Source organism: Biomphalaria glabrata, chromosome 1 (genome assembly GCF_947242115.1).
Source record: "Biomphalaria glabrata chromosome 1, xgBioGlab47.1, whole genome shotgun sequence".
In the NCBI taxonomy this organism is placed as follows: Eukaryota; Metazoa; Mollusca; class Gastropoda; family Planorbidae; genus Biomphalaria; species Biomphalaria glabrata.
Window position 1 is genome coordinate 3100662 of NC_074711.1, and position 114910 is coordinate 3215571.

At 37.6% G+C, this 114910-nt stretch overlaps 3 protein-coding genes, 2 long non-coding RNA genes and 1 other non-coding gene across 9 annotated transcripts; 1 reads left to right on the forward strand and 5 right to left on the reverse strand.

The window, feature by feature from the left end:
* Nucleotides 1–5545: 5545 nt before the first annotated feature.
* On the reverse strand, nt 5546–5617 carry Trnah-gug (transfer RNA histidin (anticodon GUG)). Its single transcript has one exon. It is a non-coding gene; the product is annotated as a tRNA-His (tRNA).
* A 27976-nt stretch (nt 5618–33593) lies between these two features.
* LOC129924276 (histidine-rich glycoprotein-like) lies at nt 33594–38794 on the reverse strand. The gene is made up of 4 exons (XM_056018514.1): nt 38654–38794; nt 35793–35898; nt 34240–35013; nt 33594–33886 (listed from the first exon to the last, which is right to left on the reverse strand). Exons 1-4 carry the CDS (start codon nt 38792–38794, stop codon nt 33594–33596), a joined length of 1314 nt encoding a protein of 437 aa, XP_055874489.1.
* On the forward strand, nt 36830–100112 carry LOC106070245 (kinase non-catalytic C-lobe domain-containing protein 1-like). Of its 3 annotated transcripts, XM_056007033.1 has the most exons (26): nt 36831–37091; nt 74017–74360; nt 75705–75763; nt 76603–76855; nt 78396–78619; nt 79838–79952; nt 80485–80621; nt 81273–81425; nt 81546–81629; nt 81808–83269; nt 83491–83626; nt 84120–85530; nt 85751–85889; nt 87304–87395; nt 88323–88430; nt 89199–89287; nt 89486–89596; nt 90555–90699; nt 90875–91030; nt 91929–91952; nt 94108–94290; nt 94439–94542; nt 95532–95676; nt 96670–96852; nt 97559–97716; nt 98308–100112. In XM_056007033.1, the coding sequence occupies exons 2-26, from the start codon at nt 74096–74098 to the stop codon at nt 98540–98542; spliced, it is 6171 nt and encodes a 2056-aa protein (XP_055863008.1). In that variant the 5' UTR covers nt 36831–37091; nt 74017–74095; the 3' UTR covers nt 98543–100112. The 3 variants fall into 3 exon arrangements, 2 of the variants coding, with proteins under 2 accessions (XP_055863008.1, XP_055863076.1); XM_056007101.1 differs by lacking the exon at nt 91929–91952; XR_008774162.1 differs by lacking the exons at nt 91929–91952; nt 94108–94290; nt 94439–94542; nt 97559–97716; nt 98308–100112 and having other exon boundaries at nt 36830–37091; nt 96670–96809.
* On the reverse strand, nt 49770–56267 carry LOC106063982 (probable cytochrome P450 49a1). 2 transcript variants are annotated; one of them, XM_013222471.2, is made up of 2 exons: nt 56190–56267; nt 49770–51991 (listed from the first exon to the last, which is right to left on the reverse strand). In XM_013222471.2, the coding sequence occupies exon 2, from the start codon at nt 51988–51990 to the stop codon at nt 50395–50397; it is 1596 nt and encodes a 531-aa protein (XP_013077925.2). In that variant the 5' UTR covers nt 51991; nt 56190–56267; the 3' UTR covers nt 49770–50394. The 2 variants fall into 2 exon arrangements, with proteins under 2 accessions (XP_013077925.2, XP_055863840.1); XM_056007865.1 differs by lacking the exon at nt 56190–56267 and adding an exon at nt 54560–54756.
* Nucleotides 71407–73652, reverse strand: LOC129922364 (uncharacterized). The gene is made up of 2 exons (XR_008774378.1): nt 73445–73652; nt 71407–72672 (listed from the first exon to the last, which is right to left on the reverse strand). It is a non-coding gene; the product is annotated as an uncharacterized LOC129922364 (long non-coding RNA).
* On the reverse strand, nt 90586–94520 carry LOC129922381 (uncharacterized). Its single transcript, XR_008774415.1, has 4 exons — nt 94417–94520; nt 91254–91410; nt 90819–91022; nt 90586–90726 (listed from the first exon to the last, which is right to left on the reverse strand). It is a non-coding gene; the product is annotated as an uncharacterized LOC129922381 (long non-coding RNA).
* Nucleotides 100113–114910: the final 14798 nt, after the last annotated feature.

Genomic DNA, 114910 nt, shown 5'->3' on the forward strand with positions numbered 1-114910 from the left:
AACACAGTTCTGTTTGAGAGAGACCCGAGTCAATGCCTATGTAAAGCATTGCTATTTCCGATGCCTTTGGCCCCCGACGCATGCTTGGCTGCACATGGCCGAAGGCCGAGGACAACGGAGCCTCCGCCATTTTCCTTCGTTATACCAAGCTAACCGTGGGAGACTCGCCATTTATGTAACGGTCCCTTGAGGAACAGCGCATGGATGTGTGACAGGTTTGTGGGGACTTTTTTTGCAACCCCGCCAGTGCAAGAGGTGGGACTCTCATCTACCCGTGGACATCCCCACGGGAGTTATGTTTCGCCATTCATTTAGCCTAGCTCCCCCCTCAAGTAGCCGTTTCCACCCGGGTCCCACGGTGAGGCAGAACAGCGTACCCGGAAGAAGAGATACCAACAACAGAGCTAGACAGGCCTCAGAGTGGAACCCCCAGGGAACAAGACATAGAGGAAGACTAAAAAGAACTTGGCGACGCAGTGTACTAGATGAAGCTTATGGGCAAACGGGCAAATGCCCGGTGGGCCGGTACCAAATGGGCCGGTCTGGTCGCGAACAAAGAAAAAAAACTTTTTTTTTTTTTTCAATGCAGACAACTTAAAAAAAAAAAATACAGCAGCGAGACACAGATGCCCGAACACGTTTCCTTTTTTTTTAAAATTTATTTATTACTCTTAATTTTGTTTGAAATTCAACAAGAATTTAAAAAAAAATGTACACTATACACTGTAGCCTACGTATTATCATTTGCAAAACGTTAGACCCTACTTTCTGCTATGCACGAGCGGCATTAACTTCAACACTTCTTTGATGTCTTCGAGCTTGTGTTTGGCCTAATTATTTTGCTGGTCGGCATATAGGCCTACGTTTGATGACACTCCCTTTTGTTTTTGCGCCTTCCCTCCCCCGTCTTTTGATCGTTCCATTGGCAGTTAACGAAAAAGAGGGATGAGAGAGGTTAAGTTAGAAAACATTGATATAACGCAGAAAAACAATTGGGGCGACAATTAGCTCTTTAACGGATAAAACAGATATCAACACAAATGAGAAGGCTGACACACTCGCCAAGAGTGGGAGAACAAATTCACAATTAAATTGCACTCGATCCAGAAGAAATGAAGAAACTAATAGTAAATAAAATAAATGAGAAATGGACACGCTCTCATGCGAATCACAAGAAAGATGATGCCTATTATAAACTCTAATCTTACGACTCAGGATCGGACACAACAGAATGAGACAACATGTCCTTCAAAACTGCTCACTTTACCATGAGGCCCGTACAATACACTGGCCCCAAAACTGTTCACTTTACCATGAGGCCCGTACAATACACTGGCCCCAAAACACGCCAATAGAAAGAAAACTATATGGAGAGCTCCCTGATTTGGAAACCACCGCGCAGTTCATCTCGTATATTGGTCTAGTCATCTGAACGTTCCAACATAAAAATGAGAATGAGGAAAAAGAAGAAGCTCTTCAACACTAGGCCCCTACTTAACCTAATAGGAATCAACTTTAACACACACACAGCCACGAAATTGCAAACCACTCAACTTATTCACAGCTCAATATGAGATTTGTACAGAAAAAGTAAGTTTCCTTTTTGTTTATTTTAATAACATCATTCTAAAAATACTACACTTAAGGCTTACAAAAAAAAATATTATTTAATTTTAAAAAGACAAATCTAGATCTAAATCATTTTTTTACTATTATAATTAATGGCAAACTTATGCTTAGTATGAAGTCATTGATAATGTATAGGCTTATAGCGCTGTCCCATCCGATACTCAATGAAAGGATCCACATATTCACATATAGAAGTTAATTCGGTTCGGCTTCTCTACTCACTTAAAAAGTTTGACAACACTTTCTAATCTATCAATAGAGATGTATGCTTAATTTGAAAACTTACATACTGTATTGGTAGACTTTGTTATAATTGTAGGCTACTCATTAATGCAGCACAGAAAGTGACAGATGTATCACCAAAGATCTATCTAGGATTAACATAATGACTCTCTGTACGACAACTTATCGAACATTCATATTCCTGTAGAGAGTACTGTAGACATCCACCAAGCGACTATGTACACGTTAACATTCATATTCCTGTAGAGAGTACTGTAGACATCCACCAAGCGACTATGTACACGTTAACATTCATATTCCTGTAGAGAGTACTGTAGACATTCACCAAGCGACTATGTAAACGTTAACATTCATATTCCTGTAGAGAGTACTGTAGACATCCACCAAGCGACTATGTACACGTTAACATTCATATTCCTGTAGAGAGTACTGTAGACATCCACCAAGCGACTATGTACACGTTAACATTCATATTCCTGTAGAGAGTACTGTAGACATTCACCAAGCGACTATGTACACGTTAACATTCACCGGTGAAAGTCGACAGTCTCCGATTCCGTTGTACTACAGTTACAGCCTCCCGGACAAAAAAAAGTATTTTGCTTTTACAATAAGAATTTTAAAAACAAACAATAAACTTTTTTGTTTCCTTGGCCAGTCTATGGTAAATGTATATCTGCCCTGGCCTATAGTGCGCACTAAATGAATAACAATAGGGTTGGGCAGAAAAAAAATTGAATGTCAATTTGAACCATTTTTATTTCATGAAGGTTTTCTCGGAGGTTCTCGTGAATCTATTAGAGTCCAAACGTGAATGTAAAGTGTAGAGCGGGAGGGGGCCACACTGACACTCACCACCCGTATACTACAACGACTTGCATCAATTTAGACGTAGCGGTCATAAGACAAAGAGTCCAGCTTCAGACAGGCCATATAGCACTTGCACGCAAAACACGTCCACAACTTAGGGTTCCACGCATGCGTCAATACAACATCCTAAGCCCCTTATTTGAACAGACAGACAGGTAGAAGACAGACAGGAAGAAGACAGACAGGTAGAAGACAGACAGGTAGAAGACAGACAGGTAGAACACAGACAGGAAGAAGACAGACAGGTAGAACACAGACAGGAAGAAGACAGACAGGTAGAAGACAGACAGGAAGAAGACAGACAGGTAGAAGACAGACAGGTAGAAGACAGACAGGAAGAAGACAGACTGGTAGAACACAGACAGGAAGAAGACAGACAGGTAGAACACAGACAGGAAGAAGACAGACAGGTAGAAGACAGACAGGAAGAAGACAGACAGGTAGAAGACAGACAGGTAGAAGACAGACAGGAAGAAGACAGACTGGTAGAAGACAGACAGGAAGAAGACAGACAGGTAGAAGACAGACATGTAGAAGACAAACAGACAGGTAGAAGACAAACAGACAGGTAGAAGACAGACAGGTAGCAGACAGACAGACAGGCAGAAGACAGATAGTTTTAGACACAGACAGACAGACAGGTAGAAGACAGACAGGTAGAAGACAGACAGGTAGAAGATAGACAGGTAGAAGACACAGACAGACAGGTAGAAGACAGACAGACCGAATACAGACAGACAGGTAGAAGACAGATTGTTGAAGACACAGCCAGACAGACAGGTAGAAGACACACAGGCAGTAGAAGACTCATACAGATTGGTAGAGGACAAACAGAACGACAGACAGACAGGTAGAAGAAAGACAGGTAGAAGACAGACAGACAGGTAGAAAACAGACAGACAGGTAGAAGAAAGACAGGTAGAAGACAGACAGACAGGTAGAAGAAAGACAGGTAGAAGACAGACAGACAGGTAGAAAACAGACAGACAGGTACAAGACAGACAGACAGTTGGAAAACAGACAGACAGGTAGAAGACAGACGGACAAGTAGAAGACAGATAGCAGACAGACAGACGGAACACTTGGCTCATAATCACTAGGTCACCACTACTGAACAATTCTAGCACGCACTCCAGGACACGAGAATACGCAACGGACGTGAATAACTTCTCTTTTGAAGGACCGTCTGTGATTCATAAGATTTAGAAGACAGAAGACAAATTATTTAATTTAAAAAAGACAAATCTAGATCTAAATCATATCTTTTTTACTATTATAATTAATGCCAAACTTATGCTTAGTATGAAGTCATTAATGATGGAAATTCTTATAATAATTATAATAATTTATAGGCTTATAGCGCTGTCACATCCGATATTTAATGAAAGGAGATTTATATTTTCAATAAAGGGTCATGATATATTCATATACAATTCGCGTTTTTGAGAATGTACTTGTAAGTGCCTCTCTAACCGTTCTGCGTTCTCTTCTTTTAATGGAATGGGTTGCCTGAGTCAGCCAGGAAAACCAATGACTTAGCATATTTTAAGTCACAGATCAACATGCAATGCGTAGGACGTAATTATCTTATTTTTTGAAGAAACGTCTGCAATCTATAAGTAATACCAAAAAAGTTTCAAACTCATTAAGGCTGCTATTGTTCAAATCATCACTTGCCTCAGACCTCATAGTCTGAAAAGGAAACTTTACCTAATGCCCCAGTCCAGCCAACTTAAGTAAACTACAATCACCGAATTTCCTAACCGTAGCCAAAAGGGGTTTTGTGGTTATCCCCCCCCCCCATCCAATACAAAAACTAAAGCAAAACTATAGTTACCATTTTCTACCAGTCACTGGACTCCATTAATTAAGTGCAGTGAATAGCAGATTTGGTTTATGAATTTTTTGCGGAAGAGTAGCAAGCTAATTGCACTGTAGATAGGCTACCTCAGAATATGCCTTTTTTTAAAGCTTAAAATAACGGAAATAATGCTTGGATCTGGGGCGAAGCCTCGGACCCAGCTGGGGGAGCGCTGACAGCCTAGCTGTTCTTGGTGGTGTGTACTGTCTTTCTACTAATTAAAAGAAGAACCTACTCTAGGCTAAACAGAAACGCCCGAAAGAATGAAAAGTCGGAATGTAATGAAGATTAATTACATACATATACATTGCAGAGGGGGGGTAGAAAAAATCCCCTCCACCGAAAAACGCCCATGATATGACGCCATTCATTTGTGGGCCGGTTTATATGGTAATGCCCGGGCCGATTTTGATACCCAGTCCGCCCCTGCTGGGAAGCCACTAAAAAAACTAGCAAGAGACTGTGGAGAGTGGCATGTTTTTACCGAGGCCCGTATGTTCCACGCAAAGGAACGCTAAGGAAAGATGATGATGATGAAATCCAGGGTCAAAACGTACCGGTTAGAGTTGGGTAAACTCAGGGGCGCATCTGAAAATCCAGAAAATCCAAAATCCCAGTTATGATTTGAACTCAGTACGCCAGGTCTGGAAGCAAAACGCTTTACCACTTAGCCTCCGGGCCCCCTACAAGGGAAAGTAACTCTTCAGTATTATTTAGAGATATGTAAGTTATTTCCCCTTAGATTAGCTTTTTTTTATTTTCAAATATTTATATTTTTATTAATTAGCCTGATTTTAAAACTGGCACCTCTTTAACTTTGAAACCTGAAAGGACCTTGAGCATTATTTAAGAAAATGACAATAAATATTCATTTTTTTTAAAGCTAAAAAAAAAGTTTAAAAAAAAAATAGTGGGCTTGGCAGTGCGAGACAGTCACAGCTCTGCCGTGACCAGGATTCGAACCTGGGTTGTCGCGGCCACAACGCGAAGTACTAACCACTATACGATCACGGCCAGCGCGCCCACATCAACTGTGATGAAAATATTGAGGTCATAAACATGGCTATTTTTAGCACACAGGTGAAGGCTATTTTTAGGTTTTGTCTTCTTTTCCTATTTGTGTGGTGCCATATTTTTTCCAGATGTATTTAACTCGTGTAACCCACAGTAAACCTAAGGCTAATGAATGTTTTACTAAAAATTATTTTTATTCTAAGTCTTTCATATTTATTTTCAAATATATATATATTTTTAGTTTTGTTTGTTTAGCTTTTTTGTAAGTTTTGAATATTATTAAAATTCGTGATCAAACCTCCAGCATTTTGACGAGAGATAGTTCTACTGATCTAGGATCTAGATTAGACTTAGTAGGCCAAACTCGAATTTTTGTTTCATGTGGGGCCACCAAAATTGACACTTCGCCTGGGGCCTCCAATTATCTAAGGCCGGCCCTGGTTCCATGTGTCAATCTAGTCATGCATGTTAATCTGTGACTTCAACTCGGCTGTCGTTGGTTTTCCTGGTTCAGTGGCTGATTTGGGCAACTTTTTATGTACTAAAAACGGATTATTCATTTCATTCATTGGGCAAAATGTATTTTTAGAGGCATTTAATCCGTAACTCTCGCTTGTTAAGAATCTTCAAATGTTTAGTTATTTTTTTATTTTACATTTTCGGATTTTCGTTCAGAATTGTGTTACAACCTAACCCAAAACTCCCACAGGATTTCAGGGGATAGCGGTAGGCAATATACCACTATGGTCCCCGGTTCGAACCCTGCCTTACGGATTACAAATAATCACTCTGTGGTAACCTCGAGGTATTTTTTAAAATTCTTGTGTGTAGCGAATCTAAAATGCCTCTAGATCAGGGGTTCTCAACCTGTGGATCGCGACCCCCTTGGGGGTCGATTGACCATTTGCCAGGGGTCGCTTAAGACCTTCGAAAATATGGATTGTTATTGTCTACTCTTCTATTGCTGTATGTGTGTGCGTTGGGGGGGCGGTCGCAGCAGTGGGGGATTGTAAAAAGGGGTAGCCGAGCTTAAAAGGTTGAGAACCGCTGCTCTAGATGAAGCCGGTATAGAATTCTGTGCATGAATTATACAATGTGCAGAAATCGAGTGAATGCACTGGCCTAGATATTTCATTTTGCCTCCAAATCTCCCATAAATCATCACTAGCAGGCCTCAGTTTGTCCCCCCCCCCCCGCTCCCCCTCTCGTTTCCCTGGCAGAAGACTTGATTCATTCTCTGAATCAGCAGTCCACACCGACTGACAAACACATACACACACACACTAAAACAGACACTCACACACTACAACACCGTTATTTAAAAAAAAAAGAAAAAAGGTTCCTTAACTCTTTCTCTCCTAATGAACGATACCATCGTTGATTTGACCCCATTTAATTAAATTAATTTGTGGTTTTAGGAAGTATAACTTGTGTTATATAAAAAGAGCATGCATTCTCCAATAATTCTATACCAAAAGTAATATTTTCTGACTACAAACAAAAATGTTATTGAAGTTTAATCATAACAGGGTAGAATGTTCAAATGTGGAAAATGAACAATTCTGTCAGAACGTGGAAAAATAATTACGTAGATTAAGAGTTAAAAGAAGATTATTCAATCCTACTCATATTTACTTGTTAATGCAGTCGAGTACGTTAGTTAAACATGTGAAATCGACATTTAAATTTGTTTTATAGGCTGATTCTAGCAACTTGCCATCATTGATTATTTGTCCACTTGATGGAGATGCTTACCATGATGTAGCGTGCCGAATAGGAAAGGCAGGGAGCATTTTCCATAGGCTGCAGCCTATTAGGACTAGCCAAGCCATTGGACTCGAGACAAAAATACACCTTCTCAACACAATCGTCATTCCAACTGCTACATATGCATGTGAGACATGGAAGTCATCTGTCAAAATTGAGAAAAGACTAAATGTGGCTCAACAGAGATGGCTGAGACGGATTTTGGGAGTCTGTTACACAGATCGGGTCTCAAACAAGGAAATCCTATGCCGAACTGGGAGTCGAACACTTAGTGAGGTTGTGACTGAGCGTCGCATGAGGTTTGCGGGACATGTTCTTCGTCAAAATGAATTACGCACACCAAGAGTTGCGATAACATGGAAGCCAAAACGAGGAAAGCGCAAACAGGGACGTCCTCGTATTACTTGGCGACACACCTTCATGGAGGACCTCAGAACAGTGGACACCAGGTGGGAGGAGGCTTCAGACGTTGCCAGTGACAGATCTTTATGGAGACAGCTTGCCTCCCAATGCGCCGAACGGCGCGCGAGGACCTAAGTCTAAGAATAAGTCTAGCAACAAGTAGTGTATAAATATAAATGTATATAACACGCAATCTTTGGACCAGGCCTGGCATTAGGTATAAGCAAACTAGGCAGGCCCCCCTCGGCCTCCGTTTGGTGGGGGCCTCAAATAAGAATAAAAATTTTTTTTAGAGAAAACAAAATTGCTAAGATTGGATGAAATCTCAAACACAGCAGAACTCTATGGCTCGTCTGCTAGCCTAGCTGTACGTCTCTACTATGACTCAAGATACCTTACAGAAAGCTACGGGAATCGCGCAATATGAATTTATTTGATTTGTCGATTTAGATCTAGATACAGGAAAGTTTTATAACTCATGTTGCGTATTTTATTTTTCTGTCTCTTCATTTTTCCGTGTCATTGGGGGCCACCTAATTCACTTCGCCTAGGGCAGTGATTCCCAAAGTGGTCTATATAGACCCCCAGGGGGTCTACGAAGACCTTCAGGGGGTCCATGAGAGTGAAAAAGTAAATTGGGGGTCTATGAGATGTCAATGGGGGTCTACGGTGGTGGATTTCCTTTAAGCAAGTTATAGCTTTAATGTTCACACTCCGTTAATGTAACTATTTCAAGCACATATAAATAATTTGTAATTTAGTTATAAATATTTGTCCTGCTATTGAAATGTAAAATTGTTGTATTAAATTTCAATACTTATCTCAATAGTTACTTTTGTCTACATGTAACTAATGTTTAACAAAAAGAAATCAAGATTTTACATCATAGATTATTTATTTCCTCGGTTAAATAAGCGGATGTCTAAGTGCCTTTTTATGACCATATGAAACCAATTACACTGGAGGATTTTTTGAGACGATGCTACCCTCGTAAAAAAATAAAGGTGATAAAAAATTTCAAAAACTCAAAAATAAAGTTCAGAATAAACCCACACAATCTTTCTTCAACATCATATAGAAAAGATGGTGATTTGTGAGTGTCTTATAAGATCTCGTTACCTATAGCCAACTATGGAAAACACTATAGATATAACATTGATTTTACCAGCCATTGAAGTAGTTTTAAAAACTGTTTTAAATAAACGTAAATCTGTTATAATGCAACAAATTTCTTTAAGAAACACTATAGTTCAAGGGCACATCGGTGGGATGAGCATTAAAGCTGCAAACTGCCTAATGGTCTTCTGCTCCATATTTATCCCCAGGGCTGACCCACGAAACCTTTCCCATGTTTGGGTATAGCTGCAAAGCAGCAGATTATTGAAATCTGTTTTCCTTTGGCTTGGTGGGCTGCAAGCCAAGGCTAATGAGTCCCTCCTGCCAAAGCTTACTGATTTAGGCACCAGTAACTCGTCTTTGACCCTTTTCATGTTAGTGAAAACAGCTCCGCGGGCCCAATATTTGAGCCAGATGTGAAAAATCAAGAAACACACTAGAAACTGCTCTTTTCGAAAACTTTTAAAATGATATTTAAGGCAAATTGATTAATTAATTAATATTTAATGTTTGAAGGACTACTTCATAGAACAAAATATTTCTATATGAAACATAATAACCGTAATAACGAATGATGAACATTTCTAGTGTGTTTGGTGATCCAGCAATACATATTTATTTATTTTTTGGTTTATATTTTATCAGTCAAAAAAGAAAGATCTCTGTAACTTTTGTTGTAGCTTTAAATTACTTTTTGACTCTTCGACTCAATACAGTTATAAATTAGTTTTAAAAATGAGTTTATGAATCTGCAAAAATTGCAATACAAGTTAAGCAGGGGGTCTACCGAAAACCAGAAAACATGGCAAGGGGTCTACGAGACAAAAAAGTTTGGGAACCACTGGCCTAGGGCCTCCAATTATCTAAGGCAGGCCCTGTTTGGACACACTTATGCAGTGGCGTCGCTTGGGTGGGGGGAGGGGGGGAATTTTGAAAATCTCTCCGGGTCCCACATAATTTGGGCCCCCAAATGAGTGTTTTTTACATTAAATATTAAATATTACGCAGAATGCAGGGGCCCCCAAAGAGGTAAAGCCCCCCCCCCAGACCCCCTAACGATGGAAGGTTCCTATCTATGCCCTGCACTAATGTCATATTACTTAAGTACTTAATATATCAGACACATGGTAATTAGATATTAACTTCCGGAGTGCAACTCTGTACGTAAAGATTAAGTTTAGTAGTCAATATATTAGACACAAAACAGGTGAAGACTAGCTTTAATTGCTAGTATATTAGACACATAGCAAGTAAAGATTAACTTTTTTAAAAATTACTTTTTTTAATATACAGCTGTCCAACCTTTCTAACTGCCATTATTTGCTCTGAATTCACTAATGAACGATAGATTTACAATTAGCTCGCCCCTATTCCCCACCTCCACGAAAAAAGTGAATGCACAAATCTACTCGAGTATATAAAATTATAATGATAGGACCATAGGTCCAGATAGAACGTAGGACGTAATCGTCTTCTTTTTTTAAGTAACGTCTGTATCATATGAGATAAGAAGATAAGATAAGACGGTGCGCAAAACGCTCCTGAACGCCTTTACATTTATTAACTCTTTCTCTCCTAACTGACGATACCAGCGTTGAGATTCCTCCAGAATGTGGCAAATAATTACGGAGAGAAAGAGTTAAACTCTTTGATGATTAGAGCCTACATGCGGTAATACCCGCTGACGTTGACAGTTCAAGATAAAGATTTTCAAGATCAAATTTAGTTATTAGTAGATAATATTTTTTAAAAATTATAAAGGTCAAACTAAAGTTTTCCCAGTGTGCCTAACAAGCTAGAAACTATTCTCCCGATTGTTCTGATTCATTGTCGAATTTTTATGCAAATTTTTCAAAGCATAAAAAGAAATCAATTTAAAATTGGCTTATGAACTAGAAATATTTATCTCGAAGTGTTCCTGTATCATTTAGACACATGTGACCCTTATGCACTAGTACGTGACAAAAAACAACAAAATATGATGTGAATTACAAAATGAAGATTGTTCAATCAACAGAACAAATTAACATAAACACACCCTCATCCCCCTTCTTAGGTCTGCTAATATTAATCGCATAATTATCTCCCATTTTTATTCACGAAAATCAACACAGAATATTCTCCAAATTATACCCATTCTATTCCCTTAAAATGTTTGTTTATCAAAAAAATGTGATAGTAAAATCATTGCGTCATATTATTCCAAAAACAAGCGAAAAATATTTAGAGCGACCCGCACTGACCTAAATTCCTCTTCATACGAAATCTATTTCTTACTTTCCTTCTTTTTCATCTTAACCTCTTTTTTTAACCTTTTCACTCTGTTTTTCTCTTCCTCTCTCTGTATCTCTCTTTCTCTCCCTCTCTCTGTATCTCTCTTTCTCTCCCTCTCTCTTTTTTCTCTCTCTCTTTCTCTCCCTCTCTCTTTTTTCTCTCTCTCTTTCTCTCTCTCTTTGTCTCTCTCTTTGTCTCTCTCTCTGTCTCTCTATTTCTCTCTTTTTTTCACTCTTTGTCTCTCTCTCTCTCGTTTACGATATTTCTTTTTTAGTGTGTTTTATTTCCTTTGTTGTATAAATATAAACACTCTCTTTCTCTCTCACTTTCTCTCGCCTTCATTCCATTATGTTTATGGTTTACAGGCTAAGTATAGTTAGTCTACACAATTTAACGTCTGCCAACTGTCGTCTGCTCAAACTAAACGACCGCCATTTTGCCCATAACAATAAGCAGGCTGCTTCTTCCTGTTTGTTATTTTCTTCTTCAGCAATTTTTCGATTTTTTTATAAATTGTAATATATTGGATTTTAAAATTTAGATCAATAAGTTTTCTTCGCGTTTATGTGATCAAGTATTCCGCCAACAAAAAGGACGCTTAAAATATATATATATAATGGGCGTCTGTAAAAGATGGTCGTTGCCAAGGACGCGTACCAGCAAATCAAGGGAAGTTAAGCTGGTTGTTGTAGAAATGAAAAAAAGAGTTTTGTTTCTTTGATACTCGTTCACCTAAGTTAGTGATAAATACTTGGTCACAACTTCACTCAAATATTTCCACGTACTTAGTTGCCAGGCAACGGCGCAATAGCGTATAGAAAGAACGGAACTCTTCTTTAATTGAAAACTAAAACAAGAATAAACAGATAAAAATTAAAAAAAAAATACTTTCTTAAAAAGGCAATACTTCCTTTATACCACTGAGCGATCATTTTTCACTTAATTATCAATGAATGGTAAATTTTAAAAAAAGGTACATTTTTACCCCCCCCCTTTTTTTTTCCTCCAAAAAAAAAAAAAACTTTTGAAGGGAATGTAAAGATCCGCTACACTTTATAATATTCCAACGAGCAGACGATTGTGGTTAGGCACTACTCCCAGAGTGCACTATGTCTCAGAACTTGTAACGGAGGAAGAGACGGAAGCAGAAACAAGGGCTGAGAGAAACAAAGAGATGACACAGAGGCTGAGAGAAACAAAGAGATGACACAAAGGCCGAGAGAAACAAAGAGATGACACAGAGGCTGAGAGAAACAAAGAGATGGCACAGAGGCTGAGAGAAACAAAGAGATGACACAGAGGCTGAGAGAAACAAAGAGATGACACAAAGGCCAAGAGAAAAAAAGAGATGACACAGAGGCCGAGAGAAACAAAGAGATGACACAGAGGCTGAGAGAAACAAAGAGATGACCCAGAGGCTGAGAGAAACAAAGAGATGACACAGAGGCTGAGAGAAACAAAGAGATGACACAGAGGCTGAGAGAAACAAAGAGATGACCCAGAGGCTGAGAGAAACAAAGAGATGACACAAAGGCCAAGAGAAACAAAGAGATGACACAAAGGCCAAGAGAAACAAAGAGATGACCCAGAGGCTGAGAGAAACAAAGAGATGACACAAAGGCCAAGAAAAACAAAGAGATGACACAAAGGCCAAGAGAAACAAACAGATGACACAGAGGCTGAGAGAAACAAAGAGATGACACAAAGGCCAAGAGAAACAAAGAGATGACACAGAGGCCGAGAGAAACAAAGAGATGACCCAGAGGCTGAGAGAAACAAAGAGATGACCCAGAGGCTGAGAGAAACAAAGAGATGACCCAGAGGCTGAGAGAAACAAAGAGATGACACAGAGGCTGAGAGAAACAAAGAGATGACACAGAGGCTGAGAGAAACAAAGAGATGGCACAGAGGCTGAGAGAAACAAAGAGATGACACAGAGGCTGAGAGAAACAAAGAGATGACACATAGGCTGAGAGAAACAAAGAGATGACACAGAGGCTGAGAGAAACAAAGAGATGACACAGAGGCTGAGAGAAACAAAGAGATGACACAGAGGCTGAGAGAAACAAAGAGATGACACAGAGGCTGAGAGAAACAAAGAGATGACACAGAGGCTGAGAGAAACAAAGAGATGGCACAGAGGCTGAGAGAAACAAAGAGATGATACAGAGGCTGAGAGAAACAAAGAGATGACACAGAGAGTGAGAGAAACAAAGAGATGACACAGAGACTGAGAGAAACAAAGACATCTGACTCCATTGTTTATAGCATTATGCTAAATAAATATATCTTGTCACTTGTACTATTATGTTTTCAGTTCTATGTACCCTTCATTATGTTGCCATTTCTATGTACCCTGCATTATGTTGCCAGTTCTATGTTCCCAGCATTATTTTTCCAGTTCTATGTTCCCTGCATTACGTTGCCAGTTTGATGATCCCTGTAGTATGTTCCCAATCCTACGTGTGTAATTAGATAATGCAAGGCAAAACATTCGCTCGCTGTCCCCAGGAGACCATTATCTCCCATTATCGACTCAGAATAAACCCAACACTAGTTCAATTAAACCCCCCCCCCCCCAAAAAAAAACAGTTTTATCACAGATAAAGTGTGGGAACTATTTTCCCTTCATTGCTTTACATCCTGTATTTTGTTGGTAGATACTTCTGTTTCAAACTAGATTTCCTGTATCTACAACTTGATTTTTGCTGCTGATTTTAGAACAGGCGCCCTGAAAAGTCTTCTTATCTTATCTTATAAAATACAGACGTTATTTAAAAAAAAAGAAAATGATTACGTCCTACACGTCATGCATCGAGTCATGCATGTTAACCAATGACTTAAATTCTGCCAAGTCATTTGTTTTCCCGGCTAGCTCAGGCAACCCATTCCATGCTCTAATAGCACTATGGAAGAATGAGCATTTGTAAAAATTCGTCCTAGCATATATGACGAGGAATGTGCCTTTATCTTTGTGTCTTTCAGAGTATTTTATTAACTTTTGTTCTTGTATTTGAAGATTATGGTTTAATGTTTTATGTTTAATTGCTACTTTACTTTTAAGTCTTCTGTCCTGAAGGCTTTCTAAATTTAATAACAAAGCTCATCTAAAGTTTAAAGTATCGACTTCATCCGAGAATGCGTGGGGGGGGGGGGATAGCTTTAACAATTATTTAAGGGGACTAAACCCAACAAATTTAACCATATCTGTGAATACTGTTTGTTTCCCTTGTTGCTATGAAACAACATAATGAATTACCAGTAATCGATTGTCTAATTGGTTACTTTTATTATTGATTCATGTCTTGTCTATGGCAATGAACAATTCAGAGAAGTTTCAAATTGATCCGAGAATGGGTGTGGGAGAAATAACGTGCACACACGCAAGAGGGGTAGAAAGAATAAGAAAGGAAGAATATAACAAACATAATGAATGCGTGGCATGGGGTCAGTGGTCAAAAGACTGCCTATACGTGTGATAGATAAAGACACAAGCTGTAGTCGTCATGCAGCTATCAATGAGATATTTGGGAGAGACTCCGCAATTGATGTAAGCACTTGTTTCCATCTAGGGGAAATAGACGAACATGCTCAATCTCTCTTTCAACTCTTTTTCTCTCTTCCTCTTTCATCTCTCTTTGTCTCTCAGCCTCTTTCTTTCCTCTCTTTTCCTCATTCACCTTCTCTCTCTATAGTCCTCGTTCTCTTTCTCCCTCTCTTTCTACTTTCGTTTTTTTCTTCTTTCCCCACTGTATTATTTTTCTATCCCTCCTTCTCTGTTCTTCCATCTCTCTCTCTCTCTCTCTCTCTTTCTTTCTCTCTCTCTCGGACAGAATCCCTCTGGTTAGAGCTCCTGTGTTGCCAACTTGACTCGCTGTCCTGAAATCAGGCTATCACGTCGGTTCTTGGACTTTCAAAAATTCTCCAAGACGACGCCACAGTTCGTAGCCTCGGGCGCCGCTCCTTTTTTTTTCTTCTTCACATTTTTCTTTCTGTCCCCAAAAATAGTTGTAACCCATCCCTTTTGGTGAGTGGACTGGTCAGTGGGGTGGGTGAGTTGGTGGCCATTTAGTGGAGTGACTTCCAATTAGACAAAGCTGTAGTGCATGAAGTAAACATTTTGGAGACGGACATCTGTTCAACTCTAGGACACTTGTGCACTTAAATATATTTCCAGATTCTTCACCACCTTACATTCACATTCACCTTTACCTTCACATTCACCTTTACCTTCACATTCACCTTCACCTTCACATTCACCTTTACTTCACATTCACATTCACCTTCACATTCACCTTCACATTCACCTTTTCCTTCACATTCACCTTCGTCTTCATCTTCACATTTATCTTCATCTTCACATTCACCTTTACCTTCACATTCACCTTCACCTTCACATTCACCTTCACATTCACCTTTACCTTCACATTCACATTCACCTTCACATTCACCTTCACATTCACCTTCACATTCACCTTCACATTCACCTTCACATTCACCTTCACATTCACCTTCACCTTTACCTTCACATTCACTTTCTCATTCTCATTCACCTTCACCTAGTCTGCTGAACAGTTGGTGCAGTACACAGGATCCGTTGACCGTCTTTCTCCATTCCTCCCAGTCTTTTGCCTCTTTCAATGGCAGGCCCTTCCATTTTTTTTATGTTATCTTTCCATAGCTTTCTCTGTCTGCCTCTTTTTCTGTTATCTGGTACTGTTCCCCGAAGGAGGATTTTAGCTCTCACCCTGCAATGACCACATCATAAATGAGGAAATCTGAGACAGGATCACAATGTCCCCCTACGATGTCCTTCTGAAAACACTTTCATAAAAGCGCAACCTAAGACTGTGCGGCCATACAACCAAATCTCCAGGGCTCACAAAGACCTTCCTACAGGGAATAGTACCCGGGAAAAAAGAAGGGGAGGAAGACAGAGAAAGTGATGGGACGACAAGAAAAAGAAAATGGACGAGGCGACAATGAAAGCAAACTGATCGCTCAACGCAGAGAGGAATAGAGAGAGAGACAGATCCTATGTGGTGTCTCAATGTTCAAACTCAGAACGAACGAACAGGTGAAGGCAGATTTAGAGAAATGATTTTTTTAGAGAACTAAGATTTATGTATTAATATTGGAATCTAGCCACAATGCAGTGCAGACTTAAGAGTCATAATTACCTGTGATCAACTTACTCTTAGCAAATCTATCGTGAACAATGCACGATTTTCAAAAAAGCAACTATGAATTTAATGTAACCCATCGTAACTGAGATTAAAAATTTCACAAACAACTACCCATGAAATCTTACTTTAAAAATGTGTGCATATACGTGCATATATAACATGCTTTGTCATTTTAAAAAATTAAAACATTGTGTTTAAAATTTGATTCATACACACTATTTAAAAAAAAAACTATTAGTTATGAAAATGTGTTTGAAAATTATTTTTGGTAAATCTCAAAATTTTGTGTATATAAATGTTTTTTTTTTAAATGCATGATTATTATTTCCCTTTCCACCCCCACCCTCCCCCCCCACCCATGAAAAAAAAAAAAAAAAGGTCAGTGCTTGAGAGTTTCATGGTTGGATCGAAAGTGGCAAGCATATCAACCAGGGTAAAAAATGTACCAATGTTCGGCGCATTTCTCTGTTCTCCCACCAAACGTTCTGCCCTTTTCCACGATTTTTTCGAAACCAAAAATGTCCCGCTAAGAGCTTTTATGGTAATTGGTGTACTATAGATGCGGAGAAAGCCTTCCAAACTATGGAAAAAAAAAGTTCTCGTTTATGAATACTGGTTTCCGAAGCTAAAGGTGATTAGAGAATGTTCTATACCGGGCCCCCCCTCATTCGCGGGCCTGGGATGGTTGCTCACTTTCCCACCCCTGTGGCCGCCTCTGCTTGTAAAGCTTGATTCGTGCAAGGAGTCTTTCCAGCAAATTTTGTACAATCAAGTTCTATTATCACTCACGCTAATGATTTTACAAGGAAATCTGAACTATAACTTCGAAATAAGACGGTGCGCTAAATATTCAATCACGTCTTTATAAAAAGCTTTTATCAACTCTGTCTGTGTGTCTGTCTGTCTGGTTAAAAGTTTTTTTTTGTATGACACCCAATCTCGGATCAAGCTGAAATTTTGCTCAATTATTTCTTTCACCTGACAACACAAGAATCAATTTCAAAAAAATTACCAATTAGCTAACTATTGGTAATAAATTACTTTGTTTTGAATCTCTAACAAGGGAAAGAAATAGTACTTGACTGAAGTGGTGGTATAACCTGAAGTAGTCCCCTTTATATAAGGCTGCCGTCTGAGGCTTAGTGAACACAAATATGAAATAGAAACAATAGATAACTATACAATCTTCCATGTTCATAGATTCTTCGCTAGCAGAGTGGTTACCGCGTTGGCTTGAGCCTTGAGCTCGAATTCAGGTCGAGCCCCCTTTTTTTTTTATTTTTATAAATGCTTTTTATTGTTAGTCTAATTACATGACTGATCCAAACTAATTGATACAACTAGGTTGTATATAAGATTTGTTTCTTTAAAAAAAAAGTATTAATTTTTAATGTTTTTCTTGTTTCTCTACTGATTACAAAGACACATTAGAGTCGAGTGCGGGAATTCCCGCTGGCAATTGTTAAAATAAAAGAAGTAAGCCAAATTTAATCTTAAAATGATTATAATTTTTTTTCAAATTACAACGATCAAACCACATTTTTCACTGTGTGACCACTCAGGTAGTTTTTTTTTTCGCCCTAAGATATACAGCATAAGCAGTCAAACTTCTCGAAAAATCGTTAGAGTAATTTTCAAAATACCCGTCCACCCAGGTTCTACCCATGAAGAGAAAGCAAACTTATAGTTGGCATTGTTAAAAAAAACAAAAGAATTGTCCACTTACTAAAGATCAAAAGTAAAACCTGTTTTAGAACGTTACAAAATATAATAAAAACAGATTGTTAGTAGCGATTTTAGGTTTTGAGATTTGCACGTGTCAGAAGGACGGACGGACGGACAGAAGGACAGACAGACAACACAAAGCTAATGGGGCTTTGCTCTTGGTAAAAAAAAAAAAGCTGCACTGAAAGTGAATACTTCTATAAAAAAAAATGAATGCTGCCAACTGTGCCTTTTTGTTCAGAAAGAAAAATCGATCATAACAAGGGCCTGTACTCACGCATATTGAGATTCTATTTATTGACGTTATCATTGACCAGCGATGTGCCCTGCAGGGAAAAACAACCCCAAAATCTCACACACCACCTCCCCCCTCCCTTCTTTTTTTTTCTTGGCACAGATCTTGGTCTATATTCGATTAGAACATTCCTTTTAGTGTGCAGATAAAGTAACTTAGACTGGCTAGACTGATCGTGCGGTTTGCGCGCTGGACTGTCGTTCAGATTTATCGATGGTCCTGGGTTCAAACCCTGCCCGCTCCCATCCCCCCGTCGTCCTGCGGGAGGTTTGGACTAGGAAGTAATTATCTTCAACTCTGAAGGAACATCCGAAACATGTAAAACATTTTACAACATTTTACAGACTATAGATCATTTCAAATATTACAAAATCTAGCACATATGTATTCACATCTATTAGCAATACTTTACACTTCATATAGAAGGGTATTGATATTTTAAAACATGTTTAGATTAGTAATGACTAATGTACACAATAGGTCTAGTAGCTAATCATTATATAAAACAGCATACGGTGAAAGGTTTTCAGATATTTGGTTATATCAGGATATACTAACTGTTATGTCACAATGGAATTGGGTGGTGAATACATGTTAGGTGGTGAATAGGCCTACATCCTTTTATTTTCATAAGTTGAATCTGATGACCTGGTATGCCGTGGGATCTTTGTTTAAGCTGTGATATAATGAAATTCCTCCTTTTAAATGGAAAATAATTTAATCTTCAAGTTGAAAGTTAATTTTGGTATCTTTAGGACGCATCCGAGTTCGTTGTGCTGGCCACATGACACCCTCGTTAACAGTAGGTCACAGAAACAGATGACCTTTAAGTTATTTGCTCTATGAACCGTAAGTTCTAAGTGGGGGGGGGGGGGAGAAAACATACAACGTACTTCACGTATACGCACAGGGAAATGTAAATTCAATGATACATTCTTTGTAGTAGACTGAACATGAAGCTTGACAATTATCAACTGAACAGACGTTTTTTTTTTTACTAGACCCTCGTACCGTCTCTTCTATAAACATGTTTTCAGACCGAAAGTTTAAGATTGTATCTCTGCCGGAAACGAATAATTTCCCTTTCATGATATTCTCGACTTTTCAGATAGACAACTATTAATACTGTATCGTGGTAATCCAAAAACATTCAAAATAGTAATCAGTGATGCCCAACCTAATTCGACCCGCGGGCAATTTTAATTTCCAACACTCGTGTCGCAGGCCACATGACCGAAAAGTTACACAAACGAAATGAAATTGTTCTGAAACTATTTTGGTAGAAACCTGTGGATTTAATACTTAATTAATAGGTTATTTGACAATTATATTTTTTTACGCGTCAGAAAACAGCTTCATTTCTTTACTTAAAATGTGAGCAAAAGTGTAGGTATCTTTACCACAGACTTTTTTTTTTGTGGTTTCTTTTTGGTAAATATTCCCATGGATCCTCAAATCTCTATGTGTAGTTAAACAATCTTTTATTCCCGACTCAAACCAAGAATGCCACCATATTTATTTTATAACGCCGTTTTTAAGCTATTGTTTTATGAAACAGCCACACTTTCTTTATAAAATAAATATGTTGGCTTATTATCACGTCCAACATAAAAGTAAAGATATGTTCATTTTTCCTGGTAGATTCTACATTCAGAGTCCCATTTCATGAAAGCACAAATGTTAAAGATCATGGTACCAATCCATCAGAGAAAAAGTGAGAGCCCAAACGTAGGTAAAGATACATTTTTTCAACCTTTTTTTTTTTGTTTGCAATGGTCGATTTCTACACTTTGTGCCGACGTTTCTGCGGGCCCGATGGAACCACTGCGCGGGCCGGATCTGGCCCGCGGGCCGTATTTAGGGCATCACTAGTGTAGTTGACTGATTCAAATAAAGAGAATTAGGATCGGTACATAGAATGTCCCTTCATTCATTTATTCAAAATCTGGTTTGTGATCGAAACAATTCAACTGGAGTAAATTTATTTTTTTAAGGAAGGTGGAAAGAGTCCATCCGATTGGTGTGGCGGGAATATAAGGTCAAGGACTCTTGGAGTACGTACAAATAAAGGAAAAACTACGAAACAGTTGACCTTCAACTTTATGGACGTACTGAGCAGTGGCGTAGCTAGGGTGGGGGATGGGGAATCAAAATTTGAAAATCTCCCCGGTCCCCAACTTGAGGGTCCCCCAAATGAGTGTCTGAATTTTTTTTTTACATTGAATATTCAGCCAATGTTATCTTGCTATTCATGTTGTTATGTAAATTAGTGATGTTGCTGCATGTATTTCACACATATATATTATATATTTATTAAGTACATTATCTCATGTTTTGATGTAGAGTGTTAAAATGCAGGGCCCCTAAAGAGGCCAAGCCCCCCCCCCTCCCGGGCCCCCACATCCCTTTCTACGTCAATGATACTGAGACCACTCTACCTTACATGTTCTTGGGGCCTGTGGGTATTTCTAGCCAAAGTGGAAATTTAACAATTTAAAAATATCAGTCAAAATTTAAAGTGAAAATAGGTCCAACTTGCACGTGCCTTGAGCGTAGTCGGCTTTTGAAAGCGAGGATCAGAATTTAGAGCCATTTTCAATTTCAATTTCATGGGAAATAAAGGAATATCTTACGGTTAATTAGTTAAGTTGCACGTGCCTTGAGCGTAGTCGCACTTTGAAAACGAGGATCAGAATTTAGAGCCATTTTCAATTTCATGGGAAATGAAGGAATATCTTACGGTTAATTAATTAAATTGTAGTAACTTACCAGTAACAGAAATAAATATCCTTGTCTTTCTTAGAATCTCAAAAATCTTTCCAACTCATAAGTCATTGATGACACATGACTGCACTCCTAGGACATCACGCACTTAACATCAAGTGGAGTGTGCTTCTTCTCAACGGTAGATGTGTAGACCTGGTCGATGTGTAGATCTGGTAGATGTGTTGTTCAACTATCAAGTGCTTACTGCACAAAACATGTACACAAGCTGATACTTCAAACGAATCAAAAACATCCGTAATGGAAACAGTAGCACAACCTAGAAGTAGGATAGAGAACTTTGTTGTACACGAAACCCCAGATAAACACAGATGTGTCAGAAATCAAAGCTAAGATATAGATCTAGACCCACGCCGCATGCTTATACCAGATTTCAAAACGCGGCTTTGGAACGCGAACTTTTAGAAATAAAAAAAAAAAATTGAATCAAGATTTACTGTGATGGTAGAAATAAATACATACGACCGATATTAATAAGACAAAAAAAAAAGCTCGCGCTGTGAAGTTAGCGATGCGGTCTTGCCAGGCGGTAGCGCTCGCGCGGAGAAACCGCACCTAGGGTTGTCGTCTGGTTGGAGTGAAGCTAAATAAACTGGTCATTAAGTCTGATGTCGATATAGATCTCGATCCTCGCCGATAACTCAACTCGGTTCAAATCTACAGTGGTAGACTGACGTTTGAAGAACATGGGGGTACCGCTCATTGGTGCGGAATCATTGATTTGGGAGAGACGCCTGGAGCTGAGGGAGACAATGTAAGGGGTTAAAGGAGAGATAGAAAGAAAGCGAGAAAAGGAGAGAGAGAAAGAAAGAGAGAGACACTGAAGAGAGAGAGATAAATATAGAAAAGAGAGATGAAAAGAAAGAGAGAGAGAGAGAAATAGTAAAAAAAAAAAGAATAGGGACAGAGATAAGAGAAAGAGAGAAAAGAGCGATTAAGAAAAAAGAGATAAAGAGAAAAAGAGAGAAAGAGAGATTGCGAAAAAAGAGAGAGATAAAGAGGCAAAGAGAGATTGAGAAAAAAAAGAGACAGAGATAAAGAAAAAGAGAGAGAAAGAAAGATTGCGAAAAAAGAGACAGAGAGAAAGAGACAGAGAGAGAAAGAGAGATTGAGAAAAAAGAGAGAGATAAAGAAACAGATAGAGAAAGAGAGATTGAGAAAAAAGAGACAGAGATAAAGAGAAAGAGATTTGCAAAAAAAGAGACCGAGATAAAGAGAAAGAGAGATTGAGAAAAAGAGACAGAGATAAAGAGACAGAGAGAGAAAGAGAGATTGAGGAAAAAGAGATAGTGAGAAAGAGAAAGAGAGAGAGAAAGAGAGATGATAAAAAAAAGAGACAGAGATAAAGAGAAAGATAGAGGAAGAGAGTGAGAAAAAAAGAGACAGAGATAAAGAGAAAGATGATGACGTTTTATTATTTAAAAAATTATTTGGCACTATGCAACGGTTTCGCGAAGAGAGCACCTGGTTGCTTGCGGCCTCAGAACCAGACACTCACGGGATACACATTTGTGACCAAAAGACCACTGCCGAGGACAGAGGCAGACGGCGAAAAGAAAATCTAAATCGACTACCGGCGGACAATGGTTATGCGTGCCCTGGTTGTGGCAAAATATGTAGGTCACAGCTGGGCCTCGTTGCCTCATTAATCTTCGGACTCGAAGACAAGCCTTATCATTATTCTATTAAAATATCTTCAAGTGTTTATCTAGTTGTATACTAACAAAACTCTTGTAAGCATGTAAATCAAATATCAAAGTCTCTTCTCCTTTTAGAATCAAATTTAAATTCTTTTGAATTTTTTTTTTATTTATTTATTTATTTATTTTTCGTTTTTTATTTATTTCTAAGTTTACTGGTTTGCATCTTTAATTGTTTATGTCTTTGTTGGTTTCGTTCTTATTTTGTTTATTTGTGTTGTTGTTTTTTTAATTTTATTTTTATCATGTTTCATATGTTTTTTTGCTCCCTGTTTTTAAAAGCACAGTTCCACAATTTCCATTGTTCCATTCCCCAGTTCTTCTTTTCTCTTCTTCTTCTTCTCTTTTCTTATTTCTCGTTCTCTTTATCCCCCCCCCCCCAACTCCCCCACCCCACCCCAGCTTATAGTTAATCCTTTTACTTGAATTGTCAAGGAAGTATTGATCTTATTGTACGACTTCTCCAGCCCCTCTCTACTCTCTCAAAGCCTCGTGTTTTTTTTTTTGTTTTTTTTTTTGTTTTTGTTTGTTTTTTTGCCCCTCTGATTTTGTTGGTTAATCTGTATATGATATCCCATAATTTCATCCTCTGTTTAAGATAACCTCGTGAAAGTCTTGTGTGTCTACTGGTAGAACTAATAGCAAAGAGAGATAATCCAATGTGTAAAAAAAAATATTCAGATCATCACAGACCTATACATGATCACCTATATATATAATAAATCTCGCTTTTTTTTTAATTTTTTTTTTTTACACATTTAGTAAATCTTGAATAATATTTCAATGTCTAGATCAGAGGCGTAGCGATCAAAACGTGCGCTCTGGGCAAGGTACATTATTGGCGCCCCCCCCCCCCCAATTTCCATTAAAATCTCATAGAAATATTGGCTGCGTGGTGCCCCCTGCGGAAGGCGCCCGGGGCATCTTACCCCTTCACTACGCCTTTGGTCTAGATGTAGCTCTAGATTCTATACCTCTAAAATACAGTTGTATCTTCGTAGAATCGGATTTCCGACAAGCGCCAAAGGAAAATTGGATTTTGTATTTATATTCTTAAAACTGAAGATCTCAAGTTTTCTTTCGGGTGAGGAGCAGAGTCACAGACTCATTAACGGCCTTTGTGTTTGTACAGCCCATTTACAAGAAACAAGAAACAACTCGATATTTTTAAATTTATATTCATATTAGATCTACCTGTTTTAAGTTGACTATTTTAAATATCGAAGGTTCGCACACGTTTATACTACCGTTGAGCACCCAGTGTCACTAATCGCACAATTAAAATATGTTCACGTACCCGTTCAGTGTCCCGTGCTGTGATGCTTCAAAGATGGTCCTATGTTTGACAACCACCCACCGTTCGGCTTTCCCAACTTAATTAAGCTAGGTACCCATTAGAGCAGGGTGGACTCAGGGAAGCCATAAAAATCCTTAAGTCCGAAATCCCAGCCCTCACCGAGATACGAACCCATGACCCCAGGTTCGGAAGCCAAGCGCCTACCCACTCACGTCTGATGTCGATTTAAATGCCAGAAACGTCTTGTGACATCGTAGACAAGTTAATACTACATGTCATCTCAACCTTAATCTCTCACAGAGACAGGAGTTAAAGTATTCAGGTCGTATATAACACGAGACAATGTCAATAACTGTGCATGTGATCCAGATATATCTGTCACGTGATCCAAGACATATCTGACAGTTGTTTATGCACGACCAACATTTTAAGTCAATAAAACAGGTGTTTGTTAAGTTTTATCTTCAACTTGGAAGTTGAGCCACGCGCATAAATGATCTGCACTTGGAACAACGAACCTAAATGATATCCCTAAACATATGAGCCAAATAAACCTACCATGGGCGTAGACGGAGGGGAGGGGGGGTTTCGGGGTTCAAATTCCCTCTCCCCAAATGAAATCCGGGGGGGGGGGATTGTGGCTGGTTTTTCGCTTTACTTTTTTTAATTGTAGGTGTGATATTAATGTTTAACAACACTTGTCACAACGCAGTCGGGGGATGGGGGGGTAAAAAATCCTCCTCCCTCTATAAAACAAAACAAGAAAATAAAGCAAACGATAGTCACAAAATTCCATGAGCGTAGCCAAAGGGGGTTTCGAGTTTAAAACCCCCTTTAGATTTTTTCGATGTTAAAAACCCCTCTTCAATAAAAGACTAAAGCAAACAAAAGTAGCCAGATTCTATGAGCGTAGCCAATAAGAGTTTTAGTTTGAACCCCCTCCTTGAGGGTTTGAAATTTAAAACCATCTACAGTCGGTTTGAACATAAAACCCCCTACAGAGATATCAGAGGTTAAAAAAAACCTCTTCAATATTAAACTAAAGCAATTAACTACAGTTACCAAATTCTGTGGGCCTAGCTAAGGAGGTTTTGAGTTTAACAATCCCCTCCAGAGGGTTTTGATAAAAACTCCCGTTTTCGGTAAAAATTCAGGAGCGCAACAAAGGAAAATTTTTAAAAATCACCATCCCCAACCCCCCCCCCCATGACCTCACCTACTGTACCTATGAATCCGAATGAACCCACTGAGACTCTAAACCATAATAAACCTACTGAACCTACTCACCAAACTAAACCCACTTGAGCTAGGAATAAAAGTCAATCTACTGGAGCTATGAGCCAAATTTCATCAAGAATATCGTGAAACCAGCACAATGAACATTAGTGTCCTGCCGTTTGTTGACAAAACATGTGACAAACGTTTAATTTAATTCCAGCCTTTAACTCTTTCTCTCCGTAATTATTTACCACATTCTGGTGGAATCAACGTTGGTATCGTCTGTTAGGAGAGAAAGAGTTAAATTTGTTTTTAGCCACAGCAATAACAATAACTCCACCAACTACCAGATCTAGAACCTAACCACATCTATGGCTCTAGTGTTATCGATGCGGTCGTTCAGAGATAATCATTACCACACGTGGACCAGCCTGAAAGTGGTTACATGTCCCAGAAGTGGCTAACGACACGAATAAACATTATTTTTTCCCGGCCTCATCTTACTGAGGGGCTCACTCTCGTGTGTACACACAGACCCGAAAAGTGAGAAGTTATTACAGCGGGAAACTTTGATTGCTTTTCTATTTCCCGCCTCCTGCTGCCTACGTCACTAATCCTGGTGTCTGCTCAAGTCAAGGAGACATGAATGCCACATTGGAAGGCGAGAAGAATGAGAGTATGTGGGGGGGGGGGGGAGAGATTGGGGTCGGGGAAAGAAAATTTACTTAGGGGATGGGGGTAGTCTAGAAGAAATACGATCCTGAAAGAAAATGAAAAGAGCACCTCGGAAAAAAAAAAGTACAATATTAGGTCAATAAAGCTTTGGCCAGCATTAAGCCCAAAATCCCCAGGACCGATTTTCAGAAGGTCATCAACCAGTGGGCTACACAGATAGGTTCCGGTAGGTCCCTTGAGACTTGGTAACAGACAGCTCTTCTCGAAGGGCATTATGGGAAGTAACAGGATGACGCAAATCTGAATATGTAACATTGTTACGTGCATGAGACAGGGAACATTTAAACACCAAGTAAAAAACCAGGAACATTTAAACACCAAGTAAAAAACCAGGAACATTTAAACACCAAGTAAAAAAAGAACATTTAAACACCAAAGTAAAAGCAAGGAACATTCAAACACCAAAGTAAAACAAGGAACATTTAAACACCAAAGTAAAAACAAGGAACGTTTAAACACAAAAGTAAAAAAATAAGGAACGTTTAAACACAAAAGTAAAAAAATAAGGAACGTTTAAACACAAAAGTAAAAACAAGGAACATTTAAACACCAAAGTAAAAACAAGGAACATTCATAACAATAAAACAAACTAGGACCGATGAACAATAATAGGCCTATATTCAATTACCAACAAAGAACGTACACATACAAAACCAGAGATGAAAAACAAGGTACACACGCCGTTTATAGTACAAGGTACACTTGCATATTAAAGTACAAATAAGGAACTCAATAACTATTCAAGACATAAAATGTCAAGGCTAAAACACACACCAATATATGACCACCACCACCACCACCCCCCCCCACACACACACATTAAGGTGACCCTCTTACTTTTTGATATAGGAGCCACACTATAAATAACAGCAGTTCTAAAATAGATCTCTATTGACCATCGATTGAGTAGAACGTTAGTTGGATTGCATAGGAGCCATGAAAGATCAATAATTCAGTCAGTTTATCGTTCAAATTTAATTTTTAAGTTTACAAAACACCTCACAAAGAAACCCAGGAACACCCAGTAGCCTATATTTGAAAAACAAAATGTAGAGATTTCCGGGTGAAAGACCTTTACAAATAAAAGAAAATAATGGATGTTTTCAACCCAGATTCTGACAGAGAAAAAATCTCTGTAAAGAAATTAGATTAAAGCAAAATTATCATTTAAAAAGAGAAGACATAGGAATCAAAACAAAAAACCAAGAAAAAAAATCCTCACGGGTGACATCTGATAACTGTTATCAAAACATAGACACTCACAAAACATGGACATACAGACAAACACATTTATAAATAAACAAACTTAGGAGTGGGAAAACATCAAACGAGAGATGGGAAGCGTTAACACAAGCTAAAAAAAAATATTTCCTAAATAGAAATCCGTTTAAATGCGTCCTTAAAAACAACTCAGAAACATTTCTCTACATTTTTAAAGACATGTGTAATCTGTCAGCAAATCTGCAGCCAAGATTGTAGACCTAGTAGAAATTTGTAAAAAAAATAAAAAACACAACATAGAAGTTCTCATTACAAGACGTTATTTTCAGAATGCCGATAAAAAAAAAGGGGGGAGAGAAGTCGGTCTCAACGTCTGCTCTGTATTCCATTGAATTTTCCCAGATAACCTTCACTGCGATCAATGACGCGAGAACATGCCCAGGGGCGAGACGCACGCCATCTTTATTTCTTTGCCTCCTTCTCAGTTATCAAAAGATAAAATTGCGCATGAACATTTGAAAAAGATTGAAGAGTTCCGAGAAAGGGGAAAGTATGTATCCAAGAGATAATTTCAAATAAATTTACAAAAAGCGGGGCGACATATCTCTCCAGGGCACCGAAATTCGAAAAATTATTCGTTATAGAATTTGAAGGGCTCCTAAAACTCAAATTGTAGAGATCATACCACGATAAATGACAGCCGAATCTTTGACATCAGGTTAAAGGATAAAAATCAATTTCAAATAAAATTGTAGACCTTTCCCAATGCTCAGGAAAAAAAAACAGAATTGATTAGTTTCAAGTTGGATAGTATCAATATTCACCGAATTGGAATCATGTGAACTAAAGATGTCTTCCGTTTCTTATTTACTAAATTTCTCGCTGAAATGTTTGTGATGAGTGATTTAGTCATCTCAATAAGTCATTGAAATAGAGTAAAAAAAAAGTATAGTTTCCCCTTTCAGACCTTACGGTCCTTAGGGCAATGTAATGGTCATCTTCTTAACGAGGTTGTCATGTGGTCAACTCAACGACCCCCCCATCCTTAGAGCAGGGTAGACTCAGAGGCGCCCTAAAGATCACAAAATTAAAGCTCACAGTCTTCATCAGGATTCGAACCCGGGACCCCTAGGTCCAACCACTGGTTGTAGTCACTTAAATGGATCATTTTTACAACAGATAATTTTTAATGGAAAAAAAAATCCTCCATTAAATTTTCGCTTATTGTACATGGAATGATCGAGCTCAGACATCAGATTGCTTTTTATTTAAATGATACTCTAATGTTAAAAAAAAACGTCTCTTGGGTCTGAAATATTTCTAAAAGTCGCAGTGGCTGAAATGTGAGCAAATGGCAAAACAAAGAATGGACACTAGCCGCCTCTACCTTCAACAGTGTTTAGGCTAGACCAATTGTTATGATAGGCCTGACTGCAGACCTGTGACGTGGCAACGAGTTATTGGTCTCGACTGGCCCTTCGATGCCATGTCATCAGGCTTACTATAACGATAGGTCCTCTCGGTTTAGGCTAGTTCTAACATTTTTTTTATTTTCATTCAATCAAAGGTAGCGTGTATTCTAGTTCCCCTTTTCAGACCCGACATTAATAACCACAGTCTTCACCAGGATTCGAACCCGGGACCCCCAGTACGGAAGGCAGGTGCTTTGCCGCTCAGCCACCGCGCCTCCAACTTGTATTCTTTAAAAAAAAAATTAGGCGCGTTTATCTCATTTCACTGTTCATTTACTTCCTAGATAAGCAGAAAGTTCTCACGTGTCCTCAAACTTGTAGGAAGGGTTGCCTCTTCTAACAATTGACAATCTGGCAAGGGTTATTTTTAGTATGTTCATTCTGTGGTCAAGAATTTTTCTCCAGGATAAGTCGTTCTAGAGACTAACAAACAAATGCATCTAGAGACGAGTCTGTCGTTTTACTGTATATACCGCCTTATAGTAAAGTTATTATGAAAGAGTTCAATATTTTTGAGATGTACGACATAGCTAAACTTGTTGTAATTTGCATGAAAGGATTAATGTTAAATTTGAATAATTAAAATATATTAGTCTAATTTTAAAAAAACTCTTTACAGTAATCAACAAAGAACAAAATAGTATTACCCAGTTCATCCTTTGAGTTCTACGATTTTGAGTCACATGACACCCAGCTAAACACAAAAAAAAAACTTAAAAAAAAAACAAAGCTTTTAAAAAGGAAACTACTGTACATTTACAGCTATAATACCAATACAATAAGAATTATTTACTTCACCAATAACTCATCAGATTAACTAATAACCAATAATTAATTGACTAATTTGTTAATTTTTCAATTGCTACAGTTTTTGTTAGGTACAATAAATAATTGTCTAAAGTTTCAACTTGATCTGAGAATAGGTGTGGGAGAAATAGCGTGTTCAAAATTTGGCACGGACAGACAGACAGACAGACAGAGGGAGTTGATATGAGCTTTGTAAAAAAAAAAAGTAGATCTAGTGATGGCGTTGTTTATTTTGCTTTAAACATAAAGTAAGTAGAATCAATACATCTACTCAACTTTCAAAAGTTAGTTTATCGATTAGAACCGGTATTAACTCAGGATTAGTTTTCACTCATCAATTCCCAACTGGTACCTCTCATACGTATCTCCGACAATCACTTACACAATCTCACTAACACACCACACACACACACACACACAAGGTTATTGTAAAGATCCACACCTAAGGTTACGTTAGTTTCGCCCCACCGCCGGTTATTGATTAGTTTTAACGGGAATACCCCCGTACTCTGGGGGAGTTTACCGACATAGAGGAAAACATATTATTTTGTTGCCCTGTCTGAGTCCCCGGGTGGGGCACGTCCCCCGCGGCCAACTGTCTCAGTCTTTGGCATCTTTATAATAAGATGGGAGAATGAGAAGTGGGAATCAGGGCCGGCGATGGGAGGCGAGGTTTGCGGACCGTCAAATCAGACAAAGATGATTGGGTTATTAGCACTGAGCCACAACCGTTTCCCTAGTCCCGGCCACATTCAGAGACATCTTCACACTTATCCCATGTCCTAACTTGAAATATATATTCTGCTACTCGCTAAACCTGTTGGTATAATGTGTATATAATAACATTACTATATTAGTTGGAAATACTTATAAAAATCTTATATCAACTAACTCTGTCTGTCTGGTAAATAGTTTGATCACGTTATTTCTCCCACACCCATTATCGAATCAAGATGAAACTTTGTAAAATTATTCAATGGCGAGGACAATATATGAAACAAATGTAAAAAATTAACCAAGTAGTCAATTAAATACTGGTTATTAATTATTTTGTTTTATACCGACAAGGGAAATAATCCTTCAGTATTCACAGAGATGGTTGAATATGTTTTGGTTTCGTCCCCTTAAATAATTGTACACGTTATTTCTCCCATACCCATTCTTGAATCAAGTTGAAACTTTGAACAGTTATTTATTGTACCTAACAGAACTGATCAAAGACAAATTAACAAATTAGAGATATTGGTGATAAATTATTTTGTTTGATATCAAAAAATAGTATTGCATTTTGTTTTCTGTATTTATTACAGCCTCGGCTATGGAAAATGCAACTGCCAGTTTTGTGGTGTCCATGCGTCTGTCCGTCCGTCACGTTTAGATCTATAAAAAAAAAACAAGAAAAGTATAAGTAGAAAAGTATACATATTAAGTAAAGTGGTAGAGGGGTAAAATCGTGTATATTAATATGACATCTATACATGGCTTTCTCTGATTTGAGGTCACGTTTTATTACATCTATGTAACCTGCGCTATCTGTGGACAGGAGTGTCTCTCCAAAATATGGCTCCACAGCCACATTGAACATCAATACTGACAATTGGGAAGACAAAGCTCTAGACCGCAACAGATGGAGAGAGACAGTGACCAACAAAGCTATGGACAGTGAAAGTACATGGGTCTCAGCTCAGGAAGAAAAACGTACAATCCGAAAAACGGCCAGCTCCTCTACCACCGAAGCAAAAGCCACCTTAACCTGCGCTATCTGTGGACGGGAGTGTCTCTCCAAAATAGGGCTCCACAGCCACATGAGGAAGTGTGCTTTGAGATGAACCATAGTCGTTCTACGACTGAAGGAGGCCAATGATGATGATGATGATGGGAATGATGACAATACTTTCTACCTTTTGTTTTTTTCCTCAGCGGGTTTATTACATTGTGTAACGCCTCTCAGCCTGTTACTGTACCATGTAGGATTGATAAAAAAAGGCGAGGGAAACGCGATTTGATCTCTGAACTTATCATCAGGAGGTTGATTTAACTAATGCCACATAGCGCCATCTGGCGAGTGGTGGAGCTACGGTAAACACTGACTTGATTTGTAAAGTCAGACATCAGACACCACGCTCAGTCCCCCCCCTCCCATTTTTTTTTTAAAACCCAGATCACGTCTCAGCCTTCATGCTCCCAATTCACCCATTCGCCCTGATTGTATTTCCCCACCATACACAATCAATCAAAACATATTGGAGCCCGGTAAAACATTGTTTGTAAACACGTGGGCAACAGTCTATTTATAGTCACATCACGTGATCAAATACTATCAGCGGCTCAATTTTCTAGATGAGTGTCGCTCAAACCTGTGGTCCGCGGACTACTCAAAAGCGATTTCAGTATTAGTGGAAAGTTCTTAAAAACAAGAAAAACGTTTAAAATATTTTTAAGACAAATACCTCCTTTATACAAAGTATAGAGCGATTGTTTTTCTCAATTACTAATGAATATTAGACCTAATAAATTCCTTAATAAATTAGAGCCTACATGCAGAAATATTCTAAGATATATATTTTCTAGTCCTCTATCAAAATTTATATTATTTTTTTTTATACTTTGACAAATTATAACGGTAATTCTTTTCCCAAGCAATAGAAATCAACTGTCAAAGTTCTAGGAAAATCATTAGAGCTGTTTTCGAGAACCCTGTTTACCGAGGTTTTAGGTTTTGCTCAGGAGGTTTGTCCACCCATTCGAAATGTGCAACTTGAAAAGAGGTATTGTAAAATTATGTAAATAGAGATTTCAATAAAACTAGCATATGAGATTCTGCCGCACCAGAGTTGGCTTGATCAGCCTCACCAGATTCTGCCCCGTCTCAAGACGAAACCAAAACCAGTGACTCTTCTGGGCGCATCCATTGTCTTTCGAGACCGAATAAGCCATATGCATACAGCATGAGATTGAGTTGTACACATTTATAATGCATATGTATGACAAGACCAAACACAATGTATTTTAAAAATTCTAGAAGGTTGACGCAATGAAATTTCACTGTCTCTGTTTTGTCCAATGCTAATTGCTAAAACCAAAATTATAATAAAAACATCAACAATTTAAGTCTAAGTATGTCATAGCCTTATCGTGGCTAGGATACACTCATTCCTTCATCCCAATGCAAGATCTATACATAAACATATATAACCGTGAAAATCACTCCTCTTCGCACTCTTAGAAGCTTTGTCCTCAGGTTTCCACATTTAGCAGGCGAGTTGTTCAACGTAACCTGAGAGTGGGAGAACTCATTCACGCTTCTTTACTCTAGCAACACTTTTTTTTTTGTCTTACAAATTAAGTAGCAGACGATAGTCAATAACAAGGGGAGGTAATCTACTGAAATTCACTTTAAAGATAAATGTCTTCTATTATCCGGGGTTTTGCTCGGTACGAACTCTCTCTCTCTCTCTTTTTCCCCAAATATCTGTCTATGTCTCTCTCTCCCTCTCTAGTCCTCACCCTCATGTCTAAACTAACTCTCCTCATTCCTCAGACATTTAATTTTATCTAAGACTTTCGTAATGGAAATATTAATTCGATAAAAGGGCTGGAGTAGTCTCCCGTTTTTCTTTCATTCGTTCATTGTTTCAGGGCTCAGTCTACACACATGTGAGGGATGAAGTGATGAGGTGATGAAATGATGATTTATAAAGTGATGAAATGATGAAGTGATGAGGTGATAAAGTGATGAGGTGATGGAGTTATGAGGTGATGAAATGATGATTGATGAAATATGTAGTGATGAAATGATGAGGTGATGAAGTGATGAGGTGATGAAGTGATGAGGTGATGAAGTGATGAGGTGATGAAGTGATGAGGTGATGAAGTGATGAGGTGATGAAATGATGAGGTGATGAAGTGATGATTGATGAAGGGATGAGGTGATGAAGTGATGAGGTGATGATTGATGAAGTGTTGAGGTGATGAAATCATGAAGTGATGAGGTGATGAAGTGATGAGGTGATGAAGTGATGAGGAGATGAAATGGTGAGGTGATGAAGTGATGAGGTGATGATTAATGAAGTGGTGAGGTGATGAATGATGAAGTGATGAGGTGATGAGGTGATGAAATGATGAGGTGATGAGGTGATGATTGATGAAGTGGTGAGGTGATGAAATGATGAGGTGATGAAGTGATTATTGATGAAGTGGTGAGGTGATAAAGTGGTGAGGTGATGAAGTGGTGATGTGATGAAGTGATGATTGATGAAGTTATGAGGTGCTGAAGTGATGAGGTGATGAAGTGATGAAGTGATGAATTGATAAAGTGATGAGGTGATGAAGTGATGATTGATGAAGTGATGAAGTGATGATTGATGAAGTGATGAGGTGATGAAGTGATGAGGTGATGATTAATGATGTGGTGAGGTGATGATTGATGAAGTGATGAGGTGATGATTGATGAAGTGATGAGGTGATGAAGTGGTTAATTGATGAGGTGATGATTGATGAAGTGATGAGGAGATGAAATGATGAGGTGATGAGGTGATTATTGATGAAGTGGTGAGGTGATAAAGTGGTGAGGTGATGAAGTGGTGATGTGATGAAGTGATGATTGATGAAGTTATGAGGTGCTGAAGTGATGAGGTGATGAAGTGATGAAGTGATGAATTGATAAAGTGATGAGGTGATGAAGTGATGATTGATGAAGTGATGAAGTGATGATTGATGAAGTGATGAGGTGATGAAGTGATGAGGTGATGATTAATGATGTGGTGAGGTGATGATTGATGAAGTGATGAGGTGATGATTGATGAAGTGATGAGGTGATGAAGTGGTTAATTGATGAGGTGATGATTGATGAAGTGATGAGGAGATGAAATGATGAGGTGATGAGGTGATGATTGATGAAGTGGTGAGGTGATAAAGTGGTGAGGTGATGAAGTGGTGATGTGATGAAGTGATGATTGATGAAGTTATGAGGTGCTGAAGTGATGAGGTGATGAAGTGATGAAGTGATGAATTGATAAAGTGATGAGGTGATGAAGTGATGATTGATGAAGTGATGAAGTGATGATTGATGAAGTGATGAGGTGATGAAGTGATGAGGTGATGAAGTGATGAGGTGATGAAATGATGATTGATGAGGTGATGATGTGATGATTGATGAAGTGATGATGTGATGATTGATGAAGTGATGATTGATGAAGTGATTATTGATAAAGTCATGATTGATGAAGTGATGAAGTGATGAGGTGATGAAGTGATGATTGATGAAGTGATGAGGTGATGATTGTTGAAGTGATGATTGATGAGGTGATGAGGTGGTGAAGTGAAGAAGTGATGAGATGATGAAGTGATGATTGATGAGGTGATGAGGTGGTGAAGTGATGAAGTGACTGCGTGAGTCTGTGTGGAATATAGTAGTTGTATCTCTGAAAACAAAATATTCTTCCCTATAACATCTATCTCTGCCCACTACTTATAATTTGAGCATTAAAGATCTAACACCAAGTCCTCTAACAACCTCCTGGCGACAATCACATAGAGAATTGGCTCAACTAATGGGTATCAGGAAACACAGGCAAAGTTATGTACAGAGCAATGACCATGCCAAACAAACTGGACAAAGAGCATTGTACGATCTTCCAACTAAGATTAGAACATACACCTTTAAATTACCACCTTAACAAAAACAAATTCCAACCCACCTAGCCCTGTGTAGACACTGCGTCCACCCTCATGAAACCACGAACCGTATACTCTCTGAATGCCCCTTCCTTAGGCAGACCCTACTGCCACAACAGCCCAACATAACCAACCCTCTGTATGGCAGTGCTGAACAACTGAAGAGAACAGCACACTTTTTTTCCTTGACACAGTCTGCAAAAGAGCTTACAGCTCAGCACCAAAAATCTGGCTAAAAGAAGACCTGTGTAGACACTGAATCCACCCTTATGAAAACATGAACCGTATACTCCCTGAATGCTCCTTCCTTAGGCAGACCCTACTGCCACTACAGCCCAACATAACCAACCCTCTGTATGGCAGTGCTGAACAACTGAAGAGAACAGCACACTATTTTTCCTTGACACAATCAGCACCAAAAATCTGGGTAAAAGAAGTCAAGTGGAAGCTTTCCTATAAGCGCAATCATTATTTGACGCTTTCATTTCAGTGACTATTACCAAAACTGCAAATCAAAGCCCTAGGTGTGAACTGGGCCTCAGTGAAGCAATGAGCCACGATGAGACCTATTGCTCCAGTGGGCAGGTTGCTGGGGTAGGCATGTTTCTGTGGAAAACGGGTTTAGGAGGATTGCGTGTGACCAAAGCACTGACAATCAATATTCGTATCCATCTGAGTGGATCACTAAAGGATCTCCACTAAAGTTTTTTGAGATTAGATCTCAGGTCTCTCTTTTCCATCACCACGATTCATCTTTATCTTTCAATCGTCCTAAAAAAATTCACTGGCATACTTTTTTTAAAAAATACTTCTATCATGTGATACACCGAATCAGGGCCGGCCTTACATTATTGGAGGCCCTAGGCGAAGTGACTTTGGTGGCCCCCAAATAAAATAGGAAAATAAAAAAATAGCGACAAAAATAAAATTACACATTTTTTTTTAAACCTAGTGTACAATAACATTGGGCACACGTTTCGATATTCCTTCTCGACCCATTTGCCACTAACCCTAGCAACGCCACTGCGAGGATTAAATTTAAACACTGGATTGCAAATAACAACTGATATGTTATCAAATTGTTACATGAGTTTCCGAGAGACTTCTTTCGCTAACGTAAATTTTCACTTGTTTGCCTGGCTACTGCTTTACCGTTTTACCTTACCATACTGAGAGCCTATTGATAACAAGTTTATATTGGGTCCAATCATTGACCAATGTATTAACACCTAACCCCTGGTATGTACTGATCTCTGCGTCTCAGGCTCAATATCAGATAGATTCTAGATCTAGACAAGAAGTAGGTCTAAGTTCAAGAACGAAGAAGGCATTATTTATGATCTACCGCTGTCGTCTGCCTTTACTTGGCCAGGTACTATGTGTGAATGTAGACCAGCGCCAGTAAAACGCACTTAAGATTTCTGCCAGATTGGCCTACCTGCCAGTTTTTAGCGCTGAGTCCATTCCTCTTAAGAATGTATCGATCGATCGGGAACCGATCAAATCTCATTGATATTTGGCGTCCATTTTTATTTTTCAATATTTTTGGTTGCTGCCTACTGGGTTAGGCTCTGCTACACGCCTGGCTAACTTTGTGTGAAATATAAGAGCCTCTTTATGCCTGGGGGCTTTAGTCTGCAATAGGTAAAGTCCGCATTGTAAGATTGGTGGAATTTCAAAATAGAAATAACAAATGAGTGAAATATAAAAATTCTAGAAAAGAGGAGCTCTTTTAATTTCTGGGTATATATATATGAACAAAAGCAAAACTTAAACAGTAACTATTGGTTATACATACGGTAAGTTATTTCATGTTGATAAGAATTTTTTCTATTTATCTGAGACATAGTCATAGATCTTTTTATTGTTAAGTGTGTAATGTGTAATTCATTATTTGTAGACGCCTTGATTCTACAATAGAATATTAAAAACTAACAGTGATTGTGTTGATTGGTACATTTCCCTAAGTGTGGTTATAAACATATCAACATCTATAGTCAATGTTTTAGTGTGTATTCTATGTGTCCCCTTGAGCCCAGAAAGGAAATTAGTATATTTAAGCTCTGTATTGTTAGGTCTTCTTAAGCTTAGAATATTATATGTGTCACTTTAAGCTCTCTGGTGTAATGTGAATTTAATGTGTTCCCTTAAGCCGTTTAATGTATTTAGTATTATACTAATGTCTCTTTAGACTTAGACTCACTGGTAGAGTGTGTGTTATATGTGAGTTTATGTAAGTTGCTTATGTCAGTGTGTATGTTGCATTAGTAAATACATGTATGATTAAAAGAATATTCATCTCGAAATGAGGATTAATCTCGTGACTATTGAGTGTGTTATATATTAAAAGTAGTTCGGCGCACCAAAAAGGACGGACTTTGAACGCGACATTAAAAGTGACGTAAGTTTAGAATAGGATCTAGATTCTTAGTTACATAATAAACAGCGTCGAAACTTTATAGTGATAACGGCTGGATAGCCACAGGCTTAGACTAATTACCTGTTGTGAATTAAACATATGGAAACTTACTTTAATGTTGGTCAATCATAGTCGGACTTTCAATATGTCTACTGGTACGAACTCGAGTGTCTGCACCATAATTGACCCGCGCAGATCTATTGAAACATACTCTGGTAGCAATTTGAACAAGAAGTCATCTTACACCAGCGACATATTACAAGTGTCAATGTTGAGTGTATTATTGTTCCCGCTGCTGGAGATCTAAATTCCCGTTCACCTTCCTTGGGCTATGATGACACTGATCTGTCTGGTAAAAAGTCCATGAGCAACTCTACGAACCTTTTTCTTTGACAAACCATTCTCTCCCCTACTGTTCTAAACGCTAGCAATGGTTCAGGTTCACTATCACAGTCTCTGCTAACTTGAAATCTGTCATCACTTATCAAGTATAGGTGATATTGGTAGCGACCACCTGACAATGATGATTATGCTACCAACAAATTCAACTTAATGTTGTGTCACTCTTGAATGAATTCAACATCTAACAACGTATGACTCTCATCAGGAAACAAAATCCATGTACCACCACACCCTTTTTGTTTCCTCCGCGGCTCTGCCCCTATAAGTTGTTATACTGGATATAATGTCTTACAACTCCGCCACTAAAGTTCTTATACTGGAAGTAATGTTGTATTAGAACTCCGCCACTAAAGTTCTTATATGGATATAATGTTGTCTTTCAACTCCGCCACTAAAGTTGTGAGAATGTTGTTTTACAATTGGCTTGAATGAATGTCGTAAATGCTCAGGTTCAAACAATGTACGTACGAATTCGTAATAATGCTCTTAAACGCTGGTCACATGTCCCCACCCCCACCCCAACCGATCTTTAAGTTTTACCTGTTCGCTTTGACCACTGGACCGGACAGGCCAAGAATCGTGATCGGCGTGTCGGGGCATGTCATTGGAAGACAGGGACTTGGTGTTTGCGTTGTAACCAGCTCCTGGTAACTTGAGACCATAACACCGTAACACGACCATAGCTGGAGACCAGGACAGTAATATGAGCCTAACGGACAACTCAATGTGACCTGTTCACGTTTCATTAGTACCACTAAATCACACCTAGAGGACTATCTTATAATTTATCACGCAGTGAGCTGAATCGTGTGTAGTCACCAGGTACCCATGGGTCCAGTTAGTGGTCACTATAAGAAGGATTAATAAACAAGGGGCATCATCTAAAAAACGAGAAAACAACATAAAAATGAACACTGGAAATAAGGATTTAAGATGAATTCCAGACCGGCACTAGGCGAGTTTTTTTTTATTTTTATTTTCTTGTAATCTTATTAATCTCTCTAAGATAGATCTAGATGGATGCATTTCTTTTTATTGTGTCTTGGCTTTTTTTTTTCAAAAGTATTTTATTCTGTGTTCTGTTTCTTTTTCTCTATCTTTGTCTCTCTCTCTCTCTCTCTCGCTCTCTCTTCCTGTTATAAGACCTTTGAAGCCATCCTGCAGTCAATGGCGGATTTATAATATCAAAACAAGCACTAAATAAAAAATAAATATACTTAAAAAACAACAACTAAACTTTTACAAGAGAAAGAGCTGCACATTTACAGGCACAACTTTCAATACTCTAATATTTATTTCCCTTGTTCTATATCAAACAAAAGTAATTAATTACCATTAATCAGTTAATTAATTGGTTAGTTGTTTTTTTTTTTTAAATAGATTCATAGTTCGTTATAAGACTGAATGGACTGAAGGAATGGACTTAATCCGGTTTCCTTTTACTTTCAAAGTTCTGGGATTCGAACCCGAACACACCTGTTACTAATCTTTCATTAGTTGATTTGACTTAGTCCTTTTACTCTAGTGGAGCATAGAACGCAACAGTATCTAGCCATCGGACTTTGTTCTGGGCCAAGAACCTCAATTGATTCCACTACGATTCAGATAGAATTTGAAGGAGTGAAAAATGTCAACACAGTTAAATGTTGGCATTCAAAATGTGTATAAAATCAGCCAGGCAAACCGTAAGAAAGGTATACATGTTAAATAGATAATGGTCTACTAGTCCATAAAGGCCTATTGGCAGACGTGAACATTGATAGACAACGAGGACTTACACTCATCGGGGCTTGTGGTTGAGTGTTATAAGCCAATAGGCTACCGAAATAACTGTCTAGAGTTCGAATCTCGATTTAGAGTAAGAATTTGTAATTTGAGATTAGTTGTTTTTTTTTACCTTCCCCACTCTCTTAGTCTGTTAGACCGTTGGGGCACCATACAAGATCTGTTACCGTCCCTCTCCATTTCTCTCTGTCTTGGACAGAATCTCCTTCAATCTCTGGCCCGTCCATTCCTTTATATCGTCTTTCCATCGCTTTCTATGTCTGCCTCTTCTTCTTTTTCCTGGTACTGTTCCCTGAAGGAAGGTCTTTGCGAGCCCTGAGGAACTTGTAATATGGCCATAGAATTTAAGTTAGCGTGTTGTTGTATTTTACAGTAGTTAGAAGGTCATTGTAAGGTCCAATCTCTGTACCGAGAGTCTTAGGCGGCATGAAAACCTCCCGGCTATTTGCTGCCCCTAATGACCAGGGCAAACAAAATATGGGCAGATCAACTATATCCCGAACCTATAAAGGATATCAAAAATTTAGGAGAAAGGGGGAGGTAACTCTTACGCCTCGCTTGTGATGAACGAACAAGTATTTAATATTAATCGTATATTAATCTAGAAGCGCGCTGCGACCTAATTTCTAGCTATTGTGTCATGTTGCAGTTGTCATGCAGTCACGTGACAGAGTCAGATCGATTCCAACACACTTGGGTACGTCACAACACACCTTGCTCCTGAACACAGTCATTGATGAACACGGGGCGTGCAAATTGCGTCTCGGGGCGGACATGTGTTTCGCGCTCATATTTTTTATTCTACTCTTAATGCGCTTCTTGTTGAAGATGTTTATACTGGATCTTATTGTAACAACTTGTTTTAAAATATAACAAAAAAAAAGAGTTCTCTTCTCAGACCTTGTGGTCTATAGGGCAGATGATGTATAGGTCATCTGTTTCTGTGGCCTACGGGGGTGTCATGTGACCAGCACAACGACCAACCGCCTTTACTTTTCTTTACTAATGAAAGGTACCCATCAGAGCTGGGTGGACTCAGATGGCGCCCAAAGATCCAGAAATTAAAAATCCCAATCTTCACCAGGACTTGAACACGGAAACCCCGGTTCGAAGCTAAGCGCTTTACAGCTCAGCCACCGCTATAAATAAATTATAGCTTTAATATATGCTCAGAGGATGCTTAATCTCATTTGTGAACCTGTAGGGGGGTGGGGGGAAGGGGGTACCTGGGACAAGGTTTTCCGTGCTGCCTTAAGCGCTCTGTACAAATCTGCTCGGTTCGGGTGTCATAGGTAGCCAAGCCATGTTCAAGCGCACTTAGCCTCTCGACCACGCTTCCCACTGGACCACAAATGAGATTGGACCATCGCGCTCTGAGCATCCTATAAGCGTGAAAGTAGTGCTATTTAAAAGCTATAATTTATTTATACTGCAGCGGTCCTCAACCTTTTTTGCTCGGCGACCCCCTTTTTACAATCCCCCACTCTGCCGCGAACCCCCCCCCCAGCACACACACACAGCAATAGAAGAATGGACAAAAACAATCCATTTTTCGATGGTCTTAGGCGAACCTAGGAAATCGTCAATCGACCCCCAAAAGGGTCGCGAACCACAGGTTGAGAACCCCTGATTTATAGTCTATTTTAGATGAGAAGCATTAAGCATGTTGACTCTTGACCAACGGTGGACCAGGGGCTAAAATCTACTTAGCATTGCTACTCCACTGGGCCCAGACATTATATGACAAGTTTGACATCCATTCAACTACTTTTCAGAATGCCTTAAAAATCTCATTGTTTTATCTCGTACATGCACGAGATTCTGTAGGCAGGTGGTAAAGTGGAGTCTCGGGTTTGAATCCCGGTGAAGACTGGGATTTTATGCTTTGGGATTTTTAGAACGCCTCTGAGTCAAGCTAACACTAACGAGTACCAGGCGTTAGTTTGGCGAAAGTAAAGGCGGTTGGTTGTTGTGCTGGCCACATGACACTCTGGTTAACCTTGGGCAACAAAACAGATGGCCTTTATATCATTAGCCCTATAGATCGCATGATGTAAAAGGGAAATAATACTTTTTTTTTTACACTATAATCATTAATAAACAAGGGGAATTTGAGGAGCTTAATGTTATGTAATCAAAGTGGAGTTACAGATATTGTTGATCCCTGACACCAAATGAATAACGCAAACTGCTTTTATTTATTTATTATATCATATACCAAATGTTAGCTAGAGACACCTTAATACACAAATAGACAAGTTAAATTTAAGGGGATTTAAGAAGGTCATTGCCTGACACATAGATCTGTGTGTATGTGTGTCTCACTGACTGTACGTCTTAGTTTGGTCGTGTCAAGATTTAAACAAATCGATGCCAACTGTCAGGGAAGTTTACGTCTAGCGTCAAGACTTAGCGTAAAAATGGGCTCCAGATCAATCATTCTGTGTGGACTAGATCAAGACTCTAGACCAACGTTAGTTAGTCCTTCACCCCAAGTACTTCTGTGGGTGTATATCTTCTTCACAAACACACACAAAGAGCACAGATAGTGCCGCCCCCCCCCCTCGATAAAAATGGTCGTCCAAGTACCCAATATCTAGAACCAATGGGCTATTCAGGCATTAGACCGCTCTGTCATAACTCTGTGTGGCAAGAGTTAACATACAACAATGTTAGAAACTAGTCAAATCTTCCGCCCGTACTATCATGAAGTCTAAATATGTGACAGTTTGAATAAACTACGGAGAGTAGGGCAGACTTGAGCAAATGACATTAGAATGTAGTTTTGAGACAGACTCTTTCAGTCTCTCCCTGTCACTCTCTCTCTCCCTCTCTCTCTCTCTCTCTGTCTCTTTCATCTAATTATCATCAACACCTTTTCATCTTTAATAGTTATTTATTCTCTATTTTATTCTTCGATCTCTTCATAATCAATCTTGACAAGATACCATGTCTCTCTTTCTCCCTCTCTCCATGTCTCTCTCCCTCTCTCTGTCGCTCTCTCTGTCTGTCTCTCCCTATCTCTCTATCCCTGTCTCTCTCCCTCTGTCTCTGCCTCTCTCTGTCTCTCTCCCTGTCTCTCTATGTGTCTCTCTCTCCATGTCTCTCTCTTCCCGCCTCTCCCTCTATGTCTCTCTCTTCCTGCCTCTCCCTCTATGTCTCTCTCTCTTCCTGCCTCTCCCTCTATATCTCTCTCTCTTCTCTTCTTTTTCCCTCTTTCACTTTCTCTTTCTCTTTCTCTTTCTCTTTCTCCTCTGAAATGAAACGTGTGTATCTCAGCTTGTCTTAGCAAACTGTCTCACTTAGAACATTGCACAGAGCTTGCTTTCCACTTCATGTTTTCATTGTGTTGCCTCTAATTGTGTTAGCTGGTGGATTTGTCTTATCTCTAGACGTATTCGATTACAGAATTGACTAAACAACGATTACACTGTTAAGAAGCCCGAGACTTCAATACAAACACACACAATACATATATATATACACACACAACACAACCCGACACACAGATATCAATCAATCAATAGACCCACATACACTTAGATTATACGGCCTCCTTCAGGCGCCATGCGTCTATAGATCATCTGGTGGGAATGAGACTAATGCCTGGACATCGGCTATGGTTGGGACGATGTCGCCCACACAGCAGTTCCCCGCCTCCTCTTCACGCAGATGATCTATCCAAAAGAAACAGCAAGTGCCGGTAGAGTTTGGGGTCTGCGGCGACTCAGGCTCTGCCAGGGTGTATACGTTCACCACAAGCAAGAGCACATAATCTAATGTGGACTCTTCCCATTAGAGCAGACGTATCCAGTATCGATCTTTAATATGGGCTATCTCTCAACATCAACCTTTTTTTTTTTTCGTTTTCAGTTTACCATGCCTGCTCAGGGGCGGACTGGCTACATGGGCACTCGGGCACATACCCAATGTGCTGGTACCCAAATGGGCCGGTAGGACCACAGTAATCATCTTTTTTAAAAAAAAATCATGTCTGTATTTTATAAGATAAGGGCGGCATGAATGTCACTCAGGCACGTGTTAACTTATTAAAAAGTTTTATAGTATTCTCTAACAAATGGGGCTCTCTGAGCAACGTATGCATGTGTATAGCTATCGATACATTATCAAACTTAATAGAATGATTTTGATCTAGAATTGTGTGCCCATCGTATAATATACAATTTAATGGGCCGGATGGTATAGAAATGCCTGGGCCGTTTTTGACACCGTCCGCTCCTGAGTCTGCTTGTTCATGACCCTACTTAGTGTCAGAAGTGGACAATGGAGTCCGAACGCCTGGAGGAACTAGACTTTCACAACGTGAACATTTGGAGAACCGATGGCTGCTTTTCATCTTTCTTCACATTGAATCTTTAAAGCGATAGATTTTTAAGTAAATTTAGCAGACCGTCTGACAAACACACTTTATAGTTGATAAATCTCCAATCTGCTTGACTAGGTAAAGAAATACATTTACTTATCATTTCTAAATGTACGGATTTGTGTAATACAAGATTTAAAACATTTTGCTAATACGAAGACAAATCGATTGAAAGATTTCCCCATGACTGCAGACTGACTGACTTTCTGTTAATAGTCAGTCGTTGGTTTTTAACTTCAGATAGCTAGCCCAACTAAACAAATGTAGGCGTGTTATATTATACGTGAAATGAACTTTAAATAACTGGAACAAACTTCTTTTGTGTACAAAAACTTTGTGTAACTTTTATAAACAAGATTCAACTAGAGATAAGACTTAGATCTAATAGTAATCAAATGAAATTATATTTCAAACAAAATCTAGCTCACTGCAAATAACGTCTGTACTCTCTTGTGTCTCTGATCCGTCTCTTGTTCAACTATCACCCACGTGACTTTATAACATAAACGATGACAGACCAGCTCATTGTTGCATCATTCCACACCACTCAAAAACTAAGGTTCCCTTTCCTAGACTTTGCCTTGGAACAAGCACAGCTTACACTCCACAGGTACTACTGCTAATGTCATAACTGATGTTGATTCACTAAAGCGCCTTCTTCCCTAGTGCTATTAGAGCTTGGAATGGGTTGCCTGAGCTAGCCAGGAAAATCAGTGACTTGGCAGAATTTAAGTCATTGGTTAATATGCATGACTAAATGCATGACGCGTATGACGTAATCATCTTCTTTTTTTTTGAAGTAACGTCTGTATTATATAAGATAAGATAAGATAAGCTCAGCTGGGAGTTGCATGTTTTTAGAATCCTATGAATGATTACAAGAGACTGAATCGTTTGACTTCCGTGTACACTGGCATTAGACTCCGAAACATATTTGAGTTACTGAGACAGTAAACTTAATCTAAGCTAGTAAAAGTAAAGTAGTAAAGTTCCCCTTTTCAGACTTTGTGGTCTATAGGGCAGATGATGTAGAGGTCATCTGTTTCTGTGGCCTACGGTTATCGAGGGTGTCATGTGGCCAGCACAACGACCAACCGCCTTTACTTTTCCCCAACTAACGTTAGGTACCCATTAGAGCTGGGTGGACTAAGAGGCGCCCGAAGATCCTGAAGTTAAAAATCCCAGTCTTCACCAGGATTCGAACCCCGGAGCCCGGTTCGGTAGCCAAGCGCTTTACCGCTCAGCCACCGCGCCTCATAATCTAAGCTAGTAGTCTTCACTTTCACCTTAGTCTATTAGACCGTTGTGGCACCACCCACGATTTGTCAACTTTTTCACTCCATTCCTGTCTTTTTGCAAGGATTAAGAGACCTACCATTCCTCTCGTTGCTTCCTCTGTCCTTCTTCTTCCTGGTACTGTTCCCTGCAGAAATGTCTTTGTGAGAGCTATGAGGATCTCATTACATGGTCGTTCTGTCCTAATTTCCGTTTTTGACATTGGTCAGAGGATCATCATGGTCCCATAGTGATCCTGTTTCAGACTTCCACGTTTGAGATACTCTCTTTGTATGTGATGTCTAGAATCCTTCTTAATTCCATGGCCAAGATGTTACTTTCTAGCAGTCTTAATAATTTAAAATACAAAATGGAGTGTATGCTCCAAGTTTGAGACCTGTTGTATAATTAACTATCATAACTAATCTTTCGGGGCTAATAAAATATATGACTGGTTGTGTGTTCCAATCAACTTTATGTCTCTGCACAACAAAGAGCTGTTTGATCTCACATTAGCGGACCTCTCGCTCCATGCAATAAACATGTGATAAAGAAAATAAAAAAAAAACCTAGCCCCACTTACAAATAGGTGTTTATGGACTGCTGTAGTCAACAAAGGCACAAGTCAAAGGAAAATATTCCCCCCCCCCCCCGAAAAATCAATGAGATAAGATCAAGATTGTTCATGACACAGCAGTCAGTTCTTCAAAAGTTCACACATAGGTCGTTTGAATGAATGGTCGTGGGAGGGGGGGGGCAGCTGAAAATGGATCTGTTTGTGATAGTTTAAAGGTCTATACGTGCAAATGGCCTGCTCTGGGTTCATAACTTGAGTCGATATTTGAAATATATACTGATGAGTTGTGGGAATTTGGTTTGGTTTGAGCTTTGAGGTTTCATATTTGAGGTTTGAGGTTTCATATTTGAGGTTTGAGGTTCGCATCAATGTGCTTTTTACCAAATGGGGCACCAGCGATATAGTTTGGAGTTAATTTACATTGGTAAACTTTTTTCGTGGGAAAAAATTGCTTTATTTTTACATTCGACCATTGCTTTCTTGCTACACTTCAACCATTGTTTTCTTTTTCTACATTCGACCATTACTTTCTTTCTACATTCAATCATTGCTTTATTTCTACATTCGACCATTACTTTCTTTCTACATTCAATCATTGCTTTCTTTCTACATTCGACCATTACTTTCTTTCTACATTCGACCATTGATTTCTTTCTACATTCGACCAATCCTTTTTTTCTACATTCGACCATTACTTTCTTTCTACATTCAATCATTGATTTCTTTCTACATTCGACCATTGATTTCTTTCTACATTCGACCATTGATTTCTTTTCATAGTTTACCAAAATGCAGTACGACAACATGTTTAATCATTTTTTGACGAGTTGTATGCAACAGTCTTTGTAGATAATCTTTGCTTTTAAAAACGTATACACCTTCTTTTATTTAAATACCCCGGTACAGATCTTACAAATGTGTAATTGTCATTACATTTCTCATCACATTTGTCATCATCACATTTTTTAAATTGGAAAATAAACATCTGTGCACTATTGTTTTACAAATAATTTTTATGTATGTGGACAAAAAAAAACATTTTTATAAACCTTCTCAGCGCTCCACATTTTGAGCGCGTAACATACATTGCCCACCCCTCATTTGAGACATGTGTTTAAGTGCACCCCCTCATTTGAGACATGTGTTTAAGTCCAATTCTCATTTGAGACATGTGTTTAAGTCCACCTCTCATTTGTGACATGTGTTTAAGTCCACCTCTCATTTGAGACATGTGTTTAAGTGCACCCTCTCATTTGAGACATGTGTTTAAGTGCACCCTCTCATGTGAGACATGTGTTTAAGTGCACCCTCTCGTTTGAGACATGTGTTTAAGTCCACCTCTCATTTGAGACATGTGTTTCAGTCCACCTCTCATTTGAGACATGTGTTTAAGTGCACCCTCTCATGCGAGACATGTTTTTAAGTGCACCCTCTCATTTACAAATATTTTAGCCAAATTATAATTATGGTTTTAAAACTAAAGATTCTGGAACTTTGCCCTATTTGTGTGTGGGATTTTGTTTTGCCTGAAATAATATCTTATGGAGATTTGTGTATACGCAAACCGCATACAGCTTTTGACGGTCTGGAAACAGCCCGAGGACCGAGATTGACACGGAATCCATATTTTGTTAGTGAATGTGCTCATTGCCTCTGTGATACCAGTCCCCATAAAGAAAACATTCTTTTGGCTCAATATAATTAAACCTAAACAAACGACTACAAAGAATTGTGGTCTACTAGGGAGAAGAAGCAATGTGACACGAGAAATGTCATTATAATTCCTTGGCCTTTCTGCATGTTAGTCTAATGTCATTGTAAATTAAACATTCTCAATATGCTCACGTATTTAGCAAACACGCTTAGCATATAAGACTTTTTTTTTTATTCGATCGCTAAAAAAAATAATGTTACTAAAAATAGACTCGGGCAAATGCAGTGTATAAAAATGGTTTTGATGTTTCTGCATTATTGTCCACCTATGTTGACAATATAATGTGTCGCACGTTTCATTTGCTAAGGCCCACAAATTGCACCCTGAACGTATTTTCAAAACGTCACAGACCTTTTAACATAATGAACAGCTCGGACCTATCAAGATATTATAATTCTTGACTTGTATATTCTTAATCTTATTCCAGTTAAAACATTTATTACAAATGTTCAAATTGTTTTGTGTCTTCTGGAGACACGAATTTGAATCCAAATGTCTGAGTAATCTTTGCAGAGGCGACATTTTGGGGAGATAGTGGGGGAACTGGGGTCGCGGTGGCTGAGTGGTTAAGTGCAAGGCTTCCGAACCTGGGGTCCTGGGTTCGAATCTCGATGAAGACTGGAATTTTGAATTTCGAATATTTTGAGAGAGCCACTGAGTCCAGCCAACTCTAATGGGTACCTGACTTTAGTTAGGGAAAGTAAACACGACACCCTGCTCGTTAACCGTTTGGGCAAAGAATCAGATGACCTTAACATCATCTGCCCTATAGATCGCAAGGTCTGAAATGAGAACTTAACTATTTTTTACTTTAGTTAGGAACTGACCCAGCTCCCGCACATGGGATGTGGGTTTTGGAGGTTTTCTGTCATGGGGTTATTTTTGTTCGTCACCATCAACTCATCTTACAACTTTGAGGGTCTCCACATATGACTATCACCAAGAACCGCCTCTGATCATTGGGATAGCAGCGTATTTAATGTCTTTATTGAGAAGGAGCTTCACGACTTTAATCTAAAACCTCTAAAAAAAACTAATTGTAATCGAATTAAATGTAGAATTCTTACCAACCTTACATTAGTAACGTCGTGGGAGGGGGGAACGGCACAGAGAAAGAGTAAAAAAAAACAACTAATTGTGACGTCAACAAACTAATCATTCTTATAGCCCCCTCCCCCTTTTCGATCTGTTTTAGGCAGTACAGGATCATTTCTCAATATGTGGGGTGCACCCTGCTAGGGAGGCACCACACGCTGACAAGGGGAGGCGACGGCGTTATTTTTGTTCCCCTCTAAAAGTTGCGCAACACTGCATAATAGCCCTTTTTTTTTTTTACTGTTGTTATCTCCCCCTTGTGTTTTTATTCCTGTCTCAAGGATAGCGTGCCTTTAAACAAAAGTAGCGCTGATGGAAGATAAAAATTAGATTAAGTGTAACAATAATAATACATCGAAAGTTGATTCTTCTAAAACACAACACAGCAGGCCTACTCCAACTCACAACAAGAGTGAGAAGATCTCTAAGCTTAAGGTTTTAATTCGTTTCAGCTTCAATAGCTTTTACATAAAAATTAGAAGAGCTATAGTCAGCCAGGGCCGGTCTTAGGCCACTACAACCTATGCGGCCGCAGTGGGCCCGTACTTTCATAGGCCCCGCGCGAAGTAAATTATTAAAAGAAACCATTTAAACTTATTAATAAAGGGTTTCTGGAATTCTCCTAAAATTGTAAAATATAAATATATAATCTTTGCGAAAGAGAAAAACTTGAAAGGAACATTAGCTAAGTTTGACATAGATATAAATCCAATCACTAGATTAATACACAAACTAAGGCCCGCAGTAAAATCACTGAATTTAGAAAGCCATGATAGAAGACTCAAAAGTAAAGTAGCAATTATACATAAAACACTGAACCATAATCTTCAAATACAAAAACAAAATTTAATAAAAATACTCAGAAAGACACAAAGATAAAGGCACATTACTCGTTCCATATGCTAGTAAAAATTAGTATAAATACTCCTTCTTCCCTAGTGCTATTAGAGCATGGAATGGGTTGCCTGAGCTAGCCAGGAAAACTAGTGACTTGGCAGTATTTAGGTCAGTGGTTAATATGCATGACTAGATGCATGACGCGTAGGACGTAACCATCTTTTTTTTTGAAGTAACGTCTGTATCATATAAGATAAGAATAATAATAATAGCTATATTGAGTTTCTGTTTACAAAAAATCGTTGGTTCAAGTTATTTTAAGTTTATTTCACTAAAAATATAATACGCCTTACATTGGTTTACTTGTTTGGTCGTATTGGGTTACAAACCAACGACTGACCAACAAAACAGTAAATCAGGAACCAGAGGTTCTCGAAATAATATTAGTGAGGTTCATGTTTTTGCTGCAACTACAAAATTCATAATGCACATTACTCCTGTGTATTGGCTGAAAGTCTATTAGCAGTAGGTAGACTCGCAACAGTCTTTACACTATATTTGATAAAAGATCTGTTTGAGAACCTTTTTTAGGTTTGATTTGCAGTGCTTGCCTTTTATCGTTGCCTAGCCGTAAAGATAAATGGTATGGGTTTCTCTGGGGTGATAAATGGCGTGTAAATGGGTTTAAGTCCCTCGTACTTGGGATCGACTGTGATTTTAAGTTTCTGAAGCAGTTTAGCAGTGCCCACATAAATCTCCATTTCCGCGAACCTGCGCCCTATGCACCCTCTGGCGCCGTGGCCAAATGGCAGGTAGGCGAAAGGGTGACATTTCTTGTCTTCTGAATCCTGACGGACGACTTCCCCTTCCCGTCTCAACCACCGCTCGGGCAGAAACTTTTTCGGCTCGCTGAAGTACCTCGCGTCCAGGGAGCTTCGGCTGCTGGACATGATAACGCTGGTTCCCTTAGGAACCAAGTAGCCACCGATTACGGTATCGATATTAAGGCTTCTCTCTGTGCCGTTAGCCAAAGGGAAATTGATGCGCATCGATTCTTTGACACAGGCTTTTAGATAAACCAACTTCGCCAGAGCCTCAGGAGTGATGGGGTCATTCAATCCCACCAGCTCATGGACTTCTTTTGCCGCTCTTTCTTGAGCTTCCGGGTTCATGGCCAGGTTATATATTAGCAAGGTCATGTTCCTAGCCGTTGAGTCTGTCCCGCCGATCAACATGGAGTCAATTATAGCTAAAACCTTTTCCATCTGCAAGTTTCCCTTGGTGAGCATCGACTCCAGCAAGTTTGATTCCTGAGCTGGACGCTCGAGGTCAGTTCTGTTGACATCCTGGACAATTTTTCGAACGTATATCATAGCCCTTTGGCGAATCAACTTCATGGCATTTTCATAACTTCTATAGAAGGCATCGTCTGCTGTTCTTAGGTAGCGCCTCTCCATGCCAAGCATGGCTAAGAAAATGCTTTTCAAACAGAGTTTTAACGCATGTAAAAGCTCCAAGCGGTCAGGGGAGTCGCATGTAGTGGGATCTAAGAAGCCAAGCCTTTGGTTAAAACAAACCACGCCGATACTTTCAAGTGCGAACTTGAAGAGCAGTTCTGACTGGGCATCAGGGCTAAGTGTTGGGTTTTGCAGCTGGTTCACGAAATCGTCTGCGACATGATTCTGGGCGGGAAGATAGTGGATGCAAACAGAGGGTTTCATGAGAAGGGGGTTAATGGCGCTTCTCAGCTCCTGCCAGGCTGGTCCTGACACCGTACCAAGAGCGGGCGGGAGGCCGTTTCGTTCTCGGAAGACTTTGCTCAAGGTCATGAGGCGTCTCAGCGGGAAGGCACCTTCGTTTCTGAATATGGCTTCTGCGTCCTCGGCGTTGTCAGTGTGTACACTGTAGTCTTTTCCCAGCCTCGATTTGAACACGGGACCGTACTTCTCGTGCAAGTCTGCGACCAGAGCTCCGAAGTTTTCCGGAGAGTGTCTGCTGAATGGTGCGAACATCAGTGCCGTGCCAATGTAAGGGAGTTTCATTAGACCTGACGGTCCGGGCATTAGTCTCATAGGAAGCACTTTGGAAGTTGGCAAAACTTCTCGGCTTTTTGCGGCGCTAACGCCATCACAGAAACAGCGGGCCAGTAAGTAAGTAGTGACAAGTGACCCATTGGCTGGAACATGGCGCGCCGTCCCCATAATAATCATTCTGAAAAAGGAGGAACAGAATATATAGGTTAGTGCTTCTGTAAATGCAATGAATAGTAAACAACTGCTCCCCACATATTAAATAATGCATTGTAGGGGCATAGTGGATTTATTAACAAAATAGTACAACTGAGTTGAGACAATGTACATTATGCCAAGTTATTTTTTTTTTACCTTAATTTCTTCAAGGAATCCATCTAATTAGTTCTGGAATTTCGCCGTTTTTTTTTTTCTTTAGCACAGCGTTTCTCAAACTATGGGCAAAGGGAAACGAGGGCATTTTTTTTTTAAATGAAGTACCAAAAAAAAATGTTTATAGTAGCATTTGCAGTAATAAATCCATATTTCAGTATTAACTAAATACAAAAACTACATCATTGTCAAGGTTTAAAAAAATTAAATAATTAAATTGACGTTACTTCCTCACTTATAAGACTCTTGATCAAAACTTGTTTAGAGATTAGTTTATCATTTCAGTTCTCGTGTTTATGTCTGTTATGCTCTCATAGCACCTCGAGCCCACATTTTGTTTGTTAAAGGGAAACTCCGAAGGTTTTTCAAATTTGAGTTATTGACATATTTAAATTCTGCGTAAAAAGTTGTAATAGTAAACATTTTACCATTTTTTATTTAAATGCTTAGAAACATTTATATTTAATTAATTAGTAAATTATTGACATCTAAAAAAAAACGGGGTTCTATTATATTTTGTTTTTAGGTTAGGCATACGTCACTTCCCTCAACAATACTGAAAGGGAAACTAGATTTGACCAATCGTATCGCTTAATTCTTACAGTAGCTGTTAGGCTGTAAGTCCTAGTGACGGCCTAGTCAAGCGCTATGATACAGTTATATATAGATAGATTTAAAAGCATTAGGTTAACCAACTCGAGAAAAAAAGTACATTTTCATCTAAGCCCCTCCCTGTCCCAAGAAGTAAATAGGTCGCAGGTCTAACTGGTCAGTGTAAGCGGCGCCTTCGACATTGAGGGGTCACGGAGGTCACGGTGTAAGGCTAGTCTAGACTACGTGTAGTCAGTCATGACAAGACAACCAAGCGATAGTGTTTGTTGTATGTTGAGTGGTCAGGCGAGAAGATACACACTGCCGTGGTTAGTCATGCATGTAAATCTCCTTAAACACGCATTTTTTTCTCTTTGCTTACAAGATCCTAGATCTAACTGCATAGACGAAGATATATTTCTTTTACGAGAATGTAAACTTTACTGTATGGTCTCCCGTTATACAATAAGTCAATAGATTAAATTAATAGGTTAGTGTGACGTCACAGAAACCCGGTGAAAGTCTGACCGTTTTGGATGCGCAGGAAAATTACGTCAGAAAAATATCAATTACTAAGTTATTATTGCAAATAAAAACAAAATAATAATATATTCACTATCTGTAAATCAAAACACATATTATATCAAAAATTGTCAAAACCATCGGAGTTTCCCTTTAACAGCGCTATATAAATGAGAAAATTAGACCCTGTTATTATAATTAGAGTTTTATACTCAAACGCCTCTAATGGCAAACGCCTCTCAGTATATGCCTGTCCAACCGGCACCTTCCACACGGTCACGGAGGTCACGGTCCAACCCCTCTTCTCTATTTAGCTTTATCTGACCTATACCAGGGTAGCTCTTCCATTGGTGGGGGCCTCACACATGACTAAGAAAAAATAGAAAAAAAATTGCAATACTTGGATCAGGTCTCCAGGACTCTGTTTATTAGTCTAACACTGTCTCTACTACGGAAATTGCGATGTATGAATTTCAGTTATTTGTCAATTTAGAGATAGACACAGGTAGATTTTTAATAAATTGAGTAATTTTTTATTTTGTTTTTTTTTAGCTGTTTGTTTTGATTTTGTATTTTATTTAGAGACACCGAATTTATATCGCCTAGGGCCTCCGATTATCTAAGGCCGGCCCTGCCTAAACTCTTCTTACTAGGAGAAGAAATAGTGCTTAATAAGAGGAAAACGCTTGACGACGGGGCTCCGCCAGAGACCTCGCTTATCTATTGACATCCTAACTGGAGGGTGTCACTAGTAAAAAAGTTTGAGAAACACTGTCTTTAGAATTAAGTCATGTGTCAAGTTTATTTCATTAGAAAGTATGATATAACACATACAATACGTCCATGTTATGGTAAGAATGTATTATCTCCCCTGCCTCTATAATTTAAAAACGTTTCTTTGCTAAGAATAGCTAGATGAATGATCAGTTTTAAAGAGCTATGGAAGTACTAGATCTATCTAGTTAGAAATTCTAAAGGTTCATGCGAAACATGTATAACAAACAATTACATTGAGAGTTAAAAAGCTAAGATGGTAATCGATCTATCAGGTTAAAAGCCTACATTGTAGACTTTGAAAGAATTATGGGAGAACTCGATCTCTCAGGTTCACGAACATTTAAATGCGGTAGTGTTCAAGTATCTACATGAAGCATTGTAACACGATACCTTTCAAACGATACCACCCAATAAATGAGACTTACTATCTAGTCTTTAGGTATAATATTACTTTTGGCGTCATGTGAGCAGAAGACCGCTACCTTACCTTAGAATCGATAACAGAAGATAAGGGAATAAACAACTCAGGAAATCGATGATTTGGGTGAAATATTAGTACGCCAAACGATACTTTGAATTAGGCAGACGACATCCTGTCCAATGAAACTAATAATGTGATTAACGAAACGGGGTCGTGTTACAATAGCACAAATCTATATCGATTTTTTTGTGATAGAGATAGCTTAACATTGTTGGCCTTTGTATTTTGTGAATAGAAATTCATTTAGACATGTCGGTTTCGAGATTAAGCTGACACTGAATTTAACGTTTTTGTCTCGAGAGTAGCGCTTTAAAATAAGACGATCATTGATATGAGAGTAGGCTTTAGTTAAACAGAGTTTTTGATTGGACAGTTGTTTTTTTTTTAGATGTTATCAGTTTAATCAAGCTCTGCTTCTACTCAAACATTCAATGTAATGAGTTTGATGGACATTAGATCTAATTTGTTAAAAGTTCGAAGTGATATTAATGTGATAATTTAAATAAAAAGGACAAGATTTCTCTAGAGACACTGAAACGTTTCTCTAACACAATTGTTGCTAGTAACGATATAGCAAAGGGAGTTTGTGTTTCACACAAACTCGGATGCGGCCCCAGAGGTCCAACCACGGGTTATCTGTTTGGTAAGCAATGAAAGTAATAAAAAAAAAGCAAGTTTTAATATATTCAGCACAAATTTCATGTGCTACGAAGTAGGCCTACAGACTATCAACAACCATATTCCCCTCTCCCATAAAAATGATACGTTTGGTTGTATTATTAGGCCGGCTGACGTTAAGATAAGACAAGATAAGATAATTTTATTGGTCCAAACAAATGAAAATTTAGTTAGACTCCAATTGTCCATTATAACATTATTACCACTACAACAGTAACATTACAGTTGCAAATACGAACAACATTCACACACGCATCATACACACACATACACACGCTCAGCGCTTTATGAATTAGTCTTCTGTGTACCTCTGGGTGACGTCAAATGGCATTAAAATTAAGCGAAATAAAGGAGTTTTAAATCTTTCTGTTCTAGCCTTAACAGCGTGAAGCCGACCACTTCGTCCAGATCGGACGTTGCTATTATTAGGCAAAGTTAATACCCATAAGTGAACTTGTTGTTTATGAAGATACTGCTATATGTGAGCATGGTCTAACGGGTGTGGTCATCTAATGGGTTGTTAAATGACCAAGCTCTCATTCATGGCCAGTGGAAAAAGTCCTTTCCTTTAGTCAACTTTTTAAAAGGCTCGTGGCCTCTGCAACGCAAGAATTACAAGCAATAAATGTCCCCAAACATATCATAATTAATGTTGTCACTAAACACTGCCTATTTAATCTGGTTTTAATAATGTCCACAGATAGGTCTATACAATATGCTTTTTTTTTAAATTCCAAAACAAAAATTAATATATATATATATATATATATATATATATATATATATATATATATATATATATATATATATATATATATATATATATATATATATATACCCACAAACTTAAAGCAGCTTTTTTTTGCCTAATGTCCATTAAAGAATTAAATGTAAATCTCTAAGCCTGCCCTATTGCTTTATTAACAAAACAAAAAAAGAAAAGAGTCACAGAAAATACCTTCGTTATGTAGAGGACATCTCTGGACGTCACTTTGTACTGGGCCGAGACTTAATAACAGTTTTAGCCAGCCCGTTTATCGGAAGAGGCCACTTAATAGAGCTATTTAGGGCTCGTCTGAGCTTAGATTTAGTTTTTTTTATTTTTAAGAAACTGTTGGAAATGAAATAGTGTTATCTCCCTTCCAAAAAATAACGTTTTACTTTATTTAAATGTAGAGATATTAAAATTAAATCTCAATCCATTTTTTTTAACGAATATAAGGGCAATTTATTATTGCGACGTATTGAAAGGTTAACTAAATAGTTGGACTATTAAACTTGGTTGATATATTTATTTACTTAAAACTTTGTTTAGTGGAGTTCATTTCAACACACACACAAATTGAATTGAATTATATTACTTAAAAAGTAAAATCTTCGTCTCCTATCTTAATCTCTCCTTCTCTCTCTCTTTATTTTTCTCTTTATCTCTAACTCTCTCTCTTCATCTCTCTCTTTATCTCTATCTCTCTCTCTTCATCTCTCTCTTTTCCTCTCTCTCTATTTTTTTTTCTACATATGTTTTTCTCTCTCTCTCTCTTTATCACTCTCTATTTATATCTCTCTCTTTATCTCTATATATCTATTTCTCTTTATTTTTGGTTCTTTCTTTTCATCCGCAATCAAGACTTCAACCCTTCCCAATGTACAACCACGAGCTAATCCTGCACCTACCCACCCCCCACTTTTCATTGCATCCAACATCCGTTGTTCTGTAGCCTATATATAGCTCTTGGTCATCTGACCATCTGCAGTCTTACCAGCTTCCGGTGAAGGGAATGAGATATGGAAAGGGTCAGCTGTCAGATTTGGAGGCACACTGTGTGTAAGGAGAAGGGGGGGGGGTTACAGTCTGCAGCTTTAGAGTGACGTAACTATTTTCTCCTCGTCTGTCCGATCTATTTATTTCCTGCGGTCATCTCCACTGACCTATATACATCGTAATGAACTTAGAAGTTTGATAAACAAAATGTAATGGGGAAAATTTATCAAAAAATATATTTTTACAATTTGATACCTAAAAGAGTCAAGACAATCACCACACTCTAGAACATAAAGAAAGAAGCAACACAAAGTCTCTAGAACACAGAGAAAGAATCAACACTTAGTCTCTAAAGAAAGAAGCAACACAAAGTCTCTAGAACACAGAGAAAGAATCAACACTTAGTCTCTAAAGAAAGAAGCAACACAAAGTCTCTAGAACACAGAGAAAGAATCAACACATAGTCTCTAAAGAAAGAAGCAACACAAAGTCTCTAGAACACAGAGAAAGAATCAACACATAGTCTCTAAAGAAAGAACCCAAAATCTCTAGAACACAGAGAAAGAACATTTCTGTGTGCTGTGTCTATTCTCTTTTGTTCAAGGATCAATAAAGCAGTCTTAGTCTTTGCGAAATTTTCTACCGACCAATAGAAACTCCAAGTACCCATATACAGCCAATTCCCTCTATACTATCACCAGATCATATCATGGACTATCTGCAGCTGTGTATCCACAACAGTTGGTTCCAGAATGCCCGTTCATGCTTCATTACTCAATGTACGCTGGCCTTGGTCCGTATGTCAGCCAGTCACGCAGATAACTCTACAGACGAAATGTAAAAAAAAAAAATGTGTAATGAAATAAATAAGTCCAAACTGAGATGACGTACTTTCAAATACCTCTCACTCCCCCCACCCCCCAATTCTTATTTCCCCACTCCCTGGTAGTTCTTCATTCCGCAGTTCTCTGTTAGTCTGATGCCAGACAAACCTAACCACACAGAAATTGCTTCTCATGTTTATGTGGCACTTCAAAAAGTTGTTTTCATAAATTGAGCGTTAATATTTTCGTCAATAGTTTCTTCCTGGCAATTTTTCCAAACTAATATTCCCAAATAAACAAAAACTTGAAGCGCACTTGAACTTTTCACAAAATAAACAACAAAGATTGCAACAATTTTCCTTGGCCTTGACATTTCTGACTACTTCATCGTCTGGTGCATAAAAGTATCAATGTAAAAAATATATATATATTTATTTATTTTGTTTGCTTTTATAACCTTTCTTTTTATCTCAACAAATAACATTGCAGTTTGTAAAAAAACTGGCCAAGAGTTAAAAATTGACGAGATGACAAAACTGGCCAGTTAGGATATGAAAGACTATATATATAAACTGTTATGTGTATACAGTGTTCTGTCTATGACGAGTACAGTTAGGTATTGATTAAAATCTACAGTACTTTATTCTTCTCATTTTATATTGCTCTTAAAATTATGGAGATGTGCTTCTTGAACGACTTTTAAACATCTTTTTTTAATATGTGTATTTATTTTTAGAATGAATAAAGCAGCTCTTAATACGTAATGTCGCCACACAGACAGAATGCGGCTATTTCCCTGGAATAGATCTATATGTGACTAGTATTTTATTCTAATTTAGTTAAGAGCTTTCAATGTCACGTGATTAAATATTTAAAAACTCATTGGCTGGGCCGAAATGTTAATAGGATAATGGCTTTGTCAATGGGAAGATAGCCGATAATGTAAGAGTCTCCACAAATCAGGGAGTTGTCCTCTCTTGAAGGATGTTGTGGAGTTGACTAGGGAATAGTTACTAAATCGTTTAGAGTTTGTGCGTGTGTGGTTGGGGTGTGTTTGTGGTTCGATGTACAAATCAATATTAATTTGTAATGGTAGAGAATTGTATGGATGAAATGGTGGTTGGCTAGATGAATGTTTGGTTGAGGTTTGATAAATATTTTTATTTTTTATTCAAAAATGTGAAAGCTTTCGAATAACATTGTCTTTTAGCTCAAAGTAAAACTATCATACATCACAAAGTGAGAGTACAATATTACACACAAAAAAAATAATAACGCTTAACAGCTATAAGTTCCTACGTTTTACTTTATTTTCCCCCTTGACTCTGCACGTCACTCCTCCGCTAATGCAATAGCAATACAGTAACATAGAAAAAGAAAAGAATGGCATATGGACAAATGTGGGGGCGGTATAATGGAACTCAACGTAAAACGTAAGAAACCAAAAAGATGAAGATTAGGAGATCATTCGAACTAAATAGGTCAACTAAACAATCTCTATGACTTGATATACCTCATAAAATACTCATATTATCAGCTTTTCCTATACGAAAAAGATTTGATCAAATTATTTACTATTGAAGATTTTCATTCATGGCGGTAAAACTATTAAAAAAAAAACAACTCGCTTTCTGTTGTATCCGTGTACAAAAATAAAGGCTTTGATAAGATATTGTAACGGTTCTCATTATTCAGGCTCTCTGCAAACTGCACCACACGACACCAGCAACTTAAAGAACTTGACAACTCGGGTCTCTAAATAACGTAATAGTTTAATGTCCAACAAATCACAGCCAAATACTGTACAATTGGCAGCAACCTTACACAGGCTGTACAAAAGCTTCACACTCCGACGTATCAACTTTGTAACGCTGTATCAATTCTGTAACGCTGTATCAATTATGTAACGCTGCATCAATTCTGTAACGCTGTATCAACTCTGTAACGCTGTATCAACTCTCCGCCTCTTCCTAGACTTGCACTTGATTCAATGTTCTGGGCCGACTTCACCTAGACTGGTTCTTGACTAGGAGGCCCACTTTGAAGTTGCGATGTAATGTGACACATACGCTCTTATCTAGGGCCCTTACTGGCCTTCTAGAACTGACGGAACATCGCTCGACCCTTCTGTTTAATCACATGACCTCGTGACGCTCCTGAACATTATTCACTCTAGATGTTTCTACAAACTTCGCCAGTCATCGCAGTTGACCGTCTTGGCTCGTCACGGCTGACCGCTTGTCTAGCGCTGGCCTGGGGCGATTTGCGTCTGCTGACTACCACCATCTGTGTAAACAATAGGCTTTTTTAAAGAAGTCTGAGAAAAAAGAAAAAAAGTTCCCCATTCAGACCTTATGGTCTATAGGGCAGATGATATAAAGGTCATCTGTTTCCGTGTCCCACGGTTAACGAGGGTGTCATGTGGTCAGCACAACGACCAACCGCCTTTACTTTTACACGAAGATGAACTGCAACACTTTGGGGTATTGTCAATATCATAGTTCACTTCTTGTTCGACGTAGTTGGCAACAATAGTCTGCAGTTTAGCGTCCTTGACATTGTCTTGTTTATCATGAAAATTTCCAATAGTGCAACCTAATTTTTAAAAGATGAAAATATTTTTTTTTACATTTTCAAACCGGAAGTAATCGCAACATCCACGTCATCCGAATGACGTAATCTAGTCTAGCTGTGAAAGCCGAGAAAAGACAGGGGCTACATTTTGTATCTTGGAGAAGATTAAAATTTGTGACTTTACGAAATAAAAATGGTTTCCCGCTTAGTTCTTTTGAAATTCTTCCGTTCTCCAGTAAAAGGATTACTGGCCAAAATCTTCCGTCCACAGTCCAGTCAATGTATAGACAAATATATGGCTCATGTCGGAAGACAATGGATGCGCCCAGACGAGTCACTGGCTTTGGTTACGTCTTGAGACGGGGCAGAATCTGGAGTGGCTGATTAAGCCAATTCTCGAGCGGCTGAGTTTGCCACAGTTCGTGCATGCATATGCATCTGTCCTAGGGCTAGCTGACAGGGCAGCTTTCTTTTTCTTTCTCTTGGCTGATGCAGCTTCGTTTCTTTTGCAGTCGGCGAAGTTCATAGCAGCACGTACAGTGCTGTTCGGTCTTGGGCTATCTTTACATACTTAACATACTACATACTATAGACATATCTTTACATATTTAACACACTACATACTATAGACATATCTTTACATACTTAACACACTACATCCTATAGACATATCTTTACATACTTAACATACTAGATACTATAGACATATCTTTACATACTTAACACACTACATACTATAGACATATCTTTACATTCTTAACACACTACATACTGTTACGATCTTCTCTATCAGGCCTTCTGCAAACACTGCCCAACAGCACAACACATCTAAAACATCAACTTGACAACAAGAGCTTCAATAAACAAAGTGGCGGTTTATTTACAATCACATCAACAACAGCCAATAAACACAATTGGCTACGGTAACTTCAAATGCTTTGCTACACTACAGAACTGCCTAACTAATCACAAGTCTCTCTAGCTCGTACAGCTACATTTTCGAGGACTCACTTCGTAGCACACAGTCCTTTCTGCTTGCTGTCCTGGACTCTACTGTCCTTTCTAACACACTGTCTCTCGTCTGTTAAGGCTTTGTGGTCACATGACCATAACATTGGTCATATTGCGTGCATTAGTAGTAATGTCCCTTGTTCACCAGCCCTTGACCTGTGTGATTGGCCTGAATCATGTGTGTCAGTAGGCCGCACAAGCATTAACCCTTTCAGTCCGCCACTAGGGTTATAGCAATACTATAGACATATCTTTTGACATACTACATACTATAGACATATCTTTTGACATACTACATACCTAAACCCTAACCCTTGGTTTCAAAGGTTGTCATGGCCAGGGGTGTCAATGGGGTTAAGCTCCCATTGTCTATAAAGTACTCCTAATGGCATGCGTCTCAAATAGCCTCTGACAACTAAGTCCAGCACCTGGCCTGCTCGTGTGGCTTAGATATTAAGCCCGGCGAAACTGCTCTTACTAACAGGTGAAGGGGTGAAGGCGGATACCTGGCGCCACAAAACCGGGAGCTTCGGGCAGATGGAGCTCGTCAGCCTAGTAAGGCAGTTCATCTAGGAGAGGGGTACTCTGACTTCAAACCCCCGCTGCCTTGCGGTACTGAGGCTTCAGGAGACAACCTCGAGGAGAAATCAGGAGTGAAGCCCCTTAGGCGTTGGGAGTATCAGCTACGAAATTCCCTCCGGCAGCTTCTGCAACTGAGTTGGTGCCAAATGTAATGCGATGCGTTCCTTTGGATCACATCAGCAAGGTCGAGAGAGGGATCATGACGCATGGGCCACCCATGACCCCTTTATCCAAGGCCCAGGAATGCGCCCCGGAGAGGAAACTCTGGTGCTGCTGCAAAGCGGCTAAAACAACACGGGAGACAACAGTTACGGGTTATAAGTCCAACTTGATTGGCGTAATGTATGGACGCCACGGGTTGTCTCTGACGGTGGGAGAGGTCTTCGCGCCTCACTGATCAGCTACCGCCCGCCTCAACCTGGGCAGCCCCCAGTCAGTTAGGTGCTGATCCGCCACAGCCTGCCTGCTCTAATGGGTGCTTAGAGCTTAGTTTAAAACGACAAGTAGGCTGGAAACTTGCACCAAGCAACAAAAGAAGAAAAATTAAACTGAAAAAGAAAATCCCTGTCATGCGACTGGCCACTTGGAATGTCAGGACAATGTGTCCTGGTCTCACTGATGATCTAAGGCAGATCGACGATGCAAGGAAGACGGCAGTTATAAACAACGAGCTAAAAAGGCTACATATTGACATTGCAGCCCTGCAAGAAACCCGACTGGCCGAAAACGGCATGCTCCGCGAGACTGACTACACTTTCTTTTGGAAAGGGAAGGCACAGGATGAGACTCGAATACATGGTGTGGGCTTTGCTGTCAAGAACAGTCTTCTTCCCATGATAGTCCCTCCAGTTGGTGGCTCGGAACGGCTACTAAGCATAAGTATGATGACAGCATCTGGAAAAGTCACTCTAATTAGTGCCTATGCCCCCACACTATGCTCGCTTCAGGAGGACAAAGACAAGTTCTATGATGACCTCAAAGAAGCCATTGCAAACATTCCTCAAAAAGAACATATGATCCTTCTAGGTGACTTCAATGCCAGAGTAGGATCAGATCACACTACCTGGCCAGACTGTCTTGGGCTTTTTGGAATCGGAAAGATGAATGAGAACGGACAAAGACTGCTTGAATTCTGCACATACCATAAGCTCTGCATTACCAACACATACTTCAGAACAAAGCCACAGCACTGTGTCTCATGGAGGCACCCTAGGTCTGGGCACTGGCACCAGCTGGATATGATACTGACACGAAAAAAGGACATTGGAAATATACTGCTGACACGTAGCTACCAAAGCGCGGATTGTGATACTGATCATACTTTAGTGTCCTGCCGGACAAGACTGCTGCCAACTAAGATCCACACTTCACAGGGAAAAAGAAAATCACGCCTGAATACTACTAGCACAAAAAATCCTGATCTTTGCACCGAATTTGAGAACAAATTAGAGGAAGCTTTTAAAAACTTCTCTGTGACTGAGGTAGAAAAAAGCTGGACGTTTATGCGTGATACAATCTACCAAACATCATCACTGGTCTTTGGAAACAAAACCAAGAAAAGCGAAGACTGGTTTGAAGCTAGTCTACCAGAAATGGAAACTGCCACTACGAACAAGAGAGCAGCCATGCTAATCTACAAGAAGGATCCCACCCCAAGCAACTTAAAAAGGCTCAGAGCTGCACGTAACAATGCCCAAAGAGTAGCGAGACAATGTGCTAACAAATACTGGCAGGAGCTATGCGAAGATATTCAATCTTGTGCCGACTGTGGTAACATAAGAGGACTATATGAGGGCATGAGAAAAGCCTTTGGACCTCACACCAGCAAGTGTGCTCCGCTCAAGTCAAAAGATGGCTCAATCATCAGCGATCGTGCGCTGCAAATGGAACGATGGGTAGAACACTATGCAGAACTCTACCAGATTGAAAACGCCATCTCACCAAATGCTGTTTCCAACTTCCCATCACTTCCAGTTTTGACGGAATTAGACGAAACGCCCTCAGTAAAGGAGCTGAGCATTGCCATTGACATGCTTGCACATGGGAAAACACCCGGAGGAGATGGCATTCCTGCTGAAGTAATTCAGGCTGGAAAACATGCCCTAATCAAACCACTCCATGAACTGCTAAGCTTGTGCTGGGAACAAGGAATGGTCCCCCAAGAATTGAAAGACTCCAACATTGTTACAATTTATAAAAATAAAGGCGACCGCTCTGATTGTAACAATTACAGAGGCATCTCACTGCTTAGCATAGTCGGAAAGGCTTTTGCTAGAGTATTACTAAAGCGATTACAGATCCTGGCAGATCGTGTTTATCCAGAGTCGCAGTGTGGCTTTAGGGCAGGTAGATCTACAACAGATATGATTTTCTCTCTGCGGCAGCTACAGGAGAAGAGCAGAGAACAAAAGCAGCCCCTCTTCATAGCTTTTATTGATTTGACCAAGGCCTTTGACCTTGTTAGCAGAAGCGGTCTGTTTGCTGTACTAGAGAAAATCGGCTGCCCAAATAAGTTAAGAAAACTAGTGTCAGCTTTTCACGAAAATATGCAGGGTACCGTTCAGTTTGAAAGTTCTTCCTCCAGGCCATTCTCCATTAAGAGCGGTGTAAAACAAGGATGTGTACTGGCCCCTACACTATTTGGCATCTTCTTCTCAGTCGTACTATCCAGTGCTTTTAAATCCCTGGAAGACGGAATATACATCCATAGCAGATCCGATGGAAGGCTCTTTAACCTGGCACGTCTTAAACCCAAAACGAAAAGGCGTCGTATCTTGATAAGGGAGCTGCTGTTTGCAGATGACGCGGCACTCGTATCTCACTCACAAGGAGGTCTACAGAAGCTAGTGAACGCCTTAGCAGCTGCTTGTCAAGAGTTTAGCCTTACTATAAGTCTCTCCAAGACCGAAATCCTGGCACAAGACGTCGCAGAAATACCTATAATACAAATTGGGAACCACACCCTTTCAGTGGTGCAGGAATTTACCTACTTGGGTTCAACAATTGTCAGTAACCTAGACTTAGACATCGAGCTGACAAAAAGGATAGGAAAAGCTACCACAGCATTGGCAAAACTCTCCAAACGCGTCTGGGAAAATGGTAAATTGACCACAGCGACCAAAATCCTAGTCTACAACGCCTGTGTTGTGAGCACTCTCCTTTATGGCAGTGAAAGCTGGTCAACATACATGTACCAAGAGCACAGATTGAATAGTTTCCACTTGCGCTGCCTGAGACGCATAATGGGCATCTCTTGGAGGGACCATGTCTCCAATCAGGAAGTTTTGAGATTGGCCAATATGAACAGCATGTATGCTCTCCTGACACAAAGAAGATTACGCTGGCTCGGACATGTCACCCGAATGCCAGATGGTAGAATCCCGAAAGATATCTTATATGCTGAGCTTGTGGAAGGAGTCAGACCCAAGGGCCGCCCAAGACTAACATATAGAGATGTCTGCAAGCGAGACATGAGAGCCTCAGGCATCAGTGAAAGTATGTGGGAAAACATAGCCAAAGACCGGAGTGCATGGAGACAGACTGTGCGTGCTGGGACAACCCTTGCTGAGAACAAAAGAATTGAAGCGGCTTTAATCAAGAGGGAAAAAAAGAAAGCTGCCCTGTCTGCTAGCCCTAAATCAGAGGCATACACATGTACGAATTGTGGCAAAGTCTGCCGTTCTAGAATTGGCTTGATTAGCCACACCAGATTCTGCCCCGTCTCAAGATTAAGCCAAAACCAGTGACTCACTTGGGCGCATCCATTGCCTTTCGAGACAAAAGGAGCCATATACATACTATAGACATATCTTTTGACATACTACAAACTATAGACATATCTTTACATACTATAGACAAATAGACATTGGAGAAATAGAGACCAACAGAGACCAACGCTTTAATAAACTAGATAGGTACTGGTATATTGATGGAGGGATGTCAAACTGGGGGTCTGTTGGACAGTTTGAATCTTTGAGGAAATAGGCTTTAACTCTTTCTTTCCTATTCGACGATTCCATCGTTGATTTGAACATCATTACATTAAATTAATATTTAATTTTAAAACCTTTTCTTTATGTTATATAGAAGGTGCATGCATTCCCCTTTAACCCTATACCAAATAAAACATTATCTGATCACAACGAACAAAGCCATTGAAGCTTAATCATTATATGGTAGTGAAATACTAATGAACAAAAGGAGGAATTCCGTCTTATTATGAAAAAGTAATTACGGAGGGAAAGAGTTAAGTCTGATTACGTGAAGTAGTGTCTCATCCAATGTAACTCTAAGATACATACATCTTGCAAGAATTCTGTTTCAGTGAATTTATAGATCTATCTCTTCTTTTTTGAAGTAACGTCTGTATTATATAAGATAAGATAACTGTATACTATTAGTAAATAGTACAAAGATCTAGCTCCAACAACTTTTCCTGTATTAGTAAATAGTACAACGGACCTCATTCACCAATCGTAAACAAACAACATTTAGTCACGTGATCTTATTGATAAAACAACGGGGGAAAAAATGCCACGTGACAACCATCATGAAATAAGCATGAGATCGTAAATTATATAGAAGAGATAGGGCACCACGTGGCTAAATGTTGTTTGTTTACGATTGGTGAATGAGGTCCATTTTGGTTGAATATCATAGTGTAACATTTAATATTTTTGTGTACAGACTAAAGTGTTCAAATGATGATTCACCCATTTGAAAGATCTTTGGTCAGTTGTCCGGTCCGAACGTGCCTGTTAATATTCACCCTGTCCTTGCGACCTTATCGTCCTAACTGTGATGATGTCACGCCAGTTGGAACACTTTCCCTTGACTCCAACTGACATATATTTCAAATCATGTACACATCTAATCAGGGGCGGCAACATTGCTTCTTTAAACAATGGGAGACAGGGAAAGATTCTAGATTTTAAAAAATTGCATTGGTATACAGCTTTGAATTTACGTTCAACTGTTCTAAAAGTCTTCTCTATATCTTCTATACAGTTTACGCAATCCATAAAGGCTGTCACGTGATACGGTTTTTTTTTTCATTGTTTTATCACTATTGTCACGTGGCTAAATGTTGTTTGTTTACGATTGGTGAATGAGGTCCATTCTTCTGAGTTCATACATAGGACTATCAAGTTATTAACTCTTTCTCTCCGTAATTATTTACCACATTCTGGTGGAATCAACGTTGGTATCGTCAGTTAGGAGAGAAAGAGTTAAACCCCAACACGAAGGATTTTTTTTTCATTTACATAAACGCATGTAGAATGGTTTGTTATTTTAACTCTTATGTTTACGTTATTACGGGCATTGAGCTTACGTTGTGTTTGTTAACAGCGATTATTCATTAAGTTATTTTTATTATCATTATTATTTTTTATGATGACGCGCGCGCACACACACACACACACCCATGACGCACTCACGATCACACGACGTACCACTCAAAGTGACTTTTGTCCAGTTACTCCACCTCTGACAGGCATTCACCTTTTTTTTTTTTTAAATTGTATAAACTAGATTGAAGATCGTGTCCTTTTTTATATTCCCTTAGAAATATTTTAAAAAGCAGATCATCATCATCATCAAACTCCATTAGAGTGAGGGCTTGAGAGGCTCAAATCCTCTCTTGCAAAAGCCCTGGACAGAAACCCTGCTGTCTTGCGTAGTGCATAAATGTCGCCATACAGGTCGAGAAATTTGGGCAGAAAAAGCAGATAGCCTGTGTCAATATGTGTGACTGTGTGTAGATACCCTTTGTCTATATATCTTATATAATTCAGACGTTACTACAAAAAAAGATGATTACGTCCTACGTGTCATGCATTTAGTCATGCATATTAACCAATGACCTAAATTCTGCCAAGTCATTGGTTTTCCTGGCTAGCTCAGGCAACCCATTCCATGCTCTAATAGCACTAGGGAAGAAGGAGTATTTGTACAAATTTGTCCTAGCATATGGGACGAGGAATGTGCCTTTATCTTTGTGTCTTTCTAAATATTTTATTAGATTTTGTTTTTGTATTTAAAGATTATGGTTCAGTGTCTTATGTATAATTGCTACTTTACTTTTGAGTCTTCTCTCCTGAAGGCTTTCTAAATTTAGTGATTTTACTAAATGTGTTACTCTAGTCAAATGTGATTATTCGTTTGTTATGAGTCTCACTGCTCAATTGTGTGTGTATGTGTCGATAACCTTCCTATGTGCTATATAATTGTACATGCTTGTGGATGGCAGATATAGTGTAACATTTTTATGTATAAGCTTTTCAGAGAGGAGGATAATCTGATACACAATTTAATTTAATAGACGAATTGTGAACTTTCAAATAGTGAACTTTCAAGTAATGAAACTCTACCACACTTGGGTGTAGTTTGAACCAAATTCATCACTTATTTTGTTTCACTATGAGATTTGTATTTTGGATTTCCTATTTCCGAGAATATTCCTCCCATTTTGGAGATTACATTTGATTTGCTTGTCTGCGCCGGGAGGATTAGTCTGTTATTGATAGAATTCACCAGCCAACATGCGTCTTGTGTTCGCCCCCCCAGCACAAAACAATTCATCTCAATAGCCCGTGGCTGGACCGTCTGGACACTGATTTATTGACGAATCATATGCTACACATTTCTAAATTTGTTTTCTTGTTGTTTTTTTAAAGCTTTTTGTTTTTATCTTCATGTTTTTAAAGAAGCTGTTTATTTATAAATAAGAGTTTAAAAATGTTTTGTATATTCTATTATATAAAGCAGTGTTTCTCAAAATTGGGTAAGCGTACCTCAGGGGTATGGGAAGAGTTTGAAAGAGATACGCGTTGCACCTCACTAACTATGCTGCATATGTGTTAATAACTTAAAATCATATTTTTAAAATTGCATTTTAAAATGTATTCAACTCTAAACCGGTTTTATTTACATTTGGAGACTAAATATTTCCTTGATTTTAATACAAAATGTTTAATGGAAAAGATATCGGTTTGATATTAAGACAACATCCATGCCAAGAAGTTTGTAGCATGCGGAAGAAAAGCAATTGTTGAAATAAGATAAGATAAGATAACTTTATTGATCCAATCAAATGGAAATTCGGTTTGACTACAGTTGACAACCTCAGCGTAACTACTGTACAATAACAATATAAATGCACATACGAACAACATTCACACACGAAAAACACATACACACTCATAACCAGCGCTTTATAAATAGACTTCTATGTACTTCTCGATGACGACAGAATGTTAATTTTTAATGTTGGTCATCCAGGGTCTATTATTACTGAATGTTTTTAATTTTCTTCTTTGGTACTATCATGTTTTCAAATAACTGGATGTACGAATGAACAGTTGTGCTAAGTTCATCTGTCTGAGGCAGTTGTTTTCAAACATGTCCCAATCTGTTTGCTCCAGATAACTTAGTAGCCTAGCTGTAAAACAGCTTCAGACGGAGTCTTACAAAACAAACATAAGAAGTAGGCCTATATTTAAACATCACTCTAGTTACAAATGCAACAGAAAAAAGTTATTGCTTTTTTCAACTTTATATGTAGCCTATAATAAGTTGCTTTTTCATCATTTCTAGAAATTAAGTATTAAAAAAAAAGAACAAACGCATCTTAAACCAAATATTAAGAAGATCTGTTTTTTCAAGAACCAACAATATCAATCTTCTCATTGATCCAGATACATGTTATTTATATTACAACGTTTATTTATATTTTATTATGAATACTTATATTATTCATTCATTATTATTTAGTCTATAAATGAATAATATATTTTGATTGTTATTAAAATAAATCCTCTTTTTTTTTGGGGGGGGGAGGGAGGGCACTCAGCGTTACGAAAATTATTAAAGGGGTAGACGTAGGTCAAAAGTTTGGGAAACACCGATATAAAGCATGGATGAATGCCTAATCGTGTGGTATGCGCTCTGGACTGTCGTCTTTATGGTCCCGGGTTCGAACCTTTCCCGCCGTTATGTCCCTCAGTTCTGCAGGAGTTTTGAGCTAGGGTGTAATAATCTTTCATTCTGAAGAATCATTCGATACCTGTAAAACAACCAAAGGAATTATACATGGCAAACTTAATTTTGTTATACACCTTATCTTATAATTTACGGACGTTCCTTCAAAGAAGAAGATAATTACGTCCCACTCTTATCTAAACGTCAATCTAGTCATGCATATATGTGACCCTGTCGGACCAAGTAAAACAAAGGACGTTTGGGCCACGAGGCCTTCATCAGCTACAAAACAAACAAAAAATGACAAGAAAATTAACACAAAATAGGCTTCAGTTAAAACTTATCTGTCCGATGTTGTTCTCCATCTCTATCTGAACTAGCCAGGAAAACCAGTGACTTGGCAGAATTTAAGTCATTGGTTAATACGCATAACTAAATGCATGACGCGTAGGACGTAGTCATCTTTTTTTTTTGAAGTAACGTCTGTATTATATAAGATAAGATAAGAGGCAGAAAAGCGGGATCACACATATGCATGTTTATTGTATTTTCTATACAAGTGTTCACATCTGCAGCAGTTTCTCTTTGTTGTTTAATCTAGTCGTGCACTAACTCAGATTTCCCAGAGTTCAATTCAAGTAACTCGTTCCATCTTGTGGCGGGACTAGGGGGGAAGGAGAAGCACTTGTGAGAATCTTTCGTAGCATATGACTTAAGAGTTTGAACACATTTCTACAATCCACAATGCACGCCACACAGGCAACCCGGCAGCCAAAGATAATGAAAGTATGTGCGTGATTGTTGAGAGCCAACTTGTGGGTTATATTTGCTTCCTGGATGTTGTACAATTGTCTTTAACTTAAACGCTATTCACCTATATTGGCGCCATATTAGCTAGTTACCTTCTGCGTCACGTTTAGAGTCTCGGCCTAGATCTAGCTATAGTAGGCTCTAATTTGGCGATGCATCCAAACTAAATTAGCATTTCGACAAATGGGCAGACTGGACTCTATAGCTTTGGTCGGCAGCCAGTCTAGAAGACGGAAACTCCGATATAACACCTACGGCTATCTGTTGTTCACAGCCGTCTCAGACTTCTGTGCTACTGGGAACTGCATTTAGTTTAAAGAGTATTGGTGTGCGCGAGACAATTATCACCTTAAAAATACTTTGCGCAGGCTGGAGGAAATGCAGTAATTTATTTATTTATCCCCTTCGTACACGAAGTCACAATTTTGTTCCAAAAAATTATTTTGTGGGTGGGTTATGATGCAATGGACCTCAGGAGTAAGTGAAGCAAAAATTGTGTCCATCGGTCAACAGTTAAGTGAATTACATCATGTGTATGTTTGTACACACCGTGTATCAATGCAGTAAAAGGGGACATAATTTAACATAGTTATATAGAGAAAAATTTAACAAAAATAATTAAACAACCAATATAAATCAAATTATTTATTTACTTTTATCAAATCTATTTATTTTATTAAGCAAATGGCATTCTAAAAATCACTTTTTTCTTACTAGTACTACATAAAAATTAGCATTTTGAGTATTCAGCTTCGCCCATTGTATCCCATCCTACCATTTGTACACCTTTGACTTAATTAATTCTGCAACAACTTTTCAGATACATGCTTCAAAAGAAGCTTAAAGCAAGCCCACATTCACACACACGTTTTCACAAACAGTTATATCAGGGTTGACAAACACTTGTTTGTGACATCTGAGGCTGCGAAATAAGAAAAAGACCATGTTTGAATAGGATCTCTTTTTCTAACAGCACAACAGTACATAAATATATTCTCACATTGTATATAATCTAGATAGCTTAAGAATTGTTAATATTTATAATAAGCTTCAATGAATGAAGTTTGAGGTTTCAGTGACCAGGGCATGGAAATGTGTAGGGTTCAAACAAAGACCACTATGAAGACAGTCCGAAGCTCATACCAAATGACCATGAAGTGACTCGTTGCAATAAGTCCTCAACAGTAAAATGTCTGTGGGTGTAGACATGATAATTACATCCTAGCACAAACCTCATTCAGGATATGCAGGGGACGGAAGTAGGCAAGGTTTGAATGGGTGACCTCTAAGACGACAGTCCGAAACCCAAACCAAACGATTAGGCAGTGATTCGTTGTAACAAGTCTTCAACAGTAGAATGCTTCTGGGTGAAGACATAATTAAATATTAATACATCCTAGCACAAACCTCCTGCAGGCCAGCAGGTGACAGATGTTGGCAGGGCTTGAACAGGTGACATTTAAGACGACACTTCGAAGCCCATACAGAACGAAGGCAGTGATCCGTTGTAATATAAGTCCTCAACAGTAGATTGCCTCTGGGGGGAGACATGGAATTCTAAGTAGTAATATTACATCTTAGTACAAAACCATGCAGGACACAGCAGGGCGATGGAACTGTGCAGGATTAAAAAAAGGTGACCATCATGATGGCATTTCGAAACCAAACGACGAGGCAGCGATCTGTTGTAATAAAGACCTCACGGTTGTTAGATGTCACTGTGTGTGGTCATGAAGATTATTAAGTAGTAATATTTCGTCCTAGCCTAAATCTCTTGAAGGACTGCAGGGATGGAACCGGACAGGTTTTGAACAGATGATCATCATACAACCAGGCAGTGAGTTAGGCAGTGTTCCGTTGTAACACATCCTCAACAGAAAGATCTAAAAGGGTGTTTTCTGAAATAAAAACAATAAAACAAAAATGAACAGATGTAATGTATAAAACTTATAATTTATATTTAATAATCTTACATTTTAAATTATGTGTATAAATGATCATTTAGGGCCTACATAATTGATCAAATATATTCTCTCAACGTTGCAATGGACACGCAAAGAAATTTAATTTTAAGTCTAGAGATTACTTTTAGACTTAACCTTTTTTTAGCTTATTAAATTATACATTAATTAAATCTAGTTGATTTTAGATCTAGTCTTGAAAACCAAATTCTAATCTAAAACAAATACTTTGAAGAACTAAACAGAAACATACAAGAAAATGAAATGAGATCTAAATCTAACATTTAAAATGTAAAGATCTAGATCTATTACTAAATTAGATCTATTTTTAGATCTAGACTATATTTAGAAATAAATCTAATAAATCTATAATCTATGCTTCGAAATATTTAAATAAACACCAGTAGAATTGTTACTATTTGTAAAAATCTAGTAGATTTATATCTTAATTCTATAGATCTAGATCTAGAATCTAAAAGGACAAAGTCGTAACACCAATTATCGATCATGTTTTTTTTTACTCAAGTGAGACACGCTGTGAACATTTGTACACATCACTATTCACAAAATTATTTAGGACAATATATTAATCTTTATATATTTCAAATGATAACATATTAATTACGTACATCTTAACTACAATATTTAATATGATTTAGATCGAAGAGAATAGTTTTAATAAGAAAATTAGACCTAGGAATTTACTTACCAAATCGGGCTATTTGACCAACTGGATTCAAGTTGCAATTAAAAAATATTCGCTTCCTTTCTGTGTAAAATACGGTGTATAATAAACAAAGAAGAGGTCGATAAATTTATTTCCGGTGTTTAAAAAACTTGTCCACAACTTTTCATGTGAAAAAAAATCGTTTTAAAGTCATGTGTACATATGTACACACCGTGTACGAAGGGGTTATGTTGTACTCTCAAAATCTTCTCTCCTCTACCGCTTTAAATTCACATATTCGTCTGTTAACTCTCTCTCTCCTAATCGATGATACCATCGTTGATTTCGACCTCATTAAATTAAATTAATGTTTACTTTTTAAAACTTGACTTTGAAATTATATAAAAAGAGCACGCATTTCCCTTTAATTCTATACCAAATACATTTTCTGATAACAAACAACAAAGCTATTGAAGCCCAATCATAACAAGGGTAGTGAAATAGTAATGAGCAAAATGAATTCCTTCCAAAACGCGGAAAAATAATTACGGAGAGAAAGAGTTAATGTAATTTTAGCCTGATGGTGTAACTTTTTTTTGTTTCCTCGCTTGCAGGTGATGTTTAGCTAACTGGGTCACACATGAACATGTCCATCACAAAGTTTGAACTCCAACAACGTTAGAGCAGTCAGCCATGGAACAAGGCAGCCCGTCTTCTATGGACGAGCTTGTCATGGAAGCACAGGCGGATGACACGAGTACCGTCTCTCTATCGGACGTGCTGTCGTCAAGAAACTGTTACCTCGGGGAGCTGGAGTTATGGGCCTTGTGCCGGGAGTGCTGCCTCACTCTGGAGTACGTCCACACCCACGTGGAGCTCTTTCAGTCGATGTATATCAGCCCAAACACAGTGGCCTTTGACACGGAAGGGAATGTTTGCTTCCTAGATTTAGATATGGGTAAGTGCTAAAAATCAAACCTGTAAATCGGTATATTTATAGTTTCTGAATTCTTTCAACGGTAATCGATGTTCTAGCCCAGTGTGCAGCCGAACATTCCGGGCTCACATAGGTCTCACCAGCAACATGAGGAGACATAAATCCCCAGTGCAAAGCCCTCAGTCCCCTGGATGACAAAAGTGGTCATCATCGAACCACGATGGACTAACTATATATAATAGACAATAGAATTCGTTATTTGAAAAAAACACTAGAAAGAGAAGATGGTGTAATACTTCCCAGTTCGATTCCAGTTGTAATGTTTTCAAGACTTGATGTTTACACAAATTGATTACGTTAAGATGTTGTGTGGCTTTTTTTTTTACTTCGTATGTATGTTAAGGAAATGGGTTTCTACACATTTTCATTAGTATTGAGGTTCTACTTGAAAAGGGCAACATTGGCCTATTGTTGTTGTTTATTTTGTCACGAGGTCATGGATTAAGACTTATGATTCTTCCTTCTCCCTCACTCCCCTCGGCCACCTGGCCGTGTGGTTTGCGCGCTGGACTGTCGTTGAGATTTATCGATGGTCCAAGGTTCAAACCCTGCCCGCTCCCATCCCCCCGTCGTCCTGTGGGAGGTTTGGACTAGGAAGTAAACTATCTTCAACTCATGAAAGAACATCCGAAACATGTAAAAACATTTTACCTTCCAGACCTACTTTTAAGTCGATTGAAATTTGGACGTCATATGCATGGAGATTTGAAATGTCCAAATGACCCCTTTAAATATAATTTTTTTTTTTATAAACTTAACTTTGTGTTGTATAAAAAATTAAAGTATGCATTCTTATAGAATTATTTACCTAATTTAACATTTCCTGATAACACAAAAAAAAGTTAAAGTTTAATCATAACAGGGTAGTGAAACACAAATGAGCAAAAATGAATAATGCCACAGGAACATGGTAAATAATTACGAAGGGAAAGAGTTAACCAACCAACTTGAAATGTATCGATGATTTGAACTGCAGACACGTAACAAAGTGGTGGACTCATTTTTCTTTGACTGGTTCAGTTTTATTGTTGGTTCTTTTGAATACGCTGTAGCACACTACAACACATTATAGCATACAGACACACACGCCAGCACACAGTAACACACTGAGTGAAGTGTTCAACATTTGAACAGTTAGTTTGCAGACCAGAGAGTTCCGACTTACATATAAATCTATAAAGTATGAAAGATGTAACTTTACTGGTCTGGTAAAATAAAAAGATTTATATCAAAATATGCAATTATTATATTTATTTTTTAATGTCAGTAAATGTCAATAATTAAGTTACTTTCACCGGCTAACAGATCCAGACCCAATGTTTGTTGCTCCGGAAGTGGTGGGCAGTTCGGGGAATTCTTACAAGGTAAAGTTAAAGCATTATACATTAAGTTACATATGATTAGTATGCTATTTTAATGCTGGCAAATTATATTACAATCATGTAGCCAACACTTCAGGCTAAGCAAGAAACCGATATTTGACATTGCTATAGTTTTTTAAAATGTGATAAAGTTTTTAGAAGGCTAGAAATCCCAAATATGGCATGGAAATGAATCAGAAGAATGTTTAAACTAGTTAGTGAAAATCAATTTAAGGCATGTTAATATTGTTTATAGGTCTATATTCTGCGAGTCATCATTCAAACCATTAGAATACCCATTATTGGTACTAAAAGCATTCACCGATTCTAAAGTTTAGAAAGAACCAAAAATGAATAGGAGTATTCATTGTTTTATTTTACTTTAAACAATTTAACATTCTTTTTTAAAAAAAAGGGTCAATTACTGACCTCTCTGATTACAACGCTTTGACGAGTTTTACCTTTTAAAAAAAGCTAATAAAAAGAAAAGCCATTGACAATTCATTTTTTTTTTCCTTACTGAAATGTCACATACAATTTTAGTAGATCTAGATCTATGTCCCAACATTCATTTTACTGTTTTTTTGTTTTTTCTTCCCATGGAGCTCATGTCTTCAGTAAAACTAAACAAGCTATTCTGTCTATAATTTAATTCTATGTATTTCAAATTAAATTATATAGAGTATCTGATATTTACGTAGTCATTTTATGTTATAAAATAACCCATATCTGTTGACCTCAAAAAAGTAACTTGATTTTTTTTTCCCCAACGTAAAACAACAAAATTTCTCAACCAGCTTACAAATTAAGCAGAATTTTTTTGTTTTATTCTAAATTCACAGACCCATTTGTTTTCACTTGGCATGACATTATTGGCTGCAACAGAGTACAACACCAGGTCAGATGAACCTAATGCAGAGCTGAGTGACACTTTTACTGAACTTTTGGCATGCTTGACGAATGAAAATATTGACCAAAGACCTGACCTATATACAGTTTTAGATGCCTGTGATGGAGCTTTAGGAGGTCATCAGTCATCAGAGATTTGCGCTAAAATTATAGGAATAGAACATCACGAGATAAATTACAATAAAGGTTAGATATAAAAGCATTCTAGTTATATTTTAAGCTCATAGAATAGAAGTTTTAGTTAAATGTAAGGCAGGCTTAGATATAGATCGATTTTAGACTATAGCTCTACCCTCAGAAGATGTATATGTACTTCTTCCCTAGTCACCCTAGTGCTACTAGTAAGTATCAGAGCATGGAATGGGTTGCCTGAATCAGCCATGAAAACCAATGACCCAGCAGAGTTTAAGTAATTGATTAACATGCATGACTAGATTGACCTAGGGACACATGTAGGACATAGGCCTAATCATCTTCTTGTTTGAAAAATATAGAATCTACATGTAGCTAGTAGATATTTTTATGATATTGTATTCTCCAAATTAGAAACAAATCTGGCAATATAATCCATACTTGGTGATTTTCCTGTTCTGCTAAAATAGCTGATTTGAATTGTTAGAGTGGATCGGTTTGATTCACGGTCAAGCGACATCACATATCTAGATTTAGATTCTTAACTAGTCTATATTCAGGATGCAAAATACTTATTGTAGATCTATTCTTTACTGTTCCCCTTTCAAAATATTATCAAGTAGAGTCTATCAGGACCTAAAATGCCACAGAAAAAGAGAGAGAAATCTAACATAGATCATAGGGACCTAGAGTATTGCTTTAGTTTAGATCTATTTTATCTCATAAATTACAGAAGTTACTTCATCTGAGATCTAGATCATCAGTGTTCTACGGGTATCTTTCAATAATACATGGGCTAATCTTTACTTATAAATTAAATCTAGACTCTAGATCTAGAACTCAATGAGAATTACATGTAGATCTAGATCTAATTCAGTAAAATAAATATTACCAAGCTCTCCTAATAAGTCACCTTAGTCTTCTAAGAGTCTACCACAGTCTAGTTACTAGATGTAGGTTATAAATTTATTTAGGCCAGATATTTAATATTAAAACTGTGTAAAATTAGATATCGTAGGATCCTAGCAAAAATTAAGATGCAACAGAAAGATCCTAGCCTAGGTGTCCTTTACAAACACCACTTCACAAATGAAGAGATTAGAAACAATATTAATACAGCAATTGGACCCCATGATGACCAGCTAACCACTGTCAAAAAACTCAAACTCTTTGGCCACATAACAAGGTCCTCAGGGCTCCCAAAAACCTTTCTTCAGTGGACGGTACCAGGAAGAAGAGGAGGAGGCAGAGGAAGTGATGGGAAGATAACATTAAAAAATGGACAGGCCTGTCATTGAATAAAATTCTAACCAAGGCAAAGGACGAGAGGAATGGAGAAAGATGATTGACAGATGCTAGTGCTATTAGAGCATGGAATGGGCTGCCTGAGCTAGCCAGGAAAACCAGTGACTTGGCAGAATTTAAGTCATTGGTTAATATGCATGACGCGTAGGACATAATCATCTTTTTTGAAGTAACGTCTGTATTATATAAGATAAGATAAGATCCTGTGTGGTGCTCAAACAGTTCAACAGACTAAAGGATAAGTGAAGGTGTATAAGATATAGTCAAACTCAATTAATTTATTTTTCAGAGAATACTACAACACAATCTGACAGTCATGGATCTGATAACAAACAGTTCTCTCCAAAGTCAAACCCGAGTCACAATTTTAAAGACGTCAATGACAACTGTGTCAACAAAGCATCACAAGAAGTGGATCCCTACCACAAAGGTTTTGAAAGTAGCAGTTTAGAAGATGATGATGGTTCCCTGAAAAAAAATTATGTAGCAGACTGTCAGCTAGCCAAGCCACAAGTAGGTCTATAATATCTTCTACTGCTCCTTGTACATGTATATTTATATATACATTGTGTACTAGTTAATAAAATTAAAGTTCCCCTTTCCGAGCTTTTGGTCTATACGGCAGATGATCATCTGCTTCTGTGGCCTAAGGTTAACAAGGGTGTTATGTCGCCAGCATAACGAACAATTGCATTTACTTTTCCCTAACTACTTTCAGGTACTCATTAGAGCTGGGTGAAATAAGTGATGCCCCAAGATCACGAAATTAAAAATCCAAGTCTTCAACAAGATTTCAACCCAGAACCTTGGTCTGGAAGCCAAGCACTTTACCGCTCTGCTACCATGCCTCTGTGTACTAGTTAATACCTCATTAAACATTAGAGTTAATTTGAAAAAAAAAAAAAATAGATCAATATAAAGTTGTCTTTAATTGAAATCTTATTTCAAAAGTATCCATTAATCAGCCTTAACTCTCTTATTTTCTATGATTGTGCTGAGTTTTACCATATTGTGTTTAAGGGACTTCTTGTCCCTGTACAAAGCCTGACTATGGCTATGAACCTCATTTTCTCTCTCTTTGTTCAGGTTGCAAGCATCACTATCTCTAAATGATAGATATTTGAAATACAACTTAATTCTCAAAACTTCTTGAATAAAAATAAGCTCCCCTCATAGTTTGTATTAGCGGCATGGTGACTGAGTAGTAAAGTACTTAGTTTCAAACCAATGGGTCACAGGTATGAATCTCAATGAAGACTGGGATTTTGATTTTCTGGATTTTTCGCACGCTCCTGAGTCCACCCAACTCTAATGGGTACTTGACATTAGTTGGGGAAAATAAAAGTGGTTGGTCCTGCTGGCCCCATGACACCCTAGTTTAACAATAGGCCAAAGAAACAGATGACCTTTACATCATCAGCCCTATAGATTGCAAGGTCTGAATGGGGTACTTTACTTAGCTTTTAAGTTTTCATTGCTACTGTTACAGTTTATATGTGAATGCCTTTTTATTTAATTAAAATTAAAATGAAGGCACATTTCTTTGCTTTTAAACTACTATTTACCTCAACAAAAAAAATCATTTAAACATTTATAAAAAATTATTAAATGATCTAAGAATGTATACAAGAAAATATAAAAACTTAATATCATAATTATACAGGTCTATTAATATGTTTATAAATATTTAATGTAATGGCTGCAGAATTTTTTAAAAATTATTTTGTATAGAGGTTGACACTTAGTGCGCTGTTGAACAATCTAGATAGATATTTCAATGAATCTGAAGTGTGGGCATTGTGTTCTGAGTGTGTCTTCTATTTACAAAGAAAAAAAAAGCATTTACGTAAGTGACTATATTCTTTAAATTTAGAGCAAAGATTATCCAAAATTTTCTCAATAAAGCGATTATGTATTAAATATTAATTAAATGTTTAAAATAAGTTTTTGAACCATGAGTAACCAGTTCTGAGGTCCTTTTTCCCTATGCTTCTGAATAGCAAATTTGTTCCTAGGTTCTAATTTCAAATCTCATCATCTCATCTATCCCTTGATTTTTATTGTAGGGGTGCTGTGACAGTCTTTGGCATTTTTTGTCTTGAGGGACAATGTTTTCCCTGTGCAACTTCTTCTTGTGTGACTAAAGAGGCCAATCTTTGATACACAGCTGCAGTCACAGGTTGGGCATCTGTAATCACCAGGCACCGTTGCATTTTCCCCCTTTTTTTCTACTACTGAGGTGTATGACATCTGCAATCCTTGACCCTTCCTTAATGCTCGCTTCGCCTTATGAACCTATCCAGTGCCACTTTTACCCAGGTGTTAGTATCAATTTTGTTTATCTAAATTATATCATTTGTTTGACTGTATTTCCACAGCTGCATACATATCCCCTGACACTGTGGTTTTATATGACTCTGGTAAAGTCAGGTTTAAACCTGTCGGTGAGGAGAAGCTTCTAGAAATGATTTACATGGCACCAGAACTACAACAAAAAGGAACAGTCAGTGAAAAGGTACATTAAAAAATGTTTAGTGTATAGTCTTGTTTAATCTTAAAATTATCTACTAGTGTAATAAACAAGATGCACACGTAGTATGCTTAACTTTATATTATACTTTTTTCTACTATGCCCAATTTGTTAGCATGCAGGCCCAAAAATATTATGTAATAAAAAAGTATGAAACACATAATGAAAGGTTTGATTAGGTTTAAAATCAGGCAAATTGTTGGTTGCCTGGTTGTGTGGTATGCATACTGGATTGTTGTTCAGATGGTCTTGATGGTACCTGGTTTATACCCTGACTGCGGCTATATCCCGTCGCCCATAAGATGTTTGGCTAAGGATGAAATTATCTTAAAATTGAAAGGAAGGAACATCAGAAACATATAAAACAAATAATCAATAGTTTATAATCTCATGGCTCATCTGATGAAGTGTGACTCATCAAAACATTTGTTATGCAGTATTACTTAAATATCATTGCTTCTGAAATCTCTGAATCTTTGCTTATTTACTTTTTTTTTTTTTACTTTACATGGACCATTTGTTGGATAATAATTATTGTGTGGGTTTTTTTTAGAATTAAAAGCTGTGTTTTTACTGCAATTTAACTGTTTTGAAGTTGTAGCAGGAGATTGTAGATTTAAACTGCTTCGTCTTCAGACTTGCTTGTATGGACTTGGCAAGACTTTACAGAGTGCAGTCGGCCACAAATATTCCTCTAACATGGAAGATGCTGAGACCCTGGACATTCTCATTCAAGCCTTTACTCAGTCTAATGATGAGAAGCGCCCAACTTTAGAAACAGCTTTCGAGGTATAAAATATTTGTTTATCAATAAGAATAATAACTTTTTTTTTTTTAGTATTATTGGGTCATTTTGTTTTCTCTTGTATAAGAATCCTGAAGCTTAATGTTTACAATTTTTATTTAAAGATGTGCCAAGAGTATGAAAAATGTAACAGAATCAACTATCTTCATATCCGGCAAAGTCTTTATAGGGAAGCAACAAGACAGATGGTTAGTGTTTTTTTTTGTTTTGTGGTAGTGATAATAATAATAATAATTTGTATTATCTATGAGGAGATTTGTCTTACAATTTGTGCATTAAACTTTGCTTTAGTTTTTTTTTTTTTTTTTTTTACTTTTTCATATAAGCAACTTGTCATTCTAAATAAATTCTTTATTTTTTTATTAGATGAAAACAGATGTTGAAAATAATATGATACAAGAGACCTCTAAGAATATCACATCTGGATTACAAGAAAAAACTACAGGAAGTACCTCCCATTCTACTGATACTTCTGTCAGCGTAATGTCTTCTGCATTTCAACCTGTCAAACAAAACAAAACTAGTAAAATTAATGACAACCTTACCAACATGCCTGCAGCATTTTCTTCGCCGGCCACTCACTTTAAACCCATTGTGATTGAACATGCTGTCAACTCTCAGTCAGTCGCTGCTGGTGACAGTTCTGATGACAAACTGCACGGCAAAGACACAAATGTTGTGACCAAGCTCAAGGAGATCAAAGACAACATGCTGAAACATCACAAATCTCATGTTGATCACAGCGTAAGAGAGAGGCGGAAAGAAAATTCTGATACGGCGAGTAAAGAAACACACTCGAGCTTGGCTAACAAACCTTCTAGTGCATTGCCTGATCAACCTGTTCTGTCACAGACTAGCAGCATTGGTGAACAAATTCCTAGTGCCGAGGTTTTAGTGACAGCTATTGCCCAGTATTTAAAGACACATTTGACTAAGGATATATTGAATGAATCAAACACTACTAGTTTAGCATTGCAATCTAAAAGTGCTTCTGTCTATAATGGGGCTTCCCCTCCTGAGCAGGCATATCAGTCCATGGGCTACTACTCTCAACCAGCATTATCATCATACACCACCCTTCCAACTAACAGCAACACAATATTGACCACAGCCATCTCAGCTCATCCCATATCCTATGCTGCACCTGGTAACCTGGTCTATCCTACAAACAGAAGCCTAGCTCCAGGCAAAACTCCTCATGCTGGGATTAATGTCTCACAGCACCTACCTCCCAATGTGGTCATGTCTTCAACTGGTATAGATAGTAGTAGATACCCAGTGCAATATGCTGGGCCGCCTTCTTATAACAGTGCCCCACCTCCTTACTATCAAAACCCTGCGCTGGGCATGATTGCTCCGCCAGCTCTTCCATACCAAGTCTCTCCCCAGTCTCAACAAGCTCCATACCTTCAACATTACCATCATACTCATGATACCTTGCATCCAGAAGTTAACAAACAACTTTATGCTCAGTATTACCATGACATGGATTACCCCAGACCTGCGATGTCATCTCATAAACACATGTCTGGTAGTCAATATCCCAATGGCAGTAGCTGGCATGGAAGTTTGCATCGGCATCCCAGCCAGCACAATCAGAATGACGCTGCAAACAAATTCCCAGAACTGGAATTACGAGACCCACATTCCTCCTCCCCAGACTCCCCCTCACCGTCGCTGTCCAAAGACTCGGGTATATGTTTAGCACAGCAGAATGACCGTCTGGCTTCTCAAAGGCAGAGTCCATTATTTCATGTCCTGCAGATCATCAGGGACTATTTTACGATAGATGGAATATTTGACACTGGAGTAGAGGATGTGGTTATGAGTAAGTGTTTATTTGTGCTCTATATCTATATGAATAATAAATAATAAAGAACCGTAATGCACAGCAGTTGAAAGTAGTGAGATTTTAATATAAGGCTTCAATGTTTGTCACTTTTACATTTAAAAAAACAGATTATGTCCCTTTAAATTAAACAGAAAAAAAAGTATTTGGTTTTATAATTTAATAGTCCTAAATCTATAATGCATTTTTTTTTATTGTAGCTGAGTATATCTTGTCACTGAGATCACTCAAGTGGGAAACTTTCTGCAATGCTGTCACAGAGAAGTATTGTCACCTGGTGTGGAGTAAGAACTTACTTCATAAATTATACCTGGCCATAAGTAGGATATCACCTCAGTAAGTATTCAATGATATATTCACTTATTCAGCCTGGCCATAATTAGGATATTAAACCGTAAGAACTCAATTATTGTATCTAGTGGTTTGTACACTTGACACTGTCAACTCAGAGAGTCTATGGTTTGTGCCCTGGCTATTGCTGTCCCTTATTTCACTATAAACTTTATTTAATTCACCATTTTCTCTCATTTAAATTTTTTTTTAAAGTTGGTAGTTGTATGAATAGCCAACAATAACATTTAATACTTCTTAACTGCTGGTCAAAAGAATTTCAGCATTTAGGACGTTGTCAACTTTCAAGATAATTTTTTACTAAAAAATATGTAAAAAGATAAACTAATTGATAAGCAGCACATGAGCAATTGATATTGACAAGATCATGTCGAGGTTTGTTTTTATTGTCATAATTGAATATTAAATGAGTTTGTAAAAGTCATTTTAATATTAATGTTAACTTTCTTTGTACATAAACCCATTCTGTTCCCCCCAGGTCTCAGAATAAACCCAGCTCTGTGGATGTGACAGTTAAAGCCCAACTGTTTCATCAGAACTCAATTAGCCCACAGACAGACAGTTTCAGGCCAAGCCCAAAAGAACACAACAAAAGTACATCACCTTCAAGCAATACAACAACCCAGGCTGGCAAGTCTGCTTTACCACAGGAGAAAGAAAAATCTGGCAAACATCTGCCACCATCATTACATTATTCTCCTGAAGAAAGAGAAGTCAACCATTCTACAGAAGTGTTTACCAGACTACAGAACTCTTCTGCCATCCAATCTAATCCATTATCTGTGAAGCCCTCTAGAGACAGTCAGCATTTAAACCAAGTCCCTTTTAACCATTATGAGACAATTAAAACTAAAACAGATTCAACTAGCCTTTCTTCTAACTTCAGTAAAGAGCAAAGTTTACATCCAAATAATTTAAAAGGTTCAGGAGATCAGTATGAACATCCAAATTATTCACAGCCTTATCCTGATTCATTTCATTCTTTACAAAATCCAAAGAAACAGCAATGGCACAATATAAAGTCTAATTATCCATCTTCAACTGCATTCATGCGTGATCCAGCTGAAGTGACGAAAGTGCCGGCACATCACCCTAACACATACAGAAGGCCAGTACAAAGACAATTAAGAGCGCCCTCTGCACCAGTCACATTCGATTCCAAGACTTATAATGATGATGACGTGTTTACAGAATCCGATTTACATATGTCTGCAGAGATGAGAAAGTTATCAGCAGAACTCTTCAAAGATAGAACACATAAGAGTCAAGCATTTTTACCTACAATGAACCCTAGTCGACCTCGAATTGCTGATGGCAAGGAAGTGATGCAAAGAAATAGTAGCTATACTCCTCAGGGTACTGATACAAGAAATAAAAATGATAGCCCAATAGTGCCCCAAGTGGAATTATCCAAATGCATCACTTCTGAGGTCACACAGAGTCACAAACAAGATTTGAAGCCTGTCAACTCCCAATCTAATTCTGTCTTTACCAACAGATTCACAGCTGAGGAAAATGGCTACAAAGATTCTGAAAATACAGCTAAACATTTTGGTCATAGTACACATCTTTCAATGTCATTAAATAAAAATGACACATATGTCAATCACAATCCCACATCCAAAATAGATGGTCCAGGTATCAAGATGTCATACAATCGTTCCCTGTCGGCAGTTTACAGCAGGCAACCAGTGGAAACAGGGGTCAAGGTGATTGATAAAGATATATTCTCTGCCAATCATCATCGAACTGCCTCTATGGGCTCCCTGGAACACATGGACCTAAATAGCCCGTTGCTTGAGTATGTCAAAAGGAGCCATGTAGTTTACCACTCATCTATGATTCAACTCAGTTTGACTCCAGAGATGAATACATTTATCAACTCCATTGTAAGTAGCTCAGAATTAACGACTGCAGTTTTGTCTTCGTTTGAAGCACACACTTTAATCACACATTTTAACGTCATGTTAAAACTCACTTTTGAATCATACATTTTAATATAATATAGAAACAATATTATTAAGGTTTGTCTACAAGTCTGAAGATTAAGAAGTGCAGCATTTCATTAATTTTTATTTTATTTTATTTTTCTTGTCAAAAAAATGTCAGGATGAAGAGAATAAATCTTCCATAGAGCTTCGAATGGCTGGCATACGTCAGGAAATACTTGTTCTTAGGAGAGAAAGGAAAAAATCTCAGAAATTTTACAGGAGACTTAAGGAGGGCCAAAGTGTCAAGGTCACTAAAGGTGTGCAGTGATCATAAGCTTAGGTGTTTTTTTAATAAATAAGTTTATTTTCTTTTTAATTGCTTTTCTATAGCACATCTTTCTTGATACAGCATACTCAATGCAATATGGTCCAATATGTTTTAATAGACCTGTTGGGGGCGCGGGTATCAGGGAGAAGGATTCCATGCAGTCTTTAGGCATCCAACACAACTCAGCTTGAGTTGGGATTCAAGGTTGTCGAGCAGTTTAAGCCAATCAGCCTTGCATCCCACAAGTATATTTTGTTTTTTATTGTATGTGAAGCTGCTACTTAAACATTCTTTCTTTTTAAATTCCACAGTAGATGGTAAATTAGGCTAATTACATATTACCTAAAATTGTTTTTTTTTAAAATATAGTTTCATTTTCCCCTAGGACTAAGTTACTTATGGAAAATCATTTACTGAAAGAAAAAAATAATAGGGATTGGATTGAGTTTTAAAAGTTTTTTTTTTATATACATTATGGGTTTATAAAAAAGCATCATTACAAAGGAGAACTTATAATTTACATATCCGAGCACAATAAAACTGTTTTGGAAACTAAAAGCCTGTAAAAAAATATATTTTTTAACCTTTTTTTTTAATATGATGTCACTGTTACCCACAGTAATTAAGACCTTGTTTCCAGTGTTAAAATTCTTTGACCATTATTAACAATCTTTTAATTCTTCTTCTTCGTTCTCATTGTTATGTTAGGAGTGTTCAAATGACTAGACCAATACATGAGATGAACCATGCAGTGGTTTCCAAATCAGGGAGCTCTCCATATAGTATAATTTTCTTTCTATTTGGGTGATTTGGGGCCAATGTCTTATACGGGCCTCTTGGTAAAGAGAGCAGTTTTGTAGGACCTGGTCAGCATTCTCTGGTGACACTCCACATGGGCAGATTTCACTGGTTCCAATTTTGATCTTCCGGTACATGTGTTAATTTTTTTAATGAATCAAATGAACTGAAGTGCACTACAGTGCCTACACATTTGTCCAGACCTTAAATATAGTAATCCTGAATTTGGTATTCAATGTAGTGACCCTGAATTCGTTACTACTAAATATAGAAACTGTGAGTTTGGTATTAACAATAGTAACCCTGAATTTGGTATTAAATATGGTGACCTGACAAAATTACTTTTTGCATATTTATGTATTAATATACCGGTATCTAAAGTGTTTCCTGCAAAACGACTGAAAAATAATAACATTAAAATAAAAAAATATTGGCTCTATTCATATTTTATGATTTTTTGTCTGCGTTATTTTGTCAGCGCTATTTTGACGGGGTACCATTAAATACTGTAACCCATTAATTTGTCATGTATTAATTTTAAAAACAACTCAACTGTTCACTGTGTGTTTTCTTGTTTCTAAACTATTATTGTCATTAATACTTAGGTGATCAACATGTGAGTGATCAGACTTTGAAGGAATTGTCAGACATTGCCCACAAATTGTCCTTTTTACTGATGTGTCAAACTCATCTCCAGGTTAATGATCTTTTGTTGTTGTTTTTTTTCAAAATGATTTAGAATTGCATCTTTTCATTGCATAGCTTGTCCTTTTGTTTCATGTAAAACATTAATCTTTTTGTTGTTGGCAAAGATAGGGGGAAATTGACATTTTTTAATAAAAAAATTTTTTTCTTCAAATGATTTCAGTTATTTTTATTAAAAAAAAATTTTTTTTAATGTATATCAGTCTATTGCAATTTTACAAATGTTATAACATTATGTTTTTTAAAAAATGTGAATATATAAGTATGTGCTGCTTGTATTTGCCTTAAACAGACTTTCAAATTATATTTGAGCTACATTTTTTAATATGAATTTTAGTTAGAATTAAAAAATCATAACACTGTTAAGCAGGGCTGGATTGTCTTTGGGGATAAGACCAGCCCCATTATGTAATTATCAAATTATCAGACCCTTGCCAAAAGTTTTAAAATATATTTTGTATAATAGGCTTTGGTTTTGTGTTCTTTTTTTTTCACTCGAGGGGGGGGGTGAGAATGTTTCCTTTCTTTCAAATCGCTGATGAAGTTTCTAGATGGGTTTCTACATTTTAAAACTGGATTTGAGTACATAATGACTAGACAGGTTGCTTGTGGATATGCCTTCCATCTTGAAATTATTGCAATTTCACCACCTCCCCTCTTTCCCCCTCTTAACTGCAGATCCTTGATTAGAGTTTTAGCCAGAGTCTAGATGTGTTAGTGTTTTAGCCAAGAGTCTAGACGTGTTAGAGTTTTAGCCAAGAGTCTAGACATGTCTGACCTGGGTGTCCTTGCAATTCATGATGGCTTTAAAAATCAAATGGCTTTCTTTAAATTGAATTTATGGTTTATAGTGTAAAAGATTGGGAAACTATAGTAAGCTATCTATGTAAGTTTGTTATTTATACATTTGCAAGTACAGATGTTGTTAGCTGAGCTGAATGGTCTCAACACTTGCTTCCTCTACACCCTTAGTGCATGTGATGGTAGTCTGCTGTTTCAGCCATGTAAAGATAACCCCTACTTGCAGGTATGATGTGTGTAAAAATATAGTAACCCTGAATTTGGTATTAAATACGGTGACCCGACAAAATTACTGTTTGCATATTTATGTTTTAAGATATCTAAAGTGTAAAACAACTGAAAAATAATAACATTAAAACAAAAAAAAATATTGGTTCTATTCATATTTTAGGGGTATCTAAAGTATTTTTTTCAAAATGACTGAAATATATTTTCAATGATATTAATTATATTAATTTAATTTGAGCAGAAATATTACAGTGCTACAAGGCTAGTAGTAAATTATATTTTATATATTGCTTATATCAATCATAATATTCAATTGAAAAGGTAGTGGACTCAATAGTTAAGTGTTAAGCTTCCAAGCCGAGTAGGGGTCTCAAAGTTCAAAGACTGGCGAACAGTAGAATATTGAAACTCCAAGGGGTACTTTGGGGAAGTACTTGGTCATTGTGCTGGCCAAACATCACCATCATTAGTTGTCAGCCTTAGAAAAGATGAGCTTTACAACATCTCCCCCCATAGATTGTAAGGTTTGAAAGGGGGTACCCTACTTTTACTTTATCTTTAATTGAAAATCCTTCCTTTTTTTCATAACTACTTGCAAGACTTAATAATTAGAAGTGTTAATATTTCAAAACATAAAATGTTTCAGTCTCATAATATATTTTGGTATTAAAATATTTCAAATTTTAAAATGTTAAAAAAAATTTATTTAGTAATATTTTAAAGAGCCATCAATCTTTTATAGTGATTTGTAATGCTTCCCTTACAGTTCCGCACCATTGCCACTCCAGACTCTGATCCATTGACTGTCTTACAAGCTGGCTCACCAAGAGGATTAATGTCTTACCTTTATAAGTCGTGAGTGTCTTTGTCTTGAATCATTCCGCATGTTAAGTTGTATGAAAACTAAAGACATTGGCTAATTTTAAATCACGTCTACATTGACTCGTTGAAATCTTTTTTATCTTATCTTATCTTATCTTAGTATCTTATCTTATCTTAGCATGTAGTCATGCATGTTAACCAATGACTTAAATTTTGTCTGAATGTTTGTAGGTCTGCATTGAGTGATGGCTACATCCACCAGTTTCTGATGTGCTTTAGATATATACTGACCGCTGACCAACTCTTGACCTTTATACTTGACAAGTGTCACTCGTCACAAAGGTGCCTATTATTGTTGATTAAATTACAATTTATTGTTTTTATTATATAATTTTTAAGCATCTTTTTCATAGCGTAGCAGCATTAGAATTTATTTTTATTTTTTTTTTATTTATTTACAAAGCTTATATCAATTCTGTCCGTCTGGTAAAAACTGTGTACATGTTATTTCTGCCGCACCCAGTATCAGATCAAGTTGAAACTTCGCACATTTATTCATTGGCATAGGCAAGATAAGAAGCGTGGTCGAGAGGCCAAGTGCGCTTGAACTTGGCTTGGCTTGGCTACCTAGAAGGGGGCTCGAGGTTCGACACCCGACTCGGGTAGAGTTGTGTTTACTGAGCGCCTAAAGGCTGAAAACCAACTCCTAGATACCCCCTCCCCCCCACTGGTCCACAAGTGAGATTGGACCAAAAGCGCTCTGAGCATGCTATAAGCATGAAAGTAGCACTATATAAAAGCTATAATAATAATATTTAAAAAATAACCAAATAGTCAATAAATTACTGATAATTAATTATATTGTTTGATACCAAGGGAAAATTTGTTGGGTTTAGTCCCCTTAAATAATTGCTAATCCTATATCTCCCTCACGCATTCTCCGATCAAGTTGATACTTTAATCAATTATTTATTGTACCTAACAAAACATGAATAAAAAAAAAAACAATTAATTGATAATTAATTATTTTGTTTGATATTAAGGAAAATAACTTGTACATTATTAATAGATATAGTTTTTAAAAGCAGACTTCTTCCCCTTTTTTTTTTTATTTTTTTACTTTTAATTTTTTATATTTTGCACATTTCTTTTCTTTTTTTTTTAAACTGTTAAAAAAGAAAAGGTTCAGGCATGATTAAACTATCTAAATGGTTTATATGTCTTTATCCCTAAAAGATGCTTACCGTTGACTATTTTTTAAAAGTGTATTTTCTTTTCTTTTTTTTTTTTCTGTGATTAGTACTAAAACTAGAGATGTCAACTTGACCCATGTGGAGAGACGATCTCTAGACCTTCTTCATTATTGGCTGGAGGGTTACTACAGTATAGACTTTGCTACAGACAGAAAACTTGTGTCAAAACTTGTGGACTTTATCAAAGAGCAGGTTAGGTTGATCTCATAGTCTTAGAACCTATATAAGGTATAGGGAGACATCAAAGGCATAAAATTAGTTTCTGTGTTGACTTGTTAACACTTGTAAGAATAAAATGACTTTGATATTACCGATGTCTCCTTAGTTTGATCCCAACATTAGTGTACATTTCTGTCTAACTCAACAGATCGAGTTGAAGGTGGAAGGGGCAGACAATCTGTTTAGCTTGTGTTCTGCCTGTAAGATGGGAGATCACTCTGAGTTGATGTTGATGACAGAACTGGAGGAAGATGAGGAGGATGGAGATGACACATTTTTCTTGCACTTATCAAGTCCTATGAGAGTAAGTACAGAGTTATTAACCCCTGCCTTAACTCAAACAAACAAAATGAGAGGAAATAGAAATGTGTTTGGGGGGGGGGGGGGGGGGAATAAGTGAGAACATTACTTACCTTGTTCATTGCAAAAGTTAGTCATTTCTAATTTTCCATTTTGATAAAGACTTTAAGCATTAAGGAATATAAGAAAAGTGTTAACTATTTTGTTGTATGTGAAAAAGGTCATACCTGTCTGTTAACTCATTAGCTCCTACTGCAGTAGATTGTGAAACAATCAAAGCTTATATCAACTCAATCTATCTGTCTGGCCAAATGTTTGTAGACATTATTTCTCCGACACTCAATCTTTGATCAAGCTGAAATTTTGCACAATTATTTCTTTTACCTGACAAAACAAGAATCAACAAACAAAATTAACCAATTAGTTAATTAACTATTGGGAATAAATTACTTTGTTTGGTATCTCAAAGAATAAAAAGAAATACTGAAGCTTAATTAGTCCCCTTTCCAAGGGAAAGAAATAGTACTTGACTGAAGTGGTGGTATAAACTCAATTAGTCAATTAGTCCCCTAATTTTTTTTTCCAATGACAACCAGTCATTTAAGTCTATTTTCATGCTATTACCAAACATTTGTTCTAACAAAATTCATTCATAGCACAGGTTAAGTTGAATTCTAATGATAATAAAAGCTGAAACATTTTGAATTGTCGTTCACTGTTCTATTTTTTTATTTCTTTTTGTGTGCAAAATTTAACTATCAGATTTTGTCTCAGTTGTCTTGCTTTGTCAAGAATTCAATGTTGAAATTCTATGCTGATAAAAGCTAATGAGTTAAAAGTTAGGTCTTGTTGTTCCTAGTCACTAGTCATTAATTTTTGTTACCTTTTATTGTTTTTGTAAGTCTAAATCTGATTGGATGCTGGAGGTAAATATAAAGTACACCAGTAAAACTTGGGATCCTTTCTTCATAAATCTTTCAGTATCAACTTATAACTACTAGGCTATCTAAATATGTGTGCATACATATGTACATACAAACATAAATATATATATATATATAAGAGTTAAGAAGTAGCTATTTCTGCTGATTGCTATGATCACAATATTAGATGGATGACAAGGTTTGATTTAACAAGTGTATACATTGATTACAATAAGTATAAATGTTGTATTCTTTTTTTTATTTTGTACTTGTTCATTATAACGTATTTTAGTTTCTGATAATGTTTCGAAAATAATTAAGTTTAAATTAAGTTTGTTAAATTTTTAGCAAATCTGCATGTGAAATACTTTTTTTTCAACAATATAATCTTGATTGGTTTTTGTGGGGATATTTTTGCAATGAATTTGAAAATAAATAAAGGATTTAAATGCTGGTTAGTTGAAGTGCCCATGTCATAAATTTAAGTTTGTAAATCTTTACTTTAGAGACTGTCCTCTCAGACTATGACATCACTTATTTAATGGGCTGCCTTCCCAGTCTATGACATCACTTATTTAATGGGCTGTCCTCTCAGTCTATGACATCACTTATTTAATGGGCTGCCTTCCCAGTCTATGACATCACTTATTTAATGGGCTGCCTTCCTAGCCTATGACATCACTTATTTAATGGGCTGCCTTCCCAGCCTATGACATCACTTATTTAATGGGCTGCCTTCCCAGCCTATGACATCACTTATTTAATGGGCTGCCTTCCCAGCCTATGACATCACTTATTTAATGGGCTGCCTTCCCAGCCTATGACATCACTAATTTAATGGGCTGCTTTCCCAGCCTATGACATCACTAATTTAATGGGCTGCCTTCCCAGTCTATGACATCACTTATCATATGTGTCCACTCTGCTTTTTTTTATGGACTGTCCTTTCAGTCCATGACATCGCTCTATCATCTCTTAGACTTTCATCGTAGGGTGCTGTGACAAATCCCTCCACTTTTCCTGGTCAGCAGCTGTTCTTAGCAGAATGTTGAGAGGCCAGTCCATTCTTTTATGTTATCCAGCCAGCTTTTCTTTGGACGACCCTTTCTTCCTGCTCCCCCCACTGCACTTTGAAGAATGACTTTCGATAGTATGTCATGTTTCAAGATCACTCATGTAAAAGTACAAACTCTTTTGTCTTCCTTTTCTGGTATCTGACACCCAGCATTTTTCTGTAGCATTTACTCTCAAAGACTTGAATTTTTCAGCCTTAGTGCTCAGCCTTCAACTTTTGCTAGATTAGTCTAATGTACACATAAAATTTTAGTTTCATTTTGCTAGATATTTCATATTGTTGGGCAGAGTAGGGTGACATAAAGAATTGTTATGTTCTTAGAAGCTTTGATATCTATAACAATGACTAGATAGCCCATACTAACTCAACTAATCAATCAATGTAACCAACAATTAACTCACCAATCTGTAGTATATAAATTAATTGCTCCAAAGTTTTAACAACATTTACATATTCTTTTTGCATTATTGATGCCACAAATTTTGTCTAATTTTATCTAAAAAATATAAAAACTTTTGTGGTGTCAATTATGTGTAATTTTTCTATAAATGTTGCATGATTGTTAACCTACAAGAAAAACAAAAAGTCTGCATACTAATTTAAATTAACTGTAATTAGCTAAATGCCCTTTTTCATTTTTAATATATAATTGGGATTTGTGTCATCTAATATTTTTTGTTTACTTTATATTTTAAATTAACATATAAACACAGAAAAGATTTAATTTAAAATTAGATATGTAATGCTGATTTTAAATAACTTTTAAATCTTTTAAAAGGAATACTTGCTCTTAGATGTGTTTTCACTGTGAAGTTTTTTCTCTACTTTTATCACTTAGATTTTATAATCATGAAATGACAAGCATAGATTTTTGTTAAACATCTAGTGCTAGTATATAGTTTTAGTAGGGCTTGTATAAAGTATATCAGTAGTGTATATTGTATTAATTACCTATAAAAAAAAGTATTTCATAATTTTGTAATCAATAAGTTTATTCAAAAGATAGAAGCTCAGGCTTTTAAACAACTTTTTTTTAACCTTTAGGTAATATTTTGATTTAACAGTCAACATTTACTCTTATAGTGGAACAGTTTTAGATCCTTACTGAAGATTTCTAAACCAAGCAAGGGAAGCTACCGCTTAGGGAAAACTAAATCAGAGCAGAGGTTGAATGCTTGTACTGAGGTTCAAAGGTCATCTCAAAAGTTTTCTGTCATTGATTGTTCGGCTCATGTTTTGGCAGAACAGCTGACACTTTTGGAGCAGGTGCGTGTCAGTTATTCATTTTTGTCATCTTTATGACCAATGCCTCTTTAAGCTGTGAACAGTGATACATTTCAGATTCAAACTTCATGTTCTTTAGATATTAAGGTATCAATTCATATAACTCACCAGTTATTGCGTTTATTTGTAGGAATTTTTCCGCAAGTGTCATCCAGTACACTTTTTAAACTCTCAGTGTCAAGGAGTGGGCGTGGCCCTGTCTATGCCCGGCCTTAGGACTCCATCAATGTCAAGGTAATGACCTAGTTTTGCTGTTTAGCCATTCTGGTGCCTAAAATATCATCCTCTGTTGCTATCAGCCACAATTCCGGTTATTAAATGATTACATGTCTTGCTTGTCATTTATTCATGTCAATACTGTTAATCTGAATAGGTTACATATAATGGTTTTAAATAACAACAATTTATTTCAGTTTTGTAGTACCAGTACTCAGAGCTTTTTTTTGTGACTGTACGCACCAGTGCTGCGTAACAGCACCTTTTTGAATGTGAGGAAAAAATTATTACTTTTCTTGAATTATAAGGTTTATTATTAATTTATTAGTAGTTAAAAGATAGGGACCTATTTGTTTACAAAAAAAAGCACTGCTGGTACTAATAAATAATCATATAATTAAAACAAGCAAAATATATCAAAAAAACTTTTGTTTTATAAAACAAAGCTAATCTAAGGGGAAGAACTCTGCATTACAACAACTATATCTCTCAATAATGTATATGTTATTTCCTTTATTGATATCAAACAAAATAATTAATTACCAATAATTAATTGACTAATTGGTAAATTTTTTTAATTGATTTATGTCTTGTTAGGTACAAGAAATAAATTTCAATTTGATTCGAGAGAGGGTGTGGAAGACATAATATTAATGAATAGTTATATAAAGGGACCAAATCCTACATATTTGTTAATACTGAAAGATTGTCTGAATAGGTCAGATTTAATACCCTTGTTGGTATCAAACTAAATAACTAACTAATAGTAGTTAATTGACTAATTGGTTAATTTTTTTATTCATTCATGTCTTGTCAATGCCAATGAGTATTAGTGCGAAGTTTCAACTTGATCCGAGAATGGGTGTGGGAGAAATAACTAACGTGTAGAAACTTTTTACCAGACAGACAGACAGATCTAATATAAGCTTTGTAAAAAAAAATAATTTAACTACTAATTGTACAATACAGAGTGAGCTGTGAATAATTTCTTATCTTGCTACCAACAGGAAGTCAGAGACAATTAGCAGCCCCAAGAAAGGTTTGTTCATTGGGGATCCAGTCATTCAGTCTAGGCTCGTTGACATGATCACACACTCCCATGAGCTGGCTCACTGGGTGTCAGTAGAAGTACTTAGTTGTGGCTCTCACAAGGTCAGTCCTTCAACTTGTTCTATGCTAGAGATGGATGAAGTGTGATTCTTTCAGTCTTTCCAACTGTTGTCTCCAATGTACTTTTAAGTGCTAGAACTATACAGTTACTATATGTTTTTTTCAAAAGAGAAGATAATTGCATCCTACCCATTTCTTGTGTTAATTTAGTCATGCATGTTAACTAGAATTATACTCTACTACGTCAATGGTTTTCCTGGCTGATTCAGGCAACCCATTCCATGTTTGAATGTCACTAAGGAAGAAGGAGCACTTGGGCCAATTTGTCCTAGAATATGGAATAAGAAATCTGCCTTTATTAAAAGTGTTTTTCTAAGTATTTTTTAGGCATTTTTTTTTCTGTATTTGTAAATTACGGTTCAGTGTTTTATGTATTATTGATACTTTACTTTTGTCCTGAAGTGTCTAAACTTTAATTGAGGGGGAAACATTTGCTAAATTTATTTCTGAAAAATATTTTATTAGTTTATCCTGTTGCGTGCAATTTATAATAATGTTACCATAAAAATAACAAATTTATTTACTTTTAACTCATGACAGACTTACTCTCTCTTGTTATGATAGATACTTATAAAACATGATATTTTCAGAATATATACCAATAACTAGCTTCTTTAATCAACAATCTTAGCTCACAGAAAAGTGTCCCCTATGCATGGGCATAACTCTTCCTACTAAATAAATATACCTAAAGAGAGGTTATATACAATATTATGTGAGTTACTGAAAGGGGTGTAACATTCCATCAACATCTCTCATCGTAGACTTGTATTAGATTGAACATGTCATTATACATCATCAGTTATCTTAAATCTATTGTGAGATTGCAGATGAGATAATGTTGCTATAATAGCTTCTAGACTCAATTTAACAATAAATTAATATAGAGTTAATAAAAATTGCTAGATCTTTCTTATTGTGTTATGTTTTTTAGAGTTTGTTTTTGACCTTTGCTTTTGTGTATCACGAATGCAGTCCCAAGTCAACTTACTGACCAAGTTTCTGACCATTGCCCAGATGTGCTTAAATGTCAGGAATTTTGCCACAGCTCTGTCCATATTGGATGGCCTTGAGAACTTGGTAGTCAAACAATTACCAGTCTGGAAGGATGTACCTGCCAAGTATATTGGTTATATGAATGACCTCAACAATACTAAGGTTTTATTTTTGTTTTGTTGTTATAACTTAAAATAGATACTTAACAAATAAAATGAATCTATCTTATGGAAAAGCAATACTGACATCTTATCTTAAATGATACAGACGTTACTTCAAAAAAGAAGATGATTACATCCTACGCGTCATGCATTTAGCCATGCATATTAACCAATGACCTAAATTCTGCAAAGTCACTGGTTTTCCTGGCTAGCTCAGGGAACCCATTCCACGCTCTAGCGCTAGGGAAGAAGGAGCTTTTGTACAAATTTGTCCTAGCATATGGAATAAATACTGTGCCTTTATCTTTGTGTCTTTCTGAGTATTGTTGGGTTTTGTCCCCTTAAATAACTAAGGATATTTCTCCCTCACACATTCTCTGATCTAGTTGTTACTTTAAACAATTATTCATTTTACCTAATAAAACATGAATAAATAAATGAAAATTCTCTAAATAAATTAGTCAATTAATTATTTGTAATTAATTATTTTCTTTGATCTCGAATAATGTAAATAACTTGTACATTATTGGTAGATATAGTTTTAAGGACAGAGTTCTTCCCCTTTAGATAAGCTTTGTTGTTGTTTTTTTAAGTTTTTTTTCTATTTTGCTTGTTTTATATCTTTGGTTGACTTTTTTTTTATTCCCATTTTTCCAACTAATTGACTAAAATTGAAATGTTTCTGTTCTGACCATTGACATTCACAGGTTAAACTTAAGAGTGAGTCAACCTGGCTCATTTCAGAAAAAGACTGGCACCTCCAACCAACGATTCCCAGTGCTCTCTTTGTAGCTTTGCAGATCCAGCAGTTGGAAATTGGCAGTTTTACTTTGGCTAATGGAATGTACAAATGGGACAAAATGAGGTATCAGAATGTTTCAGCATCCTCTGATGAACTATAAGACATAAATTTTTTTCAGCCACGGCGACTTTATTTCTAATATAATAAAAAAGTGAAGTTCACTTTTCAGACCTTGCAATCTAACAGCAGATGATTTAAAGGTCATCTGTTTATGTGACCGACAGTTTACGAGGGCTTCATGTGGCCAGCACAATGACCAAACGCCTTTACTTTCCCCAACTAATGTCAGGTACCCATAGGAGTTGGGTGGACCCAGAGGCACCCGAAGATCCTAAATAAAAAATCCCAGTCTTTACCAGGATTCAAACCCAGACCCCAGGCATTTCTAATACTATACATGGCTAAATGTTTGTGAATTTTTTTTAATAATTTATTTCCAATATTTTCTTTTAAGTTTAATAGCAACAAAACTGACTGCATTTACTTATTAACAGAGTGTTTATACTTACATTTACAATCTAGTTTTACTATATATATATTATATATATGTATATATATATATTAAATGCTGCTGCCATATATTAGTTCTTTCCTTAACCTAATTTCTTCACTTTGCTTTAAGTCACATTAATGAATATTTTCAAATCTCCTCAGGACCATTAGTGAAGCAGTTGATCAGCTGCGAATATTTCGAGACCATGAGTATGGGTTCCAGCCTCAACCCGATGTCCAGTTGTCTTTAAAGCGATGTTTAAGTGAGTTCAGCGACAAGGATCTCCATGTGGTGGCATCCACTCAGGAGAACAACTTCCGCAGACACTCTTCCTCCTCTTCCTTGTCAGGCACTTTGAAAAGAATGAAAGAGAAGCTACAGTCAATCAAAAAATAATTGATGGTGTCTCCTGTTAAGTTTTCTTGATTCTTCTTTCTTCTTCTCATTGTTATGTTGGACTGGTCCAATGACTAGACCAATAAACAAACCCTGGACTGGTCCGATGACTAGACCAATAAACAAGCCCTGGACTGGTCTGATGACTAGACCAATAAACAAGCCAAACTGTGTTGATGATCTGAAACTGTTTTGTTTGATTTTTGTTTGTTTTTTTTTTTGTCTTTGTTGTTCTATAAACATGTACTTGGGGTTTTTTTTAGATATAAAAACCCAAATTGATTTTAGCTGTTTCATAAGAAAATATATAGAGAAAATGTTCTTGTAATGTTGTTAACTCATATTGGGAATACATAATTTAATTCTGTTGTTCATAAATCAAGTCTAACTACTGAGAAAAAAAAATGTATGTTTCAAAACTGACTTGACTAGACTTGACTTGACTTAATCCTTTGCACTCCAAGGGGAGCATAGGGCCGCAACCACACCTCTCCATGGAACTCAGTTCTGAGCAGATTTCTTTTGTGATGTCCAAACTATCCTGACCATATCAGACCTTGATGTGGTGAACTCTGGCCCCTCCAAACTTCTGCTCACAGGGCCTTAAGAAGCTATAGAAGTTTTTTCCGTTGAACTCAACTTTTTAAATTTTTTTTTACTGTGATTGGGTCTGTTTTAAAAAAAAAAGTAAAGTTCCCCCTTTCAGACCTTGTGGTTTATAGGGCAAATGATGTAAAGGTCATCTGTTTCTGTGGCCTACGGTTAACAAGGGTGTCACGTGGCCAGCACAATGACTAACTGCCTTTACTTTTCCCTAACTAATGTCAGGTAGGGCCTACCCATTAGAGCTGGGTGGACTCAGAGGTGCCCGAAGATCCCGAAATTAAAAATCCCAGTCTTCACCAGGATTTGAACCCTGGTTCGGAAGCCAAGCACTTTACCGCTCAGTCACTGCGCCTCCGGGTCTGTTATACTTTTTATAAATATGGACGCCTACCAGGCTATAAAAGGTTGGCCACCACTGCAACTAAACAATGGGTTGAGTTTGGTTTCCTGGCTATTTTTAAAATATGCGCAGAGAATGGTAATTTGTATGGTTTTAAAAATATTCATAATAGTTTTTTAATTTGTAATAATATTTTTCAACATATTGTTTTGTTTTAAATATGCTTTTCCTTTCAGTTTAACCTGATAGTAACTCAATCTTGTTTATTAGTTTTATGAACAATAGCAGATTAGGATGCCTAATGGCTGTAAAATTTCAAGACATATCTTACTTAGTCTTACGGGGAGTAGTTTGTCAGAATTGAGACGATTGTATAAGACTGACATTGTTTAGAACTTTGTGGTCTGGGTTTAAACTTGTGTAATTTTATCTTTGTTTTAACATTGCTTGAACTTTATTACACATGAAATTGATTGACTGTATTTAATCTGTGATAATTATTTATATATTAACCTTACTAATCCGTCCAGTCATTTATGACCATTAAAACTTGACCAAGGTTTCATTGTACCAGGCCAGTCATATGTCTGTTTTGTAATTGTACTAAACAAATGAATCAACGTATGTGTGTGTTTGTTATTTGTAAAGACATGTATGATGATGCGTTAAATATTATAGTTAAATATTATAGTTAAATATTATATGTCTCGGAAGGCAATGGATAGGCCCAGATGAGTTACTGGTTTTAGCTTCTTCTTGAGACGGGGCAGAATCTGGTGTTGCTAATCAAGCCAATTCTGGAGAGGGAAAGCTTGCCACAGTTCGTGCATGTGTATGCATTTGTTTTAGGGTATCATTCATTTTCTCCTGACTAAGGCAACTTATCGTACCAACACGCAATGTTAGATATAGACTATTATAGCTAGGCGTAGGACGTAATCATCTTCTTTTTTTAAAGTAACGTCTGTATTATATAAGAAAAGACACAAAATTAAAGCTGTATACCCTCAGTCTAGACCTGTTGCATATCAAGATACCCGGGTTCAGGAATACGACGTTAGGCCCCCTCGGGTAAGTTGAGCCCTATTGACTATTGTATCTAATACGGGAGAACAGAGCCAAGAGGACAAAACAGACGACACATAAAGTACACTAGCCTAGATCCGTAACGAGATCGTCAAGCTTCGAGTCATCTGAAATGTCAATGTCATCTTATTTTAAATCTCATATATTACAGAAGTCATTTTTAAAAAAAAAGATAATCTGTTTTCAAGCACCAGAATAAAAAGCTTTATGTTACAAAAGCTGGGGAGTTTATATATTCAGCAGACTCAATTGCCCAGCTTCTATATTAGAAACAAGTTCAATGACTAATAAGGATTATCTGCCTGAAAACAAATCTTTACATTTTCTTTATTAGTGATTGTGGAGGATGCCACGGCTTTCATTGCTGACTCTGCAAAGTATATGGTCTGATAGAAGAAAATCTGAATTCTTTCAAAATGTGATAAAATATTTCCAGCGTCTGCATACCTTGTAAAGAAATCGCCCAAAACTTGATGTCACCGATCCAGCCAATCAAACCATTGCATCTGGTTTAAGTCTAAATTTACTTCTATCACAGCCAATCAAACCATTGCATCTGATTTAAGTCTAAATTTACTTCTATCACAGTCAATCAAACCATTGCATCTGATTTAAGTCTAAATTTACTTCTATCACAGCCAATCAAACCATTGCATCTGATTTAAGTCTAAATTTACTTCTATCACAGCCAATCAAACCATTGCATCTGGTTTAAGTCTAAATTTACTTCTATCACAGCCAATCAAACCATTGCATCTGGTTTAAGTCTAAATTTACTTCTATCACAGCCAATCAAACCATTGCATCTGGTTTAAGTCTAAATTTACTTCTATCACAGCCAATCAAACCATTGCATCTGATTTAAGTCTAAATTTACTTCTATCACAGCCAATCAAACCATTGCATCTGGTTTAAGTCTAAATTTACTTCTATCACAAAGTCCCATTCTTTTGAATGATTTTTCTGTTGGTGCTATCAAGTGATGAAACACTAGAAGGCATTATGATCATTGAATCATTGCCAACTGACAAGAACGGCAACATTCTAACATATCCTAGAACAGTCTAAGGCAAAGACTAAATGTGAAAATATTTTGTAAAATGTACAGAATGTCTTATATGACTTAATGCTGTATTAATTAATTAATTTTTTTTTGGATTGCTGCATTTCGTGTAATTTACCTTCTTGAATGTTTTTAGTCTTTCCTTAGTAAATTTCTTTACAATTAGGAGAATACACATTGGCCCACCGAGTTCTGTGAATACACATGGGCCAACCGAGTTCTGGGAATACACATTGGCCCACTGAGTTCTGGGAATACACATTGGCCCACCGAGCTCTGGGAATACACATTGGCCCATGCACCGAGTTCTGGGAATACACATTGGCCCATGCACCGAGTTCTGGGAATACACATTGGCCCACTGAGTTCTGGCCCACCGAGTTCTGGGAATACACATTGGCCCACCGAGTTCTGGAAATACACATTGGCCCACCGAGTTCTGGCCCACCGAGATCTGGAATACACATAGGCCCACTGAGTTCTGGGAATACACATTGGCCCACTGAGTTCTGGGAATACACATTGGCCCACCGAGTTCTGGAAATACACATTGGCCCACCGAGTTCTGGCCCACCGAGATCTGGAATACACATAGGCCCACTGAGTTCTGGGAATACACATTGGCCCACTGAGTTCTGGAAATACACATTGGCCCACCGAGTTCTGGCCCACCGAGATCTGGAATACACATAGGCCCACTGAGTTCTGGGAATACACATTGGCCCACTGAGTTCTGGGAATACCGTTGGCCCACCGAGTTCTGGGAATACACATTGGCCCACCGAGCTCTGGGAATACACATTGGCCCACTGAGCTCTGGGAATACACATTGGCCCACCGAGTTCTGGAAATACACATTGGCCCACCGAGTTCTGGCCCACCGAGATCTGGAATACACATAGGCCCACTGAGTTCTGGGAATACACATTGGCCCACTGAGTTCTGGGAATACACATTGGCCCACTGAGTTCTGGGAATACACATTGGCCCACCGAGCTCTCTGAATACACATTGGCCCACCAAGCTCTGGGAATACACATTGGCCCACCGAGTTCTGGGAATACACATAGGCCCACCAAGTTCTGGCCCACCGAGTTCTGGGAATACACATAGGCCCACCGAGCTCTGGGAATACACATTGGCCCACCGAGTTCTGGGAATACACATTGGCCCCACCGAGTTCTGGGAATACACATTGGCCCCACCGAGTTCTGGGAATACACATTATCTCACCGAGTTCTGGGAATACACATTGGCCCACAGAGTTCTGGGAATACACATTGGCCCCACCGAGTTCTGGGAATACACATTGGCCCACCGAGTTCTGTGAATACACATTGGCCCACCGAGTTCTGGGAATACACATTGGCCCACCGAGTTCTGTGAATACACATTGGCCCACCGAGTTCTGGGAATACACATTGGCCCACCGAGTTCTGTGAATACACATTGGCCTACCGAGTTCTGTGAATACACATTGGCCCACCGAGTTCTGTGAATACACATTGGCCCACCGAGTTCTGTGAATACACATTGGCCCACCGAGTTCTGTGAATACACATTGGCCCACCGAGTTCTGGGAATACACATTGGCCCACTGAGGTCTGGGAATACACATTAGTCCACCGAGTTCTGGGAATACACATTGGCCCACCGAGTTCCGGAAATACACATTAGTCCACCGAGTTCTGGGAATACACATTGGCCCACCGAGTTCTGGGAATACACAATTGCCCACCGAGTTCTGTGAATACACATTGGCCCACCGAGTTCTGGGAATACACAATTGCCCACCGAGTTCTGTGAATACACATTGGCCCACCGAGTTCTGTGAATACACATTGACCCACCGAGTTCTGTGAATACACATTGGCCCACCGAGTTCTGGAAATACACATTGGCTCACCGAGTTCTGGGAATACACATTGGCCCACCGAGTTCTGGGAATACACATTGGCCCACCGAGTTCTGTGAATACACATTGGCCCACCGAGTTCTGTGAATACACATTGGCCCACCAAGCTCTGGGAATACACATTGGCCCACCGAGTTCTGGGAATACACATAGGCCCACCAAGTTCTGGCCCACCGAGTTCTGGGAATACACATAGGCCCACCGAGCTCTGGGAATACACATTGGCCCACCGAGTTCTGGGAATACACATTGGCCCCACCGAGTTCTGGGAATACACATTTGCCCACCGAGTTCTGGGAATACACATTGGCCCACTTAGTTCTGGGAATACACATTGGCCCACCGAGTTCCGGGAATACACATTGGCCCACCGAGTTCTGGGAATACACATTGGCCCACTGAGTTCTGGGAATACACATTGGCCCACTGAGTTCTGGGAATACACATTGGCCCACCGAGTTCTGGGAATACACATTGGCCCACTGAATTCTGGGAATACACATTGGCCCACCGAGTTCTGGGAATACACATTGGCCCACTGAGTTCTGGGAATACACATTGGCCCACTGAGTTCTGGGAATACACATTGGCCCCACCGAGTTCTGGGAATACACATTGACCCACCGAGTTCTGGGAATACACATTGGCCCACCGAGTTCTGGGAATACACATTGGCCCACTGAGTTCTGGGAATACACATTTCTATTTTGCCATTTAGGCATTTCTGTTTTCCTAGCAACACGCTTATGGCGCAACCATCTTCTATTTTGAAGTAACGTCTGTGCTTTATAAGATAAGATAACGGCAATATAATGATGAAAAAAAATTCAAATAAAAAATTGTTCTATTAAAAAAATTATGTTTTTGTTTTTTGTTTAATTTTTTTTCTTCTTTAATATTACGTTATGTCTTTACCAGTTAAGATACATTAATTAGTACTATAAGTTGACAGTGAACTAAATTTCTCTAATATACCGGTATGGAAAATTGAGAGGTAGCTTATACAGAAGTCTTCGCAATTTTGTATTGTAACCCTTATGGGCTATGTTTGTTTAATTTGTTTGAAAGTTCAAGCATGTATTAATGTGTAAGTATTGGGGTGTAAATACTTTATTCTCGGTTAGTTATCTATTAGTTGTGGATATGCTAATCTTTGTATTATATTTCTGACCTCTCTGTGTCAACTGGTGGAGATTAGTTGTCCCGGGACTTCATTGGGGAAAAAATTATCGCCAGACCACACAAGAATCAATACCAAAAAATTAACCAATTAGTTAATTAACTATTGGTAATAAAATATTTTGTTTTGGCATGTCAAACAAGGAAAAGAAATTGTACTTGACTGAAGTAGTGGTATAAGCTGAATTAGTCCCCTTAATAGGTCGTTATCTGAGGCTTAGTGAACACAAACCTTAAATAGAATCAATAGATACAATCTACCATGTTCATACGCTCTTCGCTAGCTGAGTGGCTACCGTGTTGACATGAGAAGCCGGCGTATAAAGTATTGGTTTCAAAATCAACCACCACTTGATTCCGCTGTCAGAATAATTTAAATCGGCACTCGCTGAACCTCCAAGAAAACATTTAACATTTTTATATTTCATTTGTCCTTGACAAACAATTGTTTAGTGTGGAGATTGAAATAAAAGACTGAATCATTTATTTCAAAACCAAAATGCTGCACCTATTAGAATGACTGGTTGTTGACACTCAAGTCCTGGTTTCGATCTCCAGTGCCGGATTTAAGGGAGGGCAGAATAGGGAAGCTTTGAGTAAAAAACTCGACGACCATTTTCCCTGTGAACGCTTTAACGGTTTACTAATAAGCGATATCCAGTTCTTTCAAGAGCGTCTGAAAAGCTGTGCGGACTCGCATGTGTGTTATAACTCTTGATTGGAGCATAACAATTTATCCAATGTGACAGCAGTCTGGGTGAAAGCACAAACATTAGAGACTGATTTAGACATCGCTTATTGTTTTCCTCCAGTGCCGCTTTCTCTTTCTCCAGTTGACCAGGCTGTTGTTGCGACGATGACGTGGCCGTTTGACACACAAAGAGATATTGTCGAGCACTGTTTTCTTCAGCACAGCCGTTTATTGGACACGCTGTCTCAGCAGACCTTCCCGACAGACGCCTCTCAAGGGAGCTGCAGGTTCACATGCAGCCACGTTGCAAACAAAGTCCAATTCACCGCAGTCATCCTCAGACAACAGTCTTACGTCCAGAATACAGGTCTCTTCAGTTTCAAGTGGAAAATGTCTTCCTCTTGACGGCTCAGATTTAGAGTAGTCCGATTGACATTCGTCTATGCCAATGTCGATGATGATGGTGTAATGACACAAGATGCGTAGAAGTTGATGTGAATCGGGTTTTTCCTAAGTAATGTGACGAGTAAGAACAGAGTAGGATTATGAACAAGAAGAATAACGGACAAGACGCCTAAGAGGACGACGCTAGGCTAGCGACGACAGAGGACTGTGCCCTTTTTATTGTTTATTAAATTGTTGAAGTTATCAGCCTGCGTTATTAAGTATATTCTTGATTCATTCTGTTGTTGTGTCATATGGACTCGCATGCACCAGTAACATATATATACTCATCAACAAAATAGACCATCAACAGATGTGGCGACCCCGACGGCCAGGGCGTCATTTTGATCTACAATCTAGTTAACTTCGTGTTCTGGATATATCTACAGTTCTACACTTGGCGAAGTACACTGGAGAAGTACTGGAGTAACATTCGTTTATTTCTACTAGATCTACCCTATGTCTGTGCTAATTATCTGGACTGCAGCTGGATTTTAATTTAATTGGCATCTTTGTTCCAGTGGATCTAGACTTTCTATTAGAGAAAATTCGAAACCGTTACCAGCGTCTAGCTTTGTCAGCCAGGTTAGATATTTTTAGATTGAACCTGGATCTATATATAGATCTATATCTATTGTGTCTGAATCCAGAACTATTTCGTCCGTTGAAGTGATTTAGGGCAGTCCGTCGTCAGTATACCTCTATCTAAATATATATACCTCAAGACTACTCAAGAGTGAAGATACCTCATTTTGTCAGGTTTATCTGTTTATTGTGAGTACGGAAAGTCATCTGAGTCTACATATCTAGTATCTACAAGCTGACCGTTGGATCGAGTCACCTTGTGACGCCTTGTCAGGTTTGTTTTTTCAAGCTATTAATTGACTGTTGTAGTGTTGCTGAGCTTACAATCTAATCTACACACGAGTGATGGTATACCCTACTACCACACTGCGTGACCATCTAATCAACTTGTAAAGTTGACTCATTTATATTCATCAAAAGAGAGAGTTGGACTTTGTCATTTTTTTTACCTCTCTTGAGACAGCACCACCAGCTTGTCTCAGTATTGACTTATGTTCCTGACCTGAAGACAGAAGCCAGCACCAACAGATCATCAAGTGGAACCGGAACCTTGGAACCCTACCAGAGGACTTTATCTGAGATTCGTACCATACTGTGGCAGCACCAGGAGAGATTGGCCTAACTCAGTACTGCCTGTCGAGTAGCCTGTGGGAGCACACCTTGCCTTGCCTAAGACTAAGACAGTGGGGAACTTGTGTGGAACTGACCGTTGTAGCTCCGTGGACTGAACAAAGGGGATCTAACTAAAGATAAGTTTATTTTTTCTCTCCATTATTATTAAATTAAGTCTATTAGGGACAGTAGATCTTTGTTAAGAGCAGGTTGCCTGATAAGGGCGTCATTATAGGACACATTAGAAAGTGGACCTGCTCCATTTAATAAAGTCTCGATGATTGTTTAGATTGTCTTGTTTTGTTCGTATCCACGTACATTTTATTTTTTTTAGAAGTCAGTTGAAGTCATCTTTATTTGTCTCTTTCAGTGTATACTTCCTCTAAAAAGTCTCATCTCATTAGAATAGATTTATTTTTTTTGTGTCTTATTACGTTTATTTTACACTATTCTTATTATATATTAGTAATTTTATCTTAAGTAGATAAGGTAAGCCACGTTTAATCTAGATTATAAATTCTAGATTGTTTCCAGGTATTAACTAAATTGTTATACCTATGAGAGCCTTAGATCTATTTTATCCTGAAGACAACTGAGTCTAAGGAGTAAGTATTTATATATAGATCTTTTGTCCCGATTTAATCGGTTGACATTATTTTATAGATGTGTTTAAACACAGTCTAATTGGTCAGAATAAAATTTTTTGTCAGTATCACTGGATTGTGATTTACTGTTGGAGGTATAATATTGATTTATCTATTTGAAGTTGTATTGAAGTTGTATTGAATCTAGACTAGTGACTAGAATAGTCCTGGGGGTATTTATTGGCAAGAAGTAAGTCCATTGAATTAAGTATTAAGGTATTGATAAAGGTATATGATATTTGTTTATGTGGCCTAAAGTAAGTCCACTGAATTAAGGTGATATAAAATTTTTGAGTTGTATTCAAGTATTGTGGCTGTGAGTAAGTACACTGAGGTAATATTTGTTGATATAACATTGAGCAAAGGTATTTAAATATATATATATTACAAGAAGTATTTGAAAGTGAGTTTTTGTGAAAACTAAATTGTGATATTTAGGCCAATAGGGAGGCCATATCAAAACTATATTGAGACATTGTTTAAAATAAAATAAGCATAATGGCAACAGCTCCAAACTTTGATTATATGGAGACTTTTCGCCAGCAAATTATTGCTGAGGCTAAACAGCTAGAACTTAAAGGGAAGGACCTAACTAGCTATGTGCAGCAAATGGTGACAATAGAGAGAGATAGAATAGATAAAGAAAGAAGAGAAGAAACAGAGCGTAGAGAGAAAGAAAAGGATAGGGAAGCACAATTAATAAAAGAAGAAGCAGATAGGAAATTACAATATGATTTAGGGAAATTGAGAATTGAAGCTGATCAAAATAAACAAAAAGTTAATAGCACTAATACTAATGATAGACCTACTGTTCAGAGTGAAAACATAAACAATAGTAATAGTACAAGTAATGGTAATAGCATGAATGAAAATAGGGATAATCAAAGTACTAATCATTGGCTGAAAAAGAAAATGCAGCCCTTTCAAGAAGATAAAGACAGTATTTCAGACTATTTAAAGCGTTTTGAGATCAAAATGAGCAGTTGTAACATAAGAGAAAATGAATGGTCTCAAATCTTACTTGATTTTGTTCAAGGTCAAGCATTAACTATTTGTCAGAACCATGATCATACCATTCAGAATAGTTATGATATATTAAAGAAAGAGCTTCTTAATGCCTATGGTCATAATGCCAGTACATTTAGGAAAAAATATTTTGAAAATTTTCCTAGTAGTCAGATAGATCCTCAAACAACAGTAAATCTTGAAAAAGATTATTTCAGTAAATGGATGTCATTTGAGCAAATAGATCAAAGCTATGAGGGACTTAAAAAACTTTATTTTGATAGATAACTTTACAAACAAATGTGAATCTCAGTTACAGTCATTTATAAAAGAGAGAAAACCAAAAACTTTAGAGGATATAGTTATTATTATGAGAACCTACAGCAGTGCTTATCCTAATAATTCATTTTCAAATAAAGACAAGAAACACATTGATTTTGTAGGATATAGTAAAGAAACTAAGAGTAAAGATAGACATGAAAGCAGAAATGATAGAAATAGAGATAGTACTGACTATAGAGAGATAATCTGTTTTAATTGTCAAGGTAGAGGACATATTGCAGCACACTGTAAAAAAGTGAAGTACAATAGATCAGAAAATAGGGATAATTACAGAAAGCATAGTAGGAAAGTTGAGTTTAAAGAGAACAGAAACAGAAATAACAAAAGTAGAGTGTATTTCACCAATGATAGGGACAGTAGAGAAAGTAGTGATAATGAAGAAGTAGAAGAGATGAACTATTGTTGGGGTGTAGAAGAAATAAATTTTGCAGAAGATGAAACCAGCAGAGTGAGAGTACACTCTGGTTTTATCAATGGGAAACCTATGAGGTTTGTCAAAGATTCGGGATGCAGTACAGTTGGAATTAGGAGTAACTTAGTTAAACCAGATTGTTTATTAGGCTATGAGAAAAAAGTAAGGTTGATAGATGGCAGTATCAAGCGCTATCAAGCCTGTAAAGTTTTATTAGAAACACCATTTTATACTGGTTATTGTAAAGGTTTAGCAATACCAGGATTGTCTCATGATTTGCTTTTAGGCAATATACATGGACTAAAGGAAATGACTCAAAGAGAAATAGATAACTGGAATAGAAGACATGAATACAAAATGAGACAAAGAAATTCTTATGGTAAAATGAGAAGAAATATTATTTGTTTTAAATGTCAAAGAAAGGGACATATTGCCAGGCAATGCAGAAGTTGTGACTATTCAGATAGAAGATCTGACCATTATGAGTATGACAGAAATTTTGATAGCAATGCCTATGATAGACAGTATCATAGAGGGAACCCTCAGAGAAGATGTAACTCTGATGAGTACCAGGGTACAAGGGACAATTGTAGGTCATATGGACCTTACCAAAGAAGAAATGGAGAAGCAGAATATAGTTGGAGAAAGTAAATTCTTGATGGTTTACTTATAAGTATATATAGATATATATACTAGCAATGGTTTAATTGTATAGTGCATGAACATGTTGAGTTCTTTTAGATTGTAAATAAGTTGTATATGTTATGATATTTATTTGTATGCTATAGTATGGCACTCATAAGACAATGTTAATGAGAAAGGGAAATACTTTGAAGAGTTACAGTGAGATAAACTATTGTAAATAATGATTATTCATTTTGATTTGTTTATGCATGTATATATATGTATATGTTCTAGTCAATGGGTATGAATAAGTTGTTTATATATGAATACTATATTTTATTTCCTTTAAAGGAAGATAACTCAGTAAAATATAAATTGGAAATTTTATTAAATCAAGGGAGATAATTATATATAAAAAAAAATTCAATAATTAAAGTCAAAGGTGTAAATTAAAGTAAGTATGATCATCTACAGTCATTATTTTTTTTATATAATCATTATCATCCATTAGTAAAAGGCTAGGTCAGTTTGGAAATGGTAAGTGGAGAGAAAATATACTTATTGGTACCCAACAAAAAAGTTAGGTAGAATAATTTGGAAAGCTGTTTTGACACAAATATTACATTTTGTCTGACAGGAAAGGTTTGGTGTGATGTGAGGCAATCAACCATGGACATATAGCCAATGACAGTATTTACTCTGAAAAACTCTGTTTTATGCCTATGGAGTCAGCAAAGGCATCTTCGTATGTGGACTATATACATGTGTATTTATTCTGAAAAACTCTGTTTTATGTCTGTGGAATCGACAAAGGCATCGTCGTATGGGTACTGTATACATGTCTTGATGGACTTAGTACTATTGGTTGGTGAAACTATTACACTGGACTATACTATTTTATCGTCAATGACATGAGTGATGATTAGAACACCGTATACCAGATGTTTTCTTACCAATAACTGTATTGGAACTGTACATATTGTTTTCTTGGTGTCAACATTCAACTACAGTGTGAACTTTGTGACATAGGAACATGGACAATTTTACCAGGAACTGATGAAGATGGGAAACATGATGATGTCCATCAAGATCAAGATATATGTTTGTTTTGTCTTTCCCCAAAATTTTGGCCATGTATATTGTACAGACATGACAGTAGGGATAGTGTTTTAGACTGAAAAAAAAAAAAAAATTGACAATTTTTTTTTTTGATAAAGGGGGGAGGAAATATGTAATGACACAAGATGCGTAGAAGTTGATGTGAATCTGGTTTTTCCTAAGTAATGTGACGAGTAAGAACAGAGTAGGATTATGAACAAGAAGAATAACGGACAAGACGCCTAAGAGGACGACGCTAGGCTAGCGACGACAGAGGACTGTGCCCTTTTTATTGTTTATTAAATTGTTGAAGTTATCAGCCTGCGTTATTAAGTATATTCTTGATTCATTCTGTTGTTGTGTCATATGGACTCGCATGCACCAGTAACATATATATACTCATCAACAAAATAGACCATCAACAATGGTAGAAGTACATATGCCCTGTTGGTGGTTTTCTTGGCATCTAAATTCTATGTGTGATGCGCCGCACGTACAATTCATGGTAAACTTCTGGATGCAGTTGTCGAGCTTCGAATTTCCTTCGTAGGCACCGGAAGATAGGCAGAGGTCTTTAAAGTCCACAGCAACAGGCTCGAACGCAGACCCAACGTTGTCTTGATCTGTCCGGCTCATTGAGGTACTGGTAACAGGTACAACAGGAACAAACACTTCAGGCACATAATAGACTTCAGTTTCTTCATTTGTCGCCTTCCGTTCGACTCGGTACATCCCGTTGAGATCATCACAGCAATCGCCATCACGTTTCTCGTCTTGAAAGTCACAACCACAAGACTTGCCCACAACACAGACACAGATGGCGCTCAAATCCCCAGCGTCTCCGTCACCACTGTTTGTGCAACCACAGTCTTGACCACGCAACTTCTTGACCAACGAGTCTACAGGCAACTGCTCCTTTACCAACGAGTCTACTCCTTCTTTCAGCTGAGACACCATTTTATCTACCTTGTTCCCCATACTGTTCATTTGTTCACACATTGCATCAATACCTTCATTTATCTTGCCAATAAGCTCATAAATCTCCGGTTCAATTTCAAATAGGAAGGTCTCCGGATCTTCGTCTTCATCAATTAGGGAGACGAGCTGTAAGCACCTCCTTGCTACCACCAAGCTTCAGGCGTCTGTAACGAAGTTCCTGCCTTAGCTCTTTAACTAAAAGCTGGTCTAGTTGTTTCAAAGATGCCATTGTACTAGAATCCTACCTCCTCTCGTTGAGTCGCCTATAATCCCACTTCTGACACCAATGTAATAACTGAAGTGAGGCAACTCAACGAGGACATTGACGTTTATTTACACGAGGACATCACAAACACAAATTGCATCTGCCTTGAGCACAGCCGCTCCATATTGGCTCTCTTCTTGGGCGGAAATCGTTAGTCCTAATGTCAACATCCGACTTGTTTAGTCACAGATAGTGCGCACCTTCTTTCTGCATGGCGGTGCGCATGGCAAAGTCATAACATTATCATGAAGGGAACTGTCGAATGTCATCTACTTCTAGCCGTTTATAAAAATGCTTCTTCTTGTTCCGTTGTTATGAGAAGCGTATTGTTTTTATCGACTCCTCTTTCGTTGTCTTTTTAAAGATCTGTCACGTCATCGTTACTAAGTAAAAACTTCCCCCTATTCCCGAATAATTCCTAATTGTGCCATAACAGCTCCTCCCTATCACTGTACTTCGTTGCACTTCACTGTACTCGCTAGTATATCACTGTACTTCGTTGCACCTCACTGTACTCGCTAGTATATACTGCACTTCGTTGCACTTCACTGTACTCGCTAGTATATACTGCACTTCGTTGCACTTCACTGTACTAGCTAGTATATCACTGTACTTCGTTGCACCTCACTGTACTGGCTAGTATATCACTGCACTTCGTTGCACCTCACTGTACTCGCTAGTATAGGCTATCACTGTACTTCGTTGCACCTCACTGTACTCGCTAGTATATCACTGTACTGCAAAGAGTGCTAAATTGTACTTCATTATTGCCAAATTAAAAAAAATATATAGTAAAAATATATATTGTTATAACTCTGCCATGCGCACCGCCATCCAGGCTAGTGCTAGAAGGTGCGCACTGTGATAGACTAGACCAGTGATTCCCAAAGTGGTCTATATAGACCCCCAGGGGTCTACGAGGACTTCCAAGGGGTCTACGGAAGTGAAAAAATAAATTGGGGGTCTATGGCCTGTTAATGGGGGTCTACGAAGGCGGATCTCATTGAAGCATGACCATTCATGAAATTGACTCGTTCACACATGATTTGTACCTTAGTTAATCCTTTGAATTTCAACCCTGTTAGTGGAATGATTTTTTTTATTTAAAAATTTTAACGTATTACTTTAAATACCTTAATTGTGTCTACATGAAAGTAATAATTTATATGGCCGAGTCTATAAAATTAAATGTTGACCGTAAATTGTTGGTTATTAAAAATTTGGCTTCATTCTTTCTTTGTTGAACAACTATTGCATTTGTTCTTTATTTTTATCTAACAAAGTTTGAAGCTATGTCGCTATGAAACCATCGAAGCTGGAACATCGAGAAAAGTCAACATGAAATAAAATAGATTAAGATTTGAAATACTTTTGAAAACTTTTAAATTCAGAATTAAGCCACAGTAGAAAAATGTTGATTAAACATCATAGACGAGGTTTGTGAGCGTCTTACAATATATTTACTTAGGCTTATATCAAACTCTAAAAATCTGCACACTATAAGCAAAATATTGACTTTGCTAACCATTTAAGGGGTTTTACAATCTGTTTTACACAATCCTATATCTGATATCATTAAAAATTCCTCTAAGCAACAATACAGTTCAAAGGTGTAATGGTGAAATGAGTTTTGGACAATGAATGGTTATCGTGTTATTACGATTTACTTTTTTAAAAAGCTGGACTAGCTAACCTTGCCTGATAATGTAGTGGTATTATTATATTTTTGTTATGAATCAAGAAATTCATAAAGAATTGCTTTTTGCCTGAAATTGTGATCAATTGCTCCTTCACACTGAAGTATGATAGTTTTCGAAAGGCTTATCTTTGACACTATTTTTTCTGAGTTCTTGGTTGCTAAGATCCTATTTTAAAACATAGAAATTAAACGGGAATCGGACATAGTCTATTTCACAAACTTGTTTCATAAATTGAATGAGGTTAACTTGCAGCTACAATGTGATGACCTAAATTTGATCAACACGAAGGCATAATCTCAGTGTTTCATGTGAGGATTAAATTAATGAAGCATACAATGACAATGATAAATTTTCTTACTTTCAAATCAGTCAGACATCATCTAATCGAGAAGATAGAATGTTAACCCGAACTAAATTGAAGCCCAAGATTGACATTTTATTATCAAAGCTGCACAACAATATGCGTTTTTTTTTGTTGTTGTTGTTTAGTTACTTCTTGTAATGCATATTAAATTTTATTTTGCTTTATTTTGCTTTGAATGTCATCAATAAATATATATCGCAGTGTAATCAGTGAGAAAGCACATCTGAAGTTCATGAATTTTCAAAAAAATGCTGGGGGGTCTACCGAAAACTTAAAAACATGGCAATGGGTCTACGAGACAAAAAAGTTTGGGAACCACTGGACTAGACCTAAAAGGATGTCAACATTAGAGAGGAGAGAACGATTTCCGCCCAAGTAGAGAGCCGAAGTGAAAAGACTGTGCCTAAGAAAGATG

Coding starts and splice junctions, on each gene's coding strand:
- LOC129924276 (XM_056018514.1), bottom strand. CDS start 38,794: ATGGTCGTGTTACGGTGTTATGGTCTCAAGTTACCAGGAGCTGGTTAC. Junction 35,899..38,653: donor CCAGTGGTCAAAGCGAACAG/GTAAAACTTAAA, acceptor CGTTTTCCACAG/AAACATGCCTACCCCAGCAA. Junction 33,887..34,239: donor TTCATCACCTCATCACTTCA/GCACCTCATAAC, acceptor TCATCACTTCAG/CACCTCATAACTTCATCAAT.
- LOC106063982 (XM_013222471.2), bottom strand. CDS start 51,990: ATGATTATTATGGGGACGGCGCGCCATGTTCCAGCCAATGGGTCACTT.
- LOC106070245 (XM_056007033.1), top strand. CDS start 74,096: ATGGAACAAGGCAGCCCGTCTTCTATGGACGAGCTTGTCATGGAAGCA. Junction 81,630..81,807: donor GGGAAGCAACAAGACAGATG/GTTAGTGTTTTT, acceptor TTTTTTTATTAG/ATGAAAACAGATGTTGAAAA. Junction 91,953..94,107: donor AATCTGATTGGATGCTGGAG/GTAAATATAAAG, acceptor TTACTCTTATAG/TGGAACAGTTTTAGATCCTT.